Source organism: Gopherus evgoodei, chromosome 4, assembly GCF_007399415.2.
Source record: "Gopherus evgoodei ecotype Sinaloan lineage chromosome 4, rGopEvg1_v1.p, whole genome shotgun sequence".
Lineage (NCBI taxonomy): Eukaryota > Metazoa > Chordata > Testudines > Testudinidae > Gopherus > Gopherus evgoodei.
Genome location: NC_044325.1, coordinates 131,705,251 through 131,842,923, shown reverse-complemented (window position 1 = coordinate 131,842,923; position 137,673 = coordinate 131,705,251). Strand labels below are relative to the sequence as shown.

General features: G+C 58.1%; 4 protein-coding genes across 11 annotated transcripts in view; 3 read left to right on the top strand and 1 right to left on the bottom strand.

Moving 5' to 3' along the window:
- The window catches only part of SARS1 (seryl-tRNA synthetase 1), a 16,797-nt gene extending 6,453 nt beyond the window's left edge, over window positions 1-10,344 (top strand). The window contains exons 2-11 of one of the 4 annotated variants that reach the window (XM_030561111.1): window positions 650-720; window positions 1,214-1,294; window positions 3,007-3,165; window positions 3,934-4,077; window positions 4,682-4,837; window positions 5,048-5,269; window positions 5,811-5,940; window positions 8,367-8,524; window positions 9,098-9,227; window positions 9,652-10,344. In XM_030561111.1, coding sequence (XP_030416971.1) covers window positions 650-720; window positions 1,214-1,294; window positions 3,007-3,165; window positions 3,934-4,077; window positions 4,682-4,837; window positions 5,048-5,269; window positions 5,811-5,940; window positions 8,367-8,524; window positions 9,098-9,227; window positions 9,652-9,809 — 1,409 coding nt within the window. In that variant the 3' untranslated portion in view covers window positions 9,810-10,344. The remainder of the gene's footprint in view (window positions 1-649; window positions 721-1,213; window positions 1,295-3,006; window positions 3,166-3,933; window positions 4,078-4,681; window positions 4,838-5,047; window positions 5,270-5,810; window positions 5,941-8,366; window positions 8,525-9,097; window positions 9,228-9,651) is intronic. The other 3 variants (XM_030561113.1, XM_030561112.1, XM_030561114.1) reach the window with 3 other exon arrangements.
- A 13,518-nt stretch (window positions 10,345-23,862) lies between these two features.
- Window positions 23,863-89,252, top strand: CELSR2 (cadherin EGF LAG seven-pass G-type receptor 2). Of its 5 annotated transcripts, none has more exons than XM_030561105.1 (35): window positions 23,863-27,100; window positions 42,749-43,393; window positions 50,417-50,639; window positions 57,656-57,771; window positions 60,044-60,132; window positions 61,987-62,144; window positions 63,581-63,744; window positions 64,298-64,423; window positions 64,872-65,038; window positions 66,192-66,371; window positions 67,166-67,279; window positions 67,889-68,063; window positions 68,462-68,603; window positions 69,665-69,785; window positions 70,525-70,708; window positions 71,894-71,995; window positions 72,165-72,259; window positions 73,444-73,653; window positions 74,494-74,677; window positions 75,761-75,904; window positions 76,866-77,052; window positions 77,677-77,844; window positions 77,974-78,100; window positions 78,384-78,584; window positions 78,900-79,074; window positions 80,153-80,265; window positions 82,373-82,452; window positions 82,988-83,114; window positions 83,500-83,619; window positions 83,862-83,992; window positions 84,119-84,207; window positions 84,450-84,620; window positions 85,191-85,412; window positions 86,365-86,608; window positions 87,309-87,764. In XM_030561105.1, exons 1-35 carry the CDS (start codon window positions 23,863-23,865, stop codon window positions 87,334-87,336), a joined length of 8,760 nt encoding a protein of 2,919 aa, XP_030416965.1. In that variant the 3' UTR covers window positions 87,337-87,764. The 5 variants fall into 5 exon arrangements, with proteins under 5 accessions (XP_030416965.1, XP_030416966.1, XP_030416968.1 ...); XM_030561106.1 differs by having other exon boundaries at window positions 24,359-27,100; window positions 87,747-89,252; XM_030561108.1 differs by having other exon boundaries at window positions 24,359-27,100; window positions 87,680-87,837.
- A 3,752-nt stretch (window positions 89,253-93,004) lies between these two features.
- Window positions 93,005-116,584, bottom strand: PSRC1 (proline and serine rich coiled-coil 1). The gene is made up of 7 exons (XM_030561104.1): window positions 116,495-116,584; window positions 103,923-103,979; window positions 99,753-99,810; window positions 98,474-99,026; window positions 96,878-97,031; window positions 95,231-95,500; window positions 93,005-94,528 (listed from the first exon to the last, which is right to left on the bottom strand). The coding sequence occupies exons 1-7, from the start codon at window positions 116,559-116,561 to the stop codon at window positions 94,446-94,448; spliced, it is 1,242 nt and encodes a 413-aa protein (XP_030416964.1). The 5' UTR covers window positions 116,562-116,584; the 3' UTR covers window positions 93,005-94,445.
- A 154-nt stretch (window positions 116,585-116,738) lies between these two features.
- Window positions 116,739-121,929, top strand: PPIL1 (peptidylprolyl isomerase like 1). The gene is made up of 4 exons (XM_030561103.1): window positions 116,739-116,886; window positions 117,306-117,460; window positions 119,451-119,519; window positions 120,600-121,929. The coding sequence occupies exons 1-4, from the start codon at window positions 116,831-116,833 to the stop codon at window positions 120,818-120,820; spliced, it is 501 nt and encodes a 166-aa protein (XP_030416963.1). The 5' UTR covers window positions 116,739-116,830; the 3' UTR covers window positions 120,821-121,929.
- Window positions 121,930-137,673: the final 15,744 nt, after the last annotated feature.

The following is a 137,673-nucleotide window of genomic DNA, read 5'->3' as shown; positions in this document are numbered from 1 at the left end:
AAATTGACATTTTTTTCTGGGATCTGGGAGGGGTGGAAGGAGCTGCCTCCCCTTCTTGCTATGGGTCTTCTGCTCTACGCTGACCAGTGGGGGTGAAGGGATTGTTTTCAAGCCCTGAAAATTTACCAGCTCAGGCATAAAATCTCCTCCTTCACTCCAACTAATGACACAGTGAACAGTTTACCTTCCACTCGGGGTGAGTGAAACTGTACATGTCTGAGTGAAGCCACTCAGTGATTCTGTGAGGTAGTGAAGTATTGTTTTTGCTTTATAGGTGGGGAAATGGTGTCACAGGGGGACTGACTTGCCCAAGGGCATGCAATGAGTTTGTGGCAGAGGGTTTCAGAGGGGTAGCCACATATCTCTCAATCCTATTCCCGCTATGATGCTATTTTTTCCCTCCAGGTTATGGAATGCCTGCTCAGGGCAAGTTTCTCCTCTCCATTTTGCCAACTCTCTGAATAGGATCTGTAAAGCTAATTGAAGCAAAAAGGGAATGAGTTGTGTATCTGAACTGTTTGTGTCTGCGATACATCACCTACAGGGATAACAACTTACCAACTCCACACGTTTCTGAATCTGCTAGCAAATGTGTAGTTTCACTATGGAGATCACTGATTTATTTTTTCCTCCAATGCTTCCTTTCCAGGCAGATTTCGTGCAGACAACCTGAACAAACTGAAGAACCTGTGCAGCAAAACGATAGGTGAGAAGATGAAGGTAAGAGAGAGGAGTGCTATGAAATCATAGCAGCTGTCTTCCCTGGTAACATGGTGCTAGTGTAGTGCTGATGTGGTGCTATTTCTTCTAGTCTTGTTGAAAAGCAGTGTAATCTCGCTAATCTTCCTGCAGTTGATGACCTCTAGTAGGAAGAAGTTTGCTTAGTGAATGACCTGAAAAATTTCCATAGAAATTTTTGACAATGTCAAATTAAGGTTGTTGCATCAATAGACCTGAGAAAATTGTCCACGTGTCGGATGTACTGCCGAAGCATATAACTAGTTAGAAGAGTCCACTACCCTGCACAATCTAGCCATGATTTTCATTCTGTGTCATACTGTGGATCACTTTGTAAGATGAAGTTTGAGATCCTCTCCTAGGCCCTCTCCTCCCAATCCTGATTCAACACATTGCAGCAGCTGTAGTGCTTGTCCCTGCTTACAGCATATGTTCTTAGCATGCTCATTGCTCTTCTCGATTCTTCTCTTTGCAGAAAAAAGAGCCTGTGGGCGATGATGAGTCAGTACCAGAACATGCACAAAATCTTGATGGCCTCACTGCCGACATCTTAGCGGTGAGTTACACCCCCAGCTTTCACAGGGCTGCGGGCATTCTGAAAAGTGACCATCGACCGCTTGCCTTTTCTTTCATTCCTGTTTATTTCACTGTCTTCCAGGCTGAAGTCTGACTATTCCTTACTTCTGCAGTCAGAGACCTCCAGCCAAATCACTCTGTGCTGTGAACCTGTTAGATCTTGTTAGCTAGGTAGGGTCAGACTGAGACAATACTTTAATAGGACACCTCTGAGGAACACACCAAAGTGCTATTGGCGATTCAGTCTGTGGTTCTCTTTCCTCAGTCTGTACTGAACCAGTTTCTGTGCCTGGAGATGAGGAGCACTGTGCTGCTGGCGGTGCTGGTTTTTCAGCCGAAATGTGAATACAGGAATTGTCAGACTGGATCAGCCCCCTGGTCCACCCGAGTCAGTGTCTTGCTTGCCAGCAGTGGCCAGCACCAGATGCTTTAGAGACAGGTACAAGAAACACTCAAGCACGAGGTATATTATTGTGTCCAAAATTCAACATTCAACAGTATCCACTATTAGAGCCAGATATTCTTATCCATAGAGAGATGTTTTCAGTCCCTTTTCTAATCTTAAGATTTTGGCCTTAACGTCCTTTGAACTATGGAACTCATTGCCATTCACACGCATGAAAAGGTATTTCCTTGTGTTAGTTGTGGATTTACCACTGCTCCGTTTCTTTGCATGTCTCTTTGTTCTTGTGTTGTGAGACAGGGAGAACAGGAGTCACAATCCTAGTCTCGTCAGTCTCTCTTCAGATCAATTTTACCATTGCCCTAATCATTTTTGTTACCGTTTTCTGAACCCCTTTAATACTCCTTTTTGAGATGCGATGGCCAAAATGGCGCATGGTTTTCTAAAGGAGGCACACTCTTGATTTATGTAGTCACATCACGATATTTCCCGTATGATTCCCCGTCCCTTTCCTTTTGCATCTTAAAATTTTATTTGCTTTTTGGCCGCAGCTGCACATTGAGCAGAGGTCTCCACTGAGTGGGCTACGGTGATGCCTGGGTCCCTTTCCTGAGTTGATCTAGTGAATTTAGATCCTTGTAAAGTTTATAAGTAGTTCAAATTATTCCATCCCAAGTGCAATACTTGGCATTTATCAACATTTAGCTTCATCTGCCATTGTGCTGCTCATTCCCCTAGCTTGATTAGGTCCCTCCGAAGTTCCTCACAGTTCTCTCTGGATTGGACTGACCTAAATAACTTAGTGTCATCTGCGCTTCACTGCTCACCCCTGTTTCCAGATCACTGATAAATACATGAAGTAACGGTGGGCCTAATGAGAAGCTTTGAGGCAACTTCATCTTCTGCCATGATGAAAACTAACCCTTTATTCCTACTCTGATTCCTGCCTCTTAGCCAGTTTTTGATCTATGACAATACTTTGTCTTTCACTCCGTGATGACTTAGCTTCTGTAGTAGCCTCTTGTGAGGGACTTTGTCAAAGGCCTTTGACAGTCTAAATAAATTGTCAGCTGGTTCTCCTTTATCAAATACTTTACTGACATATTCAGCGAAGTCTGTTTAATTAGTGAAACATGATTTACCTCTGCAAAAGCCTGGCTGGTTAGGCAAAGATCAGAGTGGTTTGCACTATTTAAAAAAACTCCTTTGGCCCTTTTCACAAGCATAATGCTCACTTTCCCTGTTGTTTAAGCTGTATGGTGACATACCCAGTGATCTGTGTGTAACAGGGTCTTCAGGTAACCCAGATTAAGAAAGTCCGTGTTCTTATTGACGAAGCCATCCTGAAGTGCGACGCCGAGCGTGTGAAACTGGAGGCAGAGCGGTTTGAAAGCCTCCGAGAAATTGGAAACCTCCTCCACCCCTCTGTGCCCATCAGCAACGATGAGGTAGGAACCAAACGCATGCCCTCTATGTAGACAATGTCTCTGGCAGATTTTGGGAAGTAACGTATGGTCAGCTTGAAACAAGCATGCACAGCACATCAGAGTGACCGCAGACACAGTCGGCGAGGTCCCTGTTGAGAGGGATTGCTGAGATCAGGTAGGGAGTGAATGAAATCTGCATTACAAGACGGTGTCCTGCAGCGAAGGAGCTCACTGAACACAAAGACCTGCTCAGCCATTGTGGAACTCTCCACCATTGTTCAGTGCATACATGGGAAACTTAGGCAGAGCCAAACGCTGGGATCTGCCCTTGCCCATTACGTTCACCCAGCAAGAATGTTTAACTCCAGGAATACAATTGGGCTGGGCCAGCAGCCAAGTGACATCATAATATGCTGCCGGCAGGGATCAGCATTAGGGTTCCGAGCTGTGTCTGTCAGTTGCCTGGATTTAGTCGCTATGGAGACTGCAGAGCCAATCCCAAGGTGAAGGAGCCCCTCGGGTTAAGCCCAGTAACAGCTGTGGCCAGCACTCCGACAAGTATTGATGTTCTCCACTGCGAGATGCCTGAGGCCTGAGCACTGACCCTTGTGGGGAAAGGGAGGGAGAGGAGTGAGGGCCTGACCACTCCCTCTTCACTCCTTACCTGCCTTCCGCAGAACACACTGGCCCAGGGTTCTACGCCCCGCATTGGGCCTGGCCTGGCGGGAGCAGGTGTCAGAGGAGACTTCCAAGTGAGCCCTTGTTTTCCTCATCTCGCCCTGCATGCAGGATGCAGATAACCGAGTGGAGAGGATCTGGGGAGACTGCGCGGTGAGGAAGAAGTACTCCCACGTGGACTTGGTGGTGATGGTGGATGGCTACGAGGGAGAAAAGGGGGCCATAGTAGCTGGAAGCAGAGGGTACTTCCTGAAGGTGAGAGCCCCAAGCCCCAAACCTTCCTGGTTCTGGGACGCAGGAAAAGGAATCAGACAAGCATAGAACAAGCCACCTGGCTTTGTGGCAGAGATCTGCTCCTTTCCTGCCATTTGTGCTGTACCTCCTTCTAATCCTGCAGTGGGCACAAGTGCATTTTCTGGTGCTGGTACTAGGCAGAGGGAGCCTCTCCACGGCTGGTGGCGTTCAGCCTTGCATTAGCTTTTTAAAGACAGCTGCATGTGCCACAATCAAAGGGTGTCACACTGGCTGGTGGTAGTATGGCTAGTGCTGCATGTCTCCTGCTGTTGCTAAGCATGTTTTCAGCTCAAGACGCTTCATGTCATGGCTGTGTATAAAACATTTTGGACCAACACTTGCATGGGGTAAGCCCTTCACCATTGTCCTCAGGTACCATCGGTTTGGACTCCTTTTTCTGTCCTAGTTATTGGCTCCGTTCTCTAAGCTGAGCTGTTGTAGGCACTTCTGGCCTGGTTGTCAGAGGAGCTCAGCACACAGGACAGGAGTTGCATGCACTCAGCACCTTTAGAGTCCAAGCCATTAGTCCTTCATGTGACCTGAGAGGCTTGTCTTGTGTTTGTAGGGGGCCCTGGTTTTCCTTGAGCAGGCACTGATCCAGTATGCTCTGCAGACCCTGCTCAGCAAGGGATACACCCCTATTTACACACCCTTCTTCATGAGGAAAGAGGTGATGCAGGAGGTGGCTCAGCTCAGTCAGTTTGATGAGGAGCTTTACAAGGTAAGCTGCAGGGAAGGGCCTGTGCGTCCTGATGCCGGCAAACCAAGTACAGTTTTCCATTAGTGTTTGCCATGGCAAAGGATCCTTATAGCCTGTGGCTCTTGCTGTTCCTGGGGCCCAGGTCTGCGTTGCTGAGGCTGTTGCACATATCCATAGATGCGTGTTCTGCTCTGGTATGCTGACAGAGTGCTGTTCAACCCCTGTCTCCAGGTCATTGGCAAGGGCAGTGAGAAATCAGAGGACAGCTCCATTGATGAGAAGTACCTGATTGCTACCTCTGAGCAGCCAATTGCAGCTTTGCACAGGGATGAGTGGCTGAAGCCGGAGGATCTGCCCATCAGATATGCTGGGCTGTCCACCTGCTTCAGGCAGGAAGTTGGCTCGCATGGCCGTGACACCAGAGGCATCTTCCGGGTGCACCAGTTTGAAAAGGTAAAGGGATGCACTGCTAGCCAGTTAGCTAGGAAATGTTTGCAGGATGCGAGTAGATAAGAATGGGCTCAGGGTCTTTCCTCTCAGGTGTAGATATTTGAAGGGAAAATGAGTGAGTAATACCTTGGAGCAGAGGGGAGCTGCAGAGCCCTCTCGCTGTATGATCTGAGAACAAGAGTGACTCCAGAAAGCCCCCTCTGGGGGGTGGTGTGATGGGCTGCTGCTGGCCTCTTCCTAGTAAAGTAGTTACAGATTTGTGAGACTGCAAAGGTCCTTTTGGCTCCTTTAGGGGACTGTCAGTATAAACTGCTAGCAGTTTCCAGGCCTGCTGTCATTTCCTGTCACTGTTGGTTTGTTACACTGGAATTCCGTGAGACGGACTTTGGAGAAAACATTCCCTACTGCAATAATCTCCTTGTCTTCTGGTTCCTGTTCTCTGAATCCACCATTCCTAGGCCTTGCCCCACCTCTGAGCAGCAGCACACTAAGACGTGCAGTTTGACCCTCTGCGCATGGTTATAGCTTCTCTCCCCTCCCCCAGATTGAGCAGTTTGTCTACGCGTCGCCTCATGATAACAAATCGTGGGAGATGTTTGATGAAATGATCGCAACTGCTGAGGAGTTCTACCAGTCGCTGGGCATTCCTTACCACATCGTCAATATTGTCTCAGGTACGGAACTCGGCTCTCCTGGTCCGGGGTGCACGTGTAGGGGTAATGTGACAGGACCAGCCTGTCATCAAAGGACAGAGGCCAAGACAGGAGGCAAGTGGGCAGGGCAGTGTTGGAGGAGCCAGCCCTGGCTCTGGTCCTGGCTCAGCTTCTGACCTGTGGGTGAGCTTGGGTAAGCCCCACCCCTCTCTCTGCTTCTGGTTATACTGTGTACAGCACCCTGCGCAATGGGCCCTGGGCTCAGCCTCTGTGCACCATTGTCCCACGGCCTGCCAGAAGTTGTGTCTGACGTGGTCGGGAAGGACCAAAGTGACCCGTTTCCTTGGTGGTCGCTGTGCAGTAACACTTCAGGGACATACACTGCATTGGCTGTGCCCCAGCTCCGAGTAGTGCCCTGCCTAGCCATGGTCAGAGCAATCTTGGGAAAAGCGAATCATTAACTTGTATTAAGTCTGAAATGGCTTGTCCCTTCCTCTGGGGAAGGAACTGCTGTGACCTACTAGCAGCATGTGTGTGGCCACACGGGGGAGTCCGGGGCAGGCCATTTTGAAAGCTGTGAGAGTGTTGGTTAGGCACTGCTGGGCTGAGACTGTCACTTTGATCCACCTACTATACCCTTGCCGTTACCTTGTGCTTTCCCCGCCCCCCCAGCTGTCTAGCTCCCCCTGTTGTCTCTCTAGGTGTTGAGCTAACATACAGCAATGGGGCCCTAACTGGGTTCCTACATGCTTCAGGAATACAGGTGCCAGGGGGTTGGTTTCTGGTCCCTGTTTCTTCCCCGGGCCAGCGGGGCGAGGTGCTGCAGAGAAGGCAGGTTCGTCCCCATGAGAGGAGGAAGTGCTGCGTGCTCCGATGGCTCCTTCTGGCTGGTGTAGAGGCAAGCTGAGCAACAGGAGGGAGGGGAGAGATGTCTTCAGTGCCAACGAACCCTTTAAAATCGAACGCTTAGTGTGTGGCTTGAACCAGCCTTAGCCGGGAATCTGAGTCTGAAGCTCCTCTTGCTAAGGCCGTGTCTACACTGCAGGATCTGTGATGTACAGGAGGTCACACTAGATGATTTGACAGCCCCTTCTGCCCGTTAGCTCTGACAGATGGGGATAGCTCAGTGGTTTGAGTACTGGCCTGCTAAACCCAGGGTTGTGAGTTCAATCCTTGAGGGGGCTATTTAGGGAACTGGGGTAAAAATCTATCTGGGGATTGGTCCTGCTTTGAGCAGGGGATTGGACTAGATGACCTCCTGAGGTCCCTTCCAACCCTGATATTCTATGAATGAGATGCTTTGCCTGGTGGCTCTGTGCTGGCAAAGCCCCCTAGTGTCAATGTGGACGAGCCAGGTTGTGGGAGTTTTTCTGTTGGCATAGTGACACCACCTCCCCGAGGGAGCCAGCTGGGCCAGCAGAAGCCCTCCTGTGGGGGTTTGCCAATGTAGCTTTGTTGGCTGGCAGTACAGTTCTCTCACCCCCCGCCTGACACGGCTGTGCAGTGTAGACCTGGCCTCTGTCATCTGTCTGTACCTCAATACGACGGTGCACCTGGTGTCTCAGAAGGCCCGCCCAGCCCGAATGCCTTGTAACCCCTATGAGCTGGGTGAGAGCCAGGCACAACACTCCTGTCTCTTGTAAGGTTCGGTGCATTGGCTTGACGTTGCCTTTGTTGTTAGCAATGGCAGGTCCCCCTGGCAGGCGGCAGTTTTTGGAGCCGACATCACCCGGCAGATCCTGGAGGCTGCTCTACAGCGCTTGGTTTCCTGAGGCTCCTTCTCACAGTTCACTTATTCAGCCTTCATCCCTCTTTAAAACAAGGGACCGAAAGGGGAGGGCACTACAGGTTCTCTGCACGGGCCCTGTGTCCCGGAGCTACTGTACTGCACTGGGGAGTCGGAAGGGGAGCTGCTAAAAGTATGTCCTGAGTGGGGCTGAGTGGGAATGGTATTCGTTTCGGATAGGTCTGATCACCTGTCACTCTGCTCACTGGCCAGGTTCAGGACTGGCTCCTTCTCCCCTAAAGAGCTGGCATAGGAAGGGGAGAACAGGGAAGCCCAGGCCAGGAGCCACTCTGAGTGCGAGATGGGCCAAAGGGTCATCCAGCAGGAATTGACACTCCAAGCTGCACCCCTGGAGCAGTGGCAGAGATCCTAGATCCTCCTCTTCCAGGAGAATCCCCATTGCGTAGAGTCCTGCAGAGCCCTAAGTACTAGTCTTCACTATGATGCTGTCTTGGGGGTCTCTAAGGTGCCTGTCACTGGGGTCTCTGGGCCCCATAATCATTTGCGGTGAAACCAGAGCACAGCAGTTGGGCAAGTAACTTAGCAGGACAGGCTTTGCTCTCTGTCCCTGCAAAGCCACTGCTGGATTGGAGGCAGCATTCAGCGCATTCTCCCTGCTGCCTTGCCGGCCAGCCCAAGTAACTGCCTCTCACTCTTGCAGGCTCCCTGAACCACGCTGCCAGTAAGAAGCTGGACCTTGAGGCTTGGTTCCCAGCATCGGGCGCCTTCCGGGAGCTGGTCTCCTGCTCCAACTGCACAGACTACCAGGCCCGTCGCCTGCGGATCCGCTACGGGCAGACCAAGAAAATGATGGACAAAGTAGGTGGCATTTCAGTACCTCCTTTTTACTCTCCGTGTGCATCCTGAGGCAGCTGAATACCCATCTCGGAGCAGTTACCTCCCACTGCATGCTCAGTGTCTGCCAGCTAGCTGCTCTCCCCACTGGGATCGTTCCTCGCTCTCGCCCGCACAGCAAAGTGAATGTATTCCTTGCCAGCGCAGTGTTCCATCCTGGGAGAGCGCATCCTTCCTTCCAAAGGGCGAGATCCTCGCTGAGCAGCCCTGGGCACCAGCCGCTCCGTCCTCTCTGCTGGGTCCCAGTTAGAGCTGGGCAGAAAATTTGGCAGTGAGGGTGGGGAGGTGTCTTCTGCAGAAAATTTTGGTGGGAACCTCCTCCCCCTAGCTGCCCTTCATTTTTCACCTTAATTTTCCAGGGACAACTCCTGAGTAGGTTGGGACAAAAATTCAGATATGTAAATACTTTGGCCCAAACTGAAATCTTGATTTGGAAATGCTGCTGCGGTGCCTCCCATTGAGCTCCCTGGTCAATGATGCATCAGTCTCCCCTCTGCAGGAGAGGAAGCAGCTCCTTAGCCTGCTTTGTCCTTGCAGGTGGAGTTTGTCCATATGCTAAATGCTACAATGTGTGCCACGACCCGCACCATCTGTGCCATCCTGGAGAACTACCAGACACAGGACGGCATCCTCATACCAGAGAAACTGAAGAGTTTCATGCCACCAGGTACAGCATGAAAACCCCTTCACGTGGCACCTCTGCTCTGTGCATTGACGCACCTTTCCCTGTCTGCTGTCTCCTCCCGCACCTGGTAGCCTAGGAGAGGGGTTCTAGCACCAGAGAGGCAGGGTGAAGGGGAACTCTGGCCTGGAGCAAGTCCAGTCTGCTCATTCCTTCCCAGCGCTTATACCTCTCCTGGATTTCTTCCCCCAGCCCCACTGCTTCCCATGTGACTCTTCTGCAAGTTCTGCCCTCTGAGCAGGAAGCCAGCAGTGGGGAAGGGGGAGGGAAGGTTGTGGCTGTGGGGACTGGAGGAATGAAGGCTTCTGGGCAGGACTTTCCTTGGTGATATAAAGGGGAACGGTTCTCAGGCCAGGAGAGCATTCCTGGCCCGCTCTCACCATGGGTAACTGCCTGCGTCTCTCGACAGGTCTGAAGGAAATGATCCCCTTTGTGAAACCTGCTCCCATTGACCAGGAACCTTTTAAGAAACAGAAGAAGCAGCATGAAGGAAGCAAAAAGAAACCAGCTGGTGGTGATAGAGTCCTGGAAGGGCGAATGCAGAACATGGGCGTAAACGACGCCTAAACCCAGCTCCCCCGTCAGCTCCCCAAGGCTGTGCGGTCTGGTGTGAGGAACCCAGGGCTGGGAGCCGGGCTCCTGGATTCCAGTCTCAGCTTGGTCACCAGCTGACTGCGTGACCTGGGGCAAATCACTCCCCTCTGCTTCGTGTCCCCCGCTGGAACGTGGGATGGCACTCAACTCCCCTGCCTCGCGGGGTGCTGAGGCTCCCGCACCTGGAAGGTGGAAAGCACTCGCAGTGCCAGCTGGTATTCTCCCCAGCAGCCATGTCCCTTCAATTGTGTTCGGCAGCCTGTGGAAAGGGTTTCCTGGGGGGGCCCTAGCCAGGGCAAAGTGCTGATGTCCTGTTCATGCTCTCAGCAGCCCCCACCCCCCACCTGAACCCCAAGGGTAAGGAGTTGAGAAGGGAAAAACCAGGCGGGGCTCCTGTTACATATGTGATTTACTGTACCCATAGTCTCTTTGCATGGATGTAGGATTGTCTCTGAATCAATGCAGTGCAATAAAGCAATGTAGGGAGACAGCTGGCACAGGCTCCTCACCACTGGCTCTTTGGGCTCCTGCTGCTTTGTCCCCGTAGCCTAGAACTGTCCGCTCAGGTTCCCCTGCGGGCAAGTCAGCCAATGGCCTGCAGATGCTCTCTGTCCTTAGTGGGACTAGCCCAGCAGGACTAGCACCTGCTAGTCAACAGAAGAGCGAGCCCCTGCCTAAGGCCACCCAGCAGGCCAGAGGCCCAGCTTCTCTGGCCGTGGTGCTCTCCCTGGTGCCTGAGAGCTGGCAATGCAGGTTGGGGCATCCTCCAGACCACATCAGGTACCAAATGCCAAGGAGCCAACCCTCTGCACCGCCTCCTCAGCCTCTGAGGAAGGAGTCAGAGAGGGGTGCAGGGAGACTCTTCAGCTAGAGGAGAAACTGAGAAGCAAGTGCAGGACTCGTTGCCTGGAGACGTTTCCTGCTCATGCTCTGAGCTAGACCAGGTCTCGTTGCAGGGCTCTGGTAGATCGGCAGCTGGGGGCTGAAAGCACCTTGTGTGGATTCTCTGCTTTGACGGGGGGACAATTTGATTCTGTACAAGAAGACTCTGGGCTCCTCTCTGCTTTGCATGGGCTTGGCAGTTCCTGGGAGTGTGGGGGGTTTCCCTGTTAACTGGCCTGTCTTCCTTTTCACCCTGCTTGTGCTGATTGGCTGCAGCCAGTGATGTATTTCTAGAGCAGTTGGGATGAAGAGCTGTGGAAGCAAAGGATGATAAAGATGGATGGATCTAGGCAGCGCTGCTGAAATCATGTATCTCCATGCGGTGTCATGCCAGGGAAGCTCTTAACTCTTCAGTGGCTAGGATAAGGAAGCCCATGGGGCCCTCTGCCCCATAGATCCTTGAAAAGGAGCTCGGAGGAGGCGTGCTGCCTGCTCTCCCACCTGCCTTCTGAGGGAGGGTCATGTATTGAAACCTCCCATTTCGGTACCAGAGGCTGCAGGCTGCTGCTTACCTACCCTTGCTAATCCCGAGAGCAGAACTGGAGACTTGTCTGGCCAGCCACCTACTGTTCTCCAACACACACACACACCCTCACTATGTGCAAGCAAGTCCCAAGCCCCGGAAAGGCCGAGATCACAGTGTCTGCCAGATCCTGGCCATTTGTCAATAATGGGCCAGTACCGGAGCTTCTAGCAGTGCTCTCCAGCTGCCCAGGGAGCGTCGCCCACCGCAGCCACCCTCCCCAACAGCCTCGTTCCATTTGCCATGTGAAAGGGGCCCAGTGGGCAGCAGTATCGTAGCTAAGTGCCAGCCCTCAGCATGAGGGCTCAGCTTGGCATCTGAGCAGCTTCAGGGCAGTGCTGCTGTGTGGTGTTTGGGCAGGGTCTACTTTATTTACTCGAGAAGATGATGCACGTTGTGCCAGCTTCATCACTTGTAGAACTCCATCCATATCAACCTCTCTGGTCCTATTTCCCACCACCTGTCCAAGAAACCAGGACCTCCTTCCCCTCCCTTCCTATGACCAAGGGGTGGGGCTGGGCCTCTGCCACCCCCGCCCCATTAGACCCCGACCCCTATCCCCAAACAGAAGGGGAGGATGGGCCCTGGGAAAGCTACCCTCCTAGGGTGTGTAGGGACCCTTAATGACCTTGGCCAGTCCCTTGCCTGGATGTGATCCTGCTCCTCTTCTCCTGCCCCTCCAGCTTCTCACCCGCCCCCTGCACCGTGAGGGTCTGAGAGGAGGCAACCGGGTGCTGGATTCACTGCCAAAGCCACAGGCTGCATGTTCACTCTAGCTGCCCTGGGTGGACCCTGCTTGCGTGCTCTAGGCACCTAGCATGTTAATGTCACTGTGAATCCTGCAGCGCCCTGCCCAGTCCCTGGGATGGTGCAGAATGTGCCCGTGGGACCTGAGCAGTGGTCAGTGATGCACCATAAAAGGCTTTGCAGAGCGGGTGCATGAGCAGAATGATGAGCGCAAAGCCTGAATCAGTAACCTGGATGTTACCCGTACAAGTGGGTGAGTTCTGGGAGTGGCGGTGTCTCTGCAGTGATCTGAACTAACCTGTGTGGAGCTGGCATGCAGTCTGTGTGGCCCTGCCCAGCTGGGGAACCCAGCTTCTCTGCTGGAGGGCAGAGGGAGTCCCCTTTTCCATCCTGGTTTGTTCTGTGCCTATGAGCCCAGCTGCCTGGCTCCTCTGTGCAGCGATGCCACGTCTCCTGCCCTTGCAGGCATGTGGCTCAGTCTAGTGGCTAATTTCATGCCGACTGACTTGCACTGCAAAGGGGTGATTTTTTTTTCCCCCTCTAGGGTGGGCCCCCAGCCACATGCTAGCCCTCTACACCCTAAATAAACTGGTGCTCGAGTCAGGGTGACCTGGCATCACAGCCATCTTCCTTCACAGGACCTCTGGGCCAGGCACCAGTCTCTGCTTCCCATGGCCATGCCACTGGCATTTCATTCATTAGCTTCAGTGCTTCTTCCCATACCAGCCATGTGGGGCAAAACCCCCTTCCAGGGGCCATCTTCCTGCCGTGCCCTTACCCAGGGCCAGGAATATGGCAGAGGCTGTGCCAAGCACTGAAGTGGGCGTGGGAGGGTAATCGGATTCCCAGGAACTTCTTGCCTCAGTTTCCCCATAGCAGCCCTGGGGATGTGAGGGGGTGGGAAGGAGCTAGAACAGCCTGGTGGTGGGTGTGAGGCAGAGGAAGGACGGGTCTGTGGTGAAGGCACTGTGCAGCTGCTCTCATCCCAAGGCAAGTCGCTCGCTCTCCTCGGTTCCCAGCTGTCCTGGGGCTGGCAGCGCTTCCCCAGACTGCAGGTAGAGCACGGAAGTGGGGCCAGGCCCTGAATCTGCACAGCGTGTGCTTTTCTGGATTGGGCTCTAGTTCCAGAGGTGGGTCACACCCAAGATGGGCAATGCCAGGGGGCAGGCTGCCATGCTAGCCTGAAGGGGTAGCTGCTGCAGCACCCTGCTAGGCTGCAAACAGCCACGCAAGGGGTGTGGGTCCCAGCTAGGTGCTGGCTCTGGGGGAGGCTGCTGTCAAAGGTATGTACTAGCCATTCAGCAGTGACCATTCTGCTCCCTGCAACGCAGCAGCGTGGTGTCAAGGTGAGGGTGTCAGCCTGGGGTGCAGGAGACCAGCTCCCCACAAGCCCCTGGGGTGTCTTAGCCCCTACCTCCCATTGATATGAGGGAAATCAGGCATCTACATACCTCTTAGGAGCTGGGCCTTCATCTCGGGGTCTGCACTTCTGGACAGAGAGAACCATGCTGCCCAGCCTCCTGGGCAGGTGAAGCGTCAGTCCAGTGCAGACTGGGGCACTTGGAGAGCATGGTGATGGGGCTGGTAGCACCTTAGCCACTGAGGACAGTTCCTGTGCCACCCACCCAGGTAAGGCTGGGCCCTGCTGGGCTGGCTTCGGCAGCCTGGTCAGGTGCTGGCCTAAGCTGACATGGACGCTAAAGGACAGCCCCGGCATGGGGTCTTCCCTCTGCACGGAGTGAGGCTGATCACAGGGCAAGTCATTAACTGCTGCATTGCGCAGAGAGGGCAAAGGTATTAATGGCCGGCTGGGAAGCGAATGCCCCTCCAACCCACCAGCAGGGCAGATACACAAATCAGCCTCCTGCTCACTGAGCTTAGGACCACAACTGAGCTTGGTTCAGCTACTAGCCAGTTAATATCACCTGGGCCTTGTGGATCTGCTACGAGCTACTGTATCCAGCAGAGCCTCCCCTGCTCTGCCTTACGGGCATCCAACCATGTGCCTTGTGCACCCACACCCTGTGCCCTGAGCTCATCCACTGCCACCAGGGCACAGCAGTCAGGTGAAATAAGGGTTGCAGTGCCAGGCACCAGGGCTGGGTTTGACCCACTGTTTTTAAGTATCCTGCAAAAGGAAGGAAGTGGGGTTCTGTCCCTCTTGTTTTACTGCTTTATGATGGATAATATGAGAGTGCCAGGGTGGTGGTGGTCATGTCGTTTAATGGACCAACATCAGGTGGTGAGATTTTTCCCCCGGCCCATTTTTGTTTTACCTTCAGATTGGTTACCCTGGGTTTGTTGGGGGCCTCCTTGGCAGAGCTAGAGCTGTGGAGTCAGAGCTTTCCAGCCTTAAGTGGAGGTGGAGGTGGGTGGCTTGATTCTTTAACCCAGAGACTTTTTCTCCCAAGTGCCTGGCAGGCATTTGAGTTCAATAAGCATCTTTTAAAAATCCCTTCCCCTCAGACTCAGGTTTCACTCCTGTAGTAAATGTGGTGCCATGATGTAGCTAGTTCTCCATCTGTCAAGAGAAACCACCAAGAAAACAGGAGTAGATAATTGCATTTCTGGGCAGGGGGGACAGGAATTGTTTTAAAAATCTTAAAACACCTCCCCCTTGGGGCATGTTTTATTTGTCCTTTAGAAAGGGGAAAACCCAATTTCTGTTTTTCCTTAAGGCTGATAGTCTTAAAGCAACCTGCAAACTCATTTCTGGTGTAAATCTCCTGATGCTAATTAAGCGAGAGCAGGATGAATTGGGTCCAGGATGTTTATACAGGCAGCTGCCAGCTGTTTACACACACACTGGCCCCATTGGGTCCCAAATATCTGTGTGCACTGACTAGTCACAAACATGCAGGGCCTCGGTCCACTCTTTGGGACAGGAAGTGCTGTCTGTGCTGTGTGGACAGCACCTTGCGTGCTGGGGCCCTGGGCACAGCCCGTTGGCTTCTGGTAGCTTCCAAAGCCAGGAGCATGGCTAAAGGGCTCACAGACAATTTAAAGGGATACTGCCCAGTTCCCGCTGCCCACCTCAAATGAGACAGGCATTGCAACAGTCTGGGCTCCTCTGGCAGCCCAACCCTTGATTCAGGTGCTGGGGATCTGGCCCTGTGGGACTGTTCTGGATTCAATCCTTGCACTCTCCCCATATTTGGGGGTTGTATTCACCAGTGAGCTGTAAGTGGCTGGCCACCATCAGGGCAACAGATGCAACACAGCCCATTGGCGTCTTGGTCCAGCCAGTGTGTTAGTCCAGGTCTGGCCAGGGCCTGATGGGCCACACACTGCCTCGGCCAGGCTGCAGAAGGGACTGGAGTAAATTCACTCTGATTTCCCCAAAGCTCGGCGTACCCCACTGTTCAGCGGGAGCTGCACATCCCCTGGCCTTAGACAAGGGCAGTGTGTTACAGCATTGGATCTAGACTGTTCTCAGTGGTGGCAGATGACAGAACAAGGAGCAATGGTCTCAATTTGCAGTGTGGCAGGTCTAGGTTGGCTATTAGGAAAAACTTTTTCACTAGGAGGGTGGTGAAGCACTGGAATGGGTTACCTAGGGAGGTGGTGGAGTCTACTTCCTTAGACATTTTTAAGTCCTGGCTTGACAAAGCCCTGTCTGGTATGATTTAGTTGGCGATTGGTCCTGCTTTGAGCAGGGGGTGGGACTAGATTACCTCCTGAGGTCCCTTCCAACCCTGATATTCTATGAGTCTAGCTCCTGCCTAGGGCGTCTAGGCCCAGATCCTCTGAGGTAGGTTGGTAGTCATTACTGCTGTAATTTCAGAGTCAGGCAGGGCCAGGGGCTGGAGAAGCTGTTAATGGGTTTCCTGCAAAGCTCGTTAAATGCTCAAGTTCTTTGGGGTTTTATCCCATTAACTCGGTAGCTGCAAAAAAAAAAAGAAAAAAAATGGCCAAACTTTTTGCACATGAAAGAGCAGCTGGGCTGGGGAGCCAGGCTCCCCTCCCATCTTCCAGCCGCTCGGCAAAGGGCATCGCTCTGCTCCCCAGGCACAGACAATGCCCAACTGGAGGGACACAAAGCAGGCAGATCCAATTTGTAATTCAAAAGGGGTTTGGAATTCACATTCCTGGCGTGGGGGAAGGGAGCTTTGGGGGCCATGTGCTGAGCCAGCCCCAGTGGCTAGGGAGTAAGGCGGCTGCAGCTGGAGCCTTCCTCCCCTGGCCATGTGAGCCAGGCCGTGCTCTGGAAGAAAGGCTCCTGCTGAGGAGATGGCGAATCTCAGCAGCTTTGCCAGCAAGGCGATTCTGGGCTTGCCAGTGGATGCTGTAATCCAGCAACGCTAGAATGCAGCAGGACTGGGGCTAAGCCAGTGCATCCCGTTAATCACAGATCCAGAAACCGGGGGCGTGGGCAAGGGAGGGCTGCAAACAACAGATGCTCCAGGAGGAATAAGAGTAGAAACGAAGCACGAAATCCAGCCCAGCTTTCTCAGGCTGTGTGCGCCAATCGGGCATGTCCACGCAGCCCCGCCCTGGGGCGCTCACAGGCCGTGCCATCAACAGACAGTGTTCAAACGGGGCCTCTGATCCGGGGGTTGGGCTTGAGTCTTGGTGCTGAGCACCAACCACTCCGCTGCCTCCCCAGGGAGAGGAGAATCGGAGCTGTCTGGGGATGCCCAGGGCCCAGTGCAGCAAGGGACGATGGATGTGCCTAGGACAAGTTCAAGTGGGTGTAGAGATCACTGCTGACCATGCTCCTGGCCATGTTTCCCAGCATAGATGCTGGGCACGCTGTTATCTGGCTGGGCCAGGAGTGCCGCCCAGCAGGCGTGGGTCTCGACCAGGGCCTGCTGCAGCCTCCCCCTGGCACCTTCCGTAAAGCACTTCACCTCCCCTTCCCTGGGGGTAACGGTGCACATGGGGCTAAACTCAGCCGTGTCCTCACAGAGCTTTGAGATCCCACAGGAGACGTGCTCCAGAGAGAGGCAAAGTATTAGCACAGGCCACAGAGCAGGTGCAGCCGGTGTCCTTTCACTGACCAGGGGAGCTCTTGATCCCCCTCCATCCATTGGATTAGCCCTGAGCTTGGCCGCCCACGCCACGCCTGCTCTGGGTGTTCACCCATTAGTTACACTGAGCCCTGGCTCAGGTCGGAGTGCAGCACCTGCCAGCGTCCCTACAGAATTGGAGCCATGTGTGCTCCAGGCAATCCACATCTACCTGCAATTACGCAGCCCCTTAGCCCCAACCCTGCAAGCCCCAGGCAGCGGGCACAGGCCAGCCTTGTGTTTCTAATTGCAGCGGAGACACCCTGAGTGACACTGGCCAAAGCCCTGCTTGGCTTACAAGAGCTGGTCAGCTCTGTGAAACTGCCTGTCCTGTTCCCGGCGTGGGCCCATGTCACATGCTGGGCTGGTGGGCGGAGGGGGGGAAGATTGGCCAGATTGGATTCCAAATACTTTGAGGGTCACAAATGTTCTGATGAACAGCGTAAGCTACAACTGGCTCCCTGGGCATCATCTCACCCCCTGCCTGGTCCCGCTGGGCTCAGAGCATTTCCAGTATGACGGGGAGCGGGCTGGGAGCAGCAATTCCCAGGCTGAGTTCTGCTGACACAAGATTCAGCAAAAGCATCTGGACCTTGAGTGTCTGCCCAGCACCCCCTGTCCCTCAGTTCTTTGCCCATCGCTCCTGCCATCCAGGTTTCCCTGGGAAGCCCAGCGGCCATGGGGGAGGTGGGGTTGAGCATAGATGTGTGCTGCTGGGGGCTCCCTGCAACCAAAGGAGAAAGGGCTCCAGAGCACTTGACAAGAAATGGGATGTTTGGAGGCACCCCCCGCCTTTTGTCCCAAACCACCCTGCTTTGTCAGTTGCAAACCCCACAGCTCAGAGCCAGCAGAGCCTCCTCCCCGGGTCTCTCGCAGGTCCCCACAGAACAGTAACATGCCCTTGCGTTTGCCTCAGGTCTTGCACCTGAACGTGCTTTGCTGCATGCAGGCAGCTCATGCTCAGTGGCCAGAGGAAGATCAGAGAGCGTAAGTGACTTGGCCAGGGCCATGGGATACATCAGTGCCTGAGCCAGGCATAGCCCCCAGGAGTCCTGGCTCACACTCAACACTGCCTGCCTGGGGCCTGCTGCATCTGCATTAGCACCATGTGCAGGCTGGCCCCTGGCAGCCCAGGTTTTCCCCTGGTTGTGCCCAGGACCATCCTGGTCTCTGAAGCTCCCCTCTGAGTGGTGTTTGTGTATCTGCTCCCCTAGCTCCGCTGCAGTGTCAGCCCTGTGATGGGCACAGGGCAGCCAGACTGCTAATTAAGTTAACAAGCTGCAGAAGGCCAATGTCTCTGACAGCCTCCAGGGAGGAAGGAGGGTGACACACACCCCCACTCCCACCCCAGGCCTAGCCCACTCCGCAGACTCACAGGGGCCCTTGAATGCTCCCAGACACAGGACTTATCTCCGCTCCTTCCAGGCAGTGTGGCCCCCTGTGGGTGCTGATCCCTTGCCTTCCTTAAGCCCATGTGCCCCCTGGAAAGGAAGGGGGTCTAGGCTGCTCCCCTGGGCTTGGGTGTGAGCTGTCCCCTCTGCCCCACCTATCAGGTACCCACCTGACTAGCCTGTCCATGGGTCATGCTTTGCACTGCATAGGGCTGTGTCTGCTCTGCACACAAAGCAAGCCAGGCCCTCCTGTTCTAGGGCCCGATCCTGAGCTGTCCTGATGTCAATGTGAGCTGCAGGTACTCAGCACCTCCCAGGATTGAGCCCTGACCTCTGGCTCCTGCCTTCTGGCCCAGCTCCAGCTCAGATGAGCAGATGAGGCGGCAGGAATCTGAGCCCACCTGAGCTCAGCCCTTTGCTGCCACCCCCTCATGCCCCCTCCTTGCACAGGACCATCAGTAACCCAGGTTGGACTCTCTGCAGGGCAGGGATTGGCTCTGTTCTATGTTCGTACAGCACCTGGCACAACAGGGTCCTGAGCCCAAAGGACCTTTGGGCACTGCCAGCCTGGTGCTCAGTTCAGGTTACCGTTCTGGGTTTGTACAGCACCATGGGGTCCTGGGCGCTATGGCAACACAGCTGATACAGGGTGATAATGCCGCTCTGCTGGCCAGCCAGTGCCACCTGCTTTCGTGGAATCCCATTTCCCTGCTCATCAGGAGCTGGGATGGCTTATTCACAAGCCAGGCCTGGCCACTGCTAAATGGGACCAGAAAACTTCAGCGAGCCAAGGCAAGGGCTAATTTAGCCGCCTCTAATACACTCCTAGGTCTGCGTATTTATTCCCCTCCCAATGCCAGCAAACGTTAAAAACCAGCCAGCTGGGCAAAGAATGGGCCCTGACCCTGGTGTCCTCTGAACTGTCATTACCTGGCATGGAGCCCCATGCTGCTCAGTGCTCTCCTGGGGCATGGCTCTGTGCTGGGTTAGAGGTTAGGCTGGTTCATTTTCCAAGGCAGCCTGTATTTAGAAACCTCCTGTTCACTCCCAGGTCTCTGGGGTGCCGTCTGCCATGCAGAGAAGGGACATGGAGCCATTGGAGTCAGTGGGCGTCTCTGCTTCACCACAGCTGAGGATCTGGCCTGGCAAGTCTGTAGCCCCAATTAACAGGACATCACTTGGAAATGGTAGTTCAGGAATTAAAAACAGTTTGTGCTTAACTTCCCCCTGCCTGCCTCCCCAGGCCTCCTGCATCACTGGCCTGGCCCTTTACATGCTGCTCTCCCCTGCTACCTGATGAAAGACCCCCACAAACTGCAGCCCCGCTCATGCCCTGAGGTCAGTGTGAGCAGAACCCCAGGCCTGCAGGGAGCTCAGCACAGGATGGGAGGGGATCTGATTAGCCATGGGCCAGAGGGGACACAAAGAACCTGGAAAAGTAGGGGGAACATTCTTCTCTCTGGTCCTGTTCACGAGCAGCCATCTGAGGGGTGCTGTGGAGAGAGCGGCTAGACGTGTGAGCCCAACATAGAGCTAGGGTCAGGCAGCTACTTTGCTGGAAAATGGGCAAGGAAGTGGGTGGGGAGTATCATATTTTTCCAGTTAACCCCAATGTAATGGCCTGGCTGGTGTATGAGTCACCACTGCCTTGCCACCTCCTGCATGGTACAGAACAGCATGGCTGTGTGTCATAGGCCCTGTACCGTTAACTGCTAATGGAGATTTGGCACAACACACTGTAGCCAGGGGCAGACCCCACTTCTGCAAAATCCTCAGCCAAGGCTGCAGGATCTGGCCCTTGCAGCAGGTAGCATGTCTCCAGCTGCTCTTGTCTTCATCTCCACAGGAGCTAATCACTAGCAGTCCCCAGCCCCTATCAGCCCAAGCCAGCTGACTCGCTCAGGCAGAGACAGGGGAGCTCTGGCCTCTGGGGCCTGACTTCAGTGGCATTTGTGGCTCTTTGTTAAGGGCACTCAGGCTCCGCGTGTGTTTGCTCGCTGAGCGAGGGCAGCGGGAAATGCCCCAGCCCTGGGCTGGCTGGGCACCTGCCCGCTATGCTCAGCAGCCATGAGAACAGGGGCAGCTGCACTGCTGGCCAGTTCGTGCCCCCAGCCTGGCATACAGCTGGCCCCGGCCTCCTGTGGCCACTTGGGCCCCAGCCACCGCTTTCTTCGTCTGCTTCTTGGCAACGCCAGTCTCGGGCCTGCCCGACAAACGCAGCAGAGCCTGGCTCCGGCAGGGCTGTGCAGGGGACAATTGCCCTGGCAGCTGAGCGTGGCATCGCCCTTTTAAGAGGGCGCAGCACTCGCCTGCTACGAGCTGTACGCAGGTACAGCCAGGTTAGTGTCCTTGTGAAATATACACAAGGCAACGTGCGCTCGCCTGCCGGGAGCGCGGCTTGGCTCGGCTCGGCTTGGCTTGCTTGGCTCGGCTCGGCGCGGGGGAAGCACAGCCCAGGCCACAGGGTGCAGCCCGGCAGGGGAGCCCCTGGGCTGGGGCTGGGGCTGGGGCCGGGGGCCGGGGCCGGAGCCAGGCAGGCGGGGGGGGCTGGGCACCAGCGCCGCAGGGGAGTCGCTGGCCTCGGCCTGGAGCCAGCAGCAAAACCTACAAACAAACCCAGTGCAGGAGAAACAGCCGGGCTGGGCCGGGTCAGCGCCGGGCTCTGTCTGGGCGGGTCGGGGCCGGGCCGGGCCGGGTCAGCGCCGGGCTCTGTCTGGGCGGGTCGGGGCCGGGCCGGGTCAGCGCGGGGCTCTGTCCGGGCGGGTCGGGGCCGGGCCGGGCCGGGCCGGGTCAGCGCGGGGCTCTGTCTGGGCGGGTCGGGGCCGGGCCGGGTCAGCGCGGGGCTCTGTCTGGGCGGGTCGGGGCCGGGCCGGGTCAGCGCGGGGCTCTGTCCGGGCGGGCCCAGGATCAGATGCTTCAGAAGAAGCTTTATTTCCCCGCACCTGGGAAGTCTGTAGTTAGTTTCTGCCCGGAAGGAGGAGGACACAGAGCCCTTATGGATGATAGCTGCGGCTAAAGCTACTAACCAAGATCTAGTGTCTCCCCCCCCCCCGTGGTCTCAAACAGGAACCCCTCCCCCCATCAGAATCCAGATCCAGTGTCACCCCATGAAAGGGGATGCTAATGTGCAGGGAGTGTTTGAACCTGCTCCTCTCACCACTGCCCCCAGTGCAGCCAATCCGCCCCCAGGCCTAAGTCAGCTCCAGTCAGGGCAACAGGCCAGTTCTTGGCATGGCTAGACCTGACTTCCATGCCACTTGCCCTGGTATAAATTGGGAGTAACCCACTGGGCCCAATTCCCCTTGAACTCACCATGGTGTAAATCAGGACTAACCCACTGGGCCCAATTCCCCTCTGACCCACCGTGGTGTAAATCAGGAGGAACTTTATGGAATTTGGTGCACAGCTGGTGCAGGAAGGGAGACCCACTCGCTGAGACTGCTTCATTTGCCGCACCAGCATCACCCTTTGCCTGAAAGGTGCCAGGCGCTGGTTACTCCTGGAAGTGTTTGGCAGCACCCTGAGCGCACTGCCTGGCCCGGAAATGACAGATCCACAGCTTGGCAACGCCCCTTTTTAATTTGATGCCACAACAACTTTGAAAACATATTTCTGAAAATCCCCAGCTAGTAAAATCAACTCCTCCATGGTCTGTTTACACTGAATGAGACCAGTGCTAAGCTGGTGTAAAGAGGTGTTACTACACTGGTTTACACGAGCTGAGGCTCTGGCCCCCAGAGCATGGGACATAGCCGGAGGCTGAGGTGTCCCATTTATATGATGATCTGGTGGCTACAGAACCCCAGGCCAGGCCAGTTTCCTTGTCGCTTGTGAGTGACGCCTGGGGCAGCTGAGAAAGGCTGACTTAGGCCATTGCACAAACAAATCTCTCCCGGAAACTGAAGTCAGCAGCTCACAGACTCAGGCCTGGTTCCCCCCCACCCCCAACACGCACCAGGGCACTTGGCTATATGGATTTAGTCTCCCAGGGTGTCACTGCGATCTCCACTCACCTGCCCACCAAGGATGGGCCACTGGACTGGGGGCTAGTTTGGAGTTTATTGACTAGCTATTTCCTTTCTGCTTTGCTGTGTTAATTCTGGAAGAGGAGTGAGTGTGTGTGTGTGCATGTGTTGAGCGTAAAGTTTGCACACAGCATATGCACAGTGAATGTGTGTGTATATGTGTGTGCACAGGGTGTGCATGTGCACAAAGTGTGGGCATGTCAGCATTCCCTGAATCTCAACTCCTTGTCTGTTCAGCCCACTTCTCTGGAGCCCCCCTCCCTCAGTCAAGCTAACAGGAGCAGAGCAGTCCTTGGCCATAGCAGAGCCTGGCTGGTGTGAATGCATAGTCTGAGCAGATGGAGAGAGCTGATGTGTACGGACCAGGGCTGGTGTGTATGGACTAGGGCAGAGTGCCCAGCTGGTCCCCGTGGATGACCTCCCATCTCAGCCCAGGATCTCGCACTTTCTTATCCCTCTTCTGCAAATAGGGACATGACTGAGCAGTGGGGGTTGGGAGAGGAACCCAGGAATCCTGGCTCCCCAGGCTCCTTCTCTGACCACTAGGTCTCACTGCCTCTCACCTGGTAGATGACTCTAATGGGCCTGATGGAGACAGGCTGGGCTGCCCTAGGAGCCGCCCCAGCACCTGCCCTGCACCCGGGAAGAGCCGTGTCCCTGGCTGCCCACAGGGGCCCGGGTGGGTCCCCCCGCTGGTGGCGAGGCTGCCCTGGCTCCTTTAAGGGCCGCCGCGCTGCGCTGAGCAGGTCTATGGTAATGAGCCTCCCGCAAGCCGCTGCCGCCGCATCGCAGAACCGGGGCTGCCAGGCAGGGAGAGCGGAGCGGAGCGGAGCTGGGCCAGGGCGCTCGGGCGAGGCAGGCTCGGTCGCCTAGAGCCGGGGGGCGCAGGGAGCCGGGGGCGCCCGAGGGTGGGGATCGGAGGGGCGCAGGGAACCGGGGTCGGGGATCGGGGGGACTCAGGGGGGCGGGAAGCCGGGAGCGCACGGGGGCGGGCGCAGGCAGCCGGGGGGCGGGGAGCCGGAGGGGGCGCAGGGAACTGGGGAGCGGGGAGCCGGAGGCTGCCGGGAGGGCGCAGGGAGCCGGGCGGGCCCCTCTGCCCCGTACCCCGCCGGGCATGAGGCGCGGGGCCGGGCAGAGCCGCTGGAGGAGCCGCCGCTGAAGCGGGAGATGGGCCGTTGCTGCTGCCACCCCAGCCGCGCTCTGCTCCTTCTGCTGGCGCTCGGGGTGCCGCGGCTCGAGGGCGCAGCGCCCGGGCACCGCGGGCCGTGCGCTCTGGGGCCAGCGGCCGGGACGCGGCTGATGCTGTTGGACCGGTCCCGGCCGCCGCAGCACTGCGCCCCGCACGCCCTCTGGCTCTGCCCGGCAGGTGCAGCCGGCCTCTGGGCGCACATGTCCGGGCAGGGCTGCGGGGCTGCCGCGGGGAGGGAGCTGCTGAGCCGACTGCTGCCCCCTCGGGCTCCTGGGGCCAGAAGGTGGAGCTGGGCGCTGTGCCTGGAGCCCGGCTCCCGGATCCCCTTGCCCCCCGCGGCCGCTTGGGGAGGCTGCCGGCCGCGGTGCAGGGTGCGGGGCGCTGGGGGGAGCTTCTCCCCGCAGGCCTCGGGGGAGCTGGTCCTCCCCGTCCGGGCCGTGTGTCTCCGATCGGGGCACCCGGTGCGCTTGGGGCTGCTGTGTGAGCGGTGCGCGAAGGGGGAAGGGGCGGGCGGGGGCAGGCAGGGGAGGGGCGCTAGCGTCTTGGTCTACTGGAGTCTGGGCCTGAGTTCCCCCAGGCAGCAGGTGGAGCTGGAGAAGCTGCTCCGGGGGGCGGAGGGGGCCCCGGGCAGAGGGGGCAGTCGGACGAAGCGCCATGTCAACACCAGTCCCCAGTTCCAGCCGCCCACCTACCAGGTGTCTGTGCCAGAGAACAGGCCAGCCGGCACCCCAGTGATCTTGCTGCAGGCCACGGACCCCGACGAGGGCGACGCGGGCCGTCTGCACTACTCCATGGCCGCTCTCTTTGACAGCCGCTCCAACAGTTTCTTCACCATGGACCCCAAGAGCGGGGCCGTGAGCACGGCCGAGGAGCTGGACCGCGAGACCAAGAGCACCCACGTCTTCCGGGTGACAGCCGTGGATCACGGCACCCCCCGGCGCACAGCCCTGGCCACACTCACCATCCTGGTGAGCGACACCAATGACCACGACCCTGCCTTCGAGCAGCAGGAGTACAAGGAGAGTGTGCGGGAGAACCTGGAGATCGGGTATGAAGTGCTGACGGTCAGGGCCACCGATGGGGACGCCAGCGCCAACGCCAACATCCTCTACCGGCTCCTTAATGGCGATGGGGCTCACGCAGCCTTTGAGATTGACCCCCGCTCCGGGGTCATCCGCACCAAGGGGCTGGTGGACAGGGAGGCCGTGGAGTCCTACCAACTCCTGGTGGAGGCCAGTGACCAGGGCAGGACCCCAGGGCCCCGCAGCACCACAGCCACCATCCACATTGCTGTGGAGGACGACAATGACAATGCGCCGCAGTTCAGCGAAAAGCGCTATGTGGCCCAGGTGCCTGAGGACGTGGCTGCCAACTCCCATGTGCTGCGAGTGACGGCCACGGACCGGGACAAAGGTAGCAATGCCCTGGTGCACTACAGCATCATGAGCGGGAACAGCCGGGGCCAGTTCTACATTGATGCCCAGACGGGCAGCATCGACGTGGTCAGCCAGCTGGACTACGAGCTGAGCAAGGAGTACACGCTCCGCATCCGGGCCCAGGATGGGGGGCGGCCCCCTCTGTCCAACATCAGCGGGCTGGTGACCATCCAGGTCTTGGATGTCAACGACAACGCTCCAATCTTCGTCAGCACCCCCTTCCAGTCCACGGTGCTGGAGAATGTGCCCCTCGGCTACTCAGTCCTGCATATCCAAGCCATCGATGCGGACTCCGGGGACAATGCCCGGCTGCAGTATGCCCTGCTGGAGGCCGGCCCCAGGTTTCCCTTTGCCATCAGCAACAGCACGGGTTGGATCGTGGTGGCCTCAGAGCTGGACCGGGAGATGGTGGATTTCTACAGCTTTGGGGTGGAGGCTCGGGACCACGGCAGCCCCCCCATGGCTTCCTCGGCCAGTGTCAGCATCACCGTGCTGGACGTGAATGACAACAACCCTGAGTTCACCGCGAAGGAGTACTCTGTGCGACTGAACGAGGACGCTGCTGTGGGCACCAGTGTCCTGACCGTCTCGGCCATCGACCGGGACGCCAACAGCGTCATCACCTACCAGATAGCCAACGGCAACACTCGCAATCGCTTCTCCATCACCAGCCAGAGTGGGGGCGGCCTCATCACCCTGGCACTACCGCTGGATTACAAGTTGGAGCGGCAGTACCTGCTGACTATCACTGCTTCTGACGGCACCCGGCTCGACACAGCCCAGGTCTTCGTCAATGTGACTGATGCCAACACCCACCGGCCAGTCTTCCAGAGCTCCCACTACACTGTCAATATCAATGAGGACCGGCCGGTTGGCACCACGGTGGTGCTCATCAGTGCCACGGACGAGGACACGGGTGAGAACGCTCGTATTACCTACTTTATGGAGGACAGTATCCCCCAGTTCCGGATTGATGTGGACACAGGTGGAGTCACTACCCAGATGGAGTTGGACTACGAGGACCAAGTGTCTTACACACTGGCCATCACGGCCCGGGACAATGGCATTCCACAGAAATCAGACACCACCTACTTGGAAATCCTGGTCAATGATGTCAATGACAATGCGCCCCAATTTCTGCGGGACTCCTACCAGGGCTCTGTCTATGAGGATGTCCCAGCCTTCACCAGTGTCCTGCAGGTCTCCGCCACTGACCGGGACTCAGGGCTTAATGGGAGGGTGTTCTATACCTTCCAGGGCGGGGATGATGGGGACGGGGACTTCATAATTGAATCTACCTCCGGCATTGTGCGGACGTTGCGCCGGTTGGACCGGGAGAACGTCCCTCTCTATGAGCTACGAGCCTATGCCATGGACAAGGGCATCCCAGCCATGAGGACCCCCGTCGATGTCCAGGTGGCCATCCTGGATGTGAACGACAACCCCCCGGTCTTTGAGCGGGACGAGTTTGATGTCTTTGTGGCAGAGAACAGCCCCATTGGCCTGGCAGTGGCACGGATCACAGCCAGTGACCCGGATGAGGGCACCAATGCTCAGGTCATGTACCAGATCGTAGAGGGCAACATCCCCGAGGTCTTCCAGCTCGACATCTTCTCCGGGGAGCTGACAGCACTGACGGATCTGGATTACGAGGCCAAGGCGGAGTACGTCATCGTGGTGCAGGCCACGTCAGCCCCGCTGGTGAGCCGGGCCACGGTGCACATCCGCCTGCTGGACCAGAACGACAACCCCCCTGTGCTGAGAAACTTTGAGATCCTCTTCAACAACTACGTCACCAACAAGTCCAGCAGCTTCCCCAGCGGGGTGATTGGCCGCATCCCAGCCCACGACCCTGACGTCTCTGACACACTCACCTACAGCTTTGAGCAGGGCAATGAGCTGCACCTGGTGCTGCTGAACCACAGCTCCGGGGAGCTGCGCCTGAGCCAGGCCCTGGATAACAACAGGCCTCTGGAGGCTGTCATGAGGGTGTCTGTCTCAGGTAAGACGCCGGCCGGGCAGAGGGGATCCTAGCCCAAACTCAGGGACACATTCAAGTCGGTGGGGTTTTGGCCTGGACGTCCAAGGGGCTGAGGTGTCAGCCAGAGAAGGGGGGAAGAGTCCATTCAGTGTCATGCAGGCCAGAGAGCCCACACCGGGGCCCTGGCTGGACCAGCGTCTCTTGGATGCAGGCGTCCAGCGTCGGCGCAAAGACCCCAAGTGAGGGTGGAGGCGCTCCGGTCCGGGGCAGTCTGCCTAGTGGCTCTGACCTCAGACTTGTAGTGGGGCTAGTGGATATTCCGGGCTGTTGGCCACTTTGTGCCAGACCCTCTGGCCTCCAGTCCACCTTGAGATCAGGGTGGGGTGGGGACTGCGTGTCGGTCTGCAATTGGCTAAGGCCTAACCAAAGTGCAACCCCTTCAGATCTCTGCTGATCCAGGTGGCTGCCTCCCTTCCCTCCCCTGGCTGGATTATGGGGGAGGCTGTGGCGGCCTGCCGGGGACACCCTCCTCTACATGTTCGAAACCAACCATCTGGGGCTAGCACAGGAGGCCGTGGCCTTTCCACGGCCAAGCTGCCCTCAGCCCAGGGGCCGGCAGAGCCAGGGCGGGTTGAGGCTGCCCCATGTCCCCCTCTAGCTTCCAGAATCTCCCCTGAAAGGGCCCCTGGGGGAGCTCAGGAGCCCCTGGGAGCCCCGCAGAGAGCAAGGCTCTGGGTTCTGGGGCGGGAGGCAGGCATGGGGCCATCGCTGGGGCTGTGGGGCTGCATCACTCAGAGCTCTGCTGCGGAAGTGGCTGGGCCCCCTCAGTGTAATCACAAGGGCTATGTGTGGCTGTGGTACTGGGGTGGGGACCAAGCAGGGAGGCGGTGCCCATGCAAGGGGCGATCCCTGTAGCTAGCCAGACAGCTCTCATTTCCCCATGCGCCCGCCCCTGTTCTGCTTCCCTAATGTAGCTGTAGTGGTGTGGCGGGTACCAGAGGAAGGGCGAGGTGAGGTGGGTGCTAGGGGCAGGGCATGGTGCGTCAAGGGGTGGGGTGCGGCAGGTGCCGGGGGAGGGGTGAGGCGAGGTGGGTGCTGAAGGCGGGGCATGGTGTGGCCAGGGGTGGGGTGCAGCAGGTGCCGGAGGAGGAGTGGGGTGAGGTGGGTGCTGGGGGCGGGGCATGGTGCAGCGGGCGCCAGGGGAGACACCATCTTACAGCAGCACAGGAGCTGCCTGGGGCAACAGGCAGGCAGATGTGAGCCAGGGGCTGTGACTGTCACGTGCAGGAACGGCGCCAGGGTTTCTGACGCCCTAGGCGGACGGCCATTTCGCCACCCCCCGCGGATCCAGTGGACCTACCACAGTCATGCCGGCGGACGGTCTGGTGCTGGAAAGGCTCTGGTGGGTACTGTGGTAGGTCCGCCGGAGCCTTTAGACCAGCGCACCATCCGCCGAAATGACTGCAGCAGCTCCACCGGATCCTTTCCAGCACCGGACTGTTCGCCGGCATGACTGCGGTAGGTCCACCGGACCCGCGTGCTGCCCCCCAGCAAAAATAGCGCCCCCCAAAAATTCTGGCGCCCTAGGCCATTGCCTAGGTCGCCTAAGTGGTAGCACCGGCCCTGGTCACACGTGGTCTTTCCACCTTAGCCAGAGCTAGGATCAGGCAGCTGCTGAGTGTCTCCTTTTTGGCCCCTCCAGCGGGCCGTGGCACCAGGTGCTTCCAGGCGAGGGCTCTCAGGGGTCACTGACCCACTGCTGGCTGGGGACAGGATTTGGTTGGAGGGGCAGAGGTGGGGGCAGGCTCACAGCCTGTCGGGGGAGTGGCTGAGCCCCAGGGCTTTGCCTTGACCCTGTCAGGGCCAGGAGTTGCTGCTCAGGGTGGGATGATGTGCTCAGACCCACCACAGCTGTCGCTGCTGTCTGTCTGCAGCACTGCCTGGCCTGGGCCCAGTGCCTGGCCCCTCGCAGGGCAGCCAGACTGATCCTCCGGGCATGACTTCTCTTCTCGTGGGCTTGAGAATGCGGCCCAGTTCCCACCAGGGCTTTTGGAACTTCAGTGCCTTGAAATCAAGAGCTGCAGGTGGGGTGGGGAGGTGGAGCTGGGCCAGAGAGGCTGGGCGTGTGGAACACACTAGGCCTGCGACAAAACCAGAGCTGACCAGCCCCTGGCCACTGGGCCACCCTCCCAGCTAGCCTCAGCCACCTTGTCCCACTTTCCCCCAGTCCTCCTGGTGTGGGCATCTCAGCGAAGAAGACAAGATCTGACTGGGCCTGGGGACAAGTTTTGGGGGGGCTGGCTCTGCCGTGCTCTGCTGTGCCATGCCGCTGCCCGTGGGCTAGGGCTGAATCAGAGGTCTCCAGTCTGGGACCTTTCCCCCACATGTGAGTGGTTGGCACTGGGCCTGAGAAGCAGGGCGGGGTGTGTGAGTAAAGACCTAGACAGGCGTTCCCTGCACAGGCTTGGAGGCAAGGCCTGCCCACTATCTCCTGCTCCTGGCTCGGGATTTCCCCTGCACTAGTTGGCGCTTGTTGGCGTCTCGCTTGGGCCCGTTCTGCCAGCTTGCTGCTGGGGGCCATGGAGCTGCGTCAGTGTCCGCGAAGGGGGCAGTGCCCATGTGCCCCCCCGGTGCTGTGCTGGGGAGTGTGCAGCTGTAGCAGTGAGGCGCCGGGCGCGGCTGGCCAGGGCTGTTGCTGGGGCTATGTCTGGCTGAGGAGAGGGCGTGGCAGGCTGGGACGAGCCATGGCAGGACTCAGCACCAGGGGGGACTATATGTGACGTGGGGGTGGGGGAAGCTGCATTTCTGGTGATCTGTGCCATGTGACCAGCCTGTAGCCCTTTCCCCAGGCCAACGGGGCCAGCGGTGTGGACAGGCGCTAGCCAGAGTCTTTCCAGCTGTGGCCTGGGCCCAAAGCTGTGTTGGATTGGTGCTGCCTGACTGTTATCTGGGCTGCTCTCAGAGTCCCAGGGCCTGGCTGGCCCGGCCCGGCTTTGCTGGCGTGGAGTGGGGAGGGGTATCACCCACGGTAGCGTGGGGAGAGGGCCCTGCTGGAGCCCCTCCTTAATGCTGCTGAAGGTTTGCTCTGAGGCCAGCCCGCCGGGACCAGCTTGTAGCTGCAGGCTGCAGGCAGCTGGGGAGCAGCTGTGCCTGAGTCCTGCAATTAGCCTCTCCATGGGGGGCCACACTGTGCACCTGCGGGGCTGGGGGAGAGATACGAGCAGGTAGGCACTGGGCCTGGGGCCGCTCTCGCTGGAGGGGGGCCTGGTGATTAGCGCAGTCGCAGCTGGGCCCTCTGCCAGGGAGGTCCCAGCTGGGGCTGTGCTGTGAGGTGTCAATAGCTCAGACAGGAGGCAGCTTTAACCTCTTGTCAACGCCCCTGCCCCGAGCTCAGGCTGGGCCTGCCCCGGGAGACGCAGCCGAGCCATGCTGCCAAGGGGGTGGGGCTGGTGCCTCTCCTGGCAGATGCAGAGGGGGAGCCGCCCCCCAGCCCTACCACCAGCCTGGCTCCGGGGGTGGTGCCCAGCTGGGGACGAGCCTGAGGAAGGGGCTGGGAGCCCGTCCATGCCTTAGGTGGAGGGGTTGATTGGGGCTAGGGGGAGAACCAGCGCTAGAGCCCACTGTGAGTCAGGTGCCTACCTGCCTTTGGGGGTTTGGGCCTGAGCCTCTCCACAGGAGCTGAGCCCAAAAACACCTTGGTCCCCTTGCGTCCCTGCAAGGGGCCTGTCTCCACCAGCGGGATGTGGGAGCAGCACACTGGGGCCAGCCTGGAAGAGTGGGGTGGACAGCAGCTCTCCCCCCAGCTGCCTGGCGCATGGGGTTGGGGGAGAGAGCCGGGTGTTGGGCCAGTGACTGGTGCTCTGAGGAAGGACTTGCTATGCTGTCCCCCTCCATCCTGACCCCCAGCTCCCCTCATTGGGCCAGCTCCAAGCTGTGTGGAATAGCCCAGCATTTTTCAGCTGTGTCCCTGTGTTCCCAGGGGATGCACCTCCAACCATCACACTCGTCCTGCTGCTCCCCTAAGCCAGGGGCATGGCTGTGTCTGCCCCAGTGCAAAGCCCAGGAGAGTGGGTGGGGGCTGAGGGGTGGCCGTGGCTTGGTGGCAGCTAAGACACTCGAGCCATCTGCTTGCTGTTGGGGCTGCAGGCAGAGGCCTGGCCGCCCATGAGCAGCTCAGGGAGCCCTGGGAGCGCCTCTGTCTGGCCCTGCTCTGGGTAAGGGCTGCCACCAAGCGAAGAGGGGCACTGGGAGGCGGCCCAGGGGATTGGTGGGCCGAGAAGCCAGGAGATTAGCCCAGCTCGACCTATATGGCTTAGGAGGGGGTGGGGCGAGAGGGGCGCAGGAGTCTTGAATAGGAAGGAGCAGATTGCTGCCATAAGCCACTGGAAAGACGTGAAATAGGTCAGGGGCATCTGGCACCCCAGCAAGGCCCCTCCCTCAGGCATCTGGCGCTGCCTCCAGACCTGCCTCATCAGCCACTTCATGAGGCAGCGCTGGGGGGCTGGCAGGGGAAGGTGGCGTTGGCACAGTCTGTGGGGCTGGGAAGAGCTCTCCTAGGCTGGGTAAAGTGAAGGCTTGTATGACCTGGGGTTGAGCAGAGGGGTGCCCGTTTCCCCCAGGAAGGGGACCAACCCCCAGGTGCCCAGGGCAGCCACACCAGGGAGCAGCTTGCAGGAGCTGGGAGGAGGGCGATGGACATGCTGAGGTGTCAGGCTGGAGGGCACCCCAGAGCCCAGCCCTGTTCACAGGGAGATCAGGGAGCTGAGATAGGGGGTGAAGGTGGAAACGCATCCCGAGTTGTGATGCCCTGGGAGGACTCATCCCCAGGCAGGGCCCGGAGCTGCACCCCAGAGCAGTTCCTTCGTGCCATTTGGCTGTGAAGACGACAGCTTTTCTCCCCACGTTCCTGTAGGAAATGGGCATGTGGGTCCAGCCAGGCTGGGAGGCATGGTGAGACATGGGAGGGGGGCTGGATGTGACACATTGCTCACCAAGGTCTGGGGCCTTGGGGTCCAGTGGGTTAGATCGGGGGAGGGGAGAGCTGGGAGTCAGGACTCCTGGGTTCTGTTCCCAGTTCTGGGATGGGATTGGAGTCTGGTAGCTAGAGCCAGGGTAGTGGGCATCAGGATGCCTGGGTTCTCTCCCTGCATCTAGGAGGGAAGTGGGTCTAGTGCAGGGGAGCTGGGAGTCCGGACTCCTGGGTTCTGTTTCTGACAGCCATTGATGCTCTGTGCCTCAGTTTCCCCACTGCTGAATAAGGATGAAGTCACCTGTCAGGGTGGAGGCTTTTAGTGGCTGTTTGCTCTTTGCCAAATGCTTGATAGAGCATTGGGGGTCGTGTTTCCGCTGCCGGCTGGAATGACATGCGTGTCTGTGGGGGGCAGTGGTCTGGGGGACCCCAGGGCACTGCTTATGGGGGTAAGGAGGCATGGCCCCTGTGCAAAGGCAGTATTTCTGTTCCAGCCGAGGGGCAGGGTGGGGGCTGTGGCCTGGGCCCACAAAGGGTGAGCCGAGGAGGAAGGGCTGAGAGCTCCCAGGGTCCAGACTAGAGAGTGGCTGGGTGGGCCTTGAAGCTGTGTGGGTGGTCACTCGGTCGTGTCCTTGTGCTATGGGCAGCTGGGCGATGAGTTGCAGAGACCCCGTTGCAGAGACCCCGGGGCTCTGGCAGGCTGGGAGGTGGCACACTGGCAGTGCCAGGGAGGGGATCCCCTGCTCTGTTGGGTTCCTGGCACATGCCCTGATACCTGGTCTGGACAGGGTTGGGGGAGCTGTCTGCATGGGGCTGGGCAATGCTGGGGGCTGGGGAGGAAATTGGGGGGCTCCCACTCCCTCTTGTGGGACTCAGAGGAGACTGGCATGCTTGTCCTTCCCTGGACACCCCCCCTAGAGTGAACCATTCTGTCATGGGGCAGGGGCGGGGTGTACCCAGCAGAGGAGGGCTCAGGGCAGATGTGATCCCCACTGATCTCAGCCCACCGAGGGCGCGGTCGGGTGAGGGGGTTCTGCCCCCTAGGAAAGGAAGGGCCGGAGCCCAGCCCCAGGTGGGAAGCTCAGGGCAGCCCTGGGATCTTTGGGCAACCTGCCAATCAGGTGCTGCTTGGATCACGCTGCGCACTGAGCCAAGGGCACCTGAGTCTTGCCACTGCCCGGGTCCTGCTCATCTTGTGCCCGTCAGTGGGCACACGGGGGCCAGGCCCTTCCCGCCTGCACGTCTTCACTGACCTCCAACCCTTTGCTGAGCCCTGCCTCCCTCTCCCCCTGCTCTGAGTCCAGAGCAGCGACCAACAGGCTGAGCCTGCTGCTGGCTGGGGGCGATGGAGCCATGAGGCCCTTTGCTGGGGTGAGACTGAGCCTGGCTCCTGGCAGTGGGGGTGACTCTTGGGGGCCTGGCACATCCAGGCTGCAGCATCGAGCAGCACGGCAATGGCCATGTGACGGCCTCTGGTGGAGCCACTCATTGTGCTGAGCTGGCCCGTTTAGCTTGGTCTTTGTTCAGATGCTGCCCAGGCCCTGCTGAGTGCTGGCTGGAGCTGGCTGGCTGGGGAAGTGGACTTGTCAGACAATGCTCCAGCTGAGGAGAGCGAGAGATGGTTAGGCTGCTGCTTTTCTGTCGCTGAAATGCCCCGATTTTGTCTGGAACCCCTGGCCTGCTGGGCTCTCACCTTCCCCAGGGCCTCGCTGGTGTCTGGAGAGAACAGACACTGTGGGGAACCCCAATGTCCCCTGGGACACCGCCTTGGGCTTGTGTGTGTACGTCAGGAGCTGGCTGGCACCCAGCCTGTCCCCGTCCCCTCCAGCTTGGCCGGTGCCTGACAGGAACCAGGCTGGTCATGGTCAATGCCTGGCAGACTTCTCCTGCGAGCCGCACAGCCTCTGTGTCTTGCCTTTTTGCCAGCCCTGCAGGGCACGGCCACCCTGATTGGCCATTGCCATTTGCAGAGAGCCGGGCCCCCTGCAGCACCCCCTGCCCCTTACTGAGCAGCCCCTCCCCATGGAAGGGACCCCCCCCTCCCTATGATCCCCCTAACCCCAATCCTCTGGCTCAGCTGGGACCTGAGCAGGCCCAGCTGTCCCTGTGGTCCAGGTTGCCCTGGGGGCAATTTGTTACTGAGGCCTGTTTGCACCCCTGTGTCCAGCCCCTTGTGCCCCTAGCGCTAGCAGAACTCTGCCCCTCCGCTGCCCTTCTCAGGCCTGGGATTTGTGTCCGTGTCACCCTAGCAGCTGGGGCTGTGTGGGGCACTGGCAGCAGGAGCTCCGCCCTGGGAAGGGGGAGTTAAGCGGCTCAGAGATGCAATAACATTCAGCCACTGCTGACCCCAGCTGGCTTTGAACCAGTGCCCCAAGGGGATAGGCTCTGCAGTCTGGGCCCGATCCCAGTGCCCTGTGCCAGCCTGCTGGCATGGGATTGGCATTGAAGGAGCAATGCAGTGCCCCACCAGTAATGTAACGGTCACCACCATAAGACTCATGCTGGCCCTTCCCTGTGCCTCAATTTCCCAAGCATTGGCCTGTGGATGCTGCTACACGCCCCCCACCCTCCCATGAAGCTATGTTCAGCTGCTGGCTCAGCACTAGGCACTAAGAGTGATGGCAGCCAGCTCTTCTGGTGGGAGCGGGTCCTGGGCTACCTTGCAGGACCTGGGCCTGTGGGTCAGCTCTGATCCCTGGCTCCCGGCCAGCACAGTCCCACCCAAAGGAAAGGCCAGTGCAGGGGCTTGTGGTGCTGCTGCTGCTCTGAGGGGCCCAGAGCCAGGGGTTTGGGATAATTGTACCCTTTCCTGCTGGCCTCCCTCCAGTTCCCCCCAAGGCTTCGGTGTCACAAAAGCGCAGCCTGGCTCCACCTGGCCGCGTCCCCTTCCTCCTGGCGTGGCCTGGCCGCTCATCGCCCTCCCGTAGGATGTGGAACAGACAGACCCCCTTGGCTCCCAGCAATCACAGGCTCCTTCATAACATAAGGTCCACTGGTGCTGTATCCCTCGCCAACCCCAGGTCCATGCCCCCACCTGGCACGAGCCAGCCAGGCACTGGGTGGGAAATGGGCTAGACCTTCCATCCCTGGCTGCTGGGTCTGGGGCCTGTGGAGTGTCCTGGCTGTGAAGCTATGTGTCCCAGGGTCCAGACCCCATCTCCCTGCAGCGTGACGGGGAGAGAGAGGCTTAGACCCTGGGCTGGGGAGCAGCACAGGGCACCAGAGGCAGATGGGCCCTACTGAACTGAAGGGGGGGGTGCAGGTGCCATGTGCAGGGTAGGATTGGGGGGACATAAAGTCATTCCTGGGTGGTGCTGTGGGTTCCCCTCGCTGTGCCCCCAACCACCTCTGCCTTGCACCCCTGGAATGAGGGGCCCCCTTTGTTCATGGGGAGCATGGCCATGGGGTGAGGGTTGGCTGAGGCGGCTGGTTGGGAACTGGCTTTGGGGAAGGGGATGGCTGAGTTTTGGAGCTGGAAGAGGGGTATTGGTCCCGTAGCCTGGTCTCTGAGCTTGGCCCCCTTCACCTAGCTCTGGCCCATCCCAGTGTCTTGCTGACACCTGGAAGCCAAAATAACCCTTCGTGTCCCAGCCCAGCTCCTGCCTTTGTGGCCTGCCCTGGGCGCAAGTATTTACACATCTGCTCCACCGCAGAGTCAGGGCTGTGCGCCAGCCGGGGCTGATCCCTGATGTCACGGAGGCAGCTTCCCCCAGGCAGTGTGGGACACTGTCAGGGGGGTCTGTGCTGTCAGGGGTGTAGGTAGGGTGCTGAGAGGGATGCTGTGCTGTGGGGGGCACAGGCAGGGTTCCTCCTGGATCATTAATGGTTCCTGCCCCTCTGGCTTCAGGAGGGGGGCAGGGGTGGCAGTGGCAGAGTCAGTCGTGGCAGTGGCAGAGTCAGTCTCGGCAGTGGACTGTGTGGGATGGAGCAGTGAGACACTCTCTCTCCGTTAACTCAACTGTGCTGTTAATCTCTCCCCAGCCTGGCCAGGCCTGCGACTGTGCGTTAGCTGCCAGCTGCATGGGCCGGGGGTGCGCTTGATGTCATCCCGGGGCTCCGCTGCCCCCCTGCTCACAGAGGGCACCTGGGGCTGGGGGGGTGTTACACCCCTGAGGTCTGGAGTGGGAGGGGTTCAGGGCAATGGAGTCCCTCCTTTAATCCCTCCAGTGCTGGTGCAGCCAAGTCCTGAGCTGGGCACAGAGGCCTTGGGCCCAGCTCTGTTGGCCTGCCCAGCCCCGCGTTGTGCCTGGAAACGGCCTGGTCTGAGTCCAGCAAGGAACCTCTCTTCTGCTAGGGGACCCCAGCGTCCAAGCCCCCAGAGACTCGCATGGTACCGCTTGGGGTAGGCCAGCGTGGGACCCAGCATGTCTGGGGGGGAAGGTCACAGAGTGTGGGGCTGGCAGGAGAGATTGGGGGGGATGTCCTTGGGGTGTAACCAGCCAGAGCTGGAGTCAGTGAGTCTGCCCCCCCATGTGTCTGAGGCTAGTGTGGGGCTGGCGGGGCCTAAGGCCACATGGGAAGGACAGACGTGGAGGGGGCTGATGCCGCAGATGGTCCCTGCCCGGTGGGTGCCTGCTGGGGGCATCACCATGGGACCATTGTCTCCATGGTGATCCACATGGGGACCCGCATCACTCAGCTCCCCCTGGCCCCGGTCTGGTGCTAGAGGATCCGGCTGCAGCCACGTCCCTGTGACCGCTCCAGAGATGGGGGGGAAGACCGGGGTGGGGGGAGGAGCCCTTTCTTCTCCAGCACAGCAGCACAAAGGCGGGGCGGGTGAGGGCGGGGTGGGGGCAGCCGGGCACAAAGGGGTTCGGGGCACCAGGTCGGAAAGCGGAAGAATGAGCTGGGGACTAGAGAATAGGGGCAGCTCCCCCTCCCCTCCCCTCCCCCACCGGCCTTCCTGCCTGCTAGCCCCACAGCACCTCCCCCAGCTCCCCACTCTCAGCCCTGACCCCCCTTCAGCTTCCCATCTGTCACCTTCCCCCGCTCACCCCAGAGCCCCTTCCCCAGCTCCCCGCGGGCCCCCCAGTCCCTTGCCACTCCTGCAGCCTCCTCCCTCCCCCAGCTGCCTTCCCCCCAGGCTGAGCATCCTGCTGCTCGGGGAAGGGGGCGTTTGTCTCGTGAGTCAAAGAGAAGAGAACCAAGCAAGGAACAAAAGCCTCCCCTACATAGCTGGCTCTTTCCTGCCGCCACCATGGCAACCCAGAGCGGCCAGCCAGAGCCACGGGCCGCTGGGCAGGGGCTGGGCACGCAGGGGGACGAGGGCAGCTGGGCGCGCTCCCACTCCCTCGCCTGCCTACCCTCCCCGGGGCCGTGTCTCAGAGGGGCCGGGGCCGGCAGCTGCTTGGCAGTGTGGGGCTGGCAGCACCAGTCACTGGGCCGTAGGTGGCTGGCAGGGCCCCCATGGGGCAGGTTACAAGGCTGAGCCGGGAGGTTGTGGGGCTTGAGCACTGGCCATTAGTCCCTGGACACTTGGGTTGGAATTCCACTGGGCTGGCATGTGGAGCAATGCTGGGTTTGGACATGTTCCCCAAATGGCCGTCAGATCACAGAGAGGTGGGACTGGAGGGGCCAGGGGGGTCCCTGAGCACAGCAGCCTGCGCTAAGGCAGGGCCAAGGGAACCTCCACCACCCCGGCAGGTGTTTGTCCAGCCTGGACTCAGCCCCCCATGACAATGATCCCACAGCTTCCCGAAGTGGGACTGCCCTGGTGGGTGTTTTCCTCTGCTCCAGCCTAAACTGACTTCACTGCAATTTACACCCATGCTTCTTGTTCTGGCCCCAGCAGTGAGGGAGACAGCGTATCAGCAGAGTGGGGTTGGGGAGAGGGCAGGGCTGGGCTAGCAGGGGCTGCTGGTCAGGAGTGAGGGGCAACAGCAGAGCTGAGTGGGGCAGGGCTGGGCTGGGCTAGCAGGGGCTGCGGGTCGGGAGTGAGGGGAACCGGCAGAGCTGAGGGGGGCAGGGCTGGGCTAGCAGGGACTGCGGGTCAGGAGTGAGGGGCACCAGCAGAGCTGGGGGGAGCCCAGGGCTGGGCTAGCAGGGACTGCGGGTCAGGATTGAGGGGAGCTGGTAGAGTTGTGGCAGGCTGGGAGCTAGGGGGACCCTTGTGTGCGCCCAGCCATTGTCTCTAGCTGGGTTTGGGCTGTTCCGAACTCCTGCGGACTCAGCCCAGCTTTTCACTGAATCCCTGTGTGCTGGGGAGCCAAGCAGATGCCTGGTGCTGGCGCTTGAGCTCCAAGTCACTGCGGCCGAGGGGCTCTGTGAGGCTGCGCAGACCCAGTGAGACGCTGGGCCCAGCCTGGCACTGGAGCTGCCCAGGCTGGGCAATTGGGGACTGCACTGGGGGGATTCCCAGGAAGCCAGCGCAGGGCTGGGTCACTGGGCAGAGGCCTGTGCTCCGGGACACACCCCTGGCATCAGACCCAGCAGGAGAAGATGAGGGGCACAGGGATGTGACATCATCTCCCTGCTGCCCCTGGTCCAGCCAGGCCCAGCCTTGGGCCAGCAGAACCTTCTGTCTCTGGGCTGCTGGTCACGCTCCAGGGCAGGCTGGTACCATCTGTGCTTTGTTTGCTGGGCCCTACGTATAATGCGCTCCCTGGGGCTCGGTGCAGGCCAGGTGTCCGCACAGAAACCAGTGACCCCAGTGTGGCCCTCTGCCTGGGCCACTGAGCGGGGGCTGCACAGGGAGGAGCTGGGGTTTCGGGCTGTCCCAGTACAGGGCCTGGGCCCTGAGGCAGAGCTGACTCTGCCCTGGGGTCGGGACTTGGAAGGACAGGCTGGGTTATGCCCCCCCAGGCCCCGAGAGTCCCTCAGCCTGGGCTGTCCTTGCCAGGCCCTGCTCCCTGCCTGATGGAGGGAAGGGCCCTAGCACGGTGCCCCAGGGAGCAGGGGGAGATGGGGCACTGCCTGGTGCCAGCACTGCCCTCACCCCCTGCAGCAGGAGGAGGAGGGGTTCCCAGCCTGGGCCCTGCTGATCCGAGGCCCTGCCTGTGGGCGCAGGGGAGATGCGCTGGCAGTTGCCATGGCAGCCGTTGTCCTTTGTCAAACAATGAATAGAGCTGGGAAAATGTGCATATTTCAGGAGGGTCTGCTAGAGCCAGCTCCCCGCAGCCCCCAGCTCTGCCGGTGCCCCTCATTCTCAACCCACAGCCCCCTGCTAGCCAAGGCCTGGGCTCCCCCCCACGCAGCTCCGCAGGTGCCCCTCACTCCCAACCCGCAGCTCCCTGCTATCCCAGCCCTGCCCTCCACCAGCTCCGCAGGTGCCCCTCACTCCTGACCCACAGCCCCAGCTATCCCAGCCCTGGGCTTCCCCCCCACACCCCTAGCTCCGCAGGTGCCCCTCACTCCTGACCCGCAGCCCCCTGCTATCCCAGCCCTGGGCTCCCCACACAACAGCTCCACAGGTGCCCCTCACTCCTGACCCGCAGTCCCTGCTATTCCAGGCCCAGGGAGGCCACCTGGTGTGGAGTGAGAAAAAGGCCCCTGTGGCCAGGAGTGTTTGTCAGCCCCTGCCCCAGGCATCTAAGGCATCCGCACTCCAGCCCAAGAGCCCTTTGGTGCTGGGCACCCAGGGCTCCGTGTTTGCTGAGCTAACGGCTGCCTGCTCCAGGGTGTGGGGTGTTGGGGGGGCTCGGCCCAGGAATGTCCCGTCTGGGAGGAGAGGGAGGCAGGTGAGGAGGGGTTGGGGGGAGGGGATCAGTCTGCTGGGGCAGGAGAATCGGGGGCCTGGAGGGGGGCGGGCGCCAAGGCTGGGAGAGTGAATTCCAGGATGGACGTAGCTGAGATAGACATGGGCTGGGTGCTGGGCACTCAGTAAATATCTCCTGCAGGAGAGTGTGATGCGGCCACTGTGCTACCCCATGCTCTATAGGTCGGGGGGCGCAAGCATGGGCATGGGCTCCCTGCACATGGCCTTCCCGCTGGTCAGGCGGGGCCATTGTGGGGCCAAGTGGCCCCTCTTCATTCTCTGCTGCAGCCTGGTGGGGATGATGACCTTTGACCTCCTTGGTGAGGTCATGACCCCGGGTCCCGCAGCTTTGGAAACAGGACCCATGGACTATGCCAGGGTCTCAAGCCTTTGCCCCGTAAGCTCCGCCCTCACAGCCCCAGGCCCCTCTTACATATGTCCAGGCTTCACCCCAGATGGGCAGAAAGATTCTGCAGAACTGACTAGCAGTGAAACAGCCAGGCCTGGACTGAACGTGTCACCATCAGGCTTCAGAGTGAACGCTGGCAGTGGTGAATGAGAGCAGTTCACATCACCCTGAGACAGGTGTTTGGGGGCAGTTCTCTGCAGCCTCAGGCAGGCAGGACCACACAGATGTGTAACTCTGCTCTCCAGGCTCTGTGTACACCCCTTCTCAGTGTCTTGCCCTGCCTGGGGGCATCTTAGCCCCCCGGCTCAGCCCCCCCTCACTCAGTTCATGGTGCTGGAGCCTTGCCTTGCATTTCCACAATGAAATGTCACGGTGCCCAGGAGTGGCTCCTTGCCCAGATAATGTGGTGCTGCTGGGCTGCAGCCACCTCTGTGGGGAGGCGCACATGAGGAAGGGGGAATGTGAATGTTGGCACCAGGGCAAAGTCCCCATTCCTAAGGAAGGTGGCTTCAGATTTTTGCGGTCTGGACTGAGTACAGAGCTGGGAGTCAAGACTCTTGTGGTCTCTCCCTGGCTCTGGGGGGGGGGATGTGAGGGCTAGTGGTTAGATCAGGACTCTGGCACTGACTTCCTCGGTGACATCAGGTAAGTTACTCTCCCACGCTGTGCCTCAATTTCCCCAGCTGTCCAATGGGGGTGATGCTACTGACCTGCCGTTGCATGGTGCTTTGAGCTCCCTGGCTGAAGTAGTGCTAAGAGTTGTGATGAACTGGTGTGTGTGTGAAAGAGAGAGCGACAGAGACTGCTGCCCTCTGCTGGATGCTCAGCTGTGTGTCATAGCCCCTACACTGCTTCTATTTGAGGGAGGTTCTCCACACAGAGAGGCCTCACTGCTATGGCATGGAGAAGTGTGATGAGCCCCTGGTACAGCATGTGCCCCTTCCCCTCAGTTCCCCTAGGGTTCAGGGGCAACTCACGCAGGCTAAATCCCCGGGGTCAGTGAGAGAGGCTGTTCCTGTGGCCAGAACTAACCTGCCACAGAGTGCGGCTGGGGCTGAGCTGCTGGACCCAGATGAGATGGGCATGGCCTGGTGAGGGCAGACCGGCTCTGGAGGGTGGAGTGGGGGGACAGACCAGCTCCAGGGGGCTGGTGAGGGCGGACTGGCTCTGGGAGGGTTGAGGGGAGGGCAGACCGGCTCCGGGTGCTGGAGATGAGAGAGCAGCTCCACATGCCCTGCTTAGCCCCTGCCGGCCTCTCCCCCTTGCTCCCTGTCTGTCCCAGGTGGCAGCCCTTGGAGCTGGGCTGGGAATTAACCTCAGGCTGGAGAAGCAGCAATGATGGGGCCTTTGGACTCCTGGGTCCTATTCCCTGCTCTGCCCCCAACCTGCTGTGTGAGCTGGGGCAAATTGCATTCCTCTGGGCCTCAGTTTCCCCATCTGTCACCTAGGACTGATGTTGACCCGCCCGCCTGTGGTGCACTGGTGAGAACCACCCCCTGCCAGCTGCTCTTCCTGCCCCCCCCTTTGTCGCCGCCAGTTACCTGCTTAGGAAGGGCAGGCTGGGGCCATGGACGGGTGGGACCTGTGCCCAGGAGTCTATCTGGCCAGGGGCTGAGCCTGGCATCCATCCATCCATCCAGGGGCTGTGCCTGGGATTGTCTGTCTTTGCGGGGTATGTGCTGGGGCTGTTTGTGGGGTATGTGCTGGGGCATTCCTTGTGCCCTCCGCGCTGGGCCAGGGATATGTGCCAGGGTTTTTGTAGCAAACAGCCTCAGACCCTGGGACAGCAAGATTTTGTCGGGCTTCCAGTGAGGCTGGTCAGTGATTGGCAGTGTGGTCTGTCATGTCCCCTGGGCTGGGAGCCAGGCAGATACTGACTAGCCAGGGTACATCACCTGGTAGCCACAGGCTGACATGGGCTAGGAGTTGAAGGAGCCCCCAGTGAGGTCCAGCGTGTGAGAAGGGCTCCCCAGCTGCTGGGGAAGGGGTTCCTGCTGGGTGCTGGCTGCCAGCCATCTGCCTTGGCACTTGCTGGCCCTGGGCCCACAGCTGTTGGCCTCGTGCAGGAGATGACCCACCAAAATGCCCCTTCTGAGCCCCAGGCCTTGCAGGGGCTAAGTGGGGGCGGGGGGGATGGACATGGCTGAAGACCAGCAGGCTGGAGGTCACAGAGGGCGCCATTGCCTGAGGGCCTGTTTGAAGACACAACCCATGTGCCCTGTGTGCCCACGCCACCCCCAGCTCTGCTGGTGTCCCTCACTCCCGATCCGCAGCCCCTGCCAGCCCAGCCCTGGGCTCCCCCACCCCCCAGCTCTGCTGGTGCCCCTCAGTCCTGACCTGCAGCCTCTATTAGCCCATCCCTGGGCTCCCTCATCCCCCAGCTCTGCTGGTGCCCCTCACTCCTGACCCGTAGCCCCTGCTATCCCGGCCCTGGGCTCCCCCACCCCCCAGCTCTGCTGGTGCCCCTCAGTCCTGACCCACAGCCCCTGCTAGCCCAGCCCCTGGTGGACTCTGGAGCTGTAGAAAGCCTGTTCCCATGGCAGGCTCAGCCCCAGCCCCTCTGGGCGCCGTTCACCCCTTGCCCTTATCTCTCGGCAGACGGCGTGCACAGCGTGGCAGCTCAGTGCACCCTGCAGGTGACCATTGTCACGGACGAGATGCTGACCAACAGCATCACGCTGCGCCTGGAGAACATGTCCCCGGAGCGGTTCCTGTCACCACTGCTGGCGCTCTTCCTGGAGGGGGTGGCGGCCGTGCTCTCAGCCCCTCGCCACCACGTAGTGCTCTTCAACATCCAGAACGACTCGGACGTGCCAGCCGCCCACATCCTCAATGTCAGCCTGTCGGTGCTGCTGCCGGGCGGGGCCCGTGAGGGCCGCTACGTCCCCTCCCAGGACCTGCAGGAGCGGCTCTACCTCAACCGCACGCTGCTGGCTGCCATCTCTGAGCAGCGGGTGCTGCCCTTCGACGACAACATCTGCCTGCGGGAGCCCTGCGAGAACTACATGCGCTGCGTCTCCGTGCTGCGCTTTGACAGCTCCGCGCCCTTCCTGGCCTCCACCACCATCCTCTTCCGGCCCATCCACCCTGTCAGCGGCCTGCGCTGCCGCTGCCCCGCTGGCTTCACTGGCCACTACTGTGAGAGTGAGATCGACCTGTGCTACTCCAGTCCCTGCGGCCGCAACGGGCGCTGCCACCGCCGGGAGGGTGGCTACACCTGCCACTGCCAGGCCGGTTTCACTGGTGAGCGGGAGAGGGGCCAGGCAGGGTGGGTGGGGGAGGGGAAAAGGGCTCCTTTGTCTGTCCCTACACATGCCTTTGTCTGTCCGGTCAGCCCCAGCTGTACCCCCACCCGGCCATCTCCAGCCGTCCCCCACTCTGTCCTCATCCATGCCCCTGTCCAGCCATCCCATCCGTACTGTCCGGCCGGCGCCCTCCATATCCCCCTCCTTATCCCCGGCCATACCGCGCCCGGCCATCTCCAGCCTTACCCCCCTCTGTCCGTCTCCGTCCAACTGTACTGTCCGGCCAGCGCCCTCCATATCCCCCCTCTGTATTCCCATCCAGCCATCCGTCTCCACCTCCTGGGGCCTCTGCTGGCTGGCTTGGAGGGCTGGGGAATGGGGGGACCTTCACCCCCCCAAGGTACTAGTTCAAATCCAGCCCAGGGCAGTGGCCACATCTCATGTCTGTTGGGCCATGTCGCTGTGAGCCGGGGGCATGTCTCTATGGGACAGGGATGTGTCTCTGGGGGGGGTGCCTCAGGGTCGTGAGCATGTCCCTATGGGGCAGGAGTGTGTCCCTGTGGGGGGAGGGTGTGTCCCCCCGGGGGGCGTGTCCCTGTGAGCCATGGGCGTGTCCCTATGGGGCAGGGGTGTGTCCCTGTGGGGGGGGGTGTCCCCGGGCTGTGGGCGTGTCCCTGAGGCCCATGGCCTAGGCATAGGGTGACCAGATGTCCCAATTTTATAGGGACAGTCCCCATATTTGGGGCTTTTTCTTTTATAGGCTCCTATTACCCCACCCCCCACCCCATCCCGATTTTTCACACTTGCTCTCTGGTCAGCCTACCGAGGCGGGGTCTTTGCCCCAGCCCAAGCCCCAGCCCTGCGGTGGAGCGTCCCCACCGTGAGTAGATTCTCCAGGGACTGGAGCCGGGGCCGGAGCGCTGAGCTCTGCTGGAGGCCGTGCTGCAAGCCATGGGGCAGGCCATGGAGTGGGGCAGCCTCCTGCACTGGCCAGGCTGCCCCCACCTGTGGGGCCGCCCAGCCGCAGCCTGAGGATGCAGCAGCCTCTTGTTCTAATCCCGAGCTCCTGGCCTGCCCTGCCCCCTCTTAGCGCCGGCTAAGAGCTTGGGCTGCCCACGCCCAATGTCTGGTCTGCTTCCATGCAGGGACACCACCCACCCTGTGACCTGGCCTCCCCACCCCCCGGGCTCCGAGTCCCCGACCCTGCGGCCTGGAGAGGGGGAGGCTGGAGCGTGGTGTGATGCCCAGGCAGTGACCGGCTGGACTGGCTCGGTGCCTGGCTAGGCTCCGTTGCCCAGGGAGGGGTCCTGGGGGTCACTTGGTGCTCCAGGGCTCGTGGCATGGCTGGGAGAGCTGCTCAGCACCACAGCCGGGGCAGCCAGGCCCAGAGCTACGAGGGGCCCCCATGAACCTTGGCCATGCGGTGAGAGGGAGCGAGGTGGGGCGGGGGCTCTCAGTGGCTGCCCTGGGATCGGAGTCCCGAGTGGCCTATTGCTTGAGGAGCCCCTGTTAGCTGGTGACACTGAGCCAGGGGAGCAGCTCCCCCACATCCCACGCTGCATCCCCCTGGGCCCGAGCTGGGTCATCCCAGTGCCAGCCTGAGTTCCCTTCTGCAGGCAGGGTTCCTTTCGGGGTGGGGGGTAGGGGGGGGGGAGCATCAGTTTTCCTGGAAACTGAAGCTGGTCATTAGGGCGGGAGGAGAGGCTGGGAATGGAGATCCTTCCTGAAATCCTCTGGGGGGAGGACTGGGGATGTGGGGGGAGGAGTGGGGGGGGCTGATAGGGGAGGGGGAGAAGTGAATTTGATGCCATAAAGGGCTGTGACACGACGGTGAAACGTGGGGGTGTCCGGCTTTGGGGTGCTAAGGGGCAGGCTATGCGGCATCCAGCACAGACTGCGGACTGCTCTGGTGTGCTCTGACTGCTCCCAAACTCCTACCTCTTGGTGACCCCAACTTCACCTCCACCTGCCTGGCACCCCAGGGAGACCTGCCTAGAGAATCCCAGCTTCCAGTGCCAGGGGTGAACCCCCAAACCATTACCCTGCACACAGACACCCCCAGCCTGGCCCAGAAAAGCCTCCCAGAGACTCTCCCTCCCCACAGACATGCTCCACAGCTGCCAGCCCCCCATCCCTATGCACCCCAGCAACTAGTGACCCCCAAAATCCAGCTGTGACATAACTGCTTGGTGTGCCCCTGTGATACCCACTGTGGATCAAGGACCCCGATAAACCAGGCCCTGGCACACACCCCCCCCAGTGTCCCTGGCACTGCCTGCTCCCGAGCCCTGCCCCAGGAGGCTGCTGGCACCGCAGTAACCTGCCCTTCCCCTATCACCTGGGATGGACATGGGGATGTGGGGACTAATGGTTAGAACACATGGCTGCAGGAAGGACTCCTGGGTTCAGGCATGTTCTGGGAGAGACATGGGGGGTCCGGTATTACAGCAATGTGGGCCGGGAGCTAGGACTTCTGGGTTCTCTTCCCAGCTCTAAGAGGGGAGTGGTGTCAGGGTGGGGGCGGAGGTTTGGAACTCCTTGGTTCTCTCCCTGGCTGGGTCACAAATTCTCTTTTTAGCCCTTAGCCCTGCTCTGTGCCTCAGTTTCCCCAACTGTAGATGGGGTGATGGTGCTGAAGGGAGTGTGACCCAGGACTGTAGAAAGCTGTGAGCTCCCTGGCAGTGGAGAATCCTCCTCCTCCACTGGGGCAGTGGACAATTCCCCTCCCCCACTGGGGGATTGGAGTATCCCCCTCCCCCACTGGGGCAATGGAGAATGCCCCCAGTGAGAAGGGTCCCAATGGGAGCTTCTGGGTGCTGAACACTTCTGAACGCTTGCCCCGGCTTTTGAGGAGACTTGGGCACAGGATGGGGGGGTGCATTCTGCAGGGCACCCTGTGCCCCCTGCGATCCACGCAAGCCGGGCTTGTCTGGGCTGTGCCCAGCATCCCTGGCACGCCGCACGCAGGTGGCCCTGTGGTGAAACTGTAGAGCCACAGAATAGGTTCCCCCTCCCACTGCCTTGCTGGTAAACCCCAAAGACAGCAAGCCATGGGGGAGGGAGGCACTGGCCCAGCCAAGCGGCTCTCTGGGAGGTGCTGGCCTGCTCAGGAAGTTAGAAAGATGGAGCTGGGGGAGGGGGGCATTTGGAATAATGCAGCAGGGCAAAGTGCCTCTCAGTAGCCATGCTAAAAGGCAGGGGTTTACTTCCTAACGTGCCAGTTCCTTGCCCGCCCTGCCCTGGGCACAGGGACGGTCTCCGCATGGCACACGCCTGGCCATGGTCCCAGCTGCATCCCTGGCTCTGTGGTGGGAGTCTGCCCCGGGGCACAGCTTGCAATCGCTTGTTCAAAATCTCTGTCTTCGACTGCCAAAGTCATAGCAAAGAAACCAATCGCACCCCCTGGTCCCGGCCCCGGCCTGCCTGTCCGACGCATCACCCACACGTGCATTAGTGCAGTGCCGAAGCAGTCGCCTCACGCGTTAGTTTGTATTAGCTGCAGCTGAAAGGTTTAATCTGTTTCTTGGTGATTCCTGGTGCCTCTTCCCATAGAAACAGCCATAAATCTACAACTTCCCAAGGCATCGGCTCCTGGGTCTCTCGCCAGCAGCCTCGGCCTAGCCTCTGGCCATTAGTGTTATTGATCCTGGGTAGGGTGACCAGAGAGCAAGTGTGAAGAATTTGGACAGGGGGTTGGAGGGGTGGTAATAGGAACCTATATAAGAAAAAGACCCAAAAATCGGGCCTGTCCCTATAAAATCAGAACATCTGGTCACCCTAAACGTGGGTGTTGAGCAGCATGTTGTAGCCCCATTGGGTGGATGCAGCACAGACAGGGAATGACAGCCCCTGCCCCACACAGTTACCAGGCTACGGCCCTGAGCCAGCAAACAACGGCAGCACGTGCTGGCCTGTGATCACGAGTGACCTGCTCCACCAGGAGGGTGACCAGATAGCAAGTGTGAAAAATCGGGACAGGGAAGGAGGGGTAATAGGCGCCTATATAAGAAAAAGACTCAAAAATCAGGACTGTCCCTATAAAATCGGGACATCTGGTCACCCTACCACCAGCTCTAAGCAGATTTCAGCCAAGCCCCTTCAGTGCTTCGTCCCCTTGGCAATAAAACGGTCACCACAGTCGTTACTCCTCTTCGGGCATGTGCACAGGCTTGTCGTTGTCGGGTCTGTTGTGTGAGCCGGACTGTGTACACACGGGCTTGTCGTTGTCGGGTCTGTTGTGTGAGCCGGACTGTCTATACACGGGCTTGTTGTAGGGTCTGTTGTGTGAGCTGGATTGTGTACACACAGGCTTCTTGTTGTCGGGTCTCCTGGCTGCGGGACTGCAGTGCAGCATGGGGCTGGCATGTGCAGGGTCTCTGGGCTGGGAATGCGCTGGCTGCTTCAAGCAGGAGGTGCAGATAGACCAGATCTGCCGTTGTCATTAATCCCAGATTCTGCGGGGTTCCAGGCTGCTGGCACATCAAGGGTGGGCCCAGTTCTCTGCTGGTGTAAGCTGGTGCAGTCCCATTGCACCAATTTGCACCGGCTGAGAATTTGGCCCTTAGATTTACAGACAAGCCAAGTGAGCAGTGCCCCAGATGCTGCCAGTCCCCATGGAAGCTAGCGCTGGTACCCAGCTGTCAAGATCTTATTCCCACTTTGAACTTTAGCGTCCAGAAAGTGGGGACCTGCATGTACCCCTCTAAACTTAATTCCTAGCTTAGATCTGATAACGCTGCCACCAACCAAAATATAGTGTTTGGTACACTCTGTCCCCCCAAAACCTTCCCTGGGGGACTCAAGACCCAAATTCCTTGGGTCTTAAAACAAAGAGGAATAAAGCATTCCCCCTCTTTTCCCCTCCCAGATTTTCCCCTCCTTGGGTTACCCTGAGAGATAGTGTGATTCAAACTCCTTGAATCTTAACACAGAGATTAGTGTGATTCAAACTCCTTGAATCTTAAAACAGAGGAATTCACCTCCCCCCCCTTCCCCCCACCAATCCCTAGTGAGTTCAGACCCAGTCCCCTTGGGTCTTACACAAGAAAAAAAATCAATCAGGTTCTTAAAAAGAAAGCTTTTAATTAAAGAAAGAAAAAGTAAAAATTATCTCTGTAAAATCAAGATGGAAAATGTTTACAGGGTCTCAGCTACATAGACCAGAGAGACTCCCTCCCCCCTAGCATAAGATACAAGTTACAGCAGACAGAGGTGAAATATCCTGCCAGCAAAATACACATTTGCAAATCAAGGAAACAAATATAAAGACTAATTCGCCTCCTATCTAGTACTTACTATTTAGAACATGATAGACTGTTTCAGAAAGATTGGAGAAAACTGGTTACACATCTGGCTCCTCTTAATTCCAAGAGAGAACAAAGAACAACCCAAAAAGCACAAACAAAGACTTCCCTCCACCAAGTATCTTGTCCCCCGATTGGTCCTCTGGTCAGGTGTCAGCCAGGTTCACTGAGCTTGTTAACCCTTAACTAACTGTTTATGGGTTCCAGGCTGCTGGCACAACAAGGGTGGGCCCAGTTCTCTGCTGGTCCCATTGCACCAATTTGCACCAGCTGAGAATTTGGCCCTTAGATTTACAGACAAGCCAAGTGAGCAGTGCCCTGGATGCTGCCAGTCCCCATGGAAGCTGGCGCTGGTACCCAGCCAAGGCCCCTCCCCCTTGAGGGGGTGCAGCCCAGCAGTGGGGCAGTGAAACTGACTGGCCTGGTTATTGTCTGAGCGGCAGGAGGCAGCGGGATAGTGGGGGTTAAAAGCACCTACTGTTTAAGGGGCTGGGCGGGTGCTGGGCTGCATGCAACACATGACTGGGCGGATGAGCGTCCCATTAGTGCCCCCGAGGCGGAGCAAAGCAGAGCGGGTATCTGGGCTGCGGGTTTGGGGCGCCAGGGCAGCACTTTCATCTCTGTGAATTCCCAGACCTCTGTTCTCCGGGTTATTTTATCTGCTGTGTGCTCAGGGGCCTGCTTGACAGCAGGGAGAGCCGCCAGCCACAGCCGCACATACAGCTGATGGGTCTTGCACAGGACCCCTGGAATCGAAATTCAGGCCAGCTCTTTGGGCCTCGATTACGGGGGGTAATGGCATTTTCCAGCTGTAGAGCTCTGAATGCATCGCAAGGTGCTCAGGGTCCTTATCCCTGTTTGGGGGAAACTGAGGCACAGAGCAAGGGGGGACTCACCCAAAGTCTCCTAGCAAAGGCAGGATCAGAACCCAGCTCCTCTGAGTGCAGGCCAGTGCTCCAGGCCACACTGCCTGCCCACTCCCCTCTTATCCAGGAGCTGGGGGTCCTGCCCTCTGGCCTGCCCCAGCCCCAGCTTCCCAGGCCCCGCTCCAGTGTGAAGTGCTGCCACCTGCATCCTGCCCATCCCAAGAAGTGCACATCTCCGCCCTGTTTTTAACTCGCCATGCCCTCACTCCAGCGAGCCTCGCAGCCCCTCCCCCTGTGCCCGCAGCACCCCCTTTCCCAGCCTCGGGGCAAGCACCTGCTCCCTGGCATCACTCCAGCAGGGCAGCCTCCAGCTTGGGGTCTGTCAGCAGAACCCATGTCCCTTTGGGCTCCAGCTGGCCTCATGCCCCACGGTGTTTGCCAGGCAAGCAGCGGTGCCCCTGGCTTTATGCAGACCCCCACGCCGACGTACCAGTGCTACCATCCCAGGGAGCCATGTGCGAAGACAAGTCCCTGGCTGTGAGTGGGGCCTGGAGCTCGCGCCCTGCTCGGTCAGGTATCCCAGTGCGCCAGGCTGGCTGGTCACAGGCATGACGGCGTGTGCCAGGTGTGTGGCAGTGGGGAGCTGCTTGGGGCTGGTGGGACCTTTGGCGAGCCGGAGAATTGGGAGGGCTCGAGCCGGGGGTGCTGTCTGGTGCAGGGCGATTAGTTCCTAGGTGCTGGGTGCAGTAGGGTGCTGTGCCCTTGGCTCTCAGTGCCAGCCAGGGACCAGCAGCACATGCCTGGGGCGGGGGATTCCCTGGCACTGCCCCTGACAGCTGCCCCTGCCCACAGGAGAGCACTGTGAGGTGAACGCCCGCCTGGGCCGCTGCACGCTGGGCGTCTGCAAGAACGGGGGCACCTGCACCAACCTGCTGGTTGGGGGCTTCAAGTGTGACTGCCCCTCCGGGGACTACGAGAAGCCCTACTGCGAGATGAGCAGCCGCAGCTTCCCTGCCCGCTCCTTCGTCACCTTCCGGGGGCTGCGCCAGCGCTTCCACTTCACCGTCACCCTCACGTGAGTGCCGGGGGCGGGGACTGGCACCTCATCCGGGGGCATCGCCCTCACGTGAGTGCTGGGGGGGCACCAACCAGGGGGGCTGGGCGACTAGCACCTCATCTGGGGGCCATCACACTCACGTGAGTGCTGGCCCCAGGGTGGGAAGCCGTTGCCTGCGTGTCAGTGGCAGAGGACTCTGGGGTCGAGGGTTCTGCGGAGCTGGGGCTGAGGTGGGTTCCCAGCTCGTCCTCCGTGTTGTCAGTGAACTGGACAGTCCATTCACACACACACACCCCCGCCACCCACTCAGCACCTCCCTGCCCACAAGCCTGACATTCCCAGCTCCTCCCTTCCCCGCCTTACTAGGACAGAGAGAATCCCCATAATAGCTCCTCCTCTAAGGGGCATCTCTGTCCAGCCACTGGCTCCTCCGCACCTGTCGGCTTCCCTGGCCCTTAGTTTAAAAACTGCTCCACTAGACACGCCAGCAACCTGGGTCCATTGTGGTTTAGGCAAAGCCCATCCTTGCAGCATCAGCTGCTCCTTTTCCAGTTGTAAACCTAACCCCCTTCTCCCTACACCAATGGTTCTCAGCCAGGGGGATGTGGGAGATCTTCCAGGGGTACATCAACTCATCTAGAGCTTTGCCTTTTTTTACAACAGGCTACATAGAAAGCACTAGCAAAGTCAGTACAGACTAAAATCTCATACAGACGACGACTTGTCTGTACTGCTCTGTGTATTTTACACTGACTTGTAAGGATAAGATTTAGATTCCAGTTGATTTATTTGACAATTATATGGTCAAAACGAGAAAGTCAGCCATGTTTCAGTACTAGTGGCTGTGACCCTTTTGTATTATTATGTCTGAGTTTATCAGCAGGTCGTTTTGAAGGAAAGTGTAACATGGGGTACACAAGGCAGCTCAGACTCCTGAAAGGGGGACAGTCTGGACAGATTGAGAGCCACTGGTCTCCATCAGCTCATCCCTGCATTGACACCCCATAGCTCTGCCCGTCTCCCTGGCCCTGCGCGTGGAACTGGGAGATTTCAGAGATGCTCCCAAGGAGTTCTGGACTTTAACCTCTTCCCTAGCAGCCTCCAAGACCTCTCTCCTGCCTTTCCCTATGTCATTGGTACCTACAGGTCTCACACCCACCAGCTCCGCCCAGCACTGCCTACCAGGCTGTCTAGATGTCTCATGAGTTCCACTCAGGCAGCAATTCACCCTGCAGGTGTCCTGCTCATCACAACCCAGCTCTCTGTATCTCTCATCTTCTAATCCCCCGCTCCTCCATAATGGGGGCCCCTCCCCGGAGGGGTGTCCTCGGTACCACCATATCCTCTGGAAGGAGAGTTCCAGCCTGGGATTGTTTGCCTCTGCTCCAGCAAGGCTACTGGGCACGATGGACCATTGGGCTGACCCGCTGTGGCAGCTCTTATCTGGAGGGCCCCAGCCCCAGCCCCGCCACGGCAGATCCCCTGGGGATCAGGGTCTGGCAGGTGGACACTAAATGGCATCTTTGTTCCAAAGCCCTGGGCCCTCCCCTCCCCTCCCCTGCTCCAGAATGAGCCCATTGTTTTCCAGCAGGACACACGGGGGTCTTCCTCCATTGGCCCTCCCCGATGCAGGAGCCCCCTCCACTCACTGCAGGGCCTGTCCGACTGGACGTGGTGGGGGTCTAGCTGCCAGTGGGGTGGGGTGTCTGCCCTCCCAGGCGCTTTCCTGCGAGTTCGCCAGCAGTCCTCATCCAGGCCTGGCCCCCCCAGAGGATCCCCCAAGGCTGGGGCTGGAACAGCTGCTTCTCCCTGCCTCCAGGCTGGTTGCCCGGCCCAGCCCTGCCCTGCTCTCCCACCAGCTAAGGCAGAGCAGGCTGGGCGGGGGTTGGGGATGGGAGAGATTATCCCCAGGAGCTGTGATGAGATCACAGCCCTCATCAATGGGCCTGGCCCCCCTTCCCATAATCCTGCCATCTCCAGCCATTGTCATCCCAGCACAAAGAGCTAGCCAGCCGCAGCCTCTGCAGGGCAGCCAGGGCCCTTTGTCTTGGGCTGGGAGCCATGGCCGGGGCTGGGGCTATCACCCGGCTGGGGGCTGCCGCACACTGACAGCGGGTAATGAATCGCGGCTGGTATGGGGGGCTGGGTCTGGGGCTAGGCCTGTTGCTCAGGTTGGCCGAGGGGATGGCCCCCTCCAGCAGCCCCATATCCTGGCAAATTGCTGGGCTGTGGCCATGGGGGGTGCCCTATGTGCTGCTGCCCTGGCTGGGGGTGCTGCAGTCAGCGTTAGGGGGGGCCAAGGGGCAGAACATCCCTGCTGGAAGGGGCTGGCGGGCACCTGCCCACTGCTGGACATGGGGTCAGGCCCTACAGAGCAGAGGTGCGCCAGGAGGTGGGTGAAGGGCTGGCAGTGCAGAGGAGGAAGGATCTGGCAGTGCTGGGCACTTGTTAGGGGGCTGGGCCAATGGGCATGTGGTGCTGGATACATGGGGGGCCAGTGACAGAGCGCTGGGACTCAGGACACCCACCTGCCCTGCTGAGTGACCTTGGCCAGTCACTTCCCCTCGCTGTGCTTCAGTTTCCCCTGCTAGCCTACATATAGTCACAGTGTGAGCTGTTCAGGGCATGGCCTGGGTCACACCGTGTGCAGCACGGGGCCCTGAGCTCGGCCGTAAGGTGCTGCCCCAGCACCTATAATAACATTTGTAGCTGTGCCCCACGGCACCCAGTGTCAGACCCTTCTCCCATCTCATCCGTCAGGGTCCAAATGCAGCCACCTCTGGGGTGGAACCCAGCAGCCGTTGCAGGGGCGGCTCTAGGTATTTTGCCGCCCCAAGCACGGCAGGCAGGTTGCCTTCCGCGGCTTGCCTGCAGGAGGTCCCCAGTCCTGCGGATTCAGCGGCACGCCTGCAGGAGGTTCGCCAAAGCTGCGGGACCAGTGGACCCTCTGCAGGCATGCCGCCGAAGGCAACCTGCCTGCCGCCCTCGCGGTGACTGGCAGAGCACCCCCGTGGCTTGCTGCCCCAGGCACGCGCTTGGTGTGCTGGTGCCTGGAGCCACCCTTGGCCGTTTTGCACAGGCAGCCCACAGGGACAGGCAGAAGACGCTTTGGCTGACACTGATGGGCTTGGTCTGGAATTTGGCTACAAGCCCCCTGCTGAGCTCCTGTCTGTGCGCTGTATAACAGCGCCCTCTAGTGCCACACCAGGGCAGCACGGCCTGCTGGGGGAGCGTCCTGTTTGCAGAGGGACATGCTCTTCCAGAACAGTCAGGCTCAGGAAGCACCCTCCAGTTCCCCCAAGTAAGCCTCAGTGCCCCCCCATCACCTTCCTGTGCCCCTCAGCCCCAGCGAACCCCAGACCTCAGTGTGCCCAGCGCCCCCAGTACCCTCCAGCTCTCAGCACCCCTCAGCCCCCAGTGCCCCCAGCCCTCCTCATCCCCCAGATCCCCTCAGGGCCCCCATTACCCTCAGCACCCAGTACCCCAGCCCTCAATGCCCCCAGCCTCCCTCTGTGCCACCAGCCTCAGCACCCTTCAGTGCCCCCAGCACCTCCCAGTGCCCCTCAGGCTCAGCACCCCCCAGTCCTCAGCATGCCCAGTGCCCCCCAGTACCCTCCAGCTCTCAGCACTCCTCAGTCCCCAGCACCTCGCAGCCCTCAGTCCTCAGCACCCCTCAGTCCCTAGACCCCCTCAGTGCCCCCAGTACCCTCAGCACCCAGTACCCCAGCCCTGAGTGCCCCCAGCCCCCAGCCTCCCTCTGTGCCAGCAGCCTCAGCCCCCAGTGCCCCCAGCCCTCATCTGGGGTGAGAACAGGTTGGCTGATGAGCAATGGGAAGGTTTTCCCAAAGGGAAGAGGCCAGACCAGACCCGCGCTGACCTTGGGGAAGGGATGTGTGGGGCTTGGGGCTCAGACGTGTATGGTGGAGGAGGGTTGATTTTGCTTTTAAAGCCAAGAGCCGCCCCCGACCAAGTCCCTGAATTTCCAGCACACCCTGTGGAAGCTGGAACAGCTCCTCGGGGCTGGAGATCAGTGGTGCTTTGTGCGGATGTCTGGTCTAATGGTTAGAGCAGGACATGGGTGACCAGGGCTCCTGGGCTCTACCCTGGCTCTGGGTGAGGGGTGGCGTGTCATAGTTAAAAGCAGGCAGGAGGGGGGCGGTCAGGACTCTTGGGTTCTGTTGCTGACTCCATTTGTGCTCTTGCCCAAGTCATTGCCCGTGCCTCAGTTTCTCCTTCCATTGAGAGGGAAATCTCCCATTATTGTTGAGTTTTCTATTGTATAGCCTCTCTGAGCTCCAGGAGCTTTTCAGTCACTATCACCCTTCGGCTCATGGGGTCGGTAGCATGTTCCCCTACTTTTAGTGGTCAAGCATTGACCTTCCTACCTATTAGAGATCCTACAGCACAGATTGATTCATTTCAGATTTTTATTCTATTGGACTCTCTGGCTACTAGGATGATCCGAGGAATGGAAAACCTGTCATATGAAAGGAGACTCAAAGAGCTTGGCTTGTTTAGTCTAGCCAAAAGAAGGCTGAGAGGGGATATGCTTGCTCTTTATAAATATATCAGAGGGATTAATATTAGGGAGGGAGAGGAATTATTTAAGCTTAGTATCAATGTAGACACAAGAACGAATGGGTATAAACTGGACACTAGGAAGTTTAGACTTGAAATTAGATGAAGGTTTCTAACCATTAGAGGAGTGAAGTTCTGCAACAGCCTTCCAAGGGGAGTAGTGGGGGCAAAAGACATATCTGGCTTTGAGATTAAGCTTGATAAATTTAGGGAAGGGATGGTATGATGGGAGAGCCTAATTTTGGCAACTGATCTTTGATTATCGCCAGATAAGTATGCCCAGTGGTTGGTGATGGGATGTTGGATGGGATGGGATCTGAGTTACTGCAGAGAATTCTTTTCTGAGTGCTGGCTGGTGAGTCTTGCCAACATGCTCAGGGTTTAGCTGATCGCCATATTTGGGGTTGGGAGGGAATTTTCCTCCAGGGCAGATTGGCAGAGGCCCTGGAGGTTTTTCACCTTCCCCTGCAGTGTGGGGCATGGGTCACTTGCTGGTGGATTCTCTGCAGCTTGAGGTCTTCAAACCACAATTTGAAGACTTCAATAACTCAGGCATAGGTTAGGGGTTTGTTATAGAAGTGGATGGGTAGGGTTCTGTGGCCTGCTTTGTGCAGGGGGTTGGACTAGATGATCACATTGGTCCCTTCTGACCCTAGAATCTATGAATCTATGAATCTCTGCGTTCCCATATGGTGCCACTCCACCACCAGCACGACCCGCTCGGTCAGGACTTGTATCCTGGTATTACCATGTCCCATTGATTAGCATCAGTCCACCAAGTTTCTGGAATGCCTGTTACATCAGTCTCCTCATTTAATACCAGACTCATGTTCACTCATCTTAGTATTCACACTTCTAGCATTTGTATACAGGCACTTATAAAATGCGTCACTGTTTAGTTGTCTGGGACTCTTCTCATCTGTTTCTTTTCTGCTCCTAACTGTACTTATCAGCTTCTGTCCTCCCCACCTTACTAGGACAGAGAGAATCCCCTAAGGAGTGTCTGTCCGAACCATGAGCTCCTCCACACCTGTCGGCTTCCCCCAGCCCCTAGTTTAAAAACTGCTCTACGACCTTTTAATTCGACGTGCCAGCAACCTGGGTCCATTGTAGTTTAGGCAGAGCCCATCCTTGCAGTATCAGCCCCTCCTTTCCCTTTCATAAGCCTAACTCCCTCCTCCCTACACTGTCGTCTCATCCCCGCATTTACACCCCATAGCTCTGCCCATCTCCCTGGCCCTGCGTGTGGAACTGGGAGATTTCAGAGAATGCTCCCAGGGAGTCCTGGACTTTAACCTCTTCCCTAGCAGCTTAAATTTGGCCTTCAGCCATACCTCCCTCTGTACCCCCATCCAGCCATACCCTCTCTGTACCCCTCCTGCCTTTTCCTGTGTCACTGGTACCTCCATGTACCATGGTCACCGGCCCCTCAGTCCTGACCCATAGCCCCCTGCGGTTCCAGCCCCATTGTATTCATTCTTCCTGGCATCCGTGGGGCTGAGGAAGCCCCAGAACCAGCCCAGCAGCCCGAGTCTCTGACTCTCAGGGAGGTGAGGCTGCCATGGCATGGTGTCTGGGCCTTGCCAAGCTTCTCCCCACACATGCAGGGGTGCTGCAGTCAGCTACTCTGCAGGCTCCTTGCTATTCCTCTGGTCACTGACTGGGGGAGATCGGGGAGCATGAGGGCGCCAGGCCATGGCTGCCTTTAGACTCCAATTGCTGTGGGGAGAGCAAAGATGGGATCGCCATTACCCAGCCTTGAACTCATGCCTTACTGCACAGCGAGAATGTTCCATGCGGGCCCATCACCTTAACTCTGCCCTGCTGCCTCCTTAACTCTGCCCGGATGCTCCCCTTATCTCTGTTCCAATGCCCCCCCAAATGCTGACCCGATGTCCCCTTTATCTCTGCCCCATGCCCTCTTTAACTATGTCCTGATGCCCCCTTAACTCTGTCTGGTCCAACACCCATCTTAACTCTGCCTGGATGCTCCCTCCTTTAACTCTGTCTCAGTGCCTCCCTTTACTCTGCCCCAATGCCCCCTTAACTATGCCTTGATGCCCCCTTAACTGTGACCAACACCCACCTTAACTCTGTGTCCTGATGCCATCCATTCCCCAGGCAGGCCAAGGTGCCTCCATGCGCCGGTCCTCTGGCCATGCTCCTGCCCAGGGTTCATCAGTAGGGGGACAGCAGGCCAAATCTGGAAAGCCAGATGCTTTTGAACACACCCCGAAATCTTTTCCTTTACTTATTATCATTTTGTTATTTTTTTCTCTGTAGTCTGGACCCTTGACCAAGAAATGTGGACCTTGACACAAACTAATTGACGACCCTGCTCCTGCCCATCTCAGAGGGTCCCGTGGGGTTGGGCTCTCTCAACCCATGTCAGGCCGTGAGGGATCCAGGGGATGTGTTGTTCTGGATGCTGCTCTCACCCTCTCCCCCTTGGGCAGGTTCGCCACGAAGGAGCGGAACGGACTTCTCCTGTACAATGGGCGTTTCAATGAGAAGCATGACTTCGTGGCCCTGGAGATCATCCATGAGCAGATCCAGCTCACCTTCTCGGCAGGTAGGGTCTGGCTGGGCCCGACTCCCTTCGGCCCTGGGCCCGCTTCCCTCATCCCTGGGCCCAACTCCCTTCGGCTCCAGCTCCTCCCATCCCCTGGTCTGACTCCCTTCTGCCCCAGGACCAACTCCCCTCATCCCCAGGACCAGCTCCCCTCATCCCCAGGACCAACTCCCCTTATCCCTGGGCCCGTCTCCCTTCGGCTCCGGCTCCCTTCATCCCCGGGTCCAACTCCCTTCTGCCCCAGGCCCAACTCCCCTAATCCCTGGGCCTGACTCCCCTTGGCCCCGGCTCGCCTCGTCCCCAGGTCCAACTCCCTTCTGCCCCAGGCCCAACTCCCCTTGGCCTGACTCCTCTTGGCCCTGGGCCTGACTCCCCTTATCCCTGGGCCCGACTCCCTTCGGCCCAGGGCTTGGCTCCCCTCATCCCCGGGCCCGACTTCCCTCAGCACTGGGCTCGATTCCCCTTGGCCCGAATCCCCTCATCCCTGGGCCCGACTCCCCTAATCTCCGGGTGTGACTCCCTTCTGCCCCGGGACCGATTCCCCTCGGCCCTGGGCCTGACTCCCCTTATCCCTTGGCCCGAATCCCCTCATCCCTGGGCCCAACTCCCCTCATCCCCAGGCCCGTCTCCCCTCGGCCCCGGACCCAACTCCCTTCTGCCCCAGGCCCGACTCCCTGTGAGGCTGCTGCCTGTGGGAGCCAGCCACGGTCACTCAATTAGGGTGAACTGCAAACAAAATGGGGCAGACAAACCCCAGAAGCTGGTGGTTATTCCAGTACTTAGATTTACCAAGCCAGCACAGAACAGCTTCTATAATACCTCACTGGTTACTCTGAAGTTCAAACACCGCACTTCCCTTAACATGCCCAGCCTCAGGCCTCCATCCAGACACACACGTCAGATATGATGATGATTACTGAAAATCTTATCTCATCATATAAAAGAAAAGGTTCTTCCAATCCCAAAGGATCAGCCATATACCCAGGTCCAATTATAACTTAGATCTTACCCAAAATACACGCTATAGCCAATTCTTGTTAACTAAGCTAAAATTTATTAAAAAAGAAAAGAGAGAGAGAGTGTTGGTTAAAAGATCAATATACATATAGACTTGAATTCAATTCTTGAGGTTCAGATACATAGTAGAGATGAGCTTTTAGAAATAGCCCATAGGTTATAGTCCAATGTCCATATTCAGAGTGACTCCAGTCAGCGACTGGGGATCTCAACCCTTATGGCTTAAGGTTTCCCCCTCTTGAAACCCAAAGCAGATCTGAGATGAAGTAGGATCGTGTCCCAGGGTTTTTATACATTTCCAGCAGCCTTTTGGCCTGAGAAACAACAGGCTTAATTCTTCTCCCAAACATCCTGGCAATTAGCACAGGGTAATTTATCCATTAAACAGTTCAGATACAGATTGCCACAACCTTCAAAGAGAAATATAGACAATAATACTATTTCATTCAAGTATCTTCCTAAACGTTAATATTCCTTTTTTATCTTTGAATCAAAGCTATGCAATAGACAAGACTTGTTTGGTTACATCACAAGACCTGAGCAAACACCTACCCTTCTACCTCTAACAATGCAGACTTGCATTTCAAAGCTCTATTCATTTACATATTTTCCTAACAAGTCTCTAAAGTTCGGCCATGGGTCAGGTCAGTCTGTGAGTTAATTAACTCTTTCTGGTCCTGTCATCTTTGAGATATTAGATCACACTCATAATGTCACACTCCCCTCATCCCCGGGCCCGACTCCCCTCATCTCTGGGCCAGGCTTCGCTAGGCCCCGACCCGGCTCCCCTTGGCCCCAGGCCCAACTCCCTTCTGCCCCAGGCCCAGCTCCCCTTGGCCCCAGCCAACTCCCCTCACCCCCAGGCCCAACTCTTCTCATCCCCGGGCCCAACTCCCTTCTGCCCTGGGCCCGACTCCCCTTGGCCCTGGGCCCGACTCCCTTCTGCCCTGGGCCCGACTCCCCTCATCCTCGGGCCTGACTCCCCTTGGCCCCGGCTCCCCTCGGCACAACGGCCCTCGCCCCAGTTTCCCTGGCTCTCAGTTCCCTTGGCCCTACCTCCCCTTCCCCCCAGCTCCCCTCACCCCCTGGCTCCCAAGCGTGCAGCTCCCCACAGAGCCCTCTGCCCCCAGATCCTGCTCCCCTCCCAGGGCCCAGCTCCCTGCTGCTGGGTGGGGAGCTCTGGGCTCCCTTGCCCACCTCAGGCCGTGGCTCCCCCACGGCCCTGCGGTAACCAGCATCCCCCTGCTCCCCCCAGGCGAGTCGACCACCACGGTGTCTCCGTCTGTGCCGGGTGGCGTGAGCGATGGGCAATGGCACACGGTCCGGCTGCAGTACTACAACCAGGTGAGTGGGACAGCGCTGGCGGGCATCTGGAGGGCAGGGCATCCACGTGGCTGCCTGTCAGTGCCATGCCTGCCAGCCGTGCCACAGGGCTGGGGATGTGGGGCGATCACCAAGGCACTCAGAGGTCCCAGCAGAACCCCAGGGGGCAGCACTGGGCCCTGGGCCCAGCCCAGCCCCTCCCTCGCTATGGGCTGATCCTGGTGATGAGCTCGCTGCATCCCTCCACCTCCCCCAGCCCCCTCAATTCTCAGCCAGCCACAAATTTTGATGCTGAAATAGAGTCCCTGGTTGGGGTGGGGGGTGAGGGGCTCCTGCCCTGGGCCCCCAGAGAGCTGGAGGAGGCAATTGTGGGGTTGGACCCTCAGGAAGCATCTGAGGCCCTTGGTCCAGGGTGAGGGGTCCTTGGGGGAGGGGTGGAGGCCCCAGTCCCAGGGCTCCCACTCTCCTGCCCAGGGTGGGCCCCATAGCCTCACACTGGGAGCTCTGCCCAGAGCCGTCCATGAGTGCAGTGTGAAACCTCCAAGCGACGCGGGTGTAGATGGCACCAGGTCGCTGGGGGCAGGAGGCAGGTGAACTGCAGCGAGGGGAGAGTCCCTCCCACAGGCATAGCTGGTGTTTGCACTGGCACGCGCCAGTGTGTCCCGCGTGGCCACGCCCTGAGGCAGCCTCTTGGCAGAGACGTGGCGGCTTGGCTTGGATTAGTGCCATTTGCCAGCACCATGCAGGTTTACCTGCCTGCTGGGCACAGCAGAGCAAGGCCTGGGGGTAGCACAGAGCAGGGGTAAAGTGTCGGCTCCCCTTGGTCAGGCTCTGTCCGTCCATCTGTCTTCACTCTGTTCCAGGGGACCTGCAGCCAGCTCTGCTCCCCCTCCTTACCCTCCCACCCGGGGTGGGGAGTTTGGGGGTAAGGAATCCCTCCCCCTTTGAGGCACTGGGCGCCAGATGTCGCTGGTCTGGGGGTTGGCTTTGCTGTTGTCTTCCCCACTGAGATGGGGTCGCCAGGGCCTGCCTGGCGCAGATAGCTGGGTGCCATTCACCTGTGTCAGCCTGTCCTGAGAGCAGACCCCCTCCAGTAACCCTGTGAAATCAGGGGAGGCTCTAGACATTTCGCCGCCCCAAGCACGGTGGCATGCCGCGGGGGAGCTCTGCTGGTCCGGCGGCTCCGGTGGACCTCCCACAGGCATGCCTGCGGAGGGTCCACCGGAGCCGCGGGGCCAGCGGACCCTCTGCAGGTATGCCGCTGAAGGCGGCCTGCCTGCTGCCCTCCCGGTGACCGGCAGAGCGCCCCCCGCGGCTTGCCGCCCCAAGCACGTGCTTGGCGTGCTGGGGCCTGGAGCCGCCCTTGTGCGAAATACTGGAGAAACTGAGGCATACATAGGCCCCTTGGTCACAGGCCCTCACTGCACTGCCTGGGGGATAGGAGTCCTGGAGCCTGACTCCCCCAAGGCCATGGCAGGGCCAGCTTCCCAAGGGCCTGGCTGGGCAGGGAGCCGGCCAGGAGGAGGTCGGGCCATGAGCTGGCCGGGTGGGTGCTGGCAAAGTGGCTCTGCTGGCAGCTCCTGGGGCTGCCGGTCTCTCTGACCCCACACACCTGCAGGCTGCCAGCTGCTTCCCGCTGGCAGGTGCAGGCTGAGATCTGGGTTCCAGGAGCCCTGGGGACCCCTCTGCTCTGGGGTACGGCCCTGCTGGGCTGCTCTCATGATGGGATGGCAGCGAAAGTCTGACTGGTGCCCAAATCCCGTGGGCTGGGAAGGTGCTGATTGTGCCACAGCCCCCATAGCACATTCTCTGCCCTGTGTGGGGCTCTGCCCTGCCCAGTCACCTGCTGCACCTGGGGTCTCGCTCTCTCCACAGCCCATCATTGGGAAGTTGGGGGTGCCCCAGGGCCCCTCGGATCAGAAGGTGGCCGTGGTGACGGTGGACGACTGCGACGTGGCCGTGGCCCTGAAGTTTGGCGAGGTGCTGGGGAACTATTCCTGCTCTGCGCGGGGGATGCAGTCGGGAACTAAGAAGTAAGAGACTCGCTGGGGCTCCCAGGCAGGCAGGGGGTCATGTGTGGGGCCAGGCGGCTTCTGCACAGCTCTGCTGGTGCCCCTCACTCGCAACCTGCAGCCCCTGCTAGCCCAGCCCTGGGCTCCTCCCAGCTCTGCCGGTGCCCCTCACTCCTGACCCGCAGCCCCTGCTAGCCCAGCCCTGGGCTCCTCCCAGCTCCGCTGGTACCTCTTACTCCCGACCCGCAGCCCCTGCTAGCCCAGCCCTGGGCTCCCCCCAGCTCTGCTGGTGCCCCTCACTCCTGATCTGCAGCCCCTGCTAGCCCAGCCTTGGGCTCCCCCCAGCTCCGCCGGTGCCTCTCACTCCTGACCCGCAGCCCCTGCTAGCCCAGCCCTGGGCTCCCCCCAGCTCTGCTGGTGCCCCTCACTCCTGATCTGCAGCCCCTGCTAGCCCAGCCCTGGGCTCCCCCTAGCTCCGCCGGTGCCTCTCACTCCCGACCCGCAGCCCCTGCTAGCCCAGCCCTGGGCTCCCCCCAGCTCTGCTGGTGCCCCTTACTCCTGATCTGCAGCCCCTGCTAGCCCAGCCCTGGGCTCCTCCCAGCTCCGCTGGTACCTCTTACTCCCGACCCGCAGCCCCTGCTAGCCCAGCCCTGGGCTCCCCCCAGCTCTGCTGGTGCCCCTCACTCCTGATCTGCAGCCCCTGCTAGCCCAGCCTTGGGCTCCCCCCAGCTCCGCCGGTGCCTCTCACTCCTGACCCGCAGCCCCTGCTAGCCCAGCCCTGGGCTCCCCCCAGCTCTGCTGGTGCCCCTCACTCCTGATCTGCAGCCCCTGCTAGCCCAGCCCTGGGCTCCCCCTAGCTCCGCCGGTGCCTCTCACTCCCGACCCGCAGCCCCTGCTAGCCCAGCCCTGGGCTCCCCCCAGCTCTGCTGGTGCCCCTCACTCCTGATCTGCAGCCCCTGCTAGCCCAGCCCTGGGCTCCCCCCAGCTCTGCCAGTGCCCCTCACTCCTGACCCGCAGCCCCTGCTAGCCCAGCACTGGGCTCCCCCTAGATTTGCCGGTGCCTCTCACTTCCGACCCGCAGCCCCTGCTGTCCAAACCCTAGGGTCCCCCCAGCTCCGCCGATGCCCTTCAATCCCGACCCACAGCCCCTGCTGTCCCAGCCCGGGGCTCCCCCCAGCTCCACTGGTGCCTCTCACTCCCGACCCACAGGCCCTGCTATCCCAGCCCTGGGCTCTCCCAAGCTCTGCCGGTGCCCCTCAATCCCGACCCACAGCCCCTGCTGTCCCAGCCCTGGGCTCCCCCCAGCTCCACTGGTGCCTCTCACTCTCGACCCACAGCCCCTGCTAGCCCACCCTGGGCAGGAGAGTGTTTTCTGCTTCCTGGGTCAGGGTAGTGAATGGGGAGGAATCCTCCACCCCATGGCCATGTCCCCATGTGACTCTGCTTCCATTGGCCAGGTCCCTGGATCTGACGGGACCCCTGCTCCTGGGCGGGGTCCCTGACCTGCCGGAGAGTTTCCCGGTGCACAACCGGCAGTTCGTGGGCTGCATCCGGAACCTGCTGATCGATAACCGCCAGCTGGACATGGCTGACTTCATCGCCAACAATGGCACCGTGCCGGGTGGGTGCTGGGCAGCTCCGGGGGGCCCTGGGAATGGAGCTGGGGGGCACTGTGCTGTGGGTGGGCCCAAGGGCAGCCTCTGGGATAGGAGCTGGGGGGTGCTGGGCGGTCCTTGAGAGAGGAGGGGCTCTGGGATAGGAGCTTGGGGGCACCGTGCAGGGGGGGTGCTGGGTAGCCCTGGGGGGGGGACGGGGGACTGGGATAGGAGATGGGATAGGAGCTGGGGGGGTGCTGGGCGGTCCTTGAGAGAGGAGGGGCTCTGGGATTGGAGCTGGGGGGCACCGTGCAGGGTGGGTGCTGGGTAGCCCGGGGTGAGGGGGGCTGGGATAGGAGCTGGGGGGTGCTGGGCGGTCCTTGAGAGAGGAGGGTTCTGGGATAGGAGCTGGGGGGCACCGTGCAGGGTGGGTTCTCGGTGGCCCTGCAAAGGGGGGCTGGGATAGGAGCTGGCACTGGGTCTGTGCCTCTCCCTGAGCCCCAAAGCATCATCTGCCCCCCGTTCTGGGGAACACCCCCCCATCGACGGGGGCTCAGCCTGGCTCTCACCCCCCCGCAGGCTGCTCTGCCAAGAAGAACGTCTGTGACAGCAACACCTGCCACAACGGGGGCACCTGTGTCAACCAGTGGGACACATTCAGCTGCCAGTGCCCCCTGGGCTTCGGGGGCAAGAACTGCAGGCAAGGTAGGGGGCTCAGGAGGGCAGGCGGGGAGTTTCAGGGGGCAGGCTCGAGTTTCAAGGGGACAAGGTAGGGGGCTCTGGGGCCTGGCGGGGGCTTCAGCGGGGGCTCAGGAGGGCAGGCAGGGGTTCTGGGACCAGATGGGGGCTTCAGCAGGGGTTTGGGGGGGCAGACAGGAGGCTCCAGGACAAAGCTGGGCAGGGGGATGGCAGGTGTTACACAAATGAAGCCACAAACCGCTGCCCAAGTGTTGGTCCCAGGAATGCATGGCCCGTTGTGGTGGGAGCACTGGGTCCCTATTGTGCGGGGGGGGGGAGCAGCTCCCTGTTGTGTGCGGGGGGAGCAGGCCCTTGTTATGTGCTGGGGAGCAGGCCCCTGTTGTGTGTGGGTGAGCAGGCCCCTGTTGTGAGCGGGTGCAGCAGGCCCCATGGGCTGAGCCGGTGTCTCCTGCAGAAATGGCGAATCCCCAGCGGTTCGTGGGCAGCAGCCTGGTGGCCTGGAGTAACCTGGCCCTGAGCATCTCGCTGCCCTGGCACACGGGGCTCATGTTCCGCACCCGCCAGGCCAACGGCGTCCTGCTGCGGGCCCTGGCTGGGCAGCTCTCCACCATCACCCTGCAGGTGGGGCCTGGGGCGTCGCCCAGAGAGCGGGGCCATGGGGGAGGGGCTGCCATCTGGAGGGGGGTGCCATGGGGGAGGGGACATCGCCCGGCAGGCGGGTGCCACGGGGGAAGGGGCCATTGTCCGGCAAGCGGGGGCCATGGGGGGAGGGGCCGTCATCCCATAGGGGCTCCCTGCGGGTGTCAGAGCCTGGGGGAGGCAGGAGCAGGACCCCCCCTACTGCCCAGGTGAGAGCGGGACTCATTCCTGGCATGGTGCCGCAGGCAGCGACGCATCCGCCCTCTGCTGGGCTGGTGCCAGAGCCAGGGCCTGCTCCAGGGGTTTTGCTGCCCCAAGCAGCCAAAAAAAAAAAGCCGCGATGGCGATCTGCGGCAATTCAGCAGGAGGTCCTTTGCCCGAGCGGGAGTGAGGGACCCTCCGCCGAATTGCCGCCGAATAGCTGGACGAGCCGCCCCTCTCTGGAGTGGCCACCCCAAGCACCTGCTTGCTAAGCTGGTGTCTACAGCCAGTCCTGGCCAGAGCGCTCAGGGCCCCTGGCATCGGCCCCACATGGGCTGCAATAGGTGGGGGCAGGGCACTGCCCCAGAAGCCCATCAGCCTCCGGCTAATGCTGCCCATCTCGGGGCCCCTCGCACCAGGGTAGGTGGTAGCACCCAGATCTGGGAGACGCTTCCCGTCTTCAGGGGCCCCTGCCCAGCATCTGAGCACCCACCCACAGGCCCTCATGACACCGGCTGGGCATGTCCCAGCAGCCGGGACCCCAGACCACTGCTCCCCACACTGCCCCCTGGACCTCGCTGTCCCCTGTTCCTCCTGCCCCCCCGTCACCTGCCCTCTGCTTCCCCCCACTTCCACTCTACTCCGTTTCTGCCCCACTGCCCCTGGCCACCTACTCCCCTCGTTGTCCCCTGGATCCCACTGCTCCCCTGCTCCCCCCTGCTTCCCCCTTCCCTGCCCCTGGACCGCTCCCCCGACTGCCCCCTGCCCCCATTCCCCCACTGCCCTCCTCATCCCCCCTCCCAGCCTGCTCCCCCCACAGCCCCCAGCCCGTCTCTTTCCACCACTCCCCATTCCTGCCCCATTGCCTCAGGCCCCCTACTCCCAGCCAGCTCCCCCCACTGCCGCCCCCTCTGACTGTCCCCATCTCTCCCAGCTGAGTGAGGGGTACGTGCTGATGAGCGTCTCCCAGCCTAGCGTCCAAGGCTGGGCGCTCCGGCTGCACCAGGTGAAGGTGAACGACGGCGACTGGCATCACCTGCAGCTGGAGCTGCGGCGCAGGCGGGAGAGCACCGAGGTCGAGGCTGTCCTGGCCCTCGACTACGGCCTGCACCAGGTGCGGGGCTGGTGGGCACAGAGCAGGGGTGGGGCTAGCCAGGCGCTGCGGGGGGGTCCTGGGCAAGATAAGGGGGATGAGAGGGCAGAAGGGGGGGCTGGGTGAAGTGTGGGAGCCAGGATGGGGGGCCAGATGAGGCTTGGGGGGAAGAATGGGGGGCAGGTGCAGGGGGAAGGGAGCAAGGCGAATGAGGGATGATGGGGGCTGGGGGGATGTGTAGGGAGCAGGATGGGGGGCAAGGTGCAGGGGGGGAAGTTTGTCGCTGTTGTTCTTTTAAACCTTGTGTCTGTTTCTTCACATTTGAACTGAATTTTGGGGCCAACAACAGAGCAGGGGTGAGAGCAACAGAGATACCCTGGGCTCCCTGCTCCACCAGCGCCCCTCACTCCCGACCCACAGCCCCCTGCTACCCCACCCCTGGGCTCCCTGCTCCACCAGCGCCCCTCACTCCCAACCCGCAGCCCCCTGCTACCCCACCCCTGGGCTCCCTGCTCCACTAGCGCCCCTCACTCCCGACCCGCAGCCCCCTGCTACCCCACCCCTGGGCTCCCTGCTCCACCAGCGCCCCTCATTCCTGACCCGCAGGCCCCTGCCACCCACCCCTGGGCTCCCCCCACCCCCCAGCTCTACCAGTGCCCCTCCATCCCGCCCTACATCTGCTGTCCTGCTATCCCAGCTCTGGGCTCTTCCCTAGCTTCGCTGGTGCCCCTCACTCCCGACCTGCAGCCCCTGCTATCACAGCCCTGGGCTCCCCTGAGCTCTGCAGGGCCCAGTGCTCACTGGTCTCTCTGCAGGTGCTGGAGGTCCCCAGCAGTGAGCTGCAGGGGCTGAAGCTGAGGAACCTGACCATGGGCGGCGTGGCGGGCGCGGGGGGCCAGGTGCAGCAGGGATTCCGCGGCTGCATGCAGGTATCGGGGGTGCTGTGGGGGTTGCACCCTCGTCTGGGTCCCAGCTGAGGGGATGGGCCCATCTAGCTGGGATCTGGTGCAGGGGGGTAGGGGGAACAGGCAATGGTAGCACCAGGGCCAGACCTACAATCCCCCGCTCTCAGGCAGCCCTACTGCTGCCCCCTCGGATAATGGGCACTTCCAGGGTCCCAGGGTGAGACTATGGCGCTCTCTAGTGGCCAATCCCGGCAGCTACAGCCTGTCACAGACTAGCCCTTGGGGGCCAGTTTCCATCCCCGGGCTGCTGGGTCTGTGGCACAGCATGAAACATGCAAACAAGGGGACTGATGGGGGAACCCAGCCCCTTTCCAGAGGGCTGCCACGAGGGGCTCTGGGCTCATTCTCGAAGGGGCTCCAGGCCCTTTCTCACGGGTGCTCCGGGCCTATTCTGGGGAGGCCTGTGGGCCCGTTCTTGCGGGGTGCGCTCTGGGCTGATTCTCGGTGGGGCTGTGGGCCGTTATTTGGGGGGAGGCGCTTTGGGCCCATTCTCGGGCTGTGGGCCTGCTCTGAGGGGAGCAGAGGGGGGCGGGGCCAATGCCAGGCTCACTGGGGCCCCTTGTGCTCTGGCAGGGAGTGCGGATCGGTGAGACAGCGGCCAGTGCTGTGGCCCTGAACATGAACCAGGCCGAGCAGGTGAATGTGGAGCGTGGCTGCAGTGTCCCTGACCCCTGTGACTCCAGCCCCTGCCCGGCCAACAGCTACTGCAATGATGACTGGGACAGCTTCTCCTGCAGTTGTGACCCAGGTGAGGGGCCAGGAGCTGGGCGGGTGGGTGCAGGGGGTCATGCGCTGCCTGGCGATCCCTGTGCACAGGATCGGCTCTGCCCCATGTGCAGCTTCAGGGGTATTTGCCGCCCCCAGTACAGCCCCCAGGAGCCCCTTGGGATCAGCGGGACACATCTCAGCCAGGCTGGGGAGCTGTGGGGAGCTCAGGCCAGCAGCTCTGGGGCTGATCACATGCAAGGGGCACCCCAAGGCTGGCCAACTCCCTGGAGAACAGCTGGGGACAAGGCTGCCCTGACTCTGGTGCCGCACGCTCGGAGCATCACTCATCCTCAGCCAGCAGGGGTGGGCGGCCGTGGGAGCCCCGGCCTGGGGCATTGGGACACTGAACCCCCAGGCATCTCCTCCTTCCTGCCCCAGGTTATTATGGAGACAGCTGTGCCCACGTGTGTGCCCTCAATCCCTGTGAGCACCAGGCCACGTGCACTCGCAAGCCCAGCGCCCCGCACGGCTACACCTGCGAGTGTACCCCCACCTACTTCGGCCCCTACTGCGAAAACAAGTGAGATGCCGGGACGTATGTGTGTGTGGGGGGGGATATGTGTCTGCAGTGCAGGTGTGCTCTGTGCGGGCCTAGTACTGGGTGTGCAGTGTGGGGGTGTAGGCAGTGAGTGTGCATGCAGTGCAGGTGTGTGCTCTGTGTAGGGTGACTAGATGTCCTGATTTTATAGGGACAGTCCTGATATTTGGGGCTTTGTCTTATATAGGTGCCTATTACCCCCCACCTCCTGTCTCGATTTTTCACACTTGCTGTCTGGTCACCCTGCTCTAGGTGTTCTGTGCAGCTGTATGCAGTGTGTATGTGTGTGAGAGAGCACCATGTGGGTGTGCACATGTGTGCAGTGCAGAGGTATGGAGTGAATGTGTGAGTGTGCATGCCCCATGCAGGTGTATTCAGCGAATATGTGTGTGCGGTGTAAGTGTACACTCATGGTGTGTGTGTGCATGCATGCTGTACAGGCATATGCAGTGTGTGTGTGCCATACAGGTGTACTTAGTGAGTGTGTGTTTGCACTGCACATGTATGCTGTGTGTGCACATAGTAGAGATTTATGCAGTATGTGTGTGTGCATGGCATGTGGGTGTACTCAGTGATTGTGTGTGTGTGAAGTGCAGGTGTACGCAGTCAGTGTGTCTGTGTGTGCAGTGCAGGTGTACACAGCAGGTGTGCATGCAGTGCAGGTTACGCAGTGATTGTGTATGTGTATACACGTGCACAGTGAGTGTGTGTGTGTGCAGTGCGGGTGTGTGCTGGGTATGTGTGCAGTGCAGATGTAGGCAGTGAGTGTGTGTGTGCAGTGTAGGTGTACGCTGGGTGTGCGTTGGGGGTGTGTGCAGTGCAGGGCCAGGCAGTGTGTGCCCGGTGTCTGGTAGCATGTGGGGGGCATTGTGTGTGCTGTGTGTATGCAGTGAGTGTGCCAGGCATGTGTGGGAGCAGTGCCCAGAGTTTGGGGGGGAGGTGCAGCCCACACGGGTGAGTGCCAGGTGCCCAGTGAGGGCGTGGGGGGGGGGCTGCGTGTGCAGTGTGGGTGCAGGTAACGAAGCCGGGTCTGGTCTGCGCAGGATCGACCAGCCATGCCCGCGGGGGTGGTGGGGGCACCCCATGTGCGGCCCCTGCAACTGTGATGTCAGCAAAGGCTTCGACCCCGACTGCAACAAAACCAGCGGGGAGTGTCACTGCAGGGTGAGTGAGGGCGATACCACTGCAGGGGGAATGGGGGGGGTGCCTGGGTCAGCTGGGGGGAGATACCATTGCTGGGTGGTGCCAGTGACCCAGAGATTAGCTTCAGGGCTTTTGGCTCCTTCTGCCCCTCCCATCAGCCCCCTTCTGCAGTCCGGCTGTTCTGCCCATCCCCTGCCCCCCTGCTTGGCTCTGGGCCCTGTGTCCCCACCCCACACCGGGTTCCCAGAAGGGCTGCAGCAGGGACCTGGAGCTGAGCAGCACTGGGACAGGGGGTTCCTATGAGGCAGTTTGAGGGCCCAGGTGGATTGTGAGATTTTTTTTGCCCTCTGCAGCCTTGGAAGCGGGCAGGTGGGGCTGGGCTGCTGAGCTCTGGTGGTACCTGCCCCATGGAACGGCTCTGCCCATGGCCTGGGCTTCAGGCAGCCGAGGGGCTGGCAGTGGGACATGGTCGGTGGCAGTGCCTGCTGGCTGTATGGGGGTCCATGCATGAGCACAGTTTGGCCTGTCTCAGCGAGTCAGCCCCCCTCCCCCATGGCACTAGCTAGGTCCTGCCAGCAGGCTTAACTGGATGGGTGGGGGTTGTACTCTCCCTCCACCAAGAGGAGCCCCATGGGGCAGGGGGCAATGGGTGGCTCTGGCCCTGCAGCGGCCTGTGGGCTGCCTGATTGATGGATGGGGTTTGGCTGCCCAGGGCTGTCAGCTGCTCTCTGGGGCTAACGTCCTGTGTTCTGCCCCCCAGGAGAATCACTACCGCCCGCTGGCCAGCGACTCCTGCCTGCTGTGCGACTGCTACCCCACGGGCTCCCTGGCGCGGCTCTGTGACCCTGAGACAGGGCAGTGCCAGTGCAAGCCAGGCGTCATCGGGCGACGCTGCGACCGCTGTGATAACCCCTTTGCTGAGGTCACCGCCAATGGCTGCGAAGGTCGGCCAAGCCCCCATGGCATGGCGGAACCGTGGTCCCCAGGGCATGGCAGGGACTGGCCCCCAGGACAAAGAAGGACGCGGGCCCCAGGGCACAGTGGGTGCAGCCCCCAGAGCATAGGAGGATGCGGGCCCCAGGGCATGGCAGGGCCCAGCCCCCAGGGCACAGCAGGATGCGATCCCCAGGGCATGGCAGGGACTGGCCCCCAGGGCAAGGCAGGATCTGGTCCCCAGGGTATGGCTGGGATTGGCCCCCTGGGCAGGGCACAGTGGGTGCAGCCCCCAGGGCATAGGAGGACGTGGTCCCCAGGGCACGGCAGGGACTGGCCCCAGGGCACAATGGGTGCAGCCCCGAAGGCACAGTGGGATGCGGTCCCCAGGGCATAGGAGGACACGGGCCCCAGGGCATGGCAGGGACCGGCCCCCAGGGCATAGGAGGACGCGGGCCGGAGGGCATGGCAGGGCCCAGCCCCCAGGGCACAGTGGGTGCAGCCCCCAGGGCATAGGAGGACACGGGCCCCAGGGCAGGGCAGCGACCGGCCCCCAGGGCACAGTGGGGCACTGTTCCCATGGCATGGCCGACACAGCCCTGAGGGAGGGGGCGGGACACAACCAGCAGCATGAGGCGGGATGCGGCCCCCCAAGGCCCAGCACCACTCAGGATGCCAGTGGGGGGCACGCCCAGGACATGGGATTGCAACTAGGGGCAGTGGGGGGGGAACGGCCCCCCCGGCAGGAAATAAAGGAGTTGCTGGGAGGTGGGGTCCTATTAGATAGCTCCACCGCGCCCTGGGATTGGAGGGTGGAGCTGTCAGTATCAGCAGGCTGAACGGACCATAGCCCCTGAACTGTGGGCCCCCTGTCCCTCCCCATGCTGGCGAAGGGGTGCCTGGGCCACCGGCTGCCAAGATCTCCCAGCCAGGGTGTGGCCTACGGCCCCGGGTGATGTCTTGTCCCTCCAGACTCCCCATGGACCCTGCTGCCTGCCCACCCCCTGGCAGGCCCTTGTCCAGGCAGGGTCTGTGATAGCAACCCCCCAACTCGGGGCTGTCATGTGGCCCGTGTGCCCCCCAACCAGGGCTCCCCTGGGCACACTGCGTTAAGCTGGCCCCTGGACCTGCCCAGCTGGGGGCACCTGCCTGGGTACCCTTGGGCTGTCGCTCTGATTCGCCTCTTTGCCCTGCAGTGAATTATGACAGCTGCCCCCGTGCAATCGAAGCCAACATCTGGTGGCCCCGCACCCGCTTTGGGCTTCCCGCCGCGTCGCCCTGCCCCCGAGGATCTTTTGGTAACTATGTGCTGCTGCGATGGGAGACGGTGCTCGACGTGCCCTCATGCCATGGCTGCAGCGCGCTGCCCTGTGCCCGCCTGCCCAGGACCCGCAGGCGTGGGACAGTGCTGACTCGCTGGCGGCAGGGCCTGGGGACCCCGCAGTGACCCCTGCTTTCTTCCCGCAGGCACTGCCGTGCGACACTGTGACGAACACAAGGGCTGGCTGGCTCCCAACCTCTTCAACTGCACCTCACTGCCCTTCGCCCAGCTCCGGAGCCTGGTAAGTGGCATCTGCCCAGCACCCTCAGAGCTGGAGAGCCCAGACCCAGCCCTGCCAGGGCCCCTCGGCAGCTCCCAGCGCCCTGGCTGTGACTCCAGGGGGGCCCAGCATGCACTGCTCCACCTGGAGAGGTGAGGCCTAGGGTGTGGTGCAGCAGTGCATGCTGGGAGTGGTGCTCCCTGTATGGTCAGCCCCAGATGTCATTGCCACAGGAGTTGGCCCCCCAGCGCCAGGCGCTTTGGATGAGGTTGCGTTGTGCTCTGGGCGAGCCCCAGCGCAGGGGCCATCGGTGCTGCCAGGCTCCACTTGCCCTGCCCCACACTTCATCCTGGCCCCCCAGTTCTGTCCCCAGTCCACCTCAGGCTTCACCTCTCCCAGGCTGGGGGTGCTGGAGGTTCCTCTCCCCCTCCAGGCCAGCAGTGTCTTCAGGGGTTTTCAACCCCCCTGCCTCTGCTCAGGACAAGTGTGCAGGGGGCCGAGGAGCTGCCCTGTCACTCACTGTGGGGAAGGCCCTGACCTGCTGGGCTGTTTAGCTCCCCCCATGCAATGGTATCGGGGGTGGGGGGGGAGATCTGCCAGCTTCCTGCAGCGGCTCTGACTGGCTGCCCTTCCCCAGGAGACAGGGCAGTGGGCAAGGCAGCCAATCAGAGGGGTTTTTCCCACAATTTGACCAGTCCCATCCTTTAGAGAGGGCATCATGAGAGCTGGGCTCCAAAGGCAGCAGGACCTCAGCCATGAGGCCTCTCCCCAGCCCCGGCTGCATTCGGTCTGGGACTCCCCGGCCTTCCTGGTGCCCGGTCCTGAGCCCCCCAGGCCACGTTCGGTCTGAGGCCCCCCATGCTCCTGTGTCCCCCCAGGTACCTAGTGCTGAAGCCCCCAGGCTGCTTTCAGCCTGGGCCTCTCCGCCTCCCCAGTGCCCCAGCCCTGAGCCCCCAGGCTGTATTCAGTCTGAGGCCCCCCTGCCTCCCCAGTGCCCCAGCCCTGAGCCCCCAGGCCGTATTCAGTCTGAGGCCCCCCTGCCTCCCCAGTGCCCGGCCCTGAGCCCCCAGGCCGTATTCAGTCTGAGGCCCCCGCACCTCCCCAGTGCCCGGCCCTGAGCCTCCCAGGCCATGTTTGGTCTGAGGCCCCTGTGCCACTTCCGGTGCCCCAGTGCCCAGCACTGATGACTGCCTTGCCTGGCGCAGGCGGAGCGGCTGCTGCGGAATGAGTCGCTCCTGGACCCAGGGCTGGTGCAGCGGGCGGCCCTGCAGCTGCACAATGCCACCCAGCACACAACCAGCTACTTCGGCAGTGATGTGCGGGTGGCGTACCAGCTCTGCACCCGCCTCCTGCAGCACGAGAGCCATCAACAGGGCTTTGGCCTGGCCGCCACACAGGACGTCCACTTCACCGAGGTGCCAGCGGGTTGGGAGAGCAGCTGGGGTGGTGTAGGGAAGCCCAGCCGGGCAGGCACAGGGGTGGGGGCTTCAGGTGGCATTGCCTGGAGAGGGAGGGACCTTGGCTCCTGGGCACGGGGGCCTTGTTGTGATCAGAGGACGCTCCCCTGCTGGGGTCACACATATGTCTCATGGGGCAAGCTGGAGACTGACCCTGTGCAAAGCAGCTGGCACAGGAACCTGGGAAAGAATCTGAGCACTGCCAGGCCTGTCCGGGCTGCCCCTGAGTATGGGCACAGGGTGGCTGGGTGGCTCAGTGACACCTTACAGGACACAGGCCGGGCATGGCTGGTGGCATGTGCATGGGCAGGGGGCTGATGGGAAGGATGTGGGGCCCCAGTGTCGCTTGGTGCAGGCTGCCCAGGGGATTCCTGGGGCTCTTGTGGCCTGGGGCAGGTGATTCCCCCTCACACCCACAAGCAAAACGCCTGGCAGGGGAGATGGGGCAGGCAGAACCCACAGGGTTGGGTGGGTCCTACGGGGTTGGGCGGGTCCCCCAGGGGCGGGCGGGTCCCCCAGGGGCAGGCGGGTCCCACAGGTCAAGCAAGTCCCCAGACACCCTGACCCCACGGTGCTAGGCGCCAGCATCAGAGCCACAGGGCTGGATCCCCAGATGGCCCCACTGAGACCCGAACCGCGACCTTGGCTCAACCCCGGAGGGGTGGGACTCAGGCGCTCGGTCACCATGGTGACGAGCCTGCCGCAGTGCCTAGCCAGGCCTGTGCTCTGGATGCTGACCCGGGGGTGCCCCGTGTGTCGGCCCAGCAGTGCCCCTTGCTCATGGTGCCCCCCCGGCAGAACCTGCTGCGGGTGGGCAGTGCCCTGCTGGCTCCCAGCAACAAGCGCCACTGGGAGCTGATCCAGCAGACGGAGGGCGGCACGGCCTGGCTGCTGAAGCGCTACCAGGATTACGCCAGCACCCTGGGCCAGAACCTGCGCCAGACCTACCTGAGCCCCTTCACCCTCATCACACCCAACATCGGTGAGGACGTGGTCGCTGCGTGGGGGCGTGGCCGCTGCATGGGGGTGTGGCTGTCACGGGGGTGTGGCCACTGCATGGGGGGACTGTCTCTGAGTGGGCCAGCTGTGCCCATGTGCAGTGAGAATGGCAGATGTCTTGGGCCCGGGGGCTCGCTGCAGAGGGCCAGCTAGCTCCTGACATGGCCAGTGGGGGCAGGAGCTGAAGGGGCCAGGGAGACCAGTGGGGGGCTGAGGAGAGTGGGGCTGGGCGGAGACCGGGTGGGGGGGCTGAGGAGCGTGGAGCTGGGCGGGCCGACTCCAGTGCACCCTGCGCTGTCCCTAGGTGCTGCTGCCTGGCCGTGGGGCAGGACGAGGACATGGATCTGACCAGCCCCACCTGCAGGCATGGCACTGCCCATAGAGGGTGCACCTGTCTCTGGTGGGGTGGAGGTGTTATCCTGGGACTCCTCCCTCCCTGGCTGCTCAGGGACGGGCAGAAGCAGCTGGGGCTCAGCTCTCTTGGGGCTCCCTGGCCCTGGCAAGAGTGCCCTGCGCTCAGGGTGGGGACATGGCCCCGCAGACCAACCTCGTTGTCGAAGCTCAATGCCCTGGGGGGCCTGTCCAGCCCCAGAGCCAGGCCCCCGCAGCAGGCGGCTCATGGGCTCCGGCGGGCGAGGGGCTCTCTGGGTACCTCCCCTGGCCTGTGCGTCACGGCGCAGCTGGCACTGGCTCCACAGGGGGTGCAGACTGCTGTGCCTAGGAGCCGGAAGGGGAGCCCTAGCATGTGAGGAAGCCCAGCCTTATTCCCTGCAGGGCTGCTCCTGAGCAGCCCCAGTCCGGGGAAGGTGGGCACTCGGCACCCCCATGGCTGGGCCCGGGAGTCTCTAGGGCTCCCAGAATCATGGCCATATGTTGGCTTGGCTGCCCAGCCTGGGAGGCCTGCGTGTGGTGCAGGGGGGTGGCAGCAGGCGGTGGCTGGAGTCTGGGTCCAGGCAGCGGATGGGCCGAGCTGGGAGCCAGAATGGGCAGGAGGGTGGGGTGAGCTTGACGGAGGCCGGCTGTGCCCTCGGCAGGCCCAGCCCCTCATGGGGGGTCTCTCTGCCAGTCATCTCCATAGTGCGGCTGGACAAGGGGAACTTCGCTGGCACCAAGCTGCCCCACTACGAGGCGCTGCGGGGCGAGAAGCCCACGGACCTGGAAACCACTGTCATCCTCCCCGAAACCATCTTCCAGGTGCCTGAGGGCAAAGGTCAGTCAGAGGCAGTGCCCCACCGGCGGTGCCAGCTGGGGGTGGAGCTGGGCAGCACCTGTGGGGAGCCTAGGATTGAGGGAGGACTGGAGGGGGAGCCCCGGGCTGGAATTGACGGGGCAGCAGGTCGGGAGTGAGGGGCACAGGCAGGGCTGGGGAGAGCCCAGGGCCGGGATTGAGGGGGCAGCAGGTCGGGAGTGAAGGGCACTGTGGGGAACCCAGGGCTGGGATTGAGGGGGCAGCAGGTCGGGAGTGAGGGGCACAGGCAGGGCTGGGGAGAGCCCAGGGCTGGGATTGAGGGGGCAGCAGGTCGGGAGTGATGGGCACCAGCAGAGCTGCGGGGAGCCCAGGGCTGGGATTGAGGGGGCAGCAGGTTGGGAGTGAGGGGCACTGTGGGGAACCCAGGGCTGGGATCGAGGGGGCAGCAGGTCGGGAGTGAGGGGCACCGGCAGAGCTGTGGGGAGCCCAGGGCTGGGATTGAGGAGACAGCAGGTCGGGAGTGAAGGGCACCGGCAGAGTTGTGGGGACCCTAGGGCTGGGATTGAAGGGGTAGCAGGTTGGGAGTGAGGGGCACTGTGGGGAACCCAGGGCTGGGATCGAGGGGGCAGCAGGTCAGGAGTGAGGGGCACCGGCAGAGCTGTGGGGAGCCCAGGGCTGGGATTGAGGAGACAGCAGGTCGGGAGTGAAGGGCACCGGCAGAGTTGTGGGGACCCTAGGGCTGGGATTGAAGGGGTAGCAGGTTGGGAGTGAGTGGCACTGGCAGAGCTGGGGGGAGCCCAGGGCTGGGCTGTAATCCTAGAGCTGCTGCAGCCCTGGGGGAACATGGCACAGCCTGGTACTCTCTGTGGGCACCGGCCTGTAGTGCAGGGAGTGCGGTGGGACTGGTCCTTGCCTGGGTCTGTGCTGCCCTCGCAGGAGCAAGGTCCAGCCCAGCTCTCACCTACCCTGATTCTCCCTCCAGACCCCCCCATGGGCAGTGCCAAGCAGCCCCCCAGCTCTGCAGAGGAGGAGGAGGAGCAGTCGCTGGTGACTCGGCACAAGAGGCATCCGGACCTGAATGAGGGCCAGGCCGTGGCGAGCGTGATTATCTACCGCACGCTGGCAGGGCTGCTGCCGGAGCATTATGATACGGACAAGCGGAGCCTGCGGTACCCATAGTGCTGGGGAAAGGATCCCGGGGTGGGGCGGGTGCTGGGGCGAGGAGCCCGGGACGGGTGATGGGGAGAGGAGCTGGGAGGTGCTCAGGACAAGAGCGGGGGGCGCTGGGGAGAGGAGTTGTGAGGGCGTTGGGGAGAAGATGGTGTGGGGTCGGGCAGCGAGAGGCAGTGAAGGCCCCTGTTTACCCTCAGCCAACGTGCCATGGCCCTGCCCTGTGGGGTCCCCAGGGGAGCTTGGTCTCCCTGGCCCTTCTGGGAACTGGGCTGGGACCCTCCCCCCATCTCCTCTGGCAGGTAGCTGGTGGGGGCAGGTAGGTGTGGCACAGGAGTGCAGGCGGGGGCAAGTAGCTGTGGGGGGCAGAGGCATAGGGGGCACAGGAGGGGAGCAGTTAGCTATAGGGGGAGCATAGGCACAGGAGGCAGGCGGGAGGCAGGTAGCTGGGGGAGCAGAGAAACGGTGCAGGCAGCTGTAGGGGGGCAGAGGCGCAGGGGGCGCAGATGGGGGGCAGGTAGCTGTGCGGGGGCAGGTTTCTGGGGGGTGGAGCACACAGGTTCTGGGGCCATGGCGAGGGGGGCGCGTGGTGTTGGGTCCCACAGCCCTGGCTGTTCCCACAGGGTCCCCAAACGGCCCGTCATCAACACGCCGGTGGTGAGTATCAGCGTGCACGCCGAGGAGCAGCGGGGGCCGCGGGCGCTGGAGAAGCCTGTCACCGTGCAGTTCCGGCTGCTGGAGACGGAGGAGCGCTCCAAGCCCATCTGCGTCTTCTGGAACCACTCCATGCTGTGAGTACCCCCAGCCGGGCCCAGCACCCCCAGCCTGCCCCCTGTGAGGGGGGCTCTGGGGGATCCCGGTGAGGGGACAGGGTCTGCGAGCCCAGAGCCCCCCTCAACTCCAGCTCTCCTGCTCCTCAGGCCTGGCGGAGCAGGCGGCTGGTCGGCCAGGGGCTGCGAGCTGGTCTTCAGGAACCAGAGCCACGTCAGCTGCCAGTGCTGCCACATGACCAGCTTCGCAGTGCTGATGGACATCTCCAGGAGAGAGGTGAGCAGGCAGCGCCCCACCCCAGGGGGTGGAGCCATGGGCAGGGTCACAGTGTTAAAGGTGAGGGGGGGAGGAGCCCCATCCTCCAGGGAGTAGGGCTATGGGTGGGCCCACAGTGTCAAGGGTGAGAGGTGGAGGAGTCCCATCCCCAAGGAGATGGAGCCATAGGCAGGCCCCATGTGAGAGAGGGTGGGGCTATGGTGATCTCTGAGCCCTGAACTGGTTGGGGGGCGGGTCCTGTGGTGTCTGGCTGCTGCCCAACGAGCCCCCCTTTGCCCCCCAGAACGGGGAGATCCTGCCGCTGCAGACCATCACCTACGCCTCTGTGGCTGTGACGCTGGGCAGCCTCCTGCTCACCTTCCTGGTGCTGGCTGGCCTGCGGGCCCTGCACACCAACCAGCACAGCATCCACAAGAACACCGCCGCCGCCCTCTTCCTCGCTGAGCTTGTCTTCCTGCTGGGCATCAACCAGGCCGACATCCCCGTGAGCCTGTGGGCAGGGTCGGGGGGGGGGGGGCTGGGCCAGCCTGGGTCCCTCCTGCGGCATGACTGGCACAGGGGTGGGCGCTGAGCGGCTTCGTGACCCTTGTGCAGGCGGCAGCTGGGCCCTGGGCCTCTGCGTGGAGCCCCGGTGGCTCTGGCTGAGCCCAGGCATGGAGGCCCTGCAGTGTGCAGTCTCCCAGCTGGGGGCAGCAGGTCGCCCCAGAGCCTGAGGGGGACACGCTAACTGGGGTGTCCTGGGGCCTTTCCCCGGCTGTGCTGGCTCCCCCCACTCCCTGAAGCCCAGCTCTCCCCGCAGTTTGCCTGCACCGTGATCGCCATCCTGCTGCACTTCTTCTACATGTGCACCTTTGCCTGGCTCCTGCTGGAGGCACTGCACCTCTACCGCATGCTGAGCGAGGTGCGGGACATCAACCACAGCCCCATGCGCTTCTACTATATGGTGGGCTGGGGTGTGCCAGCCTTCATCACAGGTGAGCCCGGCGCTGCCCCGCCTCTCTGCTGGGGCTATGTCTGCTCCCACCCAGTCTCCGCTGTCAGCAGCTGGGCAAGGCAGGGAGGGGAGTGCTCTCGGCAGGCTGGGAGGAGCAGGGTGCACCCGCCCCCCATGCTGGCTTGGAGTTCTGTACTGAGCCCTCACCAACCGGTTATCAAGTGTGGATGCCTCTGGAGTTACGGACAGTCCCCTGGGGCATTCCCCTCTGTCTTGCCACCCCAGTGAGCTGGCCTTTTTGGTAGCTGGTCCCTCACCACGGATCACAGCAAGGTTCAGGTCACTCCCAGTCCCAAAGGACCAGTCGCTTCCCCCAGCTCTGCTGCACCTTAGATCTCACCCCAAGGACAAGGCTTGCAGCCAATCCTCTAACAAACTATCTACAGAGTTATTAGCTAGGAAGAGGTTACGAGGGTTACTGTCGAGGTTACAGCAGGAAACAGATACACAAATGAGTTCTAATCTTAAGTTTCAAAAGGTAATAGAGGCTTCTATGAGAAGCCAGCTGTATGTGTCCTTTAGGGCTAACCCAGGCCAAGCAGCTGGGCAGCTCTTGCTTATGCCTAGAAACACTTGGCCCCCCAGCAGCACAAAGATGACAAGTTTCTTTTGTTTGGGGGTTTGATCCCCTCCTGCCATGTGCTCTGAGCTGCAAATCCACTTGCCTGATTCCTCTTCACGGGCATGAGGGAGAACAAATGTCTTTTGTCCTCTCGCTGACGGTACATAGGGACATTCCAGTGGCAGATCCGGTATTCATGGACCTCTCCCAAGGGGCAGGGCGTCACCTCTTCTTTGGAGCCCAGCCCTTCACATTAGCTAACATCTCTCCGGGCTGCTGGGTCCCACCGGCACACAGGCTCACAGTCCAACCCCTTAGATGTCATCTTGCCATCAGAGATATGGATGTTCCGGGTGAGATTGACGCCGGCAGCTGCTCCCGAGCACTCAGTAAAGACTGATCACATCCTTCCTGGTCTGAGGGCTCGTGGATTGCTGGCTCCTCAGTACCCTGCCAGGATGGGATGTGATGAGCCATGCGGCTCCTCTCTTCACAGGGCTGGCCGTGGGGCTGGACCCCGAGGGCTATGGGAACCCCGATTTCTGTTGGCTCTCCATCTACGACACACTGGTCTGGAGCTTCGCTGGGCCCATCGCCTTCGCCGTCTCGGTGCGTATGGGGACAGTGGGGGTCTTGGAGGCTAGTGCATGGGGCTGGGGAGACACAGGGAGGATCAAAGGCCAGCAAGACCAACAGCAGCATGGTCTGGCCCAGACACACACCCCCCAAGGTCCCCTGCAGTGGTATTTCCCCTCAACTGGCCTGGGCACCCTCCCAGTCCCCCTGCAGTGGTATCTCTCCCCAGCTGACCCGGACACCCCCCCAGTCTCCCTAGAGTGGTATCTCCCCCAGCTGAGCCAGGCACCCCCCTTTCCCCCTGCAGTGGCATCTCCCCCCAACTGAGCCAGGCACCCCCCCAATCCCCCTGCAGTGGTATGCCCCCCATATCTCCAATCCCCTTGCAGTGCTATCCTCACACACACCTCCCCAACCTGCAGTGGTATCTCTCCCCAGGCCCCTTGCAGTGGTATCTCCCCTCAGCTGGCCCGGGCACTCCGCCAGCCCCCCTGAAGTGGTATCTCCCCCCAGCTCACCCAGGCACCCCTGCAGTGGTATCGCCCTCACTCACCCTGCAGTGACACTCCCCGCTGGTTTTGTTGCAGTCGGGGTCGAAGCCTTTGCTGACATCACAGTTGCAGGGGCCGCACATGGGGTGCCCCCAGGGCCGGTGCAACCCATTAGGTGACCTAGGCAGTCGCCTAGGGCACTAGCATTTGGCGGGTGGCATTTCGGGTCCTTCAGCGGTGACCACGGCGGCTGGATCTTCGGCCGCCCCGGTCATCGTCGGCATTTAGGTGGAGGGACCTGGGGTAGGGGGGCGCGGGGAAGGACACCTGCAGCGAGTAAGGGGGGGGATGGCACACAGGCAGGGGCGGCTCCAGGTATCAGCACGCCAAGCACGTGCTTAGGGCGGCAAGCCACTAGGGGCGCTCTGCCGGTCGCTGTGAGGGCGGCAGGCAGGCTGCCTTCGGCGGCTTGCCTGCGGAGGGTCCGCTGGTCCTGTGGCTTTGGCGGACCTCCCACAAGCCTCCGCAGGCAAGCTGGCCGAAGGCAGCCTGCCTGTCATGCTTGGGGCGGCAAAATGCCTAGAGCCACCCCTGCACGCGGGGGAACAGCTCCCCGCCCCAGCTCACCTCTGCTCTGCCTCCTCCCCTGAGCACGCCGCCCCGCTCTGCTTCTCTCCCTCCCAGGCTTGCGGCACCAAACAGCTGACTGGCGCCGCAAGCGTGGGAGGCGGGAGAAGTGGAGCAGCGATGGCATGCTCAGGGAGGAGGCAGAGCAGAGGTGAGCTGGGGCGGGGAGCTGCCGCACGGCTCCCCAGGCCAGGGGGAGCTGCCGTAGGGGGAGGTGCCTCAGGGCGGAGTGGGGGAGCTGCTGCTGGGGGGCACCTCAGGGCGGAGGGCTGCCACAGGGCTCAGGGTGGGAGGTGCAAGGTGGAAGTTTCGCTTAAGATGCGAAACATCATTGCACCCGCCCTGGGTGCCCCCACCACCCCCACGGGCACAGCTGGTTGATCCTGCACAGAGCAGCCCCAGCTTCATTACCTGCACCCACACTGCACGTGCTGCCCCCCCCACACCCTCGCTGGGCACTTGGCACTCACCCATGTGGGCTGCACCTCCCACCCCACACACACTCACTCTAGTTGTGGCGGGGGACTAGGAGTCAGGACTTTTGGATTCTATCCCTGCTCGGGGGGGTGTCTAGTGGTTAGAGCAGGGTGGTTGGGAGCCAGGACTCCAGGTTTCTCTTCCCAGGCCTGCCACTAACTTTCTGTTTGACCTAGGACAGGCCCCTTTGCCTCTCTGTGCCTCAGTTTCCCCGCTGAGGTCCCCTGCTGGGGAGAGCCATGAGGGGCGAGGAAAGGGCCCGGGCCATGCAGACCTGCTGCTCTCCCTCCCACTGGCCTCCAGACTCCTCCTGTCATGCGGGGCCAGGAAGGGAACCCCCCTACCATGGATTCCTTGTAAGTGTCCCAGCCCAGCCAGACCAGGGCTTTGACCTGGGGGCTGCTTCCCGTGGCTCATTCCAGCACAGCCGCATACCCCCTTCTGCCTTGGGCTCTGCACTATGGCCACTTGGGCAGACTGTGGGGAGGGGCGGGGGGGCCCCGGGCCCTGCCTCCAGCTGCTGACCCACCCTCTCCCTCCTGTAGACGAGCGTCTTCCTCCATGTCCTGGCCACCAAAGCCGCCTGCCTGGCCCAGGAGCAGGGCTTCGAGAAGAGGGGCCCAGTGTGAGTCTTCCCCCTTCCCCCACCTCCCTAGTGCCTGGCACACTGTGGCAGAGCTGGGCAGCCCTGGCTGGCGGGGCAGCACGGGAAGTGCTGACTGAGGCCTGCTCCCAGGCGGAGGAAACCTGGGAGGTGTTTGTTGTGGGGGGAAGCTCTGCTGGGGGAACAGCCCCTACTACCTCAGAGTGTGCTGCAGGGGTGGGTATGGGGCGCTGTGGGGGAAGGGGGGCTGTATTGTGCAGTGGGGCCTGTAGGCAGCGGTTTGGGTGTGGGGGGTTGGTGTGGGGGTGGGCAGGGAAGGGGTAGGTGCAGGCGGGGTTGGTGTGGGTGGGGGAGGGGTTGGCATGGGTGGGGTTGCTGGGGGGATGGGGGAGGGGGTGGCATGGGCAGAGTTGGTGTGGGCATGGCCAGGGGACGGGTTGGCACGGGCGGGGTTGGTGTGGGGGAAGGTGAGGGAGGAGTTGGTGTGGATGGGGAAGGGGTTGGTGCGGGCGGGGTTGGCATCTCTGGCCTGGCCTGACCTCTGTGCCCGGCACAGGTCGGGGCTGCGGGCGGCATTCCTGGTGCTGCTGCTGGTTAGCGTGACATGGCTCCTGGCCCTGCTCTCCGTCAACAGCGACTCCATCCTCTTCCACTACCTCTTTGCCGGCTTCAACTGCCTCCAGGTACGGTGGGACAGGGGGTGGGGCCTTCCCCCAGGATGCGTGGGGCCTTTTCCCCAGTGGGGGAGGGGGTCTCCCCAGTTTGGCCCGGGAGCTGAGCCTGAGTAGAGGTGGCTGGATGCCCCTGCAGCCCTGCGTGGCCCTGTTGGCCCAGAGCCGGCCTCACACCATATTGCTGAGGGGGTTGTGCTGTGACAGCTGGGGGGGATCTGGGCCTGGCACAGAGATCCCCTCTGGAGGAGCCCGGTGTGGGCCCCTGCCCCCAGAGCCATCATCCCCCAGCAGAAAGCGTGGCAGCACGTCGGGGCAGGGGGCCTGGCTCATGGACCCCCCCCCGGCTCAGCTCAGCCCTGGCGGGCTCTGACCTGCCCCTCGCGCCCTCCCTCAGGGCCCCTTCATCTTCCTCGCCTGCATCGTCTTCAGCAAGGACGTGAGGAAGGCTCTGAAATTCAGCTGCAGCAAGCACAGCACAGACCCCGAGCTCACCACCAAATCCACCCTGACTGCGGTGAGTGCCAACCCCGCACAGCCAGAGGAACTGTGCCTCGGCCCAGCTCTCTGTCCTGGGCGGCATCATCTTTACCAGGGCTGGGCTGGCAGGGGCTGCGGATCAGGAGTGAGGGGCACCGGCAGAGCTGCGGGGGAGCCCAGGGCTGAGGTGCTGGGGGAGGGGCAGCACGCTGAGTGGGAAGTGTCAGAGGAAGCAGTAACTCACTGTCCGCCCCCCTGTTCTCTGCCCCCCACCCCCAGGCCTACAACTGCAACAACACATATGTGGCCGGCCGGCTGTACCACATGCCCTTCGGTGCCTCCACGGGATCCCTGTGCAGCACCGTGCACTCCGGCAAGAGCCAGCACAGCTACATCCCCTTCGTGCTCAGGTACCACCCGCCCTGCCAGGGCCCCCCCGGGGCAGCGCTGGGCCTGGAGGGGCTGGGGGGGGCGGGCTCGAGAGCCCAGTGTGGCTGGACCCTGTGTGGATCTAGCATCCTGGCCGTGTTTTGCAGGGAGGAGTCCGGGCTGAAGAGCTGCCAGGTGCCCAGTGGGCAGACGGACACCAGTGCCCACTTCCTGGAGGCCACGGACCAGCCGAATGGTGAGAAGGGGTGGAACGGTGCTGCCCTCTGCTGGGCAACGCAGAGCAAGCGGCTAGCAACAGTGTCCTCTGGTGGCTGCCACGCTGGGGGGGGCAGAACAGGGGTGTCTGGAGCCTGGCACCAGGATCCACCTCCTGGCTATGCCCTAGGCTGGGAGGGGCCCTGCAGGCCAGAGGCCCGCTGAGGGCTAGGGGCGGAGGCGTGGGCACCATGCTGAGCTCTTTGTGTGACCCTGCCCCAGAGCACGACACAGACTCAGACAGCGACCTGTCCCTGGAGGACGACCAAAGCGGCTCCTACGCCTCCACCCACTCCTCGGACAGTGAGGACGAGGCGTTCCCGGGGGAGCCCTGCTGGGAGAACCTGCTGGGCCTCCCCAGTGAGAAGCTGCCGCCACACAGCGCCCCCAAAGGTAACGTCGGGACCTGGGGGCTGCCCGCAGGAGAGGGAGCAGCCCCTACAAAGGGTCAGCACCCAGGAGTCCCATTCTGAGAGGGGAGGCGGGTAATCCGTGGGGCTGGGCAGCGCCCTGCTCTCCTGGCTGGCACCTTTCCACACCTGCCCTGGCTGTCCTGTTACCCCGGATGCCTGCCCCATGCCGGGTGCTGCCCTCCCCTCGCCTGCCCCATGCCAGGCGCCTGCCCTCCCCTCGCCTGCCCCATGGTGGGTGCTGCCCTTCTCTCACCTCCCCCACACCGGGTGCTGCCCTCCTCTCGCCTGCCCTCCCCTCGCCTGCCCCATGCTGAGCACCTTCCCTCCCCTCGCCTGCCCCACGCCGGGTGCCTGCCGTCCCCTTGCCGGGTGCTTCGCTCTCCTTGCCTGCCCTCCCCTCACCTTCCCCACATTAGGTGCCTGCCCCATACTGGGCTTCTGCCCCACGCTGGATGCTGCCCGCCCTTCACCTTCCCAGTGTGAGCAGGAGCAGCCCCGGGGTGGTGGGGAGCTGGCTCTGGGGTCCCCGGCTCACTGTGCTTTCCCCCAGCGGATAACTTGCTGGCCCACAGCAAGCCCTACTGGCCAGGGGAGTTTGTGACCACGGCCAGCGAGAGCGACGGGCACACCGGCCCCGAGACGCTGCAGGTGGAGCCAGCCGTGGGACAGGTGTGGCTGGGACCCCTGGAAGAGACACCCAGGGAGAACGGGGAGGCCCTGGACAAGAACGTGCTGGTTCCACTACCCAACCCCTCTGCCCAACCCCAGAAAGGTAAGCGGGGAACCCAGCAACCCCTCACCCCAGGGTTGGCGTCTAGCACTGCACTGCAAGGCTGGTGGGAGGGTGCTGTGCAGGGCAGGGGTCCTCCACAGATACTACTAGGGTGACCAGATGTCCTGATTTTATAGGGACAGTCATGATTTTGGGGTCTTTTTCTTATACAGTCTCCTATTACCCCACCCCATCCCGATTTTTCACACTTCCTGTCTGGTCACCCTAGATACTACTGATTGGGGGTGGGGCGCTCCAGGGGCTAGAGGGTCCTTAGAGCTTCCCCTATAGACTTGGCAGAGCCTGGCATGGCTTCTCCATCCCTTCACTGGGTGGCACTGGACCCACATAGCAGCTGGTGGTCGCAGGTTCCTGCTAGGCCGGGGCTGACCAATGCTTCAGAGAGGCAGGCGCTGCAGGTGAGGCGAGCCTGGCAAAGCCACAGGACCTGCTGTGGCCCTGCTGGCTGCAGGATCTGGGAGCCCAGGCTGGATGGGCTGGCTCTGCTCCCATGGGGCGATTTCTCAGTCTGCAGCGCGGCACAGGGCGCCTGCCTGGGACAGGAACCGGGAGGGTCCCCCTCACCCCTGCCCTGGCTGCAAGCCCCTCCCATCTCCCCCTGCCCCACCTCACGACCCCTCCCATCTGCCCCTGTCCGGCCTCACGGCCTCTCCCATCTGACTCCTGCCCCAGCCTCGCGGCCCCTCCCATCTCCCCCCTGCCCCACCTCACGACCCCTCCCATCTGCCCCTGTCCGGCCTCACGGCCTCTCCCATCTGACTCCTGCCCCAGCCTCGCGGCCCCTCCCATCTCCCCCTGCCCTGGCCTCACGGCCCCTCCCATCTGTCCCCGCCCCAGCTGCCTGGGCCTGCTCCACCTTCTGCCGCAGCCTCATGGCTCCCCCTCCATCTCCCCCCACCCCGGCCTCACACTCTCCCAACTCCCCCTGCAGGGATCCTGAAGAAGTGCCTCCCTACCATCAGTGAGAACAGCCTGCGCCCTGTACCCAGCGAGCTCTCGGCCCCCCCGCCGGGCACAGTGGCATCGCGTGGCTCCTCGACGGGCAGCGAGGGCAGCCGGGGGGGCAGGGTTCTTCCGCGCCCCCGCCAGACGCTGCAGGAGCAGCTCAACGGGGTGACGCCCATCGCCATGAGCATTAAGGCCGGCACGGTGGATGAGGACTCCTCCGGCTCCGAGTGAGTAGGTGCCCGGGGCTGAGCCCGCTGCCAAGGTGCTGCCTGGAGACCCTCCGGAGCCAGCAGGGCAGGGGCAGACCACTATCCCGGCCTGCCACTGACCCCTCCTGGCACCCACCTCCAGGGCAGTCAGGGCCACAGCCCTGCCTGGGATCTGGCTGGGGGCGGGGGAGGCTGTGAAGCTGCTCCCTCTGCACCCCAACCTCCCCTCCCCGCCCCGCAGGCACCACGTCAACCTCCACCTCCATCACCACGGGAGGTGATGTGCCCATTCAAACCAGCCAGGCTCCACCTCCCCAGATGGCTCCTCCCCTAGCCTAGTGCCCCCATGGCTCTGCCCTCACTCTGGGCCTGGATCCTGCCCCCCACCGGGGTGAGTCCCAAGTGCTGGACTGGGCTGTGGGGCCAGAGCCTCAGTTCCCCCCATCCCCAATTCCACGTGGGGTTTGGCCACACCCTGCGAGTCACAGGATGGGCCAAGCTGTCCCCAGCCGCTGGGAGCCTGCCGCACCCCGAGCAGCTGGCATGGGGCTTAGCCCAGTGCTCCAAGCTGGGAGTTTGGGGCTGCAAGGGGGCAGAGCCGATTCAGGGTGTGGGGGAAGATCCTGCCGGGGCGCTCGCCTGCTCTAACTCCTCCGCTGCCTTCTCCACTCGCACTAACCCCTCCCCTCCTCTCTGTCTCCCGCCCTCAACTGCCCAGATTTCTGTTCTTTAATTTCCTCCATTAACATGCGCGTCACGTGGCTTTGCCGCCCCCCTGGCCAGCCTGCCGGGGGCCCGGCCCAGCTGCTCATGACCATACGTCTGTGTGTTTGTTCCCCCCTCCCCTCGGTCTGTGTCTGATCACTGAGCAGGAGCGACGAGACCTCCATTTGAGCGGGCCCCCGGGGCCCAGCTGACAGGGCCCTCTGCCCCAGGGGCCAGCCACCAGCCAATGGGACCCCTGCTGTCCCAGCCCGGGGACCAGCTGCCAGCTGATGGGGCCCCTCCATCCTGGGCACTAGCCGCCAGCTGCCAGGGTCCCTCTGCCCTGGGAATCAGCTGATTGGGCCCCTCCATTCTCGGGACCAGCCGCCAGCCAGTGGGGACTCTCTGTCCTGGGGAGCAGCTGTCAACTGATGGGGACCTTCTGCCCCAGGAATGAGCCGACAGGACCCCTCTGCCCTGGGACCCAGCTGCCAACAGACGAGGCCCCTCTGCCCTGGGACCAGCCGATGGGGCCCCTCCATCCTAGGGACCTGCTGCCAGCTGACGGGGCCCCAAGCTGCACTGCCCCACGCTCCTGCCAGGTGCCCCACTGGCTCATCAGCGAGGAGCGAAAGGACCCAGGGCGCCTTCTCGACCCGCCAGGGTTTTTGTGCCCAATGCAGCCCCCTGCTGGCTGGTGCTGAGCAGGGCAGGGGGCCAGGACCATGGACGTACTTGAACTGCTGCACATTGGCTCCTGGTGAACGCACTCAGCCCCACAGCTCCAGGCATGCGGCTGGCAGAACAGATGTCGCCGTGCAGAGCCGCTCGAGATGGGACTGGGTGCCTGGGGCACGGCCCTGGCTTGAGTGCCACTGGGCCCCTGTGCTGGTTGCCTCTATTCCGCCCCCCCTCCACGAGGCCTGGCGTGGCCCCCCCACCCCTAAAACAGCCCCGGGTTGCTCATTGCCATGTGGGGCTGCCTGGCAGAGGGCCAAGTGCCCAAGCTACTGCTGGGCAGGCTGTGTACTCAGCGTCTCTGATCCAGACCCCAGGGAATCTCACTGTGCCCCCCGCCCGCCAGGCCTGACCAGGTGTGGAAACATCAGTGGGGGCTGGGTTGGCCCCACAATGAACCAACCCCAGGCCTGAACACGCTGCCATGGTGATGCTGGGCCTGGAACATGCCTGTGTCTCCAGTGCTGGCACAGTGCTGCATGGTGTGCCCGTTCCTTGCCTGGCAGTGTTGCTATGACGCTCTGGGGATCGGAGCAGGGTGCAGGTGGCTGGGGGTGGCTGTGCAGAGCATCTGGGGCAGCTGGGTGAGGGAAGGGGCCCCACTGATAGGGCCACATTCTGCACCTGTAGCAAGCGACAGCAGCAGTCCCCAGCTCGGCAGGATGGGCCAGCTGCCCACGGCGGGGCCAGGAAAGACACTCCTGGACTGCTATAGACTCAAGCCCTTAAAACCCGCTACGCTGGCAAGGTTGCCAGGCCCCCATTGGCAGCACCAGGCCCTTAGCCAAGGTTGATGGGGGAGAAGAGATCCCTGCTGCTGCGTCAGCCAGACTGCAATTATTGTGGACACCACGCACACACACACACACACACAACACACACACAAACAAAGGGGGAGGGCTAACAACCCCCTCCGACGCTGAGTGAATGAGGGGCTCCCACGCCACTGGGCAAGGGCCCTGCCACGCCTGCCTTTCTGCCTCAACGCCTTCGTTTTCTATGCCCCCTGCCAGCACTGGCCTAGGGGGCACCCACCAGGACTTTTGGAAAGTGCTTTTTGATACATGTCCCCAGCTCCTGGGCCACGGCCAGCCTGTCTCTGCTGCAAGTAGACAGGGAGGTGCTGGGGGGCAGGGGGTGGGGAGAGAAACATGACGCCGCTGTTGACTCTGGTGTAATTGTTAATTTGATGGCGCTTGCTGGACACTTTTTTTATTTAAAGAACCAGCCTGACTCTGGGCTCGTGTGCTGCAGTGTCATTCCGCAGCGGGGTTTCAGCCGGGGGGGAGGGGAGTGGGGGCACCGGATCTGGGGGCACCCTGTGTGGGACACTGTTCTCTGGGGGCAGGCGCTCAGCCCCTCCCGGAGCTGCACAAAGGAGCCCCCCCTCCCAACCTGCTGGGCGCTCGCCGCAGTGCCCAGGGCAGCGAGGGGGCTGTGGGTTTGAACCCTTCCTGGGTTTTTATTTGTAAAGCTGCAACTCGGTCCTGCTGCTGCTAAAATCTCCCCCCCCACCGAGCCAGGTCCCGCATCCCCCGGCAGGCACCGAAGGGCTGAGCTGTTGGGGGCTCAGGAGGGGCACAGTCCCACCCGGGGGGGCTGGACAATCAGGTATTGATTGGGGAGTGGCAAGAATCCCAGATCACACCTCAGGGGCCTGACTAGCCCCATGGCCAGGCTGGGCAGGAGCTGGGCTGGGTGCAGCTGGGAAGGGCCCAACCACTGGGTGTTAAGGGGGAACTGTCCTGTGCCACGCCCCACTGCAGGCCAGCGGCATTCCCCTTGTGTGCTGCCCCAAGGATGTCCACCGCTTGGACCCCACATTTGACCTCAGCTCTGCCTCCCACCAAGAACAAGTGGTGCAGGGGGACAGGGACAGGCTCAGCCCGTGGCCGGCTCCATGCTGGTTTTGTGGGCCCTTGGCCCCAGTCATGCTGGGGCTGGGGTTTGTTTAGATGTTGCGTTGTGAAGAACAGCCGAGCCCTGGCTTGTGGCCTCCTGTGTGAAGCCACGTGCTCCGGGGCCGACTGGGCAAAGCTGTGGGGAGCAACTGCCCAGGCTCTGGCCCTAACCCCCCGAGCTGGGGGCAGACACATACACGCAGCTGGCTGCTCGCTGCCCTCAGCTCATGGATGCCCGCTGCGGGGGGGAAGGTGGGTAGCTGAGGATCTGGATCGCCCAGACTCAGCCTCAGCCAGTATAAAGGGGCCTAGCTGCAGTGACAGCCCCTGGGCCTCAGGCCTGGATGCTGCCTGAGCGCTGAGCTCACACACAACCACCCCCGGTTAGCTCAGTGCTGGGGGGTCCGTAGAGCCCATGGCACCCTGGCTCTGCTCGCAGCCCCCAAGACACTGCCCTGGGGCAGGACCCTCTGGTTACCCCACCCTCACCACTGTGTCCCCAAAGCCCTGCATCAACTGGACCCAGGCTCTTGCTGAACAGGCACAGGCCCGCCCAGGCACCCTGCTGCCAGAGCCCCCTCCCAGGCCCACTGGGGAGATCCAGCAACAATTCTGCCGAGGGTGCAGCCCAGGTGGGTTGTTTTCCTATAGGACTCGGCCTTTATGTCAATTCAAACCCAGGCCTGGCTAACAGGCTCCTTTGGCCAATGCTGCAGCTTCTCTCCCGGCTGGTCCACACGGTGGGGTGGGGTGGGGCGGAGCGGCGCAGCACAGTGAAGGCAGGGTCCCTGGGTTGTGGGCCAGGCTTGGCAGGGGGCTGAGTTTGGGGCGGGGTCATAGGAGCCAGGACTCCTGGATTCTGCTCCCACCTCTGCTACAGGCTCACTGGGTGAGCTCAGGAAAGTCACTAGGCTAACTCCCATGGAAAGACCCCACTGGCCCTGCTCAGGGCCCCCCTGCCTGGCTGCCAGAAGAGATCATGTCAGGGTGGGGGCAGGGAGGCCCCATGCTCCAGCTAAGCTGGTGCAATAGAGCCAGAGCAGCAGTGCCCCCAAGGCTCAGGGGGTTCCTAGCACCTGCTGGGGGGCCGAGCTCATCTGGCTTGAGCTTGCTCCCCTGCCCAGGCTGGAAGGCGATTACACGGGAGCTGCTCTGCTGGCAGGAGCACACGTGCTGGGCGACCAGGCCCCAGGATCCAGCGCAGCCCCAGCAGCTCCCTGCATGCGTTAACTCCCTGGGCCCAACTCTCCCAGGCCTGCAGAGCGGGTTACTCTGCAAGGAAGGGGAGCCAGAGCCCCTGGACGCTCCCGGAGCCCCAGCTCCCACATCGGACCTCTCCACGGGGCTGGACTCTGCCTGCCAGGGCCTTGCTCAGCTTGTGTGTTCTCTCCCCAGCCCAGCCGCTGCCTTGCAGGAAAGGGACCAGCAGCCTCCAGCTTTATTTAAAAATAGAGTGTATTAAAGAGAGAGAGTTGGGTACAGAGCCGACCCCTCCTGCAAGCGTTAGTATTTCAATGCCCATAAACAAGTACAAAAATAGCTCCTCTCTTAACACCGCTTGTGCCAGGTAGCTGGGGCCAGCCACCCTTGGGGGCTCAGTTCACAGCATTTCAGTGCCACACCAGCGCCAGCGTTCGCAGACCCACCCGAAGCATGGGGGAGATTTCCCAAACAGCTGGGAACCTCCGGCTGGCTCCCAATAATGTGGGCCCCAGATCGGCTGAGCCGCTTTCGGCTCATATACTACCTCCAGGGGCCTCTCCGAGGCTCAGGCCCCAGTTACAGAGCCTAGGGGCGCTGCAGCCCAGCACGAGATGGTTTTGTCTAACACAGGATTCTAGTGCCCCCATCCCTGAGTTCCCAAACCAAGAATCCATAGCATAGCAAAGGGATGTTCCCGGCTGTGCTGCGCCCAAAGCGGGGCTCTTTGCTCAGCCTGAAGCTAGACTGACAGGTTGCGGGTTAGCTTCATGGCATGAGCCAGGGGTGTGATGGGTCTAGGGATCCAGCGCTGGAGGGGGAAGGTTAACGTTGGAGCGGGTCAGGACCCCCCACCCCTATGGAATGGAGGTAGCTCTGCTGCAGCTGATGGAGAGACACTAGTTTACACCAGCTGAGGATCTGCCCCAGCTTTCACGGATTTAAACACGCACACTGATGTTCTGCTGGGCAGGTAAAAATGATGACCTGGGGCCAGATTCTGCCACCCCTACTGCAGCTGGGCCGGATTTTCATGCCCACGCTGGCACCTTTCTGCCAGGGCAGGGTAAGATAAAGGGCAGCGAGGCCCCTGGGGCAGGGAAGGAAGTTCCAGCCACACTGCAAGCAGTGGAGACGTGCTCACAGTGGATGCAAAGGTGGCCCTGGAAACCCAACTCATTTGTGGGGCCTAACCTGCCCGCCAGGGCAGGCTGCCCAGAGCCTTAGAACCCTGTGCCAGGGCCTATACCAAGGCCATTCTTCAAAAACAGTTTTGTCAGACACCTGAGTTTTCAACTACAGGAATTTGGGATGAAGTGTCTCTAATTTCCAAAGACATTTTCCAGTTTTTGTTGAGACACTCACCCCAAAACTAAGTATTTTGATTCTGAAATGCAATCGTGGCGCCTCATGCACTCGTTGTCCTCTATTGCCTGGGCTCCCTGGCGGGGCTAAGATCATAAGAATGGCCCTACTGGGTCAGACCAAAGGTCCATCTAGCCCAGTATCCTGTCTGCCGACAGCGGCCAGTGCTAGGTGCCCAGAGGGAATGAACAGAACAGGTCATCATCAAGTGATCCAGCCCATCACCCATTCCCAGCTTCTGGCAAACAGAGGCTCGGGACACCATCCCTGCCCATCCTGGCTAATAGCCATTGATGGACCTATCCTCCATAGACTTATCTAGTTCTTTTTTGAATCCTGTTATGGTCTTGGCCTTCACAACATCCCCTGGCAAGGAGTTCCACAGGTTGAAGAAATACTTCCTTTTGTTTGTTTTAAACCTGCTGCCTATTAATATTATCGAGTGACCCCAGTTCTTGTTTTATGAGGAGTAAATAACACTTCTTTATTTACTTTCTCCACACCAGTCATGATTTATAGACCTCTATCATATCCCCCCTTTGTTGTCTCTTTTCCAAGCTGAACAATCCCAATCTCTAATCTCTCAGATGGAAACTCTTCCATGCTCCTACTCATTTTTGTTGCCCTTTTCTGTACCTTTTCCAATTGTAATATAGCTTTTTGAGACATTTCCCATCATGCCCCATGGTCTCCCCTCTTGGTGAGAGGCAGCCATGCATCATGCAAATGCAGGGCCAGAGCGAGTAATGGAGGCAAAATCCAATCAGGAAGCCTGGCACACAAAGATTGAGAGTGTGAGGCACCCAAACTACAATTCCCATGAGGCACTGCCTCCCCTTTCCATGGTACACCATGGGAGATGAAGTCTGACCAGGGAGCATAACCTTTAGAGAACAACAGGGCACAAGACACTCGAACTACAACTCCCACAAAGCACTGTGGCAGCATTCCAGAATCAAATTATTTTGGATTTTGATTTTCCAGGGAAGCCCCGTTTCCTGGCCCTCTCCAGCTATAACCACTAAACATGTAGGGAGGCAGCTGCCATATGAGATCAGGCGAGGCCAGTATGGTCCACACACACAGAACAGGCTCAGCATTTCCCCCTCCTCTATCTAAAAAAACAAAATAGAACTAACCACGACTCCACAAAGCACCTTCACTTCGGAGGCTGAAAACTGGGGAGTTCAGGCTGCCAGCCCAGCAGGTAGCAGCCCTGACTTCTCCCGTGTCCTCCAAGCTGGCATGTGCTGGTGACAGATGCATGGGCACAGCAAGACAATGGCCCATGGGCAGGTGAAGGGTCAGTCCAGTTCTGCCAGCACGAGGAGGATCAGGGTCCCGGCGGTGTCTGGTCCCAATCTGTTTTATCGCAGTCCAGTGTCGGGAGGAAGCTGACTGAGGCAGGCCACACAGACTTGGGGGTGTCAGACATCCATCAATGGGCACAGATGACCATGGGGGAGGATGATTAAAGACCAAAGCCTATGTGCTGGGACAACATGGATCCAGATTTTCTAGAGAGCTCAACACCCACCATGCAGAGCCCTGCTGCAAACCTGGCCCAACTGGGGGTGCTGGGCCCTTAGCGCTGGGGGATCCTGGACCAAAGTCAAAGTGATTTCTCAGGGAGCAGCCCCAGGCCTGCGGGGAGGACAAGTGGCTGTGGGGTTAATGCACAAGATAGCCACTGACAGGTTGCAGAACACACAGGGTGAGATGGACAGCTCCTGCTTCAGGAATCCTGGAGCGAGGTGGCTGCAACCCAGGGCTGGCCACAGGCAGGGACGCTGCTCTCACCAACTGGCAGCTTTGCTCCTGAAGCGTCCATGCAGTTACGTAGGAAACATGCAGGCGGCGCCAGCTCTGGGGCAAACAGCTCTCAGGGATTGCTCTGATCTGCAGCTCTGCTCCCGTCAGCTCACACCCCACACAGTGGGAGAGCTTTACCTCAGAGAGCTGGGCAAGGTCACCTTCCGGGGCGGCTGCAGCCTGCTGCCTGGAGGGGCTGTCCGCTGGGGGCCGGGGCCTGCGGGCAGAAGAAAAAAAGTCAGCAGGAAGTGCAGCCCAGCCCGGCTGGAACGTCTGAGCCTCGAGGGCACAAGGATACAGGACACTGTTGAGATCTCTCATCCAGCACCAGATGGCCTGGGCCGCTGGGGCTCCTGGTCAGCAGCTCAGGGGCCTGAGCTAGGCTGGGGAATAGGTTCTGGCAAACCTGGCAGTAACCTGGGCAGCGTCACTGCTTGGAGATGGAGATGGAGATCCACCAAGCAGCACCCTATGGGCATCAGGACACAAGCCGCCCGCTTAGACCACTGTAACAATGCAGAGACACTTCCATTCTCCTGGGGGGAGGAGCAGCCCAGCTAGAGCTGTGTGCGCCCACAAGGCTCCTGCCTGTGGCAGGATCCCAGGGGGTGGGGCAGGGCGGGGCATCCCCGCTTACACTCTGCAAGCGGCTCCAGCTCCCAGCAGGACTAGGGGCCACGGGGCTGCTCTAGGGGGCTGGGCGGGGCTGGCATGGGCACAGCCGGGCTGGCTCAGAGGTGGCGTCTAATTGCCCAGGGAAGGGCTGCCTAGGCCTCCTGCTAATGCAGAGTCTTGCCCCCTCAGACCTAGTCCCAGCCCAGCACGAGCAGGACACGGGAGCTCCCCTCGGGTCCGTCCCAGTCCCAGCCCGAACCCAGGGGCGAGCGACATGCTCTGCTGGCCCCCTTGGGGCTCTCACCTCTCTGTCCGGCTGTGCTTGGCAGCACCCTCCTGCCAGCTGAGCCACGGCCCATGGGCTGCGGCTGGCTGGGCCTCCCGGGCATGGCAGCCCTGCTCAGGAGGACACTGCGGCTGGCCGGCTTGGGGATGCCACTGGGCACCAGGCGGCAACTCGTGAGCCCGGGGGCAGCTGTGCTCCTGGCCTGGGTCTGGTGGGTGTGTGCACTGTGAGCAGGCCTGGTGCTGGCTGGGAGCCGGGGACCATCGTCTCTGGAGGCCTTAGCCCGACCTGATGGGGCAGAAGGGAAAGCAAGAGCCGCTAAGCCTAAATTCAGGCAGGTCCCAAGAGAGCCCCCCACAACCCCCTTCCTTGGGTGTGGGGGCACCCTTACTCCCGCCCCCACTCACAGTCCCTCGGGGGCTCTGCCACCTCCTCAACCCCCAGGCACTGGAGGGCCATGCTGCTACCTCCCACCCCGCTCAGTCTCCCTTAGGGGCTCCACCATTACCCCTCCTCACCCCGCGTGCAGCCCCCGAGGCTGCCAATAGCCCCCATCACCCGGGGCCCCAGTCACTGCCCCTGCTCGCAGTCCCAGATGCCGACTGGCTTTTAAAGCCTGAGCCTGGCCCTGGACTCCCCCCACAGCCCCTGATCCCGCTCCTGGGCCAGACATCGCTGAGTGCAGATCGCTGACCGAGGGGCCAGGGCCTGAACATGTTTGTCCTGATTCCGCTGCTGCGATCCCCATCTTCCCCTTCCCTCCCTTGGCTCCCACTCCAGGCAGCAGCCAGTCTCGCCAGTGGCTGCAGGTGACCATGACTGACGTCCAATTCTGCACCCCGTTCCCCCCCTGCAGCCACAGCACTTCGAGGCCTGGTGCCCGACAGACCCTCACATCAGGCCCCGGCTGTCTCAGAGCCACCAAGTGTGGCTGCCAACAACTGCTGGCACAAAGCGCAGCGGCTAACTCAAGACCTGGGCGACATCCGGGGTTGCCGGAGGGACCTGATTTGATGGCTGGGTCCTGGGAAGCGAGGGCTTGTTCCTGGCCCTGATGGCTCAGAAGAATGGGCTAGCGGCACGTCTAGGCCAGCCCAGTCCTAGCCAGCCCACCTCGCTCAGCACACGACAGTTATGTTCCAGGCATAAAAATCCATTTGTTTTCTTCTCCCCACTGGAGGGAAGCCCCTCCCAGAGCAGGGCACCAGGGGGCGCTGGCTCCCTGCTGGATGAGAAGGGCCGTGCAAGGGTGGGAGTGGATTCCCAGGGACCCCTGCATGCAGGAAGGGCTGAGACATCCTGAGGCCGGCTCTGGCAGGGGCAGCAATAGGAGCCTGCAAACACTCAGCCATTTGGGGACACATCCTGCCTGGAATGTCTATACCCTGGGATCCTGAATCCTCCCCACAGAGGCAGAGGGGCAGTGCAGCCGATCTGCTCCTGATGAACCTGGGAGGCATCAGCCCCTGCCCCTCTGCATGGTCCCACGCTGCCCCCAGTGCCCACTACGTGCTAGACGGTGCAGGGCCCGGCTCGGTGGCACACAGGGTGCAGACCCCCGATCCCATGCTGCCGCTGCATGGCGTGCCCTGCAGAGAGAGGGTGAAGCGAGCAGGATCAGCCCCCCACCCCCATGCTCAGCAGTCTGCTCTGAAGCCTGGTTACCTGCACTTGCTTCCTGGAGGGGCTCTGCTTTCCTGCAGGGCAGTGAGGGCTTCTGTGCAGAGCGGGGCTGGGCTGGGGAGGACCTGGGGCCCATCAGTTCTCTTCTCCCCACTGCAGGCGACAAACGGCTGTGGGGTGGGTCCTGGAGGCTCCGCTAATGCGGCAAGAAGGATAAAGCAAGGTGAAGTGTGGGCCCCGCTGTACAGTGGCGATCAGACACCTGCCTCTCCCTGGCGACCAGAACCCCAAAGCACGCTGCAGGCTTCAAACGGACATAGCAATAACCTGGGGGGTCAGGCAGCCACCTCTGGGGGGCGGGACAAGGCTCCACAGCAGTATAGTTGGGGGGGGGGGCAGTACTGTCTCTGCTTGTAACTCTGTGGGAGTTCAGGAGGCAGAACGTGCTGGAGGTCACGCTCCTGACACCAGGGCATCTATAAGAACCACAAGCAGCCAGGGCCTCGGTTTTAGATCCCATCTGAACGACAGCCCCATGTAGCAGCACAGGGCCCCCCTTAGGGCCACACTGGGGCATAGGAGAGAGCAATCCCCACTGAGCCCCCACCCCACTCCCTGCAGCATAGCGCCCCCTAGCCTCACACTCAGATCCCAGAATCCACCTTCCCTCAGCTCCTTGGTGCTCCTGAGTGTCCCCTACCCCTGTGCTGACCAGGCCCAGCCCCACTCAGCTTGGGAATCCCGAGAGCCCAGCAGCAATGTGAGCCCAGGGACTGGGGACCCTTCAGTGACACGAGAGAGCCCACATCCGATGCCCCACACGTCCCTACACCTTAGCACCTGCTGCCTGCACTCCTGCAGGCTCGGCCCATTCAAACAGCTCCCCCAGAGGCACTGCCACAAGCCCAGCTCCTGCTCTGGCTGCCGCATGGGATGCCCCAGTTCAGCTTGCTGCCCTGGTGTTTCAGCCCCAGGGCCAGCAGGAGGCACCCCAACCTCCTGAGGACACCAAGAGGTGAACGTTTCATGCCAGGGGGACTGGCTCCACTTCACAGGAGGGAAAGCCGAGAACAACAAATACTTTGCTCTTGGACAACACTTAGCATGGCGGGAAAGTCATGGCTTGCCATGGACAAATGGGAGGCCTTCCTCAAGGAAGGGCTGGGTCAAAGCCAGTTGTTTAGGCAGAATTTAAGTTTTTGTTTGCTGAACCAGAGTTCCTTGATCTTACGCTTGGGAGGCCAAACCTCCCTCATGTGACCTAGGTGCAGCACTGCCTGCCTGAGTCTGCAGACAGACTGAGCCAGTGCTGCTGAAAGCTCTTTGCAGTTGCCTGCAGTTTGAAAGTAGACATCTCCGGTCAGTTTCATGGCTGCTACTGGGAACTGGGGGCAGCAGAGAAGTTTACAAGCATTGGGTCCTGGCATGAGCATTATGCAGTACCAGGGAGGCACTGGGACCCAGACACAGAGCAGCAGATCAGGAGGTTCGCGATGGATGGGAGAGAACGCTCCTTCACCCTTCTGGCAGGAAGGGGGGCTGGGTTCCAGACTAATCCCTCACCTGCCAGAGCTCGCCATGGAGGATAGAGCCCCATGCAGGCCCCTCAGCACCTCCCCCTCTTAGTGGCCCATCTACCTTCTTGCTGCTCTGAGGTCTCTTTGTGGGTGACAGAGCAGGGCCCTTGCTGGGGGTGGATTTCTTATGGAGCCGTTCGCCACCAGTGAAGCAGCTGCCCAGCTTGTGTCGGAGGTGGGGGGGAGTCGGCGCTGCTCTGGCGCATGGCGAGGGGCTTTTCCCCGGGGGAAGGAGTGTCCCTGGCTCCACGGTGGGCAGCAGTGCTCTGACGGGGCTGTTCTTCACCACAAAGGTCTCACGCCGAGGGCTCCGGGGGCTCGCCCGCTCCTTGTGCAGGAGCCGCACAGGCATAAGGGGCTCCCCAGCTGGACCCACAGCCCCAGCGCTGGCGTTCTCCTTCTCCTGCAGGCTGCATCTTTCCAGCTGCACAGCCAGCCGGTTAGCCTCCTTCACGATCTCCTCCAGCTTCTCAGGACTCAGCGGGCTCCAGCGGGCCAGGCACTCTCTGCTCCGGCCCGCACCCTCCCTCTGCTGCACGTTTAGGTCAAGCCTTTGTGCCACGCCCCTGTCAACATCCCGGAGCTCATCCTCCTCGACATGTTCCTCCTCCCGGCTGTGGGGGCAAAGCCATGGTTATCAGAGTCCGGATGGAGCAGAGACCGCCCAGCTCCGCACAGCTCCGGCTACAGCCAGAGCCAGGGAAGTATTTCCTCTTTCCAGCTGCACCCTGATTATTAACTGGAGCCAGTCAGAACCTGGCTGACCCGCCTGGTTGCCCTGCCCTTCGCATGTGTCTGACCTGGTGGCTTTACAGCGTTGCAGTGGTCGATCAGAGTTACCACTTAAGGGCCTGACCCTGCGTGTGCACCAGTAACTGTCCGCTCACGACTGGTCCCAGTGAAGGAGGGAGGTCTGCTTCCATGTTGGCAGGATCAGACCTCAGGAGAGCAGCTGGCCCAGAGGGATGCTTGTGGCTGAATACCACCCTCTTTGTCAAGGATACAAGGGGCCAGGCCTAGCTTTCTTGGCAAGTTAAGGCCGAAGCACCGCAAGCCCAGTTTTCTCGCTCCTCCTGAGGCAGGTTCCCAGAGCCACAAGGCCCAACAACCTGCCAGCGTGGAGTGAGGTGGGAGGGACATGGACAGAGCTCTGCCCCCCAGCAGGCTTTCCACTCAGAGCCATCGGCATGATCAGAAACCTGGGAGGGCCCTTCAGTGCAGAGACAGAAAACGTTAAGGGGAATGGATAGTAACCCAGACCCCCAACTGGTGTAATTCAGCTGTTGGCTTCACTGCCAGGTTGACTGACACCAGCCGAGGTTCTGGCCTTTCAATCTTACCTGTCTGAAAGAGAAGACAGACCAAAGTCAAACTTCTCATCGGTGATAAATTTTATATCTGGAAAGAAATATTGATCCATTGTTAATTGGTTGAAACTATAATAAAGAGCTGAATTATCAGATACAGAGATGAACACCATATGTTGGGGGGGGGGAGGAAGAGTCAACATGGCTTTTGTAAAGGGAAATCATGCCTCACCAATCTACTAGAATTCCTTGAGAGTGTCAAACAACCATGTGGACAAGGGGGATCCAGTGGATACAGGGTACTTGGATTTTCAGAAAGCCTTTGACAAGGTCCCTCATCAAAGGTTCTTACGCAAAGTAAGCTGCCATGGAATAAGAGGGAAGGTTCTCTCATGGATGGATAACTGGTTAAAAGATAGGAAACAAAGGGTAGGAATAAATGGTCAGTTTTCAGAACTGAGAGAGGTAAATAGTGGTGTCCCTCAGGAGTCTGTACTGGGCCGAGTCCTATTCAACATACTCATAAATGATCTGGAAAAAGGGGTAAACTGTGAGGTGGCAAAATTTGCAGATGATACAAATTTGCTAGTTTAAAGCTGACTGCGAAGAGTTACTAAGGATTCTCACCAGTGTTTCCTCTAATTTTTCCCCACACATGACTGCTATATTTCTGTACATAACAAAATTCACGTGGCAGGGGTGGGACCGAGAGGTTCGGAGTGTGGGAGAGGGCTCAGGGCTCAGACAGAGGGTTGGGGTGCAGGGGGATGGGGGCTCCAGCTGGGGATGCGGGTTCTGGGGTGCAGGCTGTCCTGGGGCTATGGCAGTGAAAGAGAGGACTCCTCCACCCCTCTCTCTCTCTCAGCGGCAGCATCTGGTCTACGGGGGGAGAGGTGCCTCTTCCTGGTGCAGTAGCTCCAGGGCTGGGGCCGTGGGATAGGAGCCTCTCACCTGGCCGCTGCAGGTCTGAGCACCTCTCCCTGCCGCAGCTTGAGCGGCACTTAATAGGTTGATACACAGCCGTGCAGCTTAGAGCAGAGGTTCTCCAGCTGGAGGTCGGGACCCCTCAGGGGGTCATGAGCTGTCAACCTCCACCCCAAACCCCACTTTGCTTCCAGCATTTATAATAGTGTAAAATACACAACAAAGTGTTTTTAATTTGGGGGGGGGGGGGGGGGGGGTTGCACTCAGCGGCTTGCTGTGTGAAATGGGTCACCGGTACAATAGTTTGAGAAACACTGGCTTAGAGGGAACTTAGGTTTTCACTAAACTGGCTGGCTGGAAAACAAAATGGCAGATGAAATTCAGTGTTGACAAATACCAAGGAATGCACGTTGGAAAACAGAATCCCGGCTATATGTACAAAATGATGGGGCCTAAACTAGCTGTTAGTGCTCAAGAAAGATCTTGGAGTCATTGTGGATGCGGGGGCAGGGGGTGTGTGCAGCCACTGCTCACCAGCTGTCCAGCTCTGAAGACAGCACTGAAGCGAGAATAGCAGTACTGCAACCCTCCTACAATAACCTTGTGACACCCCCGCCCCGACTCCTTTTTGGGTCAAGACCCTACAATTACACCACCATGAACCTTCAGGTGTAAATAAGCTGAAATCATGACATTTATGATTTTTGAAATCCTATGACCATGAAATCAACCAAAATGGGCTGTGAATTTGGTAGGGCCCTAAGAGAAGGTCAACAAAAAGAGTTTGGGATATGGAACAACTTCTGTATGAGGAGAGGTTAATAAGACTGGGACTTGTCAGCTTGGAGAAGTGATGACGAAGGGGGGATATGATAGAGGTCTATAAAATCATGACTGGTGTGGAGAAAGTAAATAAGGACGTGTTATTTGTCCCTTCTCGTTACACAAGCACTAGGGGTCAGCAAATGAAATGAATAAGCAGCAGGTTTAAAACAAACAAAAGGAAGCACTTCTTCACACAACGCACAGTCAACCTGTGGAACTCCTTGCCAGAGGATGATGTGAAGACCAAAATCATAAACTTGGTTCACAAAAGAAATAGACCAGTTCCTGGATAATAGTTCCATCAATGGCTATTAGCCAGAATGTGCAGAGACACAACCTCATACTCTGGTGTCCCTAAAACTCTGAATGCCCAAAGCTGGGACTGCACAACAGGGGATGAATTGCTCAATAAATAACAGGGAATGAACAGAGCAAGGTAAGTACCTGGCATTGGCCACTGTCAGAAGACAGGACACTGGGCTGGGTGACCCATGGGTCAGACCAATGGTCCCCAACCTTTTTGTCTGGCGGGTGCTAGACGAAGAACCATGGCGGTGGGGGAGCATCCGCCAAATTGCTGCCGAGTTTCTGCGGCATTTCAGTGGCGACACCTCTCGATGACGGCACTTGTTGGCGGCAAGCAGCGTCATTGAGAGGCATTGCCGCCGAAATGCCGCAGAAATTCGGGGGCAATGCCTCTCGACGACGCTACTTGTCAGCAGCAAGCGGCATCATCAAGAGGCATCGCTGCCAAAATGCCACTGATATTGGGCAGCATTTCGGCAGATGCTCCACCGCCGGCCAGGACGCAGGCCCATTTAGATGCCCCTGCAGGCGCCATGGCGTTGGGGACCCCTGGGTCAAACCCATTTGACGAAGTGGAACTGTTCTTAATGTTTCCTCTAAATACTGTAGGGGTGCCTCAGTTTTCCCTATGCATTTCTTAAGTCGCTAGGTGGTGGGATAAGGAGGTGTAATTGTTGCAGAGCAAAGGGCCAGCGCACATAAATGGCCAACACTCTGTTTCCTGGCAACTAATGGCCCAGGCCCTTCCCCCCTGCAAGGAGATAGCTGAAGGTGTTGGAGAACAAAGGAATCAGGTGACCTCCTGGCCTGGGAAAGGGACAAAGCCCAGAGGAGGAGGGGCTGGAGAGTGAGTCAGTTTGGAGCTGGCTGGGGACGTGGAGTGAGGTGCAGACTTGGTTGTCTGGCTCACTGCCCCCCCAAATGGACCCGGCTGAGGGGGTCCTGTTCTCTGTACCTACAAGCTCTGTTTTAGACCGTGTTCCTGTCATCTAATAAACCTCTGTTTTACTGGCTGGCTAAGAGTCACGTCTGACTGTGAAGTGGGGGTGCAGGACCCTTTGGCTTCCCCAGGACCCTGCCTGGGAGGACTCACTGTGGGAAGCGCACGGTGGGGAGGATGCTGAATGCTCCAAGGTCAGACCCAGGAAGGTGAAGCCGTGTGAGCTTCTTGCCCTAAAGACAGTCTGGCCCAAGAGGGAGGAGGCTCCCCAAAGTCCTGACTGGCTTTGTGGGGAGCAGTTCCAGAGCATCGCCCGGGGACTCCGTGACACCCAGTATGGCCATTCTAGTGTAATCAAGAGAACTTATCCGGCATCCATCAACTTAGTATCAAGGTTCACATAGGGACACTAGCTAGGAGTAAGGCAAAGAGATTCAGGGCCTGGGGCGGACTGAAGCAGCAGCACCACTAACGAACTACATCAATTTACGCCGCTGTGCACCTGGCCCCTGATTCTCAGAGCTGCCGAGCCCCACAGCCATCGTGGAAGTCGCTGAGTGGCAGGGGCTCCACACCTCCAGAGCTCCAGTCCTAGGTGACTTGTCAAGGTCCCACAAAGTCAGTGCAGAGCCGGGAACTGAATCCCTCTTTCCCCAGGACCCTGATTCTGCTGCCATTTCCACCGGTGTAAATCAGGCACAGTGGCATCGAAGGCAATAACGTGCCACTAAGGAGAGACCAGGATCAAGCCCAGAATCATGACACCTGGGCTTGTAGCGCTGCACAATGATCCCAGGGCCGGTCGCCATTAAGGGACCCTTGCATACCTGGGCGTTGTAATCAAAGCAGCCCATCAGTCTGATTTCCCAGTAGTCTGTTCTCTCAGTTTGGTGCCGCTCGTGTTTGTCCTGAGTCTCTCAGGCAGCCCCAAACCATCCTGGGTCAGATTACTGGGCCCCACTCCTTTCTGGGTACAAGGACAGCCGTGATTGCACAGACAACTGCAGCTGGAGAGAGTCATGTTATGGGGCTAGCGGGAGGATCAAGCAAACAGATCACCTCCAGCTCTACCAACAAACTAAAGGCTCCTTCCAATGGAGCAGTCACCTGGCAAAGTGCAGCAGGAATAAATTACCTGAGTTTCTCTGCACAGCAACAAACCTAAAAGCAGGCCAAACCCACTTTGTCAGTCACGTTCCAGCCCCTACCTTCTTCTTCTGCCATCTCCGTTTTTCCAGGGAGCATCGAGGTGGACCAGGGACTATCTGAAAGAGAAACAGGCAAAAGGGTGAATTAGATCTACCCCGCACTACGCTAACCACAAGGGACTGTGACATTACACCCCATATTCTTCATAAAAATATGGTTATGGGTGAATACGCAAGATGGGTCTTGTAAGGTCTCATTGGAAAGGTTCTGATTTCCTGAATGCGATTATTCAATTTGCGTGCCTGGATCATTTCTGAATCTAAAGTTGAATCTGAAGTTCTGAATCTACATATTGACTATGTAACGATTACAACTGGGTGTGTATTCGGGAGACACCCACCAGACAGATAACAGGCCATCAGCCTTGATGGGCCATTAGGAAGAAACAATAAGACTTTGAAGATACTTATTTCTCTCCTTACTGAGAGCTTGTCTACATGGGCAAGTTTGGCACCAAAAGCTGCCTTTTGGCAACAATAAAAAAGCACACACACTACAATGGGACTTTTGTCATGAAAAATGCCCAGTTTTGGTGACAAAAAATTTCCCTATGAGAGAGACAGACAGACAGACTTTTTTTTCTTTTCCCCTCCCTTTATTGTCAACAAAGAGCCAGTGTAGACACTGCTGATTGTTTTGTCTACAGAACTGGCTTCTGCCAGTATCCCACAATGCCCTGCCCTGATTGCTCTGCTCAGTGTTTTGATCTCTGCTGCCCTGCAGGCATGCGCCCCTCCCCTTTCAAAGCTCTGGGAAGTATCTCTGTGCTGCTCCCTTTGGGAACAAACAAAGAGCAAATCACTGGACTGCTCCTGTTCTGCCCGGCACTAGGAGCACAGACTGCTGCTGCTGCCGGGGGACGGGGACAGACTGCGGTGCTGCTTTGCCATTCCTCAACATGGAGAGCTCACAGAGCTACTCATCATGTGGCTCTCGGCAGCTGAGGGGGCTGTGGGAGAACTCATGCAGCGATCAGCTCCTCCTTCCCACAACCCTGCACTGTGGGATACATACCCACAGTGTATTGCTCACCCTGTCCATGGTGGTGTCCCCAGTGCAGACATGATCTGTCGACAGAGGGAGCAGGTGTGAACACCCTTTGGCGATTTCTGTTTTGTTGACTTTTGGGTGTCAACATAAGTTTTGTCAGAAAAATTTGGTAGTGTAGACAAGCCCTGAGAGGCGTCCTGGGATGTAGCTGTGACACTACTAGGTCAGGTGGTCCTGTCATCTGGTACCAAGCACCACCTTGGACTTCTAGTAATTTTCCACTAAAAGGAGGGAGAGGTCAAGCCTGGGAAACAAAAAGATTCCCACCTTATGTAAATCTTATTTAAGGCTGGAGAGTAAGGCAAACAGGACCTTCCCTTCACTGCCTTCCCACCCAAGGAGAGAGAGAGAGAGACTGCTGAAAGCACCTGAAGAGACAAAGGAACTGACCCGAGCAAAAGGCAAGGGCTGAGTCCAGACAAAGTTTCTACACTGGCCACCTGTGGCAGCACTTTCACATGTCTTGTGTGGTTGCGGCAGAGCAGAGCTCTCCCAGTTTTTTTCACATGCCTGAGCAAGAAAGTTGCAGCGCTGTAAAGTGCCAGTGTAGATAGGCCCTTAGGCTATGTCTACACTGGCAATTGAGTGACAAAACTTTTGTCACTCAGAGGTGCTCAATCCCCCCCCCCCCAAAAGACAAAAGTTTGTTTGATTTATAACTGGGGTGGGGGTGGCAAGAAGTTGTGAGTCTCTCTTCACACTGAGGGAGAGGTTGAATGTTTATGAGCTCACGCTGTGCAGATCTTTCTATACAGCACAGGACAATATGATCTTGGCTGTACTTTCCAGAGCGAAGCGGCACTTGAGTGATGGGCAATTTCCTAGCTGAACCATCTCACAGAGAGGTGGTGCTCCCTAACTGTGGGTGTGCTGCACTGCCAGAGGCCCGGGAGCCCGATTCAGCAAAACAGGGAGAGGGAGCCCAGGCTAGTGGAGCAGGCGGGCTCAGTGAAATCCCAGTACCTCAGGTGGCATCCCACAAGAATAGTTTAACCCATCACAGGGGCATCTGTATTGCAACCACGGGCTGGTCATTTTGGATGAGCAGTAACAACTTTTAAGCCGTTACACATATCCCCAGAAAACTCTCAGCCTGTGGACAGAGATACAGCAAGATTCTGGGAGGTGCTGTGGTCAAACGGACACTCTCAAATGAACAATCACTTCCATCGCAAACATTCCTCACCTGCCATTGTGGCAAGAGAACCCCTTACTAGGAAGCTTAAACATAACGATTTGTCTCTGTTTTTTCCAGCTTGGGCATTTGCCAGCCTTGCGTGTGTATCATTGTTTCCCACACGAGCAATCGGACAGTTCTCATGGGCATGGAGCTGCTACCTGTGTAAACGTATGTGGGGGCAGGGGGTTAATCAGTTTCCCCTGCGGTTGTGGGAGCCCTTAAAGAGCAACAGAGGAGAGAGAATCACTTGAAAAACCACCTAGTTGTAAGGCCACAAAAATAAGCAGGGGCAACTCCCTCTCCCAGAAGAGATCAGCCCTTCCCATCAGCGTCTGATTCCGTTTCCCGACAAGCCCCACTCAAACTGGAAGCTGAGCTCTTTAGGTGCTAGTTCATCCTCAGCCCAGGCCCACACTGCTCATTAGTTCCTGCTCACTCACGTCAGGCTGGCAGCTCCGATTTCCCGTAAGTAAATCGGGCAGAGCATCGGAGCATTGATTTAAAACACCCACAGTGCTCCTGGCCTCGGCAAACAGACACAGGCTGAGCAAACTGGGACATTTTCCCTCTGCTGACACTTAGCACCTCCACAACGCTTCCTTTTACCTCGTCAGTATATACCAGCCCCCAGCTCTGAGCACCTTACAGTCACAGCACATTGCCCCTTGCAACGCCCCCGGGAGGCAGGGCAGGTAGCCCCATTGCACAGTCCCACAGAGACTAAAGGACTTGCCCCAGGTCCCACAGGGAGTCTGTTGCAGGGCAGGGAATTGGATGCAGATACCCCAAGTCCCAGGGGAGCGCCCTAACCACTGGACAATCCTGCCTCTCGCTGCACAGGTTCACAGCCCTGGACAAACAGTGACTAACCCTTGCAGCCCATCGGGTCGGCTTGGGGGGAGCAATTTTCCCAAGGCTAAACAGCAAGTCAATGGCAGAGCTGGGAACTGAACCTAGAACGCTCCACTCTGTGCTCAGACACCTACTGCCACAGGAGTAAACCTGGAAGCCAAAGATCATTAAGAAACATGGGGGGAGGTCCCCTAGTGAGGGAGATACAGCTCACCCCAGTTCTCTCCAGGGTGCTGAACGCTGCATCTTCTCTACCAGCCTCTGAGTAGGACCCTGGCACATCTGCAGCCCCCTCATACCCTCTGGCTGCTGGATGGAAGAAATGAAAGTGACTTGATCCTTGTCACTGTCCCCAGGCTCACAGAGCTCTGAGTAGCAGCCATGAAATTGACCAGAGACTTGATCATTTTACACTCACGCTTGGGAAAGCTTTGAGCAGCTGTGGAGACACAGGAGAGGCTGCAGACTCAAGCCATGTCTGCACTACAAAGTGACTGATGCAAGTCTCATCAGCATACAGCTTCCGAAGCTTGTACATGGCTTGGACACAGATACTTGGCTGCTTGTGCTGTACGCTCGCCAGGAGTGCTTGTGTCGATGCAAAGTGCAGTGGACCGTGGGTATATGCCATGCGCTGCTGTCTGGTGTGAGGCCTCTGGGGAATTATCAATGTGTTGTGGGATAGAAATGACTCACCGTGGGATCAGAGTCAAGTTCCCAGCATACAACTTTCTCTAGCCCATATGCCATCCATAGCCCATGCATTCACTTTTTTTAAACCCCATACAGCACTTTTTGGTGTCTGCAATCTCTGACAGAAGCATGGAGCCCACCCAGCTCTGCACCATTCTCATGGACACAGCAAACACGGGACACACGATACTCGTGTTTAACAGGGAACATGAGGATTTCTCTGAGGACAGTTTGCTGAGGGATATAATGAAAATCAATTCAAGGTTGTTGGAGGCATTCACGGAGCAGCTGCAGATAGTGGAGTGCTGCTTCTGGGCCTAAGAAGCGGGCACCAACTGATGGCGTTGCATTGTAATGCACGCTTGGGACGATGAGCAGCGGCTGCAGAACTTTCAGATGCACCAGGCCCATGGCGAGCTCCAGGCACCAGCGCAGCCAGCAGGTGCTTGGGGGCGGCCAACGGAAAGGTGCGGCACGTCCAGCTCTTCGGCGGCGAGTCCCTCAGTCCCTCTCAGGGGGAAGGACTTGCTGCCAAAGAATGAAGCAGCGGCAGTAGAGCTGCCACCGATCGCACCTTATTTATTTATTTATGCTGCTTGAGACAGCAAAAATGCTGGAGCCAGCCCTGACCAGGCCCCATTTCTGGATCTGTGCACTGTGCTCTCCCCAGCCCCCCAGCACAAGGGCACCAGAATGAAGGCTGCACCGACAGTTGCAAAGCTAGTGGTGATCTGGATGCATGCAATGTCAGATTGCTAGGAGTCAGTGAGAAATCATCTGGGAGGTGGAAAATCCACAGTGGGGGTTGTTGTCAGACAAGCGTGCAGGGTCATTAATGGTCTCCTGCTATGCAGGACAGTGACTGCTGGCAACATTCAGCCATAGTGGATGGATATGCAGCAATGAGGTTCCCAAACTTCAGTGGGGTAATAGGTGGCCCCCAGTAAATCAGCAGAAAGGGCTACTTTTCTATGGGCACGCGAGCCTGGGTGGATCACCATGGACACTTCTGACAGCTCTGGGGGCTGGTCAGGGACGGTGCATGACACTTGCGTCTTTAAGAACACAGGACTGTTCAGAAAGCTGCATGTAGGGACTTTCTTTCCAGACCAACAGATTACCACGGGTGGTACTGAAATGCCAACAGTGACTCTGGGGAACCCAGCCTACCCCCTGCTCATATGAAGCTGCACAATAGCCACCTCAACAGCACCAAGAAAAGATTCAACTACCAGTTCAGCTGGTGCAGAAGGACTGGTAGGCGGAAGGGCCGCTGGCAGCTTACACTCACTACGGGAGAGTTCAGTGACAAGAATTTCTCAGTAGTTCTAGCTGCCTGTTTGTCCTGCCTAATCATTGTGAGGCAGAGGGGGAAAAGCTGCTGCCAGGGCTGTCTGCTGACTCTGAACCGTCAGACATAAGGACAGGTGCAGGTGCCCAGCATGGAGTCGAACAGTTGAAAGAGCACTTTAACAGCCAGTCACGGTAGCGTTCTCTGCTCGATTGTTCTCAGGGCCTGGAGGTTGGGGCGCTGTTGGAACAGTGTAGTGCTTGATGTGCATGTACAAGTACTGTGTGCTTGGAGTACCACAAGGCAGTCTGCTGTGATCTAACAAAGAATTTTTTTCTCTAAAAATAGCAATTTGAGTGGCAAAAAACAATGTGCATCAAAAAACAACAGGATGTCAAATACAAACTTTAAATGAAGTAATGGGACGGGACTCTGCAACGGGAAAGATGGCAAACATTTGTGTCCGTTTCAGTGCCCAGATGTGGTCCATTGTGGCCACACATACACCAGCCATGGTTCTCACAGGTCAGTGCACGTGGAGCTGGCGTTTTCCTTGCTGTCCCATGGCATGGAATGGCAGGGGCAGGACTGCAGCCTGGTCTGCCATGGGGTGTGTTGGGGATGTAGGAAACTGCTACTGTGGAGTGCTCAGGGGACTGCAAAGGGTGGCGAGTTGGATTTTTGGACCTGCAGATCAACCAGGGTCAGCTGCATTTGGGTTTGCTGCCTATGAAGACCCATTATGCCCCGGTGCACCTCCCTCTCCTTGTCCTGAGCCTCTCTCCTTTTCCCTTCTCCAGGCCAACTGCCACGTTTGCCCTCCAGGCCCTTTGGTCTCAGGACAATGCCGCACCGGCTTGCAGGATCTTGCACAATGTGTCCCCTCTACTCCTCTTTCTGCTCATCAGAGTCAGGGGATTTGTGGGTGTGGATGAGGTGCCCCTCAAGGCTGCAATAGCAGCAGGTGTTGATAGAAAAAAAAAAATCACTGGATTTACAGTGACACCAGAAAGAGAAAGACAAGTTTCATAACTCTCGTTCCTCATTCTTATAAAGACTTGGAGCCTTGGCACAGCCTCGCTCTCCAGCCCCAGCTACGCGGAGTATTGCCCAGCAGGGTGAGGGGGAAGGAATTTTAGTTCCAATTTCACGGGCGTGAGTTTCAGGCAATGGCGCTGAACATTGGCACTATTTTCCACAAGCACTGGTGGTTTTAGCTGATAACTCACTACTGAGGGGGGTTGTTGGTGCTGCAGGGTTGTTAGGGCTGCTAGTCCTTGGAGCGCAGGTGTGAGCTGCACAAGCAGAGAATGCAGCTCGCTGACTCAGCTGACCTCGACGTTATTCATAAAGAAAGACCACAGACTCGCATCAGCGGCAAAGGCGCTCAGGCAGGTTTACGGTCGACAAAGCATGGTCCTAATTCGCCTGCATGCCACTAGCCTGTTTACTGCCTGATGCCAGCTGATTTTATCGGAGATTGGCGTGGGAAAGTGTCCTAATGCAGAGGGAGGCCGCCATCCCTATTAATCTCTGGGAGAGGATTGCGGAGTCTCTCCATGCAAGTTTCACCAAGGTCTCTCTGGAGGATATAGGAACAGCCCTATGCACATCAAGTGTTCTGCACAGCGCTGCCCTGGGGCCTGGTCATGAGGTTGTCTCTGCCATCAGAAGGGATAGAATCTTAGGGGGTTCTTTAAAAAAGAAAGTTAAATCCCATACAAATCAATGACCCCTTGGCACTTCTAACCCTCAGCTTACCAAGGCCAGATGTCTAGTCACCACGGCAGAGTGGATTTTAAAAGCCCTACCTGAGCTCACTCCTCTAGCCCAGCCACAGCAGTTTGAGGTGCAGTCACACTCAAGCACCAGCTCTGGTAACTGAACGGCTTTCACGGAATGGGTAGGGCATGATGCCAAGAGGTTCAAAGCACCAGTGACTCCCATCAATGTCCAAGGGAACTGAGGGATGGTGCTGAGCACTTCCTAGGATCAAGCCTTTTATCTCCCACCACTGACGTCACATGGAGTTGACAGCCTCAGATGACGACCAGCAGTGCAAATGTCACCAAGGCTCTGCCAATCAGTCTATTTGCTTTCTGGCTCATTCACCACAATCAATAAAGATCCTGCCTTGGAGACTTAGGCCGAGCTCCACAAATGTATCAAGGTATTTAGGCACCTATCTCCCATTGATTTCTAATCACTAGCAAGCTCTGATCTCAAAGCAGAACTGTGTTAGAGCTACAGTTTGAAGGCGGTGGGGTAAATCATGGTTTAGCCTGCCCTGACATGGTACAGCGTTTGCACGATATGCTTTAAGGCACAAATCAGAGGCAATTATAATTTACAGATAGTTATTTCCCTTCTGGCTGCCAGCACTAGCATATCTACTTCTCAAAAGCTCATGTGCTGTGGGAACAGCATCTCTCCACACAATCATTCCGGTCCGTGCATTTGAGCAGACACTCAGATATCCCCCATCGTTACAACGCTCAATATTTCCACCTAAGGAACCATGAAAAACAGCCATTCCCCTAGCTGGCTTTCTGTTCTTTCATGCGCCTTCTCCTTCTCGATACAAATCTCTCTTTTTGCAAGTCAGCTTAAGCCCTTGACAAGTGAGGGATTCCCTTTCTAAGAAGGGATAAAACATTTATTCCTCTCTTGGGCAAGATGTGCCAGCTTCACTCACACATTAATCCCTGCTCCATCATTTGCTGCATTTTACTACACTGGATTTCCAGCACTGCTCTGGGTTAGCCTGTTTCCGACAGCCTCCCAAGCAGCTCCTGGCGAGCTGCGACTGGGCAGGAGGAGCAGATGCCCTCTGGACAGGTAGCATAAGACTCACCTATTTGTGTGATTCAGAATGAGAAACCTGGATCTATGTTCAAGGTGGATAGTTGGGAAGGAACCCTATTTAGTGCCTGCAAACAGTCCTTCAAATAAGGGGAAACAATAGAGTTTCTTGATTTTTTTTTTAATTGCCAAAGAATGTCACTGATCCAGTTAAAAACAGTTTAAAAAACAAAAAAAAAGTCTTCCTATTTCTGCAGCTGACTCCATGTTTGACCCTGGGAAGGTCATGTCACTGCTCGGTGCCTCAGTTTCCCCATGTGTAAAACAGGGATAATAATATGCAACTATTGATGGGGTGTGAGGAGGCTAAATTCATTAAATGTTGTAGAGAAATCCTTGGCTAGAAGATTATATAGATAAGTAACAGTAATACCTAGCTCTTATCTAGCACTTTTCATCAGCAGATCACAAAGCACTTTACCAAGGTGATCAGTATCATTATCCCAATTTTACAGATGGGAAAACTGAGGCAGGGAGCTGGGAAGTGTCTTACCCAAGGTCACCCAGCAGGGCAGTGGCTGAACTGGGAACAGACCCCAGGTCTCCCAAGTCCCAGTCCAGTGCTCTAGCCCCTAGAATCCGAGTCCATATTTTGTCCAACCAAGCGCCACCTTCTTAGGAGATCAATGTACCTATCCAGCTTTTTTGACTGCCACTTTACGCAAACAGAAAGTTGGGACTAATTAACAAAGGGATAGATAAGACAGAAAATATCACATTGCCTCTATATAAATCCATGGTACACCCACACCTTGAATACTGCATGCAGATGTGGTCACCTCCTCTCAGACAAGATATATTGGAATTGAAAAAGATTCAGAAAAGGGCAACAAAAATTATTAGGGATATGGAACAGCCTCTATATGAGGAGAGATTAATAAGACTTGGATTTTTCAGCATGGAAAAGAGACGACGAAGAGGGGATATGATAGAAGTCTATAAAATCATGACTGATGTGGAGAAAGTAAATAAGGAAGTATTATTTACTCCTTCTCATAACACAAGAACTAGGGGTCACCAAATGAAATGAAGCAGCAGCAGGTTTAAAACAAACAGAAGGAAGTATTTTTTCACACAACACACAGCCAATCTGTGGAACTCCTTGCCAGAGGATGTTGTGAAGGCCAAGACTATAACAGGGTTCACAAAAGAGTTATGTAAGTTCATGGAGGATAGGTTCATCAATGGCTATTAGCCAGGATGGGCAGGAATGGTGTCCCTAGCCTCTGTTTGCCAGATGCTGGGAAAGGGTGACAGGGGATGGATCACTTGATGATTCCCTGTTCTGTTCATTCCCTCTAAAGCATGTGGCATTGGCCACTGTCGGAAGACAGGATACTGGGCTACATGGACCTTTGGTCTGACCCAGTATGATCATTCTTACGTAGAGTTGCAATCTACATTGATAGTGAGTGCGTCCTGTGGAGGCTACAAGGCAGTCCAAGAGGAGACTATATAGCAACCATAACATACTTAAACTTAACATCCTTGCAGTGGGAAAAGTGCTAAAGAAACCCAGAGTAGCATTTGACTTCATTTTTGTGTAGTTCCTCTTTTTGAAGAAGCTAGTTAAACAGAAATTAAAAGGAACAGGCACTAGGGTGAAATGCCTGCAAGCGGCATGGAGACTATTTAAAAACACCATAATGGAGGCTCAAACTATACGTATAAAACAAACAAACAAAAGAAACAAAACAGTAAGAGGACCGAAAAAAATGGCACCATGGCTAAACAGGAAAGTAAAATAGGTGATTAGGGACAAAAAAGCATCCTTTAAAAATTGGAAGTCAAATCCCACTGAGGAAAATAGAAAGGAGCATAAACGGTGTCAAGTGTAAAAGTATACTTAGGCAGGCCAAAAACAAATTTGAAGATCAACTAGCAAAAGACTCAAAAACTAACAGCAATTTTTTGTTTAAAGTACATCAGAGCAGAGAGTTTGCTAACAATGAGTGGGGCCACTGAATACTCGAGGTGCTAATGGAGCACTCAAGGGCGACAAGGCCATTGCAGAGAAGCAAAATCAATTTTTTGCGTCCGTCGTCACAGCTGAGGATGTGAGGGAGATTCCACACCTGAGCCATCCTTTTTAGGTTACAAATGTCAGGGGTTGTCCCAGACTAAGGCATCAATGGGGGGGGGGGGGTTTGGAACAAATTGATAAATGAAATAGACTCACAGCCTTACTTATTACTGTCATAGAGCCGGAGGTCACGGATTCTGAGACTTTCTGGGACCTCTGTGACTTGTGCAGTGGCCGGTGTGATTGACCCCAGGACTGCCGGAGGGGCGTGGGCAGTCCCAGGGCCAGCCATTCTGGCTGCTGCTAGGGCAGTCTTGGGCCCCCGTTCCCTGCCCAATAGCAGCAGCAGTCCCGGGACCACCTCCCTCTGCCCCGTGGCACCCGCAAGAGTGTCCGAGGCATCACTCCACCATCACAGGAGCACTCATGGCCTTCTCCTGCCCCAGAGCACCTGCAGCCGTCCCTGAGGCGCCACCCTGCCCACAAGCACCCAAGATTTAGTCAAGAGTATATAGTACAAGTCACGGACAGGTCATAAGTCCATGACTTTTACTAAAATTACCCATGACTAAAACATAGCCTTAGTAATAAGTCACCAGGATCTGATGGTATTCACCCAAGAGTTCTGAAGGAACTCAGATATGACACTGCAGACTTCCTAACCGTGGTACATTACTGATCACTTAAATTAGCCTCTGTATCAGATGACTGGAGGACAGCTAAGGTGATCCTGGCAATTACAGGCCGATAAGCTTAACTTCAGTACCAGGAAAATTGGCTGAAACCATAGTAAAGAACAGACTTGTGAGACACATAGATGAACAAGATTTGTTGGGGAAGAATCAGCATGGCTTTTGTAAAGGGAAATCATGCATCACCAATCTGTTAGGATACTTTTGGAGTGTCAGCAAGAAGGTGGACAAGGATGATCCAGAGGCTACAGTGTAGAGTAACTCCTCACTTAAAATTGTCCTGCTTAACACTGTTTCATTAATCAATTAGGGAACACACTCACTTAAAGTTCTGCAATGCTCCACTCTTACGTTGTTTGGCTGCCTGCTTTCTCCACAGCTGGCAGCCGCCTTACAGCCCCTATCTCCCAGCGCCACCCGCCCACCGGAAGAGTCTTTGGATCAGTGCCTTCCCCCCCCTCCACCCCCCACCCTCCTGCCCACGGCAATCTGCTGGCTTGCAGCATTTTGGAGGCAGCAGGAAGTGGGGAGGAGCAGCCAGTGTATTAAGAACTGTAACATCCAGTGGGGTGAGAAAACTGCTTGATCTAAATGCTACCTAGTGTAATAAGGTTTAAGATTTAGATAGTTACCTTTAGGAAATAAAAGATAAATGCACAATCTCTGATCTTTTATGGCTCCCACTTATAATCACTTACAATCTATCTTTCTATAATTAATAAATCTGTTTTATATTTTACCAAAAACAGTGTGTTTTGGCTGAAGTGCTTGGGAAATCTCAGCTGGTGCATGTCCTCACCGCACTGAGGGAGGGGCAGACTGGGTAATAAACTTACACTAGTCAGGGTTACGACCAGGGCAAGATAGTACAGCTCTGGGGTGTAAGGCTGAGGAGCTGAGGGAACTGGCTGATGCCTTTTTTTGTGTGATTCAGGAGTGGCTCAGGGAGCATTCATGCAATCTAGCTAGGTGTGGGGCTCCATGTGCTGTTGCGCTGAGTGATTACAGCACCTGGAGGGGTTTGCTGCTTGTCACTGAATTGCAAACACTGTGATTCAGGGGGAGGGGTAGCTCAGTGGTTTGAGCATTAGCCTGCTAAACCCAGAGTTGTGAGCTCAATCCTTGAGGGGGCCATTTAGGGATCTGGGGCAAAAAGTTATCTGTGGATTGATCCCCCTTTGAGCAGGGGGTTGGACTGAATGACCTCCTGAGGTCCCTTCCAACCCAGATAGTCTATGACTAGCAAAGCAGTGTGAGAGACAGCCCAGGCTATAGAGTTAAGGGGGCACAGCACTACCCCAGTTCCAGGATGCACCCTGGGGATCCCAACACCCTCTCCCAGAACTCTGTAGGCTCAGCTGTGACCCAAGACTGTGAACTCCCGACCCAGAGCCAGAAATGGAGGACACCAGACAGTATGGGCCTGATATGCACCAAAGGCCCAAAAGGTGCTAGGCTTGGGTAGAGGGACATTGAAAACCAGGTCCCTTCTGCCTGCCCCAGAGCAAGTCAAAAATCTCCCCGCACCTTTGGAAAAACAGAGGCCAACTCTGCCCACCTCCAACATGTTCCAGCACCCGGAGTGAGCTAGTGCTGAGTCCTAGGGGCCTGACCTCCTACTGATGCAACATAGCAGAATAAACCAAACACAAGTTAACGGAGTTACAACAGCCCCACCGCCGCGAGGGCCGGCTCCGCTCCTCTGCGCACAACACCCTGCAAAGTTAAAGGGCCAACAGGGAGGCCAAGGCCCTTGGTAGGGTTTTAACTTGGACCCCTGGTGGGTCTCGCCCACTACTGGTGGATGTTGAGAGAGACTCGAGTCCCTGCCCCTAATCCCCGCACCCCAACCCCCTACAACCCAGCCAGCCCCACCCTGTATCCCTGCGGTTCCGCGGGAGGCGGCGCTGGCCCCGCCCATCGCTCACCCGCTCCGGCCGGCCCCGGCCCGAGGTGCCACTCCGCACACTGCCCAGCCGAGCAGAATCCCGGCATGGAAGGGGCGTGGCTAAATTCGAATTCTCCCTCCTGGACGTCACAATAGCAAAGTTACCGCCCAGCGCGCTGATTGGTGGCTCCCCCTCCCCCCGCCCACTCCCGCCAGTTTCAGACCCTAGAGGCCACTGAAAGCTCGGTCCCCAGCAGGTCCCGCCCCCAGCGCACCCGCCCGCGTCGCAAAAGCGGAGGGAGCGGGTTGGCTGTGACACCGGAGGTGCGCAACGCTGCTGCTCCCCCGGCCGGAGTGTTTCCGGTGTGCGAGCAGCATGGCAGCAGTGCCCCCCGACTCCTGGCAGCCGCCCGCCGTCTCCATGGAAACCACGTAAGGGGCCGCTGGGAGCCTCCATCCCCCCCTGCCCGGGGGGGACGCCCGGGTCTCTTCGCTCGGCCCAGCGGGCGGGTCCCTGGCCCGGTTCGCTCCCGGGGCGGTTTGCAGGCTGGCAGCGGGAGGGGGCGCGTCCGGGGCTCACCGCACGGCCTGCCCCGGCTCCGGCTCCGGCGGGGTGTCCCGCGTGGGGAGCCCCCCGGAGCCAGGCTCGTGTCCGCCCGGGGCGGGGGGTGGAAGTGACCTGCCGGGCAGGGTGGGAGGCGAGCCCGCGGGTGCCCGGGCTCTGAGCCGGCACGATACTGGCCCCTCGCACCGCCCACCCCACAGGGTGTGGCTGTAGGTCTGATCGCCGCTGCCGCCCCTCCCAGGCGCTGGGGAGCCCTGAGCCCTTTCGCTGTGTTTCCCTCCTGCAGCATGGGGACCGTTGTCCTGGAGCTGTACTGGAAACACGCGCCCAAGACCTGTAAGAACTTCGCTGAATTAGCCAGGCGAGGTTATTACAATGGCACAAAGTTCCACAGGATCATTAAAGACTTCATGATCCAAGGGGGAGATCCGACGGGAACAGGTAAGGCCCAAAGCGAAAGTGCGTGCGCTGGGTACACAGCTGGGAGCCTTGTCTGCTCGTCATGGGTGCAGGGGGCGTGAGTGTCTGTGGGAGATAAACCTCCCTGTTGGAGCACGAGCAGCCCTCAAGGAAGCATATGTGCGGTGACGCTTCCTGCTCCAGTGTGTGCCCTCGCCGGCGTCCCAAGGGCTGTCCATCCCAGGGAGCCCAGAGGACTGAAGGAGGCAGAAAATAAAGTGGAAGGATGGCCCAGTGTTTAGGACACTGATATGGGACTTGGGGAAACCCAGGTTCAATTCCCTGTGCCCATAACGATTTCTAGTATGACCTTGACCAAGTCACGTAGGGTAGGTCTACAGGCTGCCTGTAGAGTACAGATAAAAGCACGTCCAGCTAGCCTGTATATAAACAGCAGTGTAGATGGCGAGGCAGAGCTCAGAGTGTCTTACATGCCTGAACCCCTAGGGTATAAACTCTCCATGTTGTCTAAACACCCAAGCAGTGCCTCCCACCTCCACACTGGTATTTCCTGCTGCAGCCTCCTGCTGCCAGAGTCTTTCCCCATTGCAGTGAAAGAGTCCAGCAGTGAAGAAAAGGCTCTGTCGGGTGGGGGGGGACAGTGTGGAAAAGCCTCTGGCAAGGGGGGAGCCTTTCAGTGTGGTATGCAACTATACGTGTAATGCCTATAGCCCACACGCTGCCATTAGTGTAGATGTAGCCTTAGTTGTTCTGGGCACTACCCCAGTTCCAGGATGCACCTTGAGGATCCCAACACCCTCTCCCTTAGTTGTTCTGGGCCTCAGTTCCCCATCTGTAAAATGGAACTAATAGTACGGCCCTACCTCACAGGGGTGTGTGAGGTTAAATACATTACAGATTGTGAGATGCTTTGATTCTGTGGCAATGGGGAACCCTATTAGATTGCATTACCTGGAAGCAGAGTAAGTGCCCAGTGGCAATGTCAAAGTGGCAGCGGCCCCTAACCCCCATGGTTCCAGGTTCTAGACTTGCAGATTCCTACAACATGATTACTAGTCTGTTCTTATTAAGACAGTAAATAACATAATGCCACAATATCAATTCATGGTACACCCAGTCCTTGAACAGTGCAATGCAGTTCTTGTTGCCCCATCTTTAAAAAGATATATTAGAATTGGGAAAGGTACACAGAAAGGCGACAAAAATGATTAGGGGTTATGGAACAGCTTCCGTATGAGGAGAGATTAAAAAGACTGGGACTGTTCTGCTTGGAAAAGAGACAGCTAAGGAGGGCTATGATAGAAGTCTATAAAATCATGACTGTTGTGGAGAAAGTGACTAGGGGAATGTTATTACTTCTTCACATGACATAAGAACCAGGGCTCACCCAATGAAATTCATAGGCAGCATGTTTAACACAAACAAAAGGAAGCATTTCTTCACACAGCACACAGTCAACCAGTGGAACTTGGTGCCAGGGGATGTTGTGAAGGCAAAAAGTATAACAGGATTCAAAAAAGAATTCGATCAGTTCATGGAGGATAGGTTCTTCAATGGCTATTAATCAAGATTGGCAGGGACCAGCCCCATGCTCTTGGTATCTCTAAACCTCTGACTGCCAGAAATGGGGACTGGATGATGGGATGTATCTAGGGTGACCAGACAGCAAGTGTGAAAAATTGGGACGGGGTGGGGGATAATAGGAGTCTACACAAGAAAAAGACCCCAAAATTGGGACATCTGGTCCCTCTACTGACAGCGTGGGTTTTTTGGTTTTGCCCCAGATCCCTAAATGGCCCCCTCAAGGATTGAGCTCACAACCCTGGGTTTAGCAGGCCACTGCTCAAACCACTGAGCTGTCCCTCCTGTGGTGAGCATCACATGTTACCAATAGAACTGAGCAAACCTCATTTCCTAGACTGTTGGCTGGCACTTATATGACAGTGAGCGTGGTCCTGAATGTGTAACATGGCTTTCTGAACTGGCGTATCTGCTTTTCTCCGCTGGGCAGGCAGAGGGGGTGCATCCATTTATGGGAAGCAGTTTGAAGATGAACTTCATCCAGAACTAAAATTTACAGGTAAGTGCCATTTGAGGGACTTGTGTGGGTGTTTTGTTAATCTTGCAGATTGGGCATAGCACCAATTTAGGGCTCAGTCCCACTGTCTTTATGCAGAAGTCATTGGGAGTCTGGGTGGAGTGAGGGCTGCAGGCTTGGTAGCTCTTAATGACAAGTGAAGCATTAAAGAGACTTGACAGGAAGTGAAAAAGTAACAACTAACTAGGGTTGCCATGCGGACAAATAAATGATAACATGGTACCCTCTCCTCCTCAAACAAATGGAATTGAGGCGCTCTGACCCCTAAGCCTGCAGAATTAATGCTGCAGCTGTCCTGTTTTCAGCTAAGTAGTCTCTTCCCAAGGATAGCTATGGAGATAGACGTATCTCATAGAGTTGGAAGGGACCCTGAAAGGTCATCAAGTCCAACCTCCTGTCTTCACTAGCAGGACCAAGTACTGATTTTCCCCCCGATCCCTAAGTGGCCCCCTCAAGGACTGAACTCGCAACACTGGGTTTAGCAGGCCAGTGCTTAGACCATTGATTAACTAGCTCAGTGGTTTAACACCAGCGGAACTCCTTGTGCTAAATCACAAATCCCAAGGGCTGAATGATATGTTTGCTGCCTTTAAAATTATTTCTGTGAATTAAGATAAAGGTCGGCTGGGTTGTTACAAACACAATGTGTTGAACTCGCCTGGGAGTGCAGTGTGGTGATAGGCTTCCTGTGTAATATAATTCAGCTCATAAAGACCTCAACTGTGAGGGCTCCTGGGCCCCATCCTGTTGTTTATACAGGAGTTACAATGCACTGGCGTCCTTATGGGAAAAAATTACAGTACGTGAGTCTCTCTTAATCAAAATTACCCTAGTTAAGCACAGAAAGGATGTTTAACAGGAGTAGAGAATAACTGTAAAGCTTTTTGCTGTATGTTTGATCCTGGTAACTAAGCCATATGACTGGATCCTTAGTTCTTACCAGAAGTAATTGGCTTAGGAAGAGACTGATCTGGTTTTTGGGTTTGGTTTGGTTTTAACTGAAACTGGCTTCAGATCTTTGGTCTAAGGGCAGGTTACTAACTCGTACCCTTTCTTTCAAAGGTGCAGGAATCCTTGCCATGGCTAATGCTGGCCCAGACACGAACGGCAGTCAGTTCTTTATAACCTTGGCACCAACCCAGTGGCTCGATGGGAAGCACACTATCTTTGGCCGTGTTTGCCAAGGGATCGGGGTAGTGAACAGAGTGGGCATGGTGGAAACAAATGCCCAAGATCGCCCAGCAGATGATGTGAAGATTCTGAAGGCTTACCCATCAGGTTAGACCAGGGTCCTCTGCAGTTAATCGGTTGGCACTCTGGTGTGTTAAATCCTGTATCCCCCATGGGATCGTCCTGTCATTCCAGGGAATGTGAGCCAGTGGTTTAGGCCCAGCTTTTACCTACTCTACAATCTATTTGTGGCAGCGCTTTTTTTTAAGTAAAGTGGATTTAAAAATATCTACAGTTAGTTTGCCTAGGAACTAAAACGAATCGGGTTCTCCAAGAGTGCTGGCAGTGCTGTTTCTCCTGAGCTGCCTCACTGGGGAAAGGGTCTCTTGTCAAAGTCTTGTGGCCTGAAATTACCCCTGCTGAACCCTCTTTTGGTTGGTGTGACCAGGGTGCAAGTATCCTTTGCTCTCTGTTCTGAGTGGTAAGGGAACTGTCTCATGCAAAGGCCACACAGAGCAGATTGCTCGCATGCCATGCATACTCACAGCTGTGCTGCAATCCAGTGTGGCTGTTGTACCTCAGCAGCAAAGGAGCAATAACAGCGTTGCAGCACCCTCTCCTTTGAGGGTGAGGGAGTTGACATGTCGAGAGAAGGAAGATTCTAATCAGGAGAGTCTGACAACCTGCATCCTCATTTATTGGCAAACATTGGGCCTAGCCAGCTTGATGGCATCCCTTTTAATGCAGTCTCCGAGCTGGGCAATCAGTGACTGTCTTATCTTTCTAAAAGGCAACCAAAAGGCCATGTTAATCTGTAGGATCACTTGAACCAAGAGTACAGTGGAACATGATTAATGTGCCAAACTGGACTAGGAGAACAGGCAGTGGGAACTTTTTCCCCAGCACCGAAGAACCTATTCCAGCAGGTGGGGCTACCTTAAATGTCATTCATTCATGTTTAGAATGAACTTGTAAGGAGAATCCACAGCTTCCTGGAGAAGAGCAGAATCTTCCATGGTCTCTAGGATATGGATACTGAATCCCCCTCTCTCAGAGAATTGAGTTTCTGTGAAATCTAATTCAGCCCCTGCGCCTGCCCCCCCTCCCGCCCCCCATTAAAGCTCCTTGTTGCAGGAAGACGTGTGCATGCATGGAAGATCAGTGTGCTCTCGTATACTCTTTGTAATACATGGATTTTCTTAAAATAAAGGTCTGAAATGCATTCTGTAGAGAGCATGGTTGCTGATGTGGGGCAGGACTCAACAGTGTCAATGGGCCTGTGACTCCATTGCTTTAATACAACTTCTTTTAAAGTGGAAGAACATTCTCACTGAAATAACGCTTTCAGGCTCTGCCTCAAATGCCACTGAAAGCAGCTCCCACTGCGTGCTTCCCTGCTGGCAAAACTTAATAACTTCTAGGGCCTCTGATTGAAGAGCTTCTCAAAGAGCTTCCTGGGGGACAGCAGTCTCCTGAAGAGAGGCAGGTAAGCAAACAATGACTGGTTTGGTTGAAGGGGACTGCTCTTGCAGTAGGCTGAGGCAAGTTCACTGCTGCTCTGATCTCTGTCCCTGGAAATGCTAACTAGGTAGAGAGGTGTCTGGTTTCACTGGGTGTGCAAAGGTGACTCCTGCAGGGAGCTGGTTGCTCAGAAGAAATCTCTCCACTCACCTGTGGTACCCTGCAAATGTATGTGACTCCTTGAAGGTCCTTTGACTTCTAGCGGGGACTGGTCTTCAGCTGTCCTGTGCCTACTCATCTGCCTTCAGAGCACTGTACGCTTGGCAGGAAGCAAATCCTATCTCCTGCTCGCTGCAGTCCTAATGCAATAGAGCCTGTCAGAGCAGCTGTTGCACTGAACTTTCCCTTGGGCGGCTGGTTGGTTTGGTTCTGCTCGCTGGACACCTGCAGTTCTGGGACCTGGGGAGTTAATGGAGTGGAGTGGATCTGTGTGTGTAAGGAGACAACTGAACAAGGAGCTGGTCCCTTCTTGGGGGAGGGGGGAAGGATGGGGTGCAGGCAGTCTGAGGTGCAGCACAACTAGTCTGCTGTTGTCACAGCTACTCACTGACCTCAGGCTGAATGGCTGGGCACTTTCCCTTAACAGTGAAATGTGAAACTTGACTAATGCATCATTAGGGCTGCACACTAAGCACTGAAGTCCCCGCTGGACCCATTCAACCTCCACTTCCTTATTGGCTGAAGGTGCAAGGCCTTGCACTCAACTCGGTGGCATTTCAGGACTTCAGAAGAGCACTTTGACTCCTTCAGGGAACTGATGGGCAGGATCCCCTGGGAGGCTTATATGAGGGGGAAAGGAGTGCAGGAGAGCTGGCTGTATTTTAAAGAAGCCTTTATTGAGGGTGCAGGAACAACCCATCCTGATGTACAGAAAGAATAGCAAATATGGCAGGTGACCAGCTTGGCTTAACAGAAATCTTCAGTGAGCTTAAACATAAAAAGGAAGCTTACAAGAAGTGGAAACTTGGACAGATGACTAGGGAGGAGTATAAAATTGCTCGAGCATGCAAGGGGATAATCAGGAAAGCCAAGGCAAAATTGGAGTTGGCCTAGCAAGGGATGTGAAGGGTAACAAGAAGGGTTTCTACAGGCATGTTAGCAACAAGGTGGTGGTCAGGGAAAGTGTGTGCCCCCTACTGAATGAGGGAGGCAACCTCGTGACAGATGATGTAGAAAAAGCTGAAGTACTCGATGCTTTTTTTTTTCTTTAAACCTCGGCCTTCACAGACGAGGTCAAATCCCAGACTGCTGCACTGGGCAGCACGGTATGGGGAGGAGGTGAGCAGCCCTCAGTGCTTAAGGACTATTTAGAAGAGAACAGATTAAGGACTGTTTAGAAAAGCTGGACATGCACAAGTCCATGGGTCCAGATCTAGAGCATCCAAGGGTGCTGAGGGAGTTGGCTGATGTGATTGGGCATTATCTTTGAAGCAACCTTCTGACAGCACCTGCTCCGCCAGGTGGAGCACAGCCTGGTTGTATTGATTGAACTATATCAATCAAAGGGGGAATTTGTTGCATAAATGAACCGAGCAGGCTTTCAACTGGAATCTTATTGGAATTTGCTGGTCCTGATTATGAACTCATCCAGCAAAACTATGGATGATGAAGAAAGTCTTTTTAAAAACAATACAGATCACTTATTGTCTGATGTATGTTTGGTGGGGCCAGCAGCTGCCTCTGAAGTTGTAGCTACTGCAGCTGATAGATGTTCATAACCCCTTTCTGTCTAACCTGGACCCTGAAACAAGAGTAATGCAAGTCACTCTCACCGAGTATTACTTGAGGCACTGCTTGAAAAACATGAAATTGTAAATGAAAGATTCCTCCTCCTGCAGCTGTTTATACCACCGCTTAAATGGCTTAATTTATTCTAGCCTCAGTTTTATAGAGAAAATAAGTAATGATGAAGATTATCTAAATCGATTTAAACCTTTATCTAGCTGACAACATCCCAAACAGCTTGAAAAGGATATTTTAAATGTTAAAATTCATAAATGCCTAATACAATTTTGAATAGGAAATCTTCACGTAGGCTGATTATATCGTAGAATAAGAAATCATTTCAGAAGTCCAGCAATAACAGTCAAAATGTCATTGATAAACAATCCCACAGCAAACTAACACTCCCATCATATTTTGAACACAACCATTTTGAAATTCTTAAGGCCATAATCCACTCCAACCACCTCTGCATGACTATAATCCAAGTCACTGGCCTAGGGAGATGTGCCAGGCCGCTCAAGAGAATGGTGCAAAGTCAGTTTGCCAACCAGTTGATCCAGCCGGTTTGGGTTTCCAGATTATCAGCTCCAAAGTCACTGCCTGCTGTGCAGCATTTCTCATCAGGTGGTTTTATTCCGTATCTCTTTGTTGCCCTTTTTCCATTTTGCACTTTCCTTCTGGCCTCAGAGGTACAGGTACAGGCTTCCTAGGCCCCTTCCTCTAACGACCTGGCATGTGAATCCTTGCTTTTCTTCCCCTGGACACATTGCAGAGCCATCTTCAGTGACACTGAGCAGCCCCTCTCTTGGCAGTCTCGGCCAGGTGGCTCTGGGGGATGTGGTGAGGGGGTCCCTGCTGGGCAGGGCTGCGAAGGCTGCCCTAGGGGTGGGTAATCAGAGGCCTTTGGTCTCCAGGGCTGATGAGGCGGCTCCTTTCCCAGCACCACATTCACTCTAAAACATAGCGGACAGTAGGGAGGAGCAGGGGAAGGATCCCACAGCTTGAGATTGGAGCAGCTCTGTCTATGAAGCCCTGCACAAGCAGAGCCCCTGGGCATCCAGCCAGTCTCAAATGTGCCCACTAGGGACCAGTGTCACTCCACAGCTGCTGTGCTGGGGATGAGGACTGCAGGAGCCCAGGGGACAGAGCTCCAGAGAGGAGAGTGGGGCAAAGGGCCCAGGCTGGGTGTCTGGGAAACTTGCCCAGGGACTAATTCTCAAGTCACTTCCAGCTGGACCAGCCCAAGCATGGCCCAGGGGCTAACAGGGCAGCGGTGCTTTGTCTGCCATACGAGCAAGCCCTGGCCTGGCTGTGGGAGGGAGCAAGCCTGAACTGCAGCCAGGCTACTTAGGGAAGATGGAGCAGAGCATGCTGGGACATGTCACCTGCACAGGGACCACGCTGGAGCAGTGCAGCCTGGGAACCGTCGACTCCACAGGGACCACGCTGGAGAACTGCAGCCTGGAAACTGCAGAATCCACAGGGAACATGCTGGAGCAGGGCATGCTGGGGTGTGTAGTCTTGGTACTCCCGGCTGGCATGCTACACACAGGTTCAGGCAGCCCCCATGTGGCCACCCTAATGATTATGAGCTCGGCCCCAGAATCCTGCCATTTTTTAAAAAAAAGACAACACTGTGTTTGGATTAATGAACTGCCCTCTGCCCACTAGGTGTCGGGGCAACAAGTGTCACCAGTTCCCTGCTGCACAGCGCAAGAGGATCTGCCCCCCACTCACTGCTGCCTGATGGGGCAGAGCCACCAGCTCCTCTCTGCCCTCAACTCATTCATTGTGTTTCCCCCTCCTCCACCTGCAGCTCCAGAGGCTCCCCTCCCTGCCTCTTCCCCCACCAGGGGTTGCAGGGAGGGGGAGAAGACTGATCCATTACTCGTGGGAGGGGACAGGGAGCAGGGCTGCACTGAGCGGCTGAGCTCTTTCTACTTCCCCCTCACCTCCCGTGAAAATGATGTCAGCTCCTGGGGTGGGGTTAGAGCACTGCCTGCTTCCTACAACAGCCCTGATTGGCTGCTCTTTCCATAGAGATGGGGCAGTGGGGGTTGCAGCCAATCAGGAATTTTCCCCCAGGCAGGGGTAGAATTCCACAGGGCTGGAGCTTTACAAGGAGAGGGGTGTTATATTCCCACACACAAGTTAGGTGAAAACATAAACGCTCTGACTGGAAGGTTACAACGTAACAAGAGCTTGTGCCCTGGAATTGCAAACGATAGCCCGATCTGCCTGCTTTCACATATCTATAAATTGTTCACTAAAATAATAACAAATCGACTATCATGAAACCTGGATGAACAGCAACCTAGAGAGCAGGCTGGCTTTCGAAGGAATTATAGCACGATAGACCACCTCTTCATTCTAAACCAACTACTAGAGCGTTCAAGAGAATATAAGTTCTCTTTATGCATTGCCTTCATGGTCTGAGAAGCTGTTCGACAGCATAGAGACTAACACCGTTCTTGAAGCTCTTTCAGAAAGGCATCAGCGCAAAATACATTACTAAAGGAAGCGAACTCTGGCTGCAGCACAGACAGACATATTGCTGTTTGATACTCCCCTCCAAATCCCCATTGAGAAAAGTGTGAAACGAGATACAGTTTCACCAAAATTATTCACAGCCTGTCTTGCATTGGTTTTTCGATTAGCAGACTTGAAAGGTGGGATTAATATCAACGGCGAGCGGCTAAATCATCTCAGGTTCGTAGATGATATAGTGCTGATATCCGAAAATACAGCCCAGCTTGAGAGAATGCTTAAAGAACTGAACGTGAAAAGTAGTCAAGTCTGATTAAAAATGAATCAGTCAAAAATGAAATACATGAGATCAGATGTTCTGCCAAGAACCCAAATAACTCCTGGAGGAGAGCAGATCCAAGAGGTTGATAAATACGTTTATTTGGGCCAGGAAGTCAACATGCGCCATGATCAGAAAGGTGAACTGTCGCGCAGAAAAAAAGCTGGATGACGTGCATTCAGTGACGTCAAGGACATCTTCCAAGGAAAGATCAGCAAAACAACTTGTGCAAATTTTTTCAGTTCGACCGTGCTTCCAGCGATGTTCTATGACAAAGATTGAAGAACGTCAACTGTCTGTCACACAGAGGGATCTGGAACAAACATTTTGGGGCATTTTGCTCTGCAATCACATCCCCAACAAAATAATTAGGCAGCAGTCTGGAGTGTGAGACGTTGTTGTTGAAAGCAGGCTCAACAAAATGTGGTGGGTGGGACATGTGGCCTGACTCGGCGACAACAGATGGACTGCAGCTATATTCGAGTTGTATCCACATGAACAGAAACAGCCACACGGTCAACCTCCAAAGAGGTGGGATGATTTCCTAACAAGGAGATATGGACAAGCGTAGCGAAGGATGGCCGGAGCAAGAGAAAATTGGAAGATGTGTTGTGATCGGCTCAGTCTCAACTGATGAAGGACCGACAGTCTGCGCAGCACTCAGGACCCAAACACAGAGAGAGACAAAGCAGGCTGCTCCCTAGGGCATGAGGTCCTACTCAGCCCACCTTCTTTTAGGCTGGCTGACTGCAGACTGAAGCTTGCTGCTAGGCCTGGATTCCATTCTGCCCTACAGAGCCCCCGAGCCTACAGGCAGGACCAGGAACCATCCCCCGCTCTGCAAATGATTACCTTGCAATTCCAGCACAGTACTCAATACACCACATCAGCGACGCTGCCCCTCGTGGCTGGTCTCCAAGAGTATGTGACGCCATTGCAACTCTTTGCTCCTGCAGCACAAGCGGCAGCAGTTCATATTCTGAGTGCTGGCTTCCACGTTCAGCTGCTCAGTAACAACCTGCAGTGGTGCTCCCCCCCACGTGCTGTGGGACCCCTGCATAGGCTGTGCACAGCTCAGTGCAAGGTGGCACGTTGCATGGTGGGACTGTGTGGGCTGCCCGTCCAGACGGGGGGAGCTGCAGCATCGACTGCTCCATTTGGATCCACATCTAGCACTGCATGGGGGCGATCTAGTCTCCGTGGGCCACCTGCCTCTATTAAACACAAGGCTGGCTCCGATTTGAATCTCTGTTCAGTGCCATTCCCAGTAAATGGCCACCGTGTCCCTAGTTGTGCAAAGTTTGGGTGCTCCCCAGTGGAAGAAAGTTCCGTGAAAAGTTTTCCACCTCCCATTGCTTTCTGTAGCTGACAGGGACAGAGGACACCAGTGATACCAAGCGAGGAATAGATGTAATTTGTAGCTCTACGTGGGGACAGAGGCAATAAATTGCTTGAGATTTAAACTAATCTCCTATTAGTCAATTTGCAGCATGAGGAGCAGAACTCAGTCACTGTGCTGCAGCATAAGACAGGGAGAAACATGCTGTCCACGGCTGCCTCACCCCCAAGCTCTCACGCTCCAGGTCCCTAGGCTGCCTGCAGTGCTTTGTGGAGATGCTTTTCAGCAGTGAAGCACTTGTCAGTCTCCAAGCAGTGACACTGGCAGCTGGTGCTGGCTCAGCCCAGGCTGTTTGTTGTGTGGTTTCCAGAGGTGCTGGAGCTCCCCTTGCGGAAATCAGGAAGAGTCATAGGCGCTCAGCACTTCCGGATGATGGAATCATAACTGCTCCTCTGTGTGTCATAGGCTCCATCCTGCTAATAGCTTACGGGGAGTCCCTTTGTAGCTCTTGTGGTGGGTGCTTTGGGAGCACAGGGATTAGCGGTCTCCTCCTGCTACTGCTGGCTGTCCTGAGTGGCTATGGTGACAATCCCTTAGCATCCCAGGATTTGTTATAGTAGTTCATAAGACCATAAGAATGGCCCTTCTGGGTCAGACCAAAGGTCCATCCAGCTCAGTATCCTCTTTTACAACAGTGGCCAATACCAGGTGCTCCAGTGGGAATGAACAGAACAGGTAATCATCAAGTGATCCATCGCCTGTCACCCATTCCCAGCTTCTGGCAAACAGAGGTGCCCATCCTGGCTAATAGCCATTGATGGACCTAACCTCATGAATTTAGCTAGTTCTGTTTTGAACCCTGTTATAGTCTTGGCCGTCACAACATTCTCTGGCAAGGAGTTCCACAGGTTGACTGTGCATTGGGTGAAGAAATACTTCCTTGTGTTTGTTTTAAACCTGCTGCCTATTAATTTCATCAGGTGACCCCTGGTTCTTGTGTTATGCAAAGGAGTAAGTAACACTTCCTTATTTACTTTCTCCACGAGTCATGATTTTATAAATCTCTATCATATCCCCCCCCGTCATCTCTTTTCCATGCTAAAAAGTCCCAGTCTTATTAATCTCTCCTCATACAACAACTGTTCCATACCCCTAATAATTTTTTTGCCCCTTTCTGTACCTTTCCCAATTCCAATATATCTTTTTTAAGATGGGGTGACCAGATCTGCCCACAGTATTCAAGATGTGGGTGTACCATGCATTTATATAGAGGCAATATGATATTTTATATCTTATCTATCCCTTTCTTAATGATTCCCAAAATTCTGTTTACTTTTTTGACAGTCGCTGCACATTGAGTGGATATTTTCAGAGAACTGTCCACAATGACTCCAAGATGTCTCTCTTGAGTGGTAACAGCTAATTTAGACCCCATCATTTTATATGTATAGTTGGGATTATGTTTTCCAATGTGCATTACTTTGCATTTATCAACATTGAATTTCATCTCCATTTTGTTGCCCAGTCACCCAGTTTTGTGAGATCCCTTTGTAATTCTTCACAATCTGCTTTGGACTTAACTATCAGTTTTGTATCATCTGCAAATTTTGCCCCCTCACTGTTTACCTCTTTTTCCAGATCAGGAATATGTTGAATAGAACTGGTGCCAGTACAGACCTCTGGGGGACACCACTATTTACCTCTCTCCCTTCTGAAAACTGAACTAAACTAAAACCCGTTTATTCCTACCCTTTGTTTCCTATCTTTTAACCAGTTACCCATCCATGAGAGGACCTTCCCTCTTCTCCAGTGAATGCTTACTTTGCTTAAGAGCCTTTGGTGAGAGACCTTGTCAAAGGCTTTCCAAAAATCTAAGTACACTATATCCACTGGATCCCCCTTGTCCATATGCTTGTTGACTCCCTCAAATAATTCTAGTAGATTGGTGAGGCATGATTTCCCTTTACAAAAACCATGTTGACTCTTCGCCAACAGATCATGTTCATCTATGTGTCTGATAATTCTGTTCTTTAGTAGAGTTATAACCAGTTTGCCCAGCACTGAAGTCAGGCTTACTGGCCTGTAATTGCCAGGGTCACCTCTGGAGCCCTTTTTAAAAATTGGCGTCATATTAGCTATCCTCCAGTCATCTGGGACAGAAGCTGATTTAAGTGACAGGTTACCAACCACAGTTAGTAGTTCTGCACTTTCACATTTGAGTTCCTTCCGTTCTGTTTATAAATCTTTACGGGTGGCTGGAACAGCCACTCCCCAATCACTTCCTTGGCCCAGCAGCCGATGGAAAGGCAAATGTTTAGAAAATCGCCCTTAATTTTATGCCTCTGCTGTATCTCTCTCTCTAGTTCTTTTCAGTTCCACTCAGCTGAGCATAAACCCTGCAGATTTCAAGCTTCTGCAAGAACTTAGAGCAGTGGTCCCCAACGCTGTGCCCGTGGGCGCCATGGCGCCCGCTGGGGCATTTATATGCACCCGCCTAGTGCCCAGCAGGGGAGAGAAGCCGCGGCCCCGCACCTGCCAAGGACAGGGAACTCCAGGGCCCGCAGGCTGTGGGCGCCGGCGTTCTCTGTCCCTGGCAGGTGCGAGGCTGCGGCTTCTCTCCGGCTTCTCTGGGGCTGCAGGCTGTGGAAACCGGTGTTCTCGGTCCCCAGCAGGTGCGGGGCCGCAGCTTAAGCTGGAGAGAAACCACGGACCTGCACCTTCCGGGGACAGAGAACTCCAGGGCTGCAGGCACCCATTCTATGTAAACAGTAAAACCTTTCAGGCCACCCTTAGAGAGGTCAAAGAGGAAACTTTTCCCCCTTTGCAGGTCCTAGAATCATAGAATATCAGGGTTTGGAAGGGACCTCAGGAGGTCATCTAGTCCAACCCCCTGCTCAAAGCAGGACCAATTCCCAACTAAATCATCCCAGCCAGGGCTTTGTCAAGCCTGACCTTAAAAACCTCTAAGGAAGGAGATTCCACCATTTCCCTAGGTAACCCATTCCAGTGCTTCACCCTCCTAGTGAAAAAGTTTTTCCTAATATCCAACCTAAACCTCCCCCACTGCAACTTGAGACCATTACTGCTTGTTCTGTCATCAGGTACCACTGAGAACAATCTAGATCCATCCTCTTTGGAACCCCCTTTCAGGTAGTTGAAAGCTGTTATCAACTCCCCCCTCATTCTTCTCTTCTGCAGACTAAACAATACCAGTTCCCTCAGCCTCTCCTCATAAGTCATGTGCTCCAGCCCCTTAATCATTTTTATAGGTCGCCTGTAGCAGTAATAGGAGTCAGGATCTGTTTTAGATCTCCATAAAGCAGCAGCAGCACAGAGCCCCCTAGCACCAGGCCAGGGCATTGGGACTCAGGATTTCTAGATTCTCTTCCTGTTTCTGGCAAGGGGTGCTATCTAGTATTTAAGAGACAGAGATAGTGTTTAGGGTGGGGAGATCTGGCTGGGAAACCAAATTTCAGTTCCACAAACACTGGAGTTTTGGGACATTTTTCCATCCTGCCTCTGAGCCCAGCCTCAGACCTTCACCCATACCAAACCATTTCCACAAGTTTAACAAATCAGCAAATTCCAATAAAAAATGTTTTGGTTGAACTTTTCTATTGAGCTCTCTTTTGGGGTTCTGTATCCAGCCTTGAGAGGGGAGTGGATAGAGCAGTTAGTGGAGGGAACCAGCGTTTTCTTTCCTGCTCCATCACTGACTCAGTAGGGAACTTTGCTCAAGACACCTCCCCTCTCTGTGCCTCAGTTGCCCTATCTGTAATATGGGGTTAATAAGACCAAGCTCTCTCTCCCCGGGTATTAGTGAACCTAAATTCACTTTCAAAGGGCTTTGAGATCCCTTGAGAGATTCAATGGAAATGTCAGTTATTACATCCTTGCCTGGAGACCTTCGCCTCATGACAGTCAGGGCATCTTTAAATACCAGCTTAAAATAAAAAAAAAAGGTGCCAAATTCTACTATGCAGAAGAAAAATTAAATTCCTGGCTCTGCTCACCTCTGCAAAAGGAAGGAAACTCTGAGGTAGGAATAATAAGGATTGTGATAATGACTTACCTTTATATTCATCCAGAAGGCTTTGAAAACGCTTTCCTACTTTACAGACTAAATATAGAAATTGCTTCACCCATCACTGAAATGCAGCTGCCTCTGGGAGAACACAGCAGTTGTTTTGATGGCACACAGACACTCTGCACAGTGATGCAAGACTAGCTGAGGCTGGCAGGGGGAATTTAAAAGTCAGATCCAAACTCCCTGCTTTAGACCCAGGCCACAGTGTAAACCCAGATGCACAATGTGAATTCAGAGCGAAGCATCACCACAGATTTCAGCCTGATCTCAGCACTCTCATGGGTTGGCAGGTTGAACTGCAGTTTTAACATTCTTCTTTACAGGAATTTTTCCCAGGTGAACACCAACTGGGCCATGGGATTGGGGATCCAATCCAAATTTGGGTGAGGCCAAGGCTTGAGGTGGAGGGTTTGTGTCTGGAAGGGTCAAGCACTAATATCGCCCAGGTTGTCCCAGCCAGACTGCCACCATCTTGGGCCGAGGATGGCTGGTCTCATGGCATTTTGGCAATAGCCAAAACAGAGCCTGAAAACTGGTTTCTTCTGGTGTTGAATCTAACCCAGCTACAGGGTTTCATTCCAGGGGGAGCAGAATGTGACCAGCCTCATGGGATTCAAAGTGGCTCAGGTTCAAAGTCCTGCTGTTGGCTCCACTTTCATACTTGTAGGTGACCTGTGTAGTGGTGCAGAGCTGCTCTGCTAACTTACCTTGGCAACCAGACCCGATGGCTCTCATTAGCTCCAACTCATGAGGATAAAAGTTTGACAGTCTTGCTACTACACCGGAGAGCTGAAGTAGGCAGGGCCATGTCCCATCCCATACCTGGATGTCATGTCATCTATTCAGCGGTGGCACAGAATTGTTCCCAGTAGTCTATTCTCCATTCCACCTTCACAAGGGTGGCCGATTTCCCCCTCTTCCTAGGCTGAATGTCAGCTCTTGCTATTGGTTGTGATATTCAGTCCAAATGTTCTTGTTCTTTTTTCACCCCACTGCTCCCAGTTAGTTCCAGCTTCTTGTGCCCCCCTAAACAATTCCCCTCCCTACTCCAGCAGAGATCTGCAGCAAGTTAATCATCCTAGAGACAAAGCCTGGGAGAATAAAGGCTTTTGGTAAACAGAACAGCCATTAGCTGGAGTAATTGTTGGAGTTATTTTAGGCGTTGGTTCAATTAAATAATAGGGAAAACACAAGCAAAGGACTTCAAGTGCCACATCTGGCTGAGCGCTGGAATCTGTATGTAGCTGATTCCTCATGTGGGGAATTTGGGAGGATTAGAAGGTGGTGATAGCCCAGGCTGACCCCCGAGTGCAGGACAGCTGTGCCTGGCGGAGAGCTGCAAAGTGCAGGGAAAGCTGCTCAGACGGGGCACCAGGCTGCCAGTTGGTCACAGCAAGTTCACCAGCCCTCCTTGGTCACACTTCTGCCCCCGAGCTCGGTCACGGTTAAGGGTTACTTAGTGCTAATTCAAGGTATGCCCTGAAAAAGGTCTGGGTCCGATGCCCATCTCCCTGACCCTGGTTTAAATCTAGAGTAACCCCACTGGGCCCGATGCCCATCTCTCTGACCCTGGTGTAAATCAGGAGTAACCCCACTGGGCCCAATGCCCCATCTCCCTGACCCTGACGTAAATCAGAAGTGACTCCCCTGAAGTCAGGGAGTTACATTGCTGTAAGGCTGGGTTGATAGGAGGCCCAGGCCGGGTGTGTCGGGATCACCTGGTGACGTGGCAGGGATGGGAGGGGTCTCAGCCAGTGGGTGGGACATGTCCAAAGTGGGGCACCATGGGGCAGGTCACCAGAGACATTCTTCAGGCTAGTTGCCAGGAGGAGGCCTGGGCTCTCCCACAGGGTGTCCAGCAGGAAAATCAGGGTGCGTTTGAGGAGGACTCACTGATGGCAAAATTCCGCACTTGCTGGCTCGTGGCTGCCCCACCCTGACCCCAGCCTGCCTGACTGGCCACTGGCTAGCCCCTCCCCCCCCGGCTCCCTCACAGTCTGCCCTGTGTCCCAGGGTTGGACCGTCTGCGGGTGGCACTGAGGGCCTGCCGTGAATCCTGCCCGGCTCAGCCTCTCCCCAGGGGAGAGCCAGCTGGGCGGGTTTCCCTCTCCCAAGGCTCATGCCCTGATGCTGGCCTGTTCCCTGCCCAAGCTGAGGAGAGCAGATGCTGACAGCCAGCAGGTGCAAGTCTCTGTCACTATTGTTAGAATGCAAACTCCATTCTGCCACTAACTGGTGTCAGTCCCCCTGAGCAGTAGGTCAGGGCAAGGTTCACTGGGCCAGATCCCCAGTGGGTGTAAATGGGTGCAACTCCATTGTCTTCCCTGGAGCTCTGCAGACATTCAGCAGCTGAGAGTTGGGGTCGCTCCAGCACATCAAGTCCTCCATCGAACTCATTGCGGTCGAGCTGGTTTCTCTGCATGCTGGTGCACAGCCATGCTGCGGCTGGAACTACTGCTCGCCGGTTACGGACCAGCTCCTCAGTGGGTAGAAACCCACACAGGTCCACTCCTTTGGATTTACACCCGCCGAGCAGCTGATCCTTCTGCCCACAGCGGTAAGATCTGGAGGTCTCTGGTTTGTAATATACGTATGAGCATGCCAGAGCCAGCGCCAGAGACTGAGTGTTTTCATTTCATCCAGTGAATAATGCATGAGACGGCCGATACCACAATATTTCTCACACAGCAGAGCCAGTGCCACCAGCTGATCTGTATATGCAGAACATATTAATAATGGCACACTGCAACATGTGTGAGACTGTCCCTGGGCATCCCTGATGCTGGCATTCACCCTTCTGGCGCATCCAGCCGACCTTCAGTTCTCGCCAGCTGGCTTCTAACTAGGGAGGGCTCACGTAATCGAAGATTATTTTTGATCTGCGATTACGTGAGCCCTCCCTAGTTAGAAGGATACACATACCCACACCAGAAGGATACACACGTGACCCCAAAATGAGAGACTACATTCCACAGGGGAGGGATCCATGCATGGTCACAGACCCACGTCCTATATTTCATAGTGGAAGGACACAATGCCCACAGAATTAGGGAGAAGTATTTATTATTCGGATTACAGTAGTGGCCAGGGGTCCAACTCAAGGATCGGGCCCCAGTGAGCCAGCCCTGGCTGTGTTCACAGATGTACTGGGCAGAGGCTGCCTGTCCTGGAGAGCTCACAGGTCTCGGTAGAAATAAGGTTGGTCACAGACAGGGAGGGAGAAGGGCCCGGTTCTGCTTGCCGGCCCCACTGGACTGCTCTGAGGAAGGGCCCAGACTCTTTCAACCCCAATGACTCCAGTGCAATGACACCCATTTGCATCTGCCCACGACCTATAGAGAGGAATTCACCAGAGTGACCACAAAGCCTGGGCTACGCCGAGCCGCAGGGCAGCACATTAGTGAGAAAGATCCGTTATATTCAGAGGAGAAACCCTCCCCCTCCCCCAGGAAGCTGGGGGATCTTTTTGACCCTATCACACTTATTAGTGCTTCTGTGGCACTTCTGTCATCCTCAGCTGTAAAGACCAGAAGCAGGGCCCCTGGAGAGGGTGGAAACAGTCAGAGCACGAACCCTGCCACTTTTGAGTGGTGCGGCAGCCCACGAGCCCAGCCACGGCCAGGTTTGCCTTGCCCTGCACATAGCTGGATGAGAGAAGGGGCCTCACCCAGTCCAGCCCAGCCCCGCTCCCAGGCTGCCCCTACTGGCACAACCCCCTGTTTAGGCCCAGAGTGAGACTGGAACCGGGATCTCCAGTACTGAACGCATGCGCTGCTACTGCCTGACTGCTAGAGTCACCAAGGGGGCTTGGCTTTGCACTACCCAACTCCTACGGGCTCGGCTGCCCTGTTGGATTCACAGGCTCCAGTCAGGCCTGCAGGCGCCATGTGCACTGCATGGGGAGAGCCAGGCACCCCAGAATGGGCACCAGAACAGAATGCCAGCCTGCTGAGCAGGCCAGGGGTGACAGGCAGAGGGAGGGGATGGGGCTCAGGACCCAAATCCACAAAGAGACGCAGACAGGCAGGAGGGAGGCGCCAGTCTCTGCTCAGCCTTCTCAGCCGTGAACCGTCCTGGATTCAGCTACCTCCACCAGGCCAGCCCTTTCTGTGAACAGCCAGTGCCCAGCCAGTGGGCACCAAGCCACTGAACACCCAGCCAACGGGTGCCCAGCTGGGTTCAAAGTCCTGCTGTGCCTGATCTGGAGCAGGGACTTTGGTCTCCCACCTCCCAGTAGAGGGCCCTGCCTGCTGGGCTGAAAGCGTCTCTCCAGGACTCCTGCTGAAGCTGTTCTGCTTTCTATAACAAGTTACATGTTCAGTGGCTCTGCAGTCGGGTAGCGCAGGCACCCCTGGGCAATGGGGGCATGTCAGGTTCAAGTCCCTGGAGGTAGGGTGCCCCTGGCCAAGTCAGGCAGAGCAGGGTTCTAAGCCTGCATCTCCCACATAGTGTGGGGGAGTGCCCCAACGCTGCCCCCCACACCGCTCTGTCCTTGTGTAACACCCACAGACCCCAGTTGTTGACGGGCGGGATTGAACCTGGGGCCTCTGGAGTTTAGGTTAGGAGCCTCTACTGCATGAGCCAAAAGCCAACAGGCTCTTAGCGACGGCTGTGTAGAGCAGACTTGTTAATCTCTTTCTCTCCGTGGGCTCAGTGCCACTAGATGGGACGGAGCACCACACCCAAGAGGCATGTGGGTTACACTTGGCCAAGCTCCAAGCACACCTGCCGGATAGGGGGCCACTGATGGATTCCTACAATACAGGACTTCTGGAACTACATGACCCCACCCCTGGCAGACTGGTCTCACACATATGGGGGGAGCAGAGAAGCACATGCTGATCAATGGGGCCCTCAGTGCATCCCCAATGGCACTGGCCAAAGCCACGCTGGGTTTTAGATCAGCACTGGACAAGGACAAATCTTAGGAAACCGGGGCTGTCCGGCTTCAAACCGGCTGCAAGGCCTGGGCCTGCTCCCAGCTGGACTCCCATCTCCCTGGTGAGACAGGCGAGCAATGCCTGGCGTGAGAATCCTGTGGGCCACACCTAGGCATGAGCCAGGCTGCCAAGGAGCTCACTGCTGGTGGGCAGCGTCAGGACTTAGACAGCGCTGCCCGGCCTCTGGTGGACGCTGGGCACCCACGGGTCCGGCAGCAGCTGGCGGGGTTGTGAGGGAGTCTTTGGTGCCACAGGTTGGACGTAGGCATCACAGCAGGCCAAGGGCAGAGTCCAGAGTGCAGTGGCCTGTGTCCAATAATGGCCAATGTCAGATGCATCAGAGGGAGGTGTAGCTAGTGCTCCCACACCCTCTCCCGTAACACACCTGGCTGGGCACACGATCCCTGGGCAAGAGCATCTCCTGCTCCTCTTCCTGGGTGTGGAGCTGGGAAGGGAAGGACCCACTTGTGTGGAGGAGCTGGTCTGTGGGCACAGAAGCAGCAGCAGGGGGAGGAGATGGTGCCACCCTGAGGGTCCTGGCCATGGTG

What these genes read in the sequence shown, in the direction of transcription:
- PSRC1 (XM_030561104.1), bottom strand. Translation starts at nt 116,561, where the DNA reads ATGCCGGGATTCTGCTCGGCTGGGCAGTGTGCGGAGTGGCACCTCGGG. An exon ending in GCCGGGGCCGGCCGGAGCGG is followed by an intron (nt 103,980 to 116,494) that starts GTGAGCGATGGG and finishes TTTCTCTTTCAG; the next exon opens with ATAGTCCCTGGTCCACCTCG. An exon ending in CTGTCTTCTCTTTCAGACAG is followed by an intron (nt 99,027 to 99,752) that starts GTAAGATTGAAA and finishes TTGCCCCCACAG; the next exon opens with CCGGGAGGAGGAACATGTCG.
- CELSR2 (XM_030561105.1), top strand. Translation starts at nt 23,863, where the DNA reads ATGTCCGGGCAGGGCTGCGGGGCTGCCGCGGGGAGGGAGCTGCTGAGC. An exon ending in CATGAGGGTGTCTGTCTCAG is followed by an intron (nt 27,101 to 42,748) that starts GTAAGACGCCGG and finishes ATCTCTCGGCAG; the next exon opens with ACGGCGTGCACAGCGTGGCA. An exon ending in GATTCCGCGGCTGCATGCAG is followed by an intron (nt 67,280 to 67,888) that starts GTATCGGGGGTG and finishes GTGCTCTGGCAG; the next exon opens with GGAGTGCGGATCGGTGAGAC.
- PPIL1 (XM_030561103.1), top strand. Translation starts at nt 116,831, where the DNA reads ATGGCAGCAGTGCCCCCCGACTCCTGGCAGCCGCCCGCCGTCTCCATG. An exon ending in GCCGTCTCCATGGAAACCAC is followed by an intron (nt 116,887 to 117,305) that starts GTAAGGGGCCGC and finishes TCCCTCCTGCAG; the next exon opens with CATGGGGACCGTTGTCCTGG. An exon ending in TCCAGAACTAAAATTTACAG is followed by an intron (nt 119,520 to 120,599) that starts GTAAGTGCCATT and finishes TTTCTTTCAAAG; the next exon opens with GTGCAGGAATCCTTGCCATG.